Below are 107,679 nucleotides of genomic sequence, written 5' to 3'. Positions count from 1 at the left end.
TAGATTATGATCTAAAATAAACCTTTTACTTTTTTGACAGAGTTACCATATTACATTTTACCACTACAGTTTTAAAAGACTCTACCTAGATTACAAACCGACCCTGCTGTGAAATATCTATCACACACGGTCATAAGTTCAGCATCAAAAACTTTGTGTCTTATCAGAAAAATACAGCTTATAGTTAAATAGATAATAACAGATTTAAGTTTAACCAGTTACAACTAAAATATTTTATTCTTGCGTGACTTTAAAGAAGTCTCTTTACAAAACAAACGTATTATCAAGTTGTATTTATAAGACACACGCAGTCAATTCCCCTAAATCTAAAAAAATACTTTATTTTTGTCAGAGCAGACAATATAAGACTCTTTGTATAATATACACATATTCACACATGTTTTAAGAAGCCTTTAATTAAAAATAAAACCCCAAAATGGGTTGAATACGTCTTAAAAACATTTAAAAGTTTATTAACGTCATATATAAGTTTCTCTGTCACCATCTGTGCACGTATACACATGTCTTAATCAGAGACTTGGTTAAAGATTCCCCTAAATCTAAAATAAAATCCTATTTTGCCATAGTGGACAGAATTACATTTATTAACATTATTTTAAAATGGCAGATATGAACGCTTACCCGGCGCTTTGTCAGGCACCGCCGGATCTTTAATACGCGTGAAACTATAGTGCAGGTTATGAAAAGATTCACGGAATTCCTGAACCGTTTAAAAATTTATTTAGTTTAGACTATCGTCTAAAGATTGTAGTATTGACGGCTCCGAAGGTAATGGCTCAGGTCATTGCTTAAACTATACCCGTATACGGAATATTTAATTATATAACTTGTGATGTTACAATCAAAAGTTTTAATCAGAGACATGGTTAAAGATTCCCCTAAATCTAAAATAAACTCCTATTTTGCCATAGTGGACAGAATTACATTTATTAACTTTATTTTAAATGACAGATATGAACAATCACCCGACGCTTTGTCAGACACCGCCGGATCTTTAATACGCGTGAAACTGTAGACCAGGTCATGAAAAGATTCCCGGACTTCGTGAACCGTTTAAAATTTTATTTAGTTCAGACTTTGTGTCTGATCAGAAACTATAGCTCGATAGAAAATATCGGCTTTAAGCGTAGCCAGGTACATCTAATATATATATATATATATATATATATATATATATATATATATAATTAGTGATTGCCTTTAAATAAACTTATGCTGTTGCAAAACTTTAGATTCAACAACACACCCGCGGTGTGACAGTCAGTATTGAGAAGCGCACGGGGCGAGCAAAGGAGGGGTGATAGATAGATACAGCAAATGTCGAAACACGAGCCGTCATTAAACATGACAGCATACGCTTGACATAAAACACATACACAGGAAAAACAATCACACTAAATGACCCGTCATAAAACCATTAAATACTTTCTGTCTAAAGTTGACAACTTGTACAGATTTTGATTGATGGTCCCGCCCCCCTGTCAAAGGGGTCATAAACCACGACCTGTCAGACAGCAACTGTCACCGGGTGGGGGAGGGGGTCATAAAAGTTTGACGAATGCTGCCCCGTTATAACTACTACTGACGCATTCACTCAACACTTAAAGGGCCATTTCATTGATAGAAACATTAATCTTTATTGAAAGTGGGTCATATTTGTAGTCAAAATATAACATGAATTTAGAATTTTGTGCCTATTTGACCGAGAAAAGACAGAACGTGACTTTAGAGCCTGTAAGTTTTGTAATCCTGCCTTTGTCGTCTCTATTTGGTTAAAGAGAACTATGACAGAAGATCAGACCAAAACATTTGTGGCGTGTTAGTGTTCCCCTCCGTGTTTCAAACTAGAGTTTTTTTGTTTTCCGAACAATCAGTTTCGTTTTTAGTTTATTTATGGATTTTTCGTTAAACACATCACTCGGTTTGGAGCAGGGAGACCGTCCGATCGCTTTGGACGGTCCAACGGACCATCGCCACCCCCAGAGACCAGACTGAACTCACCCTACCCGGAACTCCTGCCCACCACAGTTGGAGAACCCGGCAGTGTGCCCTGCGAGCCAGAGTCGCCGAAACCCCGGATGTTCCCCCTGACCAGGTTGGGTGACTAGAGTTTCTGGGGTGCCGCCGCGGGAGCTGCTAATGACGTCAGGGAGGACGTCCATCTCCCCGCCGCTGAGGGTGAGCCAATAACGGTCCCTGGGGCTAATAACATCAGCTCGGATTATGCGTTGGACATTCCCCACCCCTCATCCACACCACTGGTTCTGTCCAGCCCGCCCCTCGTGAGTCGCTGTTGGTCAGCACTACCGGTCCCGTCCGGTTTCCCTTTCGGCTTTCCCGCACCAGCCAATCCGAAGCTACACCAGTGGACACAGCTTCATACCTCTGCTCATCCTCAGCGCCTCACCGGTGCTGGTTCGTTCCCACTGTCTCGGGGGTTTCTCCAGTTCTCCTCCCCTGCTCCCTGAGACCTAGAGGTCGCCTTGGCTTGTCGGACCAGCGGCCTCATTTCGGGTCTCTCCTCCCTCCTCTTCGTCAGCTCCCATCCCCACTACGACGTCACCAGGCTTCGGTCACCCAGAGCTAGGGTTCCCTAGATCTGGTTCCGCCCCTGGTCAGTCGTCATCCCGCCCTCACCTCCGGGTTTTCCTCATTCCCCTGTGTATCTCTAACTCCAACCTTCCGGCTCGTTGGGCTTCTCCTTCCCGAAGATGTCACCACGGGACTCCCTAGCTCTGGCTCCGCCTCGTGGCTCCGGAATCCGAAAACGCCTCGGTCGGGGGACCCAGCAGCTCTGCCCCTTCTCTCTGGATCCTCGGCTCCCCCAGGTTCTCCCCGCCCTGGATCTTCCCTCCGTTGTCTACGCTGTTGTCTGTCCCCAGGGTGGGACTAGGACTTCCATCACCCTGGCGCCCTCCGCCAGCGTCTCCACCCTGGGGCTTCGTCTTGTCTGGTCTTTGGGTCCTGCTCCAGACAGTTCCCTCACCTTTCTTCACCATTTTTTGGACACTTTCTTTTATGTTTGTTCGCTCCCTCCCACTCACCTCTATTGTGTATGTCATCTACGGCGCGAGGTCGTGCCTACCGGGAGGGGGCGTACTGTCAGGGTTTTGGTTATGTTTAGTTTGTTTTCATTGATATTCATCATTGCTCCTTGTGTTCATTACCTTTAATTAATCTCACCTGTGTTTTTCAATCATTATCATCAGTTACAGCTGTTAATCATTATCACTTACCCTTTATAGTTTGCCCTCATGTTCCTGTCCTTTGTCTGATCTCGTCTGTTTGTACCCATGTCATCATGTTTTCTGTCCATCGTGATTAAATAAAACAGAAAATATATCCACATACCACTTTTGCCTGCTTGTGAGCTAAGAGAGGGGGTTATATCTTGCATTTTCTTGGTTGGATGTCATATGATATAGATAGAAACACTCTTAAGTTAGCAATGCTTACATTGCTCCATCTCTTCATGTGGCTGACAAACAGGAAGTGACAAACCAGGAAGTGACATATAAAGGCATGATGGGAGTAAAATAAAATAACCAACAATCTTTTAGAAAAAATAAATCTTGCTCAAATAAACAACAGTTCAGTATAGAAACACAATAAACATTAGAAAATAATCAAAATACACAAAATTAGATTTACCAAAAGTAACTTGTGTAAATGAGTGCTAAGGTACACAAACGCCATCTAGTGGAAAATAAACATTAAACACAGAAAGCTTTGTGACAGCAAATACAGTATTGCTAGAACTCCATATGAGGCATTAAAGAAACTGCAGGATGCCTTCATAACTCTACAAAATAATTTACTTAAACTAAAATTGGTACTTAATTACAAAAAGACAAAATTTATGTTATTCACTCACTCCCGCAATGTGCAGGATTTGCCTCATATTATCACGCAAGATGGTCAGAAAATTGAAAGAGTGTCATGTTATAATTATTTGGGTTTTTTATTGGATGATAATCTTACTTTTAAACCCCATGTAGATTACTTGGTAAAAAAGTTGAGAGTTAAATTAGGTTTTTATTATAGGAATAAGGCTTGTTTTAATTTGAAAGTAAGAAAGAAACTTGTTGCTTCTACCTTTTTATCTGTTATAGACTAGGGGGATATTTTGTATATGCATGCAGCAAAGTCTGTTTTATGTTCACTGGACTCGATTTATCATTCTGCTTTATGTTTTGTTACTAAAGCAGATTTTTTACACATTGTAATCTGTATAGTTTATCAGGTTGGCCTCCGGTTTCAATTCGTAGACAGCATCATTGACTTATTTTTATTTATAAGGGAATAATTGGACTTTTGCCTTCTTATTTATCAGTCTTTTCTTTAGTAGAAAACAACAGATATAATCTTAGATAAAAAAGCAGCATTCTTTTTACTATACCTGCTGTTAAATCTGAATTTGGCAAAATTGCTTCCTTTGTAATGCCCCCTCAACCTGGAATGCTTTGCAGAAACAGATGAAACTAGGCACTATTATATCACTTTAGGATTTTAAATCATATTTTAAATCAATCAGTCTGTGAAACCTTCAGCTATATTTGTGAATGTATAGATTTTTGCTTATGTTTTTGTCTGTCTTGATTATTATGTAATTTAAAATTTTGTTGTATTAACTTTTGTCTTTTTTAAGTGCTGCCTTTCTTGGCCAGGGATCATTTGAAAAAGAGACTATAGTCTCAATATGATTTCTTCTGGTTAAATAAAGTTTGCATCACATTATAGATATATAAAACACCGCTCAGATATGCTAGTGTGTACATAAATGCCACGTTAGTATTTCAAAGAAAATAGAAACACTCACTTTAGTCAGACGTCCATTTATCCCTGCATCCTGCACCCAAACGCGTCCAACGCACAATATCTCCATAGACGCGGTGGCTCAGCCGTTTGTGCTCGTAAGTCGAAACCCGTCTTTGAAATAAACAAACCATTCACGCGTCCACCGCACAATATCTAGACAGACGCACTGGCTCAGTGCTTGTGCTCGTAAGCCAAAACACGTCTTTGAAATAAACAAACTTCTCTATGCAGCAGAGGCCGACAGTTGCGGCGTCTTCCCCGGGCCCAGGCTCCGGCCTACTCCTCGGGCTTCTGTTCCTTCATCTGCTTCAGCTCTTTGCTGTATTGTGGTTCATAAAGGTGCAATGAACAGCGGATTAGACCATCACACTTGCAAAGTCACCCTCTTCCATATCATATCGATTACCTTCCACAGTGTATCCCTTGTGTGTGTTCGATCAGTGTGTGAGCGGCCCCACCTGTTACAAGGATTTTGGTGGGTGAGCCAGAACTGACCGAGAAGAGGAAGGAGCGGGTTTTAGAGATTGTGGTCCCGACGTTCTCATATGGTCGTCCTCTTCACCAGCCTTCAACTTTTCAGGACGATAGCCCCAGTCTAACGTTGTAGTTCTGACCTTAATTCACCGTGAGTGTGTGGAGTGCGGAGGGTGAGTCTTCTGACGTGTGTACACCTGAAATTGTAGTGTTGTGCTGTGTCAGTGTTGTCAGGCATCACTCCTTAGGCTGAAGAAAGAGCCTTGTCATAGAAGAGTGGAGTGGTGACATTGGGCGGCTGTGTTCTATATATATATATACCCGACTGCGACCCTTCAACCCCTTTCCCCCGCCTGGTGGCGGTGCGGCAACTATATGAAGTAAGCATTTGCTATGAATATTGTGTGGAGTATCAAAGGAGGGAAAACCTGAATTGGCTGCTGCGTGGAACAAGTATATGTGCAGTCTTGTTGTATGATTATACATCTGTTGAGTGCTTTTAGATGCCCGTTCCTGTATAGATCTCTTGTCCCGCTGTTTGGAAGAGAGGAGAGGGAAGCGAGTGGCCTACTCGAGCAGTACATCCCATGGTGTGGCCCCCTACCTCAACCTACCCACCTTTGTGATACCATCTGTGGGCGTGCTAGGCCCAACGTGCAGCAGCCTCAACCTGTACCTCCATTCTGCCTACCTCGCCAGAAGCAAAGAGGTGTTGTATCTCTTCTTGAATGTCCACTAGAGTACTATACTGTTGAAGGGAATCGGTGTGTTTGTCTGCTGCCAGTCTGCAAGTCCGAGCCAAGAGCTCTGTGTAGTCGTAGGATTGTTCCATTACGAGTTGGAAATCAACGTCCAAAGTGTTCCTTAGAAGTCTGTCCTAGTGAGGAAGACTAGAAGTTCGCTGTGTGCATATACGTCCCTCTCCAGCCGCCTGAGCCTCGAAGAGCTAAAGCCTGACGTCCACCTATCTACGGGTCTGTGAGTTGCCTCCATTTCAGCTAAAGCTTAGCATACTCCCCTGTAAGTCACCTGTACGCCCAAAGCCAAGAGCTCAGTATACCTCCCTGTATACTAACCTGTACGCCCAAAGCCAAGAGCCCAGTGTACTTCCCTGTATACTCACCTGCACGTCTAAAGTACGCCCAAAGCCAAGAGCCCAGTGTATTTCCCTGTATACTTACCTGTACGCCAAAGCCAAGAGCCCAGTGTACTTCCCTGTATACTCACCTGTAAGCCCAAAGCCCAGAGTACTTACCTGAATACGCACCTGTACGCCCAAAGCCCAGTGTACCTACCTGTGTACTTACCTGTATGCCCAAAACACAGTTACCTGTGTTTTGTCCCTCTAAGTCCTGATAGAGGCTGTGAAGAACCAAGAAGAGGGAGATAAACTCAAGGATAATTAACCCAATTCACGTGTGGACGAAGAAAGCAAGGACAGGCTAAGAAGACTTACCTCAGAGCCATCCAAAGTCTCAGAACTGACCTTTTAAGAATCCCCTTTCCCTTATATATATTTAATAAAGATTGTTATTTTATTCTGTCTCTCGTCTGTTTGGTCATTGGGGCATTTTGGGACCTCTTCGCCTCAGTGTGAAAACTGAGGGAGGGGCGTGATTCACGTTAAAGGTGGTCCGCTCCGACCTGTGACATCTGCGTGATCGATTGGCGGAGCATAAGTATGCTATTTGTACCAGTAACCCAGATTATCAGATGGCCCAACATTTTTTACATATGCATAACAAGAATGATTCCTTTTGGTTTTGAAGCATGTTAGACCTTTGGATAGAGGAGGTGATAGGATCCGCAGACTTAACCAGCGTGATACATTCTGGATCCATCAGTTGGATGCGCCTCATTATCCAGGTCTCAATGATGACATAGAGTTTAAGTGTTTTTTATGATGTGTTTTCTATGTTCTAATGATGATTACGCTTTGTAATTTTTGTCCTTTATTATTTCATATTTTTTACTTAAGTTGTTTTCATCTTTAGATAACTTATATTTTTGATTTATTGGTTATTTTTATTTCTTGATGTGTTTTGTTTGAGTTTGGTTTCCTAATCCTTTACACCTGATTTCCTCATTAGGTCTAATTGATTGTTTCAAGTATGATTTGTTCATGGAATGGCTTCTGACGAGGGGTGTGGTTTTAACTTATAAATTGCTGACATTCTCAGTGTGTGTTGCTTTGCCCTGAAGAAGAACACTTGCTGGTCAAAAACATGTTGCCGTTTGGATTTTATAAGATGTAAGCCACACTCAATAAAGGCTTTTTATGTATTCCTTCTCCTTTTGTTATTTTTGATTGAGTGCCTGGGACTTTTTTGTCTTTGGATTTTTCCCTACCACGAGAGCACCTATCACAAATATATTCTACCTGAGCGCCGGGTTGAACCGTTTCATAATTCACTTATACCCGTGTTGTTCTAAACCCCCAAGTGCTCAGATTGTCTTTACAACAGATTTTTAGATATTTTTGATGAAAACTGAGTCTCTTCTGTTTGTCCCATTGACTTCAGTTAGTTTCACAATTCTTTTCCCCCAGAAAATAATGAAGGACATTACCAAAAAGGTCCATGTGCCATATCAGTCGTTCAATAATAATATTATGATAAGGCGACGAAAACACTTTTGTGCTTAATGAAAACAATATAAATGATTTTATTAAATTGTTTCTCCTCCTTGGTTGTTCAGTGTGCGTTCATGACCAGACTATGGCACTTGCTGCTGACGTCTCCTACTGACGGAGTGGTCAGCGTACAGACACAGAATACGCTGGTAAGTAATTTGCGCATTTGTACAGGCTGTTTTAGTATTGTTTACAATGTTTGAATAATGGGTAGGGCTCCAGACGGAGAGTAAAAAAACAAAAAAAGTAAAGTAAAAAAAAAAATGCATTTTGTAGTTATATTTAAATTTCCCAGTTACGCCAGTGCGACCTTTAATAAAACTTAGTTGCATAAAACGTTTCCTGCCTATGCGACTACGTTTTATTGAAGGTCGCACTGGCGCAACTGGTAAATTTAAATATAACTAGAAAATGCATTTCCGGAGGAACTGCAAAAGTGTGCTTGCTCTGGTGGGGTCACTAACGCGATTTGTGAAATTTTAGAATGTTTTTATCTTGTGCATCCTCATATTGGAGTCCCAAGTTCATGTACAAAGTTTGGTTTTCAATACGTGAAAGCATTTCTGACACACACACACAGAAATTTATACAGGCTTGTAACAACTGTTTCTCTGAAATGTATGATAAAAGAAAAAATTTCACTCAGTGATTGACAGCATAATGCAATATATTGTGTTCCCGTTTAACAGTAGCTAAGCATACGATTTAGATATATAGATTTATCTTCTTCTCTGAAGATTATGTAAATGACAGCGCAGTCTTCTGGCAAACTGTGTTTTTAAATGTGTCATTGCTTCCTTTTAAATTTCTCAAAGACATGACTGTTTAAATACACTTGGAGTCACATGCATGATTTAAGGCAGTGTTTCTCAAACTTTTTCAGCTGAGATATGAACTACTTCCTGTTTGGCAACTACCCCATGGGTATCTTTTGGGCTGTGATGGGCAAATGTTTCCGAATATCAAATATCCTTCTAGTAACTTTTGTGAGGCTTGGTCCAAGGATCGTGAACGTCCAGTTTCGTAGGTTTGGACAAAATTTGTGACCTGTGAATCTTTTTTAAGGTTTTCTGTTCAATCCAATATGGTGGAAGAACGACATGGATTTGTGACATCATGTTTTCAAGCAACTTAGACCGGCACTGCTCAAACATTTTAAAGTTTGAACAGGGTCTCTGTGTCAATAAGCACACTTATTTATGTTAATATGATGCGCTGGCGATTACGTCTACAGCGCATCCAGTCACTTTCCCTTGTTGCTGCCCCTCCCCAGAGCGATTTATCGTTTTGCCGATTTTATCAACTGATATGAGCATATCGCAGATATATCTGTATCGGCGTAAAAGCACTGCACCTTGGGTGTGCATTATTTTCTTATAATTCAATGGCCCGTCGTCAATTATTCCTTACATGTGTCGTGATACGTATCCTATCGGGAGGCCCTTGCCAATACCCAGCCCCAGATATAACGTTATTCTTGTTAAAAAATTAATGATTCAAGTTATATATATATTTTGTTCTGTTTGTGTTTTAAAGTTATTCATAATAAGTCAAGTTTACTGTTTTGTGCACTGATGTGAGTCATTTAAACACACATGCCTATATTACATATCTTCACGTCATTTAAAATGTTTGATCACAACATTTGTAAGTGATCATTTGAAAAATTTATTTATTTTATGTAGTATATTCTGTTAACTCTTTCCCCGCCATTGACGAGATATCTCGTCAATTAAGAGAAAACGCTTCCCCGCTAATGACGAGATTTTCCGTCTTTCCGCAATACCGCTATTATCCACCAGGTGGCGCCCTTCCGCAACTTTTTAAAACCGGAAGTATTGCCCTATGGCAAGCTGCTGCATGTCCGTGTCTGTTCTAAAGATCGCTCTGAATCGGATCTCTATGAAAAGTCCGTCACAAATATGGAATTATTTTTGCTTTTTGCTCAAAATATGGTGTTTTTGCAGAAACCTACCCATATTCAAAAGCTGATTGCAAAAGAACCACTAAAGGTAGGATGAAACGGTTTTTTTTTGTTTGAAAGCAGAGGGTCTGTTCTTTCATTTGCTATATTGTATGTTTATTTATTTAAAGAAGAACATTTTCTGGAAGGCATTAAACTTTGGTGAAAATCATGAAAAACGCTGGCGCTGGCTGGCAACTTTTTTTAAAAACGCTGGCGGTGAAAGAGTTAATGTATATAGTGTAGTGTATTCTATGTACAGTACTGTTTTATAATATACTGTAGTATGTGTGTACTGTACTATGATATACACAAAGAATATCGGACGGTCTTTTTTTACTTCCTAACATCTGTATCGGGCCCAAAAAAAAAAAATGCATATCGTTCGGGCTCTACCTTTTTATCATATCTCAGGTGCATATTACCGTACCCTCTGACAGAACATTCACACATCTGAATCAACAATGACACCTGGCATTTAAATTTGTCTCTTTGTCCACTTTTGACCGCTTCTGTCCTGAATACTGTGAGGGGGTCTGTGGAGACTGTGGGCGAGTTTCTCTGCTGTCATTTAAACACGAGCGGGAGTAATGACGGTTTAAATTGCCACAAACTAATATAATGTCAGAGTCCGCTGCTTGTGTTGTAAGTAAACATGCTGCACAGTGTTTGTTCACATGAATATGTAAGAGCTTTCTCTGATATTTCAGCACAATTGATGAAATAATTGCGAGACTTTCACACGCTCGCAAAATGAAACTAATGAAAGACGCAGAGACCAGCCGCTTTAGTTTTATCAATGAAAGCCTAAAGATAGTGCTGTACACTGTGTGTTTGCGCTAGAAGTCAGAAAAGATGTAAAATATTGTGCTCAGTGCCTCAGATTAGATAAATAGCGGGAGAAAAGGCGAACTTATGTGGCTGTTTGAAGACATTCGACCACATGTGTGTTCACACCACAAAAACAATTCGGTCTAATGTGTCAAGACGACAACCTCTAAATGTGGTCGAAAGTGGACGAGCTCAAAACATTTTAAACATCATTTATACCTGTCTTTAGCGTCACCCACTTGTGATCCACTGGTGATTACAGCACAAGAATGTGATTTCTTTAATCAGGTCTGTGTTTTAATGTAGCCTAAAGCTTTTACAACAAAGTAAGAAAAAAGTTGATTGTAAGTTTGATAGTTTACAGTAAGGAAAAAATATGCATTATCTGTATTTGTAATGAATTTATTAATGCATTAAACATGTTTGGACTTAGTTTTAGTGTTTATTTTTTTGTTTTTACACCACCCAGGGACTGGTGCAACCTATGCATTGTGCTAAACATTATTTTTTAAAGACCTACACCGGTAATCCTATGATAATGTTAGAATAACATTAGGGGAACATTATTTTTAGGTTAGTTTAACGTTACCCTAATGGTAACCTAAAAATAATGCTATTTTAATTATTACTGTAAGGTTACACTAACATAAATATAAAGTTTATGCATAAAGTTCTGTTTCTGTAAAGAAAACTTTCCTGGCTAACAAAAACAAAATCTTAAAAAATAACATTATGGGAACCAAATTCTAACGTTAGGGGAACAATTTTAGAACAAAAACTAACGTTAGGAAAACGTTTTGGGAACCAAAAATTGTTTGCTGGGTTTTTATGGGATTTAAATACTGCCAGGATTCAAAACTGAAAATAAAGCTCTGAAAGGTTGAAATTTAGTGTTCGCAAACTCAAAATCTTACAAAAAAAAGTTTTGCAACATCGAAAAATAAGATTTGCAAGCTTGCAAAATGTAAAAAAATAAAAATATATCTGCAAACATTATGTTGTTTTTGAGATTTCCTTTTTCGGAACCGCAACATCTTTTTTACGATGTTGCGCAAACAATTTTTCAGAGTTTCAAATTTGTCAGTGTTTTCCCACTGTATAGTTTGTTTTCCAGGTTTGAAACCTTGTAAATGGTGATCTGAAAACTGGTGTGCAAATAGGTTAAAAAAAGTTTTGAAACTCTGAAAACTGAGGTTTGAAAGGGCGAAACTTATTACATTACATTACATTTGCACTCCTTTGCAGACTATTTTTTCAGAGCTAAGTTTACAACACCCACTTTGCGGAGATACGCCCACAAAGTTGCGAGCTTGCGACTCATGTGATTTGTGGCAGCGTTGTCATGCAGCTCTGCTCTGAAACTCTGAAACTCAGACTGAGCGAAAATGAAGCCTCGCAACCTCACAACTTAAAAAAAAGCGTGGAGGGAGGGCCTTCTGCTCTTGGCCAATGTTTTGCTGTCTGCTGACGTACAGATCCAATCACAAGTCGTATTTACTGGAAAGGTGGGATTGACCGACTTCTCCGCCAATGACGAAAGCGCACAGGATACGCAAACAGGATGCACGGCTCTCTGGCCAGTGGCCACAAATCGGTCAATTAACGCCACTAAACAAACCAATAAACCCATTTTCTTCAATTTCTTTATTAAATAATAAGATTTTAAACATCTGTTTACTCTTGTATTTGTAACTGTGTTGAACTGTGTACCGCTGGTTGCGGTAGCCGAACGGACTGCGTACGTGAGCCGCGAAAGCAGCCCGTTAAAGTAACTAAAGGCGTGAGCCCCGACAATACATTTCCGCTCTTTTGTATTATTATTCTAAGGTATGTCCTCTCAATTTGGGAAAACTAATCTGTTGCTGATAACCGATGAATTAAAAGGAAATCCGTATTGCTTTAATACATCATTTAACAGCTGAGCTAAGCCTGATTGCTGTACTGTGGCCATTGTGGATCCGTTTTTGATTGTTAATTAAACATGATTGCCCATACGATTATTTTACTTATACTGTATACCCTCCACTTGCATGCTAGCCTAGACTATTTTTATAATAGAAAAAAAATCGACCTTATTCTTTTAACCAAAGAAAGGAATGCTGAATGAATGCTTAGGTTCCCTTTTCAACAGTAGATAGATAGATAGATAGATAGATAGATAGATAGATAGATAGATAGATAGATAGATAGATAGATAGATAGATAGATAGATAATTCAAAAACAGAAAACGGCTTGCCCGCGTAACATTAGTCCGTTATTAACATTAGTCTAAATGCAGTTGCTTTCCTAGCTTAAAATATTATAAACAGCAGCTACGCTAATTATTTACAATCTTTCTAATTCTACAAACTGCTTCAACTAGGTAGGTAACTATAGATTATGCCAGCCCGGCCCCCACTACAGATCCAGCCTCTTATGAAGACCTTAGATGAGCCATCACCTGCGGAGAGATGACGCCAGCCAAGACGAGAACTCAAGATGAGCGTGGATCTGGCCCATATAACTGTCATATTAATAGACATCTTTTTAATCACACGGTAATTACTTTAAAATGCACATTAATTCTGATAATCGTACAGTGTATTTTATGTACTGTATAACGGTGTCATCATATTTAATTAGGGAATTTCTTTTTCAAGCCTAAAACATTTAGGGATTTTAACCCTAAAACATAAGGCAGTGCCTCAGTCAAAGTATAAACAGTAAGACAAATAGGACATGCCTATTTTTATTGGCTGTAAATATTTTGTTATAGCCTGTGTTTTTATTATTTTTGGTTTGTTTTTGAATTTGTTCTAATGCAGCACATAAATTTATAATAAAAGCAAATGAAAAATCAAGCTTTTTATGATCAAAAAGGGAGGCATAGCATCTAAGTACAGCCACTGGAACACACACGCTTATTATTTAAAATCTTTCTAATTATATTACAAACTGCTTTAACTAGTTTGGTAACATTTGGTGGCGTTACATAAAATGACATCGTTACCCAAACCCAACTCTAACCCTAAGGCCAGGCGACAATGGTTTAAAAGAAAAAAGAATGAATCAGAAAAAATTGTAAACTGGCTACTTAAAGTGACATCCTAACGCAAGCACCAAATCTAACCCTAAACCGAAGCACAATGATTTGAAAATAGGAAAAAGCAGTTGAGTAACCAATCCGTGACAATGACACGGAAAAAAGTCTGTAATGTGGCCACGGAAAAATGCGGAGATCCGTGACAATGGCACGGAAAAATTATCAAAATATTCCGTGACAATACCACGGAACTTTGTGAGATTTGTAAATGCACAGGGAAATAAAGACACGCCACACAACGTTCAATCAGTTAACCCTGCATGATCTACAAATTAAAAAAAGCATAGAAATTATTAAAATAACGAAAGTATAGCCAGAATTGCCAACTTTGTATTTTTTACCGCAGAAACGAAGAGAGAATTGTATTGCAATAGTTTATTAATTTTGAAGTATGCACTTACATTTATCATTTACAAAACTGCAGTAACTTTTTGTAAAAGTTGTTCACGAAATCCAAATTCACTTTCTTCAAATAGCAGAGTTCGACACAATTGATTTTTGGCAACAAAAAAAAGGAATTTATTTAAAGTAAATATGGATTTTTTTTACAGAAAGTTACAGAAGTTACTCAGTCAGGACTAGTGTGTGATTTTATTTCTTTAGTTATTTAAATAACTTTAATGACAGAGACTTAAAAGAATGTGAAGAAATGTTTATTCTTTTAAGACATACAGTAACCAATTAGCTATGCTCACTAAAAGTTTTTACAGTGTAAACTAAACATTCATGGGGCTTGTTCCGTTTCTAAAACGTTTTTTTTTTCTTTCCACCTAGGATTTCATGAAATAAACAAATAGCCTATGCATATACAGAAATGTCATAACACCTTCCGACAATTGTAGTTTTTTAGAAGCAAAATGATTGCAAGCAACACAGACGCAACAACGCAGAGGCACAATAATACTACTGATGTGATGAAGTCACAGGGTCTATTTTTCAAACTATTCATAGCGGCTTTAAGGAGGCTAAATCATCATGGAAATGAAATAATCGTATTAGCTTATATGCTATAAAAATTTGTTTGTCATTTTCAAATCACATTTAGTAGCCTAATGTGTCAATATATATTTATATTCTTATCATTTATATGATATATAGGCTAATAATAATAATAATATTTATAGATAATAAATAACGTCCAACACATGCACAAAGAGCCGCATGTTCGACCTTTTCATTGAAAACAAATAAATTTCCCCCTCCGCACGATCTTCGTCCTCATCTTCTCAACCTGTATATGCCGTGATTGAACTTGGACATTTTTGCTAACAAATTTCATTGACGTTCATCTTTACTTTTCACTACTTTTCTCTTTTGAGATCCGCTTTCGTATTTTAGAGACATCTCATGAACTCGTCCATTTGACCAAATGACGCAGTTTGCTTATTAAGCATTCAAAACAAGCAGGCCAATTACTGGACACCTTCAGAAATGTTAAGCAATAATGGATATTTTTATTGTATAGACACCATTTTTAATAATGCTAATGGTCATTGATTGCAGGGTTCAGTAAGTGAGAGATTTTCTTGCGCAGGAACTGCATTCACGCACGGACATTCAAAGTAAAGCGATGAGGTGTAATTTTAAAGGGACTAAACTTATTATGCTGTGGTTATTTTTTTCCGGCATCACTGCCCCCCCATATTTTACAAGAATAAATCAGGATATTTATTAGAAATAATGTGTTAGTTAAAATCTTATTTTATTTTATGTATAGGCTAAACCTAAATAATATCTGTACATTTTACACAAAAATATCTGTTAAATTTGGGGACAAACCAAAATAAATGACAACAAATTATTTCTTATATATATCTAAAATCACCTACTGACATTAAGAGATTTTATTAAGTTTCTTTAGTCTTTTATTTTAGTGATATTTATAAAGCCACTAAATTATTTCTTACAGTGTAGTTTAGGTGTTATAACATTGTATATGACATATTACTTTATTACAAAACATAATGTCTTTCGTTGTGTCACATCACTGTGATATGATTAACAGTTGTCAGTGGCACATTAATGTGTTCCAGTGGCTGTACTTAGATGCTATGCCTCCCTTTTTGATCATAAAAAGCTTGATTTTTCGTTTGCTTTTATTGTAAATTTATGTGATGCATTAGAACAAATTCTGACAAAAACAAACCCGAAATAATGAAAACGCAGGCTACCTAATAACAAATTATTTAACTACTTAAATATTTTTTTTACTGTTTATACTTTGACTGAGGCATTTGCCTTATGTTTTAGGGTTAAAATCGCTAAATGTTTAAGGCTTGCCAAAAAGATGATGCCGTTATACAGTACATAAAATATACCATACGGTTACCAGAATTAATGTGCATTTTAAAGTAATTACCGTGTGATTAAAAAGATGTCTATTAATATGACAGTTATATGGGCCAGATCCGCGCTCATCTTGAGTTCTCGTCTTGGCTGGCGTCATCTCTCCGCAGGTGATGGCTCATCTAAGGTCTTCATAAGAGGCTGGATCTCTATCTATCTACTTTTGAAAAGGGAACCTAAGCATTCATTCAGCATTCCTTTCTTTGGTTAAAAGAATAAGGTCGATTTTTCTATTATAAAAATAGTCTAGGCTAGCATCCAAGTGCAGGGTATACAGTATAAGTAAAATAATCGTATGGGCAATCATGTTTAATTAACAATCAAAAACGCATCCACCACAGTACAGCAAGCAGGCTTAGCTCAGCTGTTAAATGATGTATTAAAGCAAAACGGATTTCCTTTTAATTCATCGGTTATTATCAGCAACAGATTAGTTTTCCCAGATTGAAAGGACATACCTTAGAATAATAATACAAAAGAGCGGAAATGTATTGTCGGGGCTCACGCCTTTAGTTACTTTAACGGGCTGCTTTCGCGGCTCACGTACGCAGTCCGTTCGGCTACCGCAACCAGCGGTACACAGTTCAACACAGTTACAAATACAAGAGTAAACAGATGTTTAAAATCTTATTATTTAATAAAGAAATTGAAGAAAATGGGTTTATTGGTTTGTTTAGTGGCGTTAATTGACCGATTTGTGGCCACTGGCCAATGAGCCGTGCATCCTGTTTGCGTATCCTGTGCGCTTTCGTCATTGGCGGAGAAGTCGGTCAATCCCACCTTTCCAGTAAACACGACTTGTGATTGGACTGTACGTCAGCAGACAGCAAAACATTGGCCAAGAGCAGAAGGCCCTCCCTCCACGCTTTTTTTTAAGTTGTGAGGTTGCGAGGCTTCATTTTCGCTCAGTCTGAGTTTCAGAGTTTCAGAGCAGAGCTGCGTGACAACGCTGCCACAAATCACGTGAGTCGCAAGCTCGCAACTTTGTGGGCGTATCTCCGCAAAGTGGGTGTTGTAAACTTAGCGCTGAAAAAATAGTCTGCAAAGGAGTGCAAATGGAATGTAATGTAATAGGTTTCGCCCTTTCAAACCTCAGTTTTCAGAGTTTCAAAACTTTTTTTAACCTATTTGCACACCAGTTTTCAGATCACCATTTACAAAAATTGTTTGCGCAACATCGTAAAAAAGATGTTGCGGTATCGAAAAAGGAAATCTCAAAAACAACATAATGTTTGCAGATATATTTTTATTTTTTTACATTTTGCAAGCTTGCAAATCTTATTTTTCGATGTTGCAAAACTTTTTTTTGTAAGATTTTGAGTTTGCGAACACTAAATTTCAACCTTTCAGAGCTTTATTTTCAGTTTTGAATCCTGGCGGTATTTAAATCCCATAGGGTTTTCTTTATTCTCATTTCACATGTTCGTTTGTTTCTTGAAATTTGCATTCATTTTTATTGGCACAAAATGATCTATAACGCAACACATACCAGTAGAGACCATTATAGTTTCCATTACAACCAATAAAAATCTCATTAAAACTATTACATCCAATAGAATTTCTGTGATGATTTCTATTATTTTTAGCAGGGAGGTTTTGGTTCCCAAAAAAATAGCCAAATACCATATGGGAGCGTTCTGTGTTTGCTGGGCTCCCGGTTTTCATCAAAAATATCTAAAAATGTGTTCTGAAGAGAATCAAAGCACTTGGGGTTTAGGATGACACCAAGTTAAGTGATTTATGATAAAATTTTCATTTTGGGGTGAACTAAGCCAACATGCATGTTCCTCAATAAGTAGCTTATTAAATATAGCCTAAACTCCTTTAAAATTTACATTTTTGGGTCTTTTGATTAGTGAGTTTGTGACTGAAAACCCAAAACAGGTGCTCACATGACAGTTAAAAGTGTAAAAAAAACGACATACCTGATGGAATAAAATCATCATCTTCCTCAGTGCGATCTTCCTCTTCTGTGGGTTCAGTTTTGATTTCTGTGGGTTCAGTTTTGATTTCTGTGGGTTCAGTTTTGATTTCTGTGGGTTCAGTTTTGATTTTCATCATGAGATTCATGCAGTCGATGAGTTTAACTGAACACATCTTCAGTTTGGTCTGCATGATCTGCTGCTGTTCTCCAGCATTACAGACAGAATCCAGAGACTCTGTGGAGGTTTGATCCTCCTGTAAGCTCTGTTTACTGTCACACACTGTGGTGTCCTGAGTGTCTGTGAGCTTTGACTCAGTATAACAGAGTAAAGTCAGACTGAGCTCGGAGTCCTGTGTGTGTCTGGAGTCCAGCAGTGGTTGTGGTGTGCGGCTCTGATCTCTGCTCATCCACACTGAATCCAGACTCCCATCATCAGTCACATACACTGAAGATTCACAACAATCCACATCCTGACAACACAACACACACAGACAGTAAGATTAGAAATTATTTGATGTTGTCTGATTCAGGTAAATGATGTTTAAGCTGTACAAACCTCTCGTTTCATTGCTAAATCTCCTCTTTCTGCAGCTGAGAGATTTCTGTGATAAAATCATCAATATATCAAGCATGAACAGATCAGTTCCTACTGATTTACAGCACAGCACATCTCATCATCAACGTCTCAACACTTAAATACACAGAGACAGGACTCTGTTTAGACTCAATGAAACACGCAAGAGAAAAAAACACTGAGGATAAACAAAAACATCACACGCGCGCTCTTTCTTTCTTTCTTTCTTTCTTTCTTTAGTGAGTTTATCTGCGGACTAAAGAGCTGCAGCGCCTCCTGCTGTACTGGAGACAGAAGACGCCCACTGCTTTACAATGGATTTAGCAAAACAAGTATGCGTCTCAATTATGTACAGAAATCCTTAATAACTATTTTATAAACTAAGTAATGACTAAATGAAAAGAAGGGGTGGAAAATAATTGCTGAAGAATAAAGACAAAACATCAAGCTTTCAAAGTCATAAAGATAGGACATTGTAGGACAAAGAGATTATGATCAGATTAAAAATACAAACACAAAAGTTTTAACAACATTGTATTTCATTGTAATTAGGTAATGTTGCAGCATAACATTTTAAAAACGTTTTAAAAACCAAACCCTAAGTAAAAACTAAAAGGACGTTTTAAAAACATTGTAAAGTACTTAATTGATTTTCCTTAGGTAGTAAAAAACATAGATCACATTTGTTCACTACGAAAACAAAACCAGACCAAAATGCAACATTTCTGAGACATTTTGTTTAGCTGTTAAACCTTGAAATAAGAATTTTAAAGAACATCATGACCAAAATACAGCCAGGTGTTTATGTTACTTTGGTTTAAATGTATGTCGGCCCACAAAGAAAATGCCCGGTATGCCTGATTACCAATCCAGCCCTGCCTACCATTATAAAACAAAACACTAATAATAAAGCTGAGATACATTTAAACCAACACTGGTTGTATTTTGGTATGTTCATGATGTTCTTTAAACGTCTTATTACAACATTATGATTATGTTATTTTAACACCTAAACAAAAGGGCTCACAAATGTTGCATTTTAGTGTGTTTTTGTTTTCGTAGTGAACAGATGTGATATTTAAGTTTTTTGACTGCATAAAGAAAATGAACCAATTAGGTATTTTTACAAATTGTGTAAATTTAGGGTGTGGTTTTATTTTGTGGTGCAACATTACCAAATTAAAACCAAAATACAACATTGTGTAAATTTGTAAAAAAAAACATTTTATGCTGGTATTCTTAATCTGATCCTAATTGCATCTTGCATGTTTCTTTCTTTATGATATTAAAAGTCTGATGTTTTCTTTATTTTCTTTCTTCAGCACATTTTTCAACCCTTCGTTTTATTTAGTCATTACTTTATAAAATAGCTTGTGATGATTTCTGGCCATACTTGTACAGAGCCCATAGAAGACATGGAAGTGGACAATATTTAGGATGAGAGGACATTTTATTTGAACAGCTTTTGCATTCTCTAGCAAAATTTTTGCGTTCTCTTGTGTTGTAAATCTTTATAGCGAAGACCAAGAGACTTGGATTTCCTCGAGCTGTAGTCTTTATTGCAAAAAGCGATCTTCAAATCAGCGCATAGAGCCCAAGACCAAGTCTGACTTACAGCCCTATATTGCATTCATACACATTTTAGGGGTCAGGCAGACCCTTCAATGGAAAACAAAGCATTCAAATTTGAAAGCATTTAACATGAAAACATTGAAAGGAAGTAACCCTTCAGTTTCACCAACCCTCAACATTACCTACCATCTCACCCACTGTCTCACTCGGACCATTTCATTATCATAGAAATGGGTTCACACCTTATAATAACTGAAGCATCAACAAACTGCCCCTTTGCAAAGCCCCTCTCTTCCTTATCCAGGTAGCAAACAGACGTTGGCCCAACGTTTGTTGTTGTGTTGGGCCAACGTTGGGTGCTGACGTTGGCCCAACGTAATTTTGTCCGTTGCGCCAACGTTGGGCCAACCATGTTATTAGACGGCCAGCAGACCTTCTGCCAACCTAAAAAATACCTTACCAACCTTCTGCCAACTTAAAAACCACTAAAACAACGTTGGGCCAACGTTGGGCCAACCATGTCATTGGACAGCAAGCTCCCAGCTAACAAAAAAAGGTCCCCAGGACGTCCCCTTAACATTCTCTGTGAACGTCCCCCGAACGTCATTGTGTAGGGTACCCGTTACGTCGAGCCCGGACTTTCACAGGGACGTTCGCAGGACGGTCAGCGGACTTTCGGGACGTTTAGGGGACGTTTGCCTAAAGTCCCCAGCACGTCATTTTATTTCCCTGCTAACCAATGAAAACATAAAACAGACACGAGAAACATTGTATACCACAAAGTACTTTTATTTTAATCCAACAGTTGTAATTATGCTGTGCTCCATGTTTGTGTGTGCGTGCACGACCTTCCGTGCACGTGCCTGATCTCCTGTGCACGTCAGTCAAACTCGCTTCAGCTGCCTGTGTGTGTGTGTCTCTTGGTGTGTGTCTCTGCGATGCCAATTCTTTCCGCTGTCTTCTAACCTAAAACAACGAAATGAACACATTCAGAAGTTAACTAATTATTTTTGAATATGTTTAAAATGTCTTGCAAAAAATCCCTAGCAAAATTTTTGAAGATAAGGGGGACAGAATTCTGTGCTTAAAATAGAAAGCATGCACAACTCTCTTTTACCTAATATTTTATGTTTATGGTATTATTGTTGGTGTGACAGTTCACTCAAAGTAAAGGTGGGTAAATTTGGACATATGCTGCCCATTTTAGGTCTAAATGCAAATCAATCTCTATATGAATTCTGAAAACCAGCTAAAACCATCCCAAGCTGGTTGACTGGTTTTAAGCTGGTCTCTCAGCCTGGTATTAGCTGTTCAGGATTGTGTAGCAGGATGTGTTTTTTTTTTTTTTGGCCACTTTATAGCTGCAGGCTAGAAAACCAGCTGACCAGCTTAAACCAGCTTGGCTAAGCTGGTTGGCTGGTCTTAGCTGGTTCAAGATGGTCCTCCCACCCTGAACAGCTAAGACCAGCTACAAAGTGAACATACACACCTTAGAGAGAGCATAGGTCACACAGAGTACAAAAATATTTAACTATTACATAAAATAATGTAAGTTGTCTTATATATTGATCTTTGATATTATTGTAGGTTTTGTTGTGGGTTCAGGGCATCTTAAAGTATACTATGAATAAGTGTCAGATAGATCTATGGTTCTATTCCAAAGAATAAAAAATGTATCTTGTTTTAAAAATAGACCATTAACTATTAACTTATTCTTATTTACAACATATTTACTTTCAAATAGATATACAAAAACATTTGGGATTCACACAGACTCAGTATTATTCATTATTAGTTGCAAGTATGAAACTGAGCTGCTGAAATTCTCCCTGTGTAGCTGTAGCAACCTCCAAGCTGCCTTTCCTCTGAAGACAGATAACAAATCTACAAACAAAAACAATCCGTAATTAAACAAGAATAAAAAGTCAGCAGTGACTAGTAATGTTGTTATGACACAAACCATCTTTTGAAAGTCAGCTTGGCTTGCTCATTGACTGATGTTTTTCCCGACCACTGCTGTGATGTTGTCCTAAATTTGGTCTACTTTCAGAATGATTCTACAATCCAGGATTTCTTTATAGGATTTGTTTTGAAACAGTAAAACATTACTAACTACACAAGTACAATAAATTAACAGTAAGTCTGCTAATTAATATTTTAAGATAAAAATAACAAAATAGTGTACCTGATTCTTCCGAATGGAAGAAATTGACTGGTGTGCTGCAGTTGTGATTGTGAAGGACATGGAACTGTAAACACAACCCAGTTTAGAAAAAAATAAAAAATTGATGGTGTAAGTATTGTAGTATATGTTGTAAAATGTTGAATGCTCTATCATTTTTAAGTAACTTTAGGCGTATGCTAAATGAATAAATATAAATAATGTAATCATCATTATACTACAAATACTAACTGAGCCTAACTTATATGTTTTTAATTCCACAGAAGTAGGCTATGACTATTTAAATGACTGTTAACATATAAATGTACTCACAATAAGGTGCCTCAGACAACATCATAGCATCTTTTTGCTTTGATGTACTGGTTGCTCCTCATCTAACTCAGAAAAAAACAGGAGAAAAATCTGAATGAAATAATACGATAGTAAATCATATTTTGACCTTTTAGTTTTACCTGGCTCCTCAGCTGAAAAAAATACTAAACACATTAACATGGACCATGTACACTTTAGTTTAACGTTTAGCATTTTACAATCAAATATTCAACAGTTGGATCTTTTTTAAAGTTTTTACTTACACTTGTGCAATAGCTGTCAATAATGATTAATTCACATAATGATTAAAAATACACAATGATTCCCGTTTAAAATCATAAGTAACAATGAATGCAATGACAATGATATCACCTTTAATAATAATTTCACCTTCAGATAATTTACAGTCCTGCTGACCAGTGAAAAAAAATCGGATTTAAAGAAAATATGTATAGACAACATGCATTTTTCTTAATCATTCCAACTTTTTGTTTTGTGTACTTACAATGCTGTCTCTGTTGAGTCCTTTTGGCCTGGAATTCTCTTTCTGCAAACAAAAAACAAAAGTAAATTTAAGTTGTCTTTTAACACTTACAATGACTTTCAGTATATTTACAGCCTCAAAATAGAACAACTTTGGTCAATATATATCATATAAACATTGTATATTTTGCTTGCTATTATTTTTTGCTATCAAGCAAAATATTTTGCTATCAAGTTATTATTAACTTGATGTTAAAAAGAAGCTTGGTATTACTTTGCATACTTTACCTGTTTGAGAAAATAGGCTACTCTGACTGCATATTTTTGTCCACAGCTGTCTAGAGTGGCACATTGTTTATTTTGGTCTCAATACCCTTCAGACAGAAACAAGTGTTTTTTTATTATTATTTTTATATATGTAGCTGACCTTGTTTTCGTTTAGCATTTGTATTTTATAAAACATGAACAAAATCTTACCCCATTGTTCCACTCAAACCACAAGGATAGTCCTACCTCAGACTTATAGCACATAGCACAGAAAACCTGTAAGTAAAGTCCATATAAATCGGTAAGTTCAGCTTGCAAAACACAAAGGAAATGTACCATTGTACCAATATTAATAGAGGACCATTGGCTACATTATCTAACCTTAGGCTGAAAATTGTTTTCCAATGTTTTTTCATGTTGCACTGGAAACATTTGGTTGTTTAAATCAAACCAGTATCAATAATACAAGGCAAGGCAAGTTTATTTGTATAGCACATTTCATACACAGAGGTCATTACAGTATAACATAAGTGGATCTGGTGCTGAACTTACCTTTTTTGTAGTACACATTTATCAGATGTTTAAAGGCTGAGAAAACAAAATAAAGATAAGTTAATATATATACACATCAAATTATGTAAAATAATATAAAAAGGAAGCTGCTTAAATGTTAAAATGTTACCCAGATGTACCCCCAACCCTCGCTGATAATTAAGAGCTTTTTTATTATTACAAGAGATTTAATTCAATTTAAGATTTTTATTCACTGTATGCTACCATATAAGGGTTTAACCATATACCATATAAAAGCATATAAAGGGTTTAAAAATAAAGTTAAAAAAATATATTTTTATATGCTAAATAAATTCAGGCTGATTCATTATGCTGCATAGTTATGAAAAATTAATGAACCACATCTACAAACTTATTTTGGTGATTTAGCAAATTTTTACAATGACTTACATGTCTGTTTTTACTGCGTTTGCCACAGTATTCAATCATACACGTCATTTTACTACAGTACAGTAAGTGGCAGTATATTGTTCGTGTCCGTATCGTCATACGCGGAAAGCAAGTACACACAGTGCCGGGTTAAGCCTTTGTGAGGCCCTGGGCTAACGCTGGTTTGCCCCCCCCCCCCAATATACACTGAAAAAAATAAAGGCTGGATTTACTAAGTGCCCCATTAAACTTAAAACTTACTAAAAAAAGGATGCAAAAACGATGCACTGTCTATATTTTTTAGTAAATCCAGTGTTTTTTACAGCGTATGTACAACATTAAATGGCTAAAATTATTTAAATAAATTAAACAATATTATCAAATAATAACTCACAACTAAAAGTGCTTCTGTCTGTTCTTCTTTAAATATAATTCCTCATTTAAATTATTAAAATCAAGTTGAGGCAAAAGTAGGCTGAAATTATTTAAATAAATTAAACAATATTATCAAGTAATAATTTTACAATCAGAAACAGCCCAGAAAATAACATTTATTAAATGCAACTCACAACTAAAAGTGCTTCTGTCTCTCTGTTCTTCTTTAAATATAATTCCTCAATTAAGTTATTAAAATCAAGTTGACGCAAAAGTAGTAGAGCCCAGAATTCTCAGCCAGAGTCCGAACTTTTTAATTCTCCCCATTAGGAATCTGTGTCCGCAGATATAGTTACTGCATCGCCTATGTTTGTGAGTAGAACTCTGTGCTGTCTGCTGTGAGGTTTTTATGAGAGAAGCACAAACTTTTTAATAGTCTATTTAATATGTAAAACTTGAATTTGAAATAAAACTTACTGCGGAGAAGTTAATGAGATCTCTATCGTCTCTCTTGCTACGTGACGCGACAATTATTTATTATTTCAAGTCCGTTTACAAGATAAATATATATACATACATTGTGTTGTTAAACTGATGAAATTATCTTGCTATATACGCTACATTCATTAAGAGAAGCTTTTTCTTTTTACTGTTACACTGTAGACAGTAATATATGTGTATTATATAAAACTCTATGGTCGTGAAAGCACATTATCCATTATCTGTTGGTTCATGTTGGTCTAGTTTAATTCAGGGTAATCCTTTAATAAAATGTATAATATAGTTATAAAATATTTTATTTTTTGTAATATTCACAGCGCACATTCTCTCGGATCGTTTTAAAACATTTTAAATCATTCTGCAAAATTCCGCATAGATTTTGCAAAAGAAATCCGCAGAAATAGCAAAAAATAACTGCTTACACAGCTTGTACAGCTGTACTCTTGCAGCAATTAAAGCAGTTAAGTTTTGTTTTAAATGGCAAAATAGTTATATTTCTTTTTTATTTACATTTTAGAGCAGTTTTTGTTTGTTAAAGTTTTTATGATAAACAAGTGGTTAGCGGCCGACAGCAAGTTGACGACATGTATGATGAATTGAGCCTCTTAAATCAACACTTCACTTGCCTATAATAACAACTATTTAAAATAAATATTTTCAGCATATCACAATGTTAGTTTAAACGTTTATTATCAACACACACTATTTTTAAAAAGCGAAGGCAGGTTGCTCTGCTGCTCGCAGTTGCAACGGGTGCAGAAATAAAAAAATAAAAAGGGCTATACAAAACGAAACAAAATAAACATGAAACAGAATAAACATGTTGCCTTATCTTACAACTTCGCTTTTGCATATACATTTTTTTAATGTCAGGACTTACCACAGCAGATGGCTATTCATGTATCCATCCAACAGTTAAACTAAGAAAAAAGTCGATCCATACACAAACAAGAAATAAAGACACAGCCTTCTTACACGAAATTAATACAGGGAGAAGTCTTTAATAGATTATGTCTTGAATGCTGTCTGCATATATTATGTACAGTATCCAAGGTTTTAATCTAGTACTCCATTTATAATTTTTCCTGGTGCGCTGAAGGTCCTGCTGTTAAATAAGCACAGCTGCATTGTAAATGTGTGGCTGTGCGTAGCGGACTCATGCGATAGGTTAAACGTCTTCCTATGTTTGTTTTGCAATCATCAATGTTTGTCAAAAGGTTCTTTTAATTAATTGAAAAATATAAAAAGATGGAGAAGCCTAAATATGCCCGAGGTCCGGCCCGGGGATCTGCTGTGTCGTTAAAATTGGCTCGGGCTGAAATGCAGGGCTCTAAAAAGTAGGCTAAAATTATTTAAACAAATTAAACAATATTATCAAGTAATAATTTTACAATCAGAACAGCACAGAAGATAACATTTATTAAGCAACTAAAAGTGCTTCTTTCTGCTCTTCTTTAAAGATAATTCCTCGACTAAATCATCAAAATCAAGTTAAATCATCCCAGTCGGCATTTCAACGTTGATTCAACGTTGAATCAACGTCAGGTACCAACGTTGAATCAACGTTGGATTACCTTTCGGTTTTGCAAAAAATTTCAACGTTGAAATCACGACGTTGTTTCAACGTCACACTTTCAACATAGGTGAATTATGGTTGATATCATGACGCAATTTCAACCTTCTATTTCCTTGTTGTTTTTAACACTAAATATAGATTTTTACTTTACACTGCAATAACGTTACTCACTAAATGATTTACTGTAAACGTGTCATTTTTAGTGCAATTATCATATGAATGCAACTTGCTATGCATAACTTACAGTACAACCCCATTCATAAAACTAAACACTTAAGGAAGGTAAAGTTTAAATGTGGACAAATAAGATGGCAGGTGCCTACCCTTTCCAAATAAACATGAAAGCAGCTGTTAAAAATATTTTTTATGGATAAAAACACATTCTTTCAAACAGTTAGGTTTCCAGTTAGTAGTGCAGAAGTGGAATTTTCTAAATATAGAATAAAATCATAAAATATGAAACAAAATCATGTTTAAAAGTCATTTTATTAAGCTGAATAGAAAACTTTATTCAAGAAAAACTGCAAATATGAATTTTGTTGTTGGTTTATTTGACAGTCTTCTTATGGCCACCACCACCCATCTATTCTGGCTCATGCTGAACTTAATACGATGACAACATCTAAAGAGGGGGAAAAAAACAAGATATTTAATTTTCAAAAAATGCTGCATTTTAGCCCATGTACAAGTAGTCTGACTTGAAACATTGCATAGCCATCTGATGAAAGAACAAAGCTGTTGTGTTTACGAAGATGACAATGAGGTTCAATTAAGATCATCTACAGTGCATTCAGAAATCATACACCTTTCACTTTCAATTTTATGTTGTTGCATGATACTGTAATTGTTTAGATATTTTTACAAAGTAAAAACAGAATTTTAGAAACTTTTGCAAATGTATGAAAAAAGAAAACCAGGGTTCCCACTCTTTTCTTGAAAAGATTTTCCAGGACGTTTCCAGGACATTTTCAGGACATTTTCAGCTGCTACAGTGTGAGTCAAGTTATCACAACTAAGGCTGGGTAGTAGTGATAGTATCATATCATCATTGCTGATATCAGTTTAAAAATCCAAACTCTCACAGTCAAGCTGTATTCGCAATCAGTCACTAACATAATCTTAACATGGCCTTGTCCCCGTGCATGACTCCTGACTGCTGAGACTCCCATGTTACCAATATCAAAAGATTTCCTGCAGAGCTTGCAATATGCCCTATGCACATCTCCAGACACTTTTTCTAGCCATTCCCTGAACTGGGGGTTTTCCTTCCACTCAGTTTTGAATTTGCTCTGTCTTCCTGACATCGTCACTAACTCCTGCCTATAAAGGACAACAGAAATGTGAAAGTCTAAAACTACTTATATTGACTGATTACTGAAATTAGGCCTACTTTTCATACCTTAGCATTTTCATATCTTTCATATTCTATTACAGTAGGGGTGTGACGAGGCACTTAATCCACGAGACGAGACACGAGATTGGGTTCGCGAGAACGAGACGAGATTTTTACTTTATTTTTAAGAAATTCTCAATGATAAAATAAATGAATGGGAAACTGAAATCACATTATTTTGAAATGTTTTAACTAATCTAGGACTGTCCCTAACAATTATTTTGCTAATTGATAATAAAGTAATTTGATATTTTTGGTAATAAAATAATAACCTTTAACATTACATAATAATGACAATGCAATAATAATTCGTCCAAATAAAGTATCAAAACTAGTAAACACATTTATATAGCCTAAAAAACAGAATTATGTACTATAACAAATGCCTACAGGGGGCGGTAAATGACCCACTTCAGTTACTTTAATTTTAAATGGATGCTTTTAGCCAAACAACGTTTAAATCCATTTAAATCTTTAATATTTGTCCAATTCTTTACAGTAGAAATGATACAGTCACTGTTATTATTGAGCAAGATTTAAAAAGCAAACGCAGTAAAAGACAGAATATAATGCATTTAATTTATGACGTATGCAGTCTACAAATGCAACCTCTGGATGCAGCATTTTGTATAAGAAACGGCCAGCATTTGACCTCCCCGAGAAATCTCGTGACATAATTAATTTCGCGATACATATTTAATCGCACGAGATCTCGTCACACCCCTATATTTTATGTATTATACTTACTGTACACAACACATTATTTTTTCACGTAGACTTCGACTCGAATGCTTTCACAGTGAATCCTTACGTGTAACGGTTCACATTTACCAAAAGTTGGAAGGTACACACACACGTACACACACACACTTACACACACACACGTACACACACACGTACACACACACGTACACACACACACGTACACACACACGTACACACACACACGTACACACACACACACGCACACACACACGCACACACACACGCACACACACACGCACACACACACGCACACACACACGCACACACACACACGTACACACACACACGTACACACACACACGTACACACACACACACACGCACACACACACGCACACACACACACACACACACACACACACACACACACACACACACACACACACGCGTACACACACACACACACACACACACACACACACACATTACCTTTTTAAGCCCAACTGCAGCAAATGGGGAACAGGGTACAGAGAGTGAGGCAGAGCAGTGCCATTGAGTAGAGCGGTGCTGAGGCAGAGGGGAGGAGGAGAGGGACGGGAATGTTACGTTGTAGGTTCAGTAGACTTGTTATTCTCTGCTTTTCTACAATGATTAGCTGAAACTGCTTCACCACGCTGCTGAATCGTGTTGTCAGACAGGAGTACCGCACGTGCATATTTGCCACAGAACTCACATGTCCGTAGTTTAGAGGGGCAAGTCCTACCAGCGTACTATGTCGTCAAATTGCGCACTTGCTACGCAAACGCGTACATTGGCAGGTTTGTGTCACGTGGGGCGGTAAGCTGGCTACGTGCGGAAATGAAAGCAGACAAGCGCTCCAGCCCAATATTACACGTTAAAGGCAGGTCAAAACAGACATTCATGCACAACATTTTTAACCCGTTTGCGTTCATCCTACCAGGAGGGAAAATAATTTTCCAGGACAACGCAAGCGTTTCCAGGACATTTGACGTTTCCCCCCATTTTTTATGTGTTTTCCAGTACTGGAAAATTGGTCTTTCATTTTCCAGGTTTTCCAGGTTTTCCAGGACGCGTGGGAACCCTGAGACAAGCGCTCCAGCCCAATATTACACGTTAAAGGCAGGTCAAAACAGACATTCATGCACAACATTTTTAACCCGTTTGCGTTCATCCTACCAGGAGGGAAAATAATTTTCCAGGACAACGCAAGCGTTTCCAGGACATTTGACGTTTCCCCCCATTTTTTATGTGTTTTCCAGTACTGGAAAATTGGTCTTTCATTTTCCAGGTTTTCCAGGACGCGTGGGAACCCTGAAAACATATCATATTTACATTATACATATTCAGACCCTTTAAAACAACATCTGCAATTTAGCTCAGTTGCCTCAAATTTCTCTTGAGGTTGCTGAGATGTTTCTACACCTTAAAGCGTCCTGATGAACACAAAGATTTTTTAAGGAATGTCTGCAACCAAACTGACCAGAAGCACCATTGACTTACATAGTAGGATAAAAGAATACTATGGTAGTGAATGGTGCTTCTGATCGATTTGGTTACAAATGAATCCAATACTGAATGCTTAAGTGATATTAACTTTATATTTTCAACACGCCCAAATGAGATGCTTAAAGCAAACACTGACAGGTTGTCTGACAGACTACTTTTGTGTAGTCCCTTACCAATGAAATCAAAGATGGACTTCAGAACTTCTGGACTGTCTGTGTAAGACTTTGAACTCGCTCAGACCAGCAAGGCATCTTGTTAGCAGACATCCCGACCTGATCAAAAACTTTTGATTAGGAGATGTTATAATCCTATTTTTAATATATGTTTTACAAACTTACCACAGGTGATCTGGCAAAGCGACTTATGAAACAGCATCTTCCCAAATCTCCTCTTCAGGCTCATCTTAGCGATCATTGCATTTGATAAAGTTTGGAAAAAGAAAAACATATTTCATTAGTATAGAAATATAAATGTAATCTTGTGGTAAGAAATACAGAAAACTGTGGCCCAAGTACAACTTTTAAAGAAATTAAGAATGTTTAAATTTTTTGTCATAACACTATTCATTACCTTTTAAGGGGGAATGATTTGGGGATCTGGAAAGACACACTACTTCACCTCTCTGTATTTTATCACACGTCTTCAAATTGCATGTTGATCTGCCTACAATTTAAAACACATAATAAAATAAAAACAAGTCATAGCCCCTTTTAAAAAGAAAACATAAATTGTGAAATACAAAACACTGCATCTTATTTATTAGGATTAGTATAACTTGATCTTATTACAAAACAAATATTAAATGCATTGTAAGGTTTTAGGGGAGGCGCTTCACAAAAAAAGAAATGGTAAATTACGGATTTCTATTACAACATGGTATATTGGTGGTGCATTACCAGGGTAGGTGGCAGCTCATTGACAATTAAAAAAATTATGATTAAACCCATAATACAGAAAGATAAGAACAAATAAATGCTGTCATGTACACCACCACAAAGATTCATTTTTTTCTGTCAATATGAAGCCTCTATAAAACTTGCATCAACATCCACTCTGAACACTGGATTAACTTTTGTCTCTGTCTACTGAAAACAAAGTGTTTGAAATATGTAGGCCTACATACTGTAGAAGGAATAGTGGCATACAAAAGAAATTAATTGCTGTGTTGAAAAGTAACCATTGTATCCTAAATTAGTTTCTTATATTTTCCTAATGACAATGATAAACCAGTCTTGAGAAACAAGTAGCAGGTGTTTTTAAAAAGCCACTCTCAATTCTCACCTGTGAAGTTTCTTGTGTTTTTGTGTCATTCTGTTTCTGATCTGACAACCCTTGCTGTCTGTTTCTTGTTCAATCTTGACAAAATATAAAAAAGTAAAATTAGTGCAATATTGGAAGAGAATTCTATAATGACTTTATCAGAACAGAACATGAATACATACACTTGCATACTGCATTTAAGTAAATATTGTAGAATAGCGGGGTTAACACAACATTACCTGATCCAGATGTAGTGGCTGCTGATGCATGAAAATCTCAGCATTGACAAGATCATCCTCACTTTTCTAATTTGAAGGGCTCTGATAACGAAGACATTACAAAAGAGTTATACAAATATACTAAAAACAAGAGCACATTTGTCTAGATAACCAATATTTTCTATTTCCATTAAAACTTGCTAACTATTCAACAAGTAAGCAAAATTACACCGTTACAATGTATTTCAATTCGAATAGAACATGCCAACTTACACGACATTATATTTTCGTACAAAGGAGTTAACTTTAGTGTTTCGTGCCGCTTAAAATCATGGATACTGCGCGAATGACCGCAGGTGCGATCATAAGCGTAACATGTAACTTTGACTGATTGCCATGGAAACATGAGGGTCACGTCGACTATCTTGTCCCTTTTAATTTTATAACTGCATTTATACACATTACCCCGTCGAGAAAACATCAGCATGATTAATATTGGATTCGACGCCCATGTTATCACGTCATCAATAAGTTTGGATTAATGTCATTAACACGAACTGCTATACGTATCCGTTATTGCGAATTCGTGAGCCATAAAACACCAACATCTCATCTAAGTTTTAACACTTTATCAGTAATATGAATTTGAGATACTAAGCAGCTTAACACTGACCGCACCGCACTCGAGCTGCTCCTCCTTACAAAAGGCTGATAGGTGTCTGTGTGGCGCCTGTAAGACCTCTCGGATATAAGTTACGCTGACTGAACTACGAAATCAACACTTTTTCACCGAAGTTGTCCAAAAAAGCCCTTACATTTATAACTAGTTGCTTTTCTGAAGCAAAAACAACCAAGTGTTTAAGTTGATAAAAACACACCTCATATTAATTTATTAATATTCATAATAACGAAGTCCAATTTCGGCGGGAACATCCCGTGGACTAGCGAATTAACTACTATAACGAATACATTCGCAACTAACAGAAAAAAAACCCGATTTGGCATCGTGCTTTTTTGTCATACCACTTTGTATATGTGAATATAATAATGTTATGCGTTTACATTGACTTATATTTCCTTACCTCTTCTTTCTCTGAAGCATTTTCTCGTGTGATACGCAAGATCTCGAAGACAGCCGTTAAAACAGTCCAGTCTCGTGTAATCTCGCGAGATTACCTCGCTACCTGTATATTCAATTATTTGTTACATTTTTTTATAATGTCATCAATTTTATAAAATGATTTTTTAAATTTTTTTTCTGAATGATTCACATATTATAAAACATTATTTTATTGTCTCTCAGCAACCATTTACTTCACTGTTGTTTCAACGTTGTTTCAACGTTGAATCAACGTTGAACAAACAACTGACGTTATTTCAACCAAATTTCAACGTTGATTTTTAAGCATTTTATTAACCTTTTTCAACCGTTTACCATTCACTGTTGTTTCAACGTTGTTTCAACGTTGAACAAACAACTGACCTAATTTCAACCAAATTTCAACGTTGAAGGTCGGTCATATGCCCGCTGGGATATTTTGGCGGATCGTTTTACTTTCATTGTTTCACGAGATTCCCTGCCTATTTAGTCATAATAATTAACAGTAAACGAACTTGGCTTGCTGTTTTTGAAGGCAGCTCGAGCCTCGACCTTAGGTCGGTTCGAGCCCCAAGTTTAAGTGAAATAGGAGATGATGAGGAGAGATGCCAGAAGAATTGCGGCCGGGCGCGGAGGCTCTTAAAGGACAAAATATCCCATAAGCTATTACGTAGCCTAGCTATTATACAATTTTTTTTTTCAGAACATTCTTGCGACCCAGTGGTTGGGGGCCTCTGCTCTAGGTAGCACTTACGCAGAAATACGTCAATCAAAATGTTTTTAAAAACTCAAAATAAAAATTGTCTCGGAGGCCCCCTAGTGTTCGGGGCCCTGGGCTGCAGCCCATGTTGCCCATTAGGATAACGCGGCCTTGAGTACACACACAGTACGACTGAAGTGTCGCTGGAAGGCTGCAGGAACAGAAACCCCTGGAAAGGTAAGAGTTTTAATTTTAACGTTAAAATGTGTTGTTTAATCATTACGACAGTAAATGTTTGCTCTGCCATTGTTGAAGAATCAATTCAAACAGAATTTCGCGGACGCTCGCCCTCGGTATAGGCCGTTTCTCAAACGGAAGGCTGCATCCTCCGGAGGTCGCATAGGCGGGCTGTATACGTTATCAAATCTGGTTTATTAAGTTAACTGAGCATTACATTCGCAAGTCATAAGCATATTACAACAATTTACGATTAACTAAGAATAATAGTCAACTTTATACTTGTTAACTTTCTGAAATAAGACACGCGACCTCCAGAGGCTGCAGCCTTCCGCTTGAGAAACGGCCGTATGAGCTCGCGCACTTTACCCGCTGCGTATGGATGAAAGATATATTATTATTACTCCAAAACCTTTTATATTTACTCTAACATGAACTAAATTAAGCGAAGCTTACATACGATACCAAAATGTACTAAGGCGAGTAATGTTAACTTAAATATGGCTAACAAATTTCCTATATAGGCTATTTCATAAAGGAAATACAAACTATCAAACTGCACACTTGAACCAATATAAATACTGTATATGGTAAAGAAATCTTACCCTGTAACGAAAACTTGACGAAGTTATGACCTTATCTAACAATTAACTACAAAATAAATGGGATTTAGTATAAAAAATGTCGAAATGTAAAGGAGTTTTTCCCTCTTTTACTACCGTCTCGGTTAAAACCAGCATCAAACCAGCATGGACCAGCATGGGAATTATGCTGGTCTATGCTGGTTTAGCTGGTGGTCACAGCATACCAGCACCAAAACACAACATATGCTGGTATGACCAGCATGGGATGCTGGTGCTAATGCTGGTTTAGCTGGTGCTAATGCTGGTTTGTTGCTGGTTTAGCTGGTGCTAATGCTGGTGCTGATGCTGGTTTGATGCTGGTTTAGCTGGTGTTCACTAGCAAACCAGCACCAAAACACAACATATGCTGGTCTTGCTGGTATGCTGTTTTTTTTCAGCAGGGGTATCAGTTGAAGTATGACGTGTGACGCCTCGTGCCAGATAATTCAAATGATGTCGCTCGCAATAGATCTATCTGACACTTATTCATAGTATACTTCAAGATGCCCTGAACCCACAACAAAACCTACAATAATATCAAAGATCAATATATAAGACAACTTACATTATTTTACGTAATAGTAAAATATTTTTGTACTCTGTGTGACCTATGCTCTCTCTAAGGTGTGTATGTTCACTTTGTAGCTGGTCTTAGCTGGTCAGGGTGGGAGGACCATCTTGAACCAGCTAAGACCAGCCAACCAGCTTAGCCAAGCTGGTTTAAGCTGGTGGGTCAGCTGTTTTTTTAGCCTGACCAGCTATAAAGTGGCCAAAAAAACCACACACATCCTGCTACACAATCCTGAACAGCTAATACCAGGCTGAGAGACCAGCTTAAAACCAGTCAACCAGCTTGGGCTGGTTTTAGCTGGTTTTCAGAATTCATATCGAGATTGATTTGCATTAAGACCTAAAATGGGTAGCATATGTCCAAATTTACCCACCTTTACTTTGAGTGAACTGTCACACCAACAATAATACCATAAACATAAAATATTAGGTAAAAGAGAGTTGTGCATGCTTTCTATTTTAAGCACAGAATTCTGTCTCCCTTATCTTTACAAATTTTGCTAGGGATTTTTTGCAAGACATTTTAAACATCTTTACAACTTCACTACTTTGTAAATTGATGTTTATGATGTTACGGGTTTTAATTGGTTTATGTTTCTGTTTGTAGATCTTGCCCTTACCGAAGTTTGAAGGAAGAATGTGCAAAGGGTATTATCTCTATGTTCCCATGCTTTGCTGACCCCAGGAGCAAGCATAGTTATGTAAGTACCTGTTGCCTCTCAAACTTTGTGATTTAAAGGTCCCGTTCTTTCTGTGTTTTTGAAGCTTTGATTGTGTTTACAGTGCACATTATAACACGTGTTCAAGGATTCACTGATAAAAAAAAGTGTGATTTTTTTTCACACAATTTACTTGTCTGTATACCGCTGTTTTCACTGTCCTCAAAACAGGCTGATGTCTTCATTGTTCTATGAAGTCCCTCCTTCAGAAATATGTAACGAGTTCTGATTGTGTAGTTTATTCAGTGTGTTTTGATTTGACAGCAGCTTAGCTTAGCAGAACCGTTTGAGCCAAAGCTGGTGACTGACGTTTTCGTGTGGGCGGAGTTTAGTCAAAAACTGTTTTATTGACGTCATTAATTCGGGAAGTAGAGGGCTGTAGTCCAAACCGGCCGTTCGCTGTAGGCTTTGAAAGGTGAATCTGTTCAAGAAAATCTATTGCCTGGCAGTGAACTTTGAGCTTTATCATTTTGCAGGTGTTATTTATGCTCAAACAGCAACATTACACACTAACTAAAATTTGAAATGGGATCAGAAAGAACGTGACTTTTAAAGGAGGATATACTTTTTATATTGCAGTGTAGATATTATTTGCATTATAATTGATAAGGAAATGTAAAACTACTTGGTCTTTGTATTGTTCTATTCACAGGAGCATTATTACAATGCAGAAGATGGAAGTGGATATTTGGTGTGGAGAATTAAAACTTTCCAAAAAGAAGCATCAGAGGGACGGATAAAACGCCCACGGCAACCACAAACAGGTGCATCATTTGCAGATTGATCAAGATTTTGGACTTCTATTTGGTGAGTCGACCGCTGCAAAGTTGTTGGAGAAGTGGTCTACCAACATAAAACCAAAGGTTATTGCACAGACCCGTGGCCTCACACAGACTTGTAAGCATCCAAAATGCTGAAGCCACTGAAGTTGAAGATGGTAACTATTGTGCTATACAAGTTATGATTCATGAAGAATGGCTTTAGATCTATAGTTTCAATTGAAGTCACAATGTTACCCATCAGACATGCATTATTCATATGCAGCACAGATTTAAGTAAATAATCAGAATAAAAATTACCGGTTTCTCTTAACATTTCTACCTTGACCTTAGTGATATTGAAATGAGGTCATACAGTTAAAATTATTTACAACATATAATCCATGCTTTTGTTATTTAGAGTCCCAAATGAAAACAATTTTAAACTGTAAATCTTCAACTCGCGTACTAGGCCCTTGTGAAAACCCATCTGAAAGTGCTCTATTTTTACACACTAATTTTTTATATACAATACGATTATTCTTCTTTAGTACTTAAAGAAAATCTTAAAAACATCTAAGGATACTTGTCTGTACTATTTTGAGACACCATGAATATGAACTTAAATGTGCTTAAAATATATTTAAAAAATGTATTTAGTTACTGCTTGTAGTAAACTTAAACCCATCTTTCATACAAACAAGTGGTAAATAAATACATTTTTTAAATATATTTTAAGCACATTTTAGTTTACATTCATGGTGTCTCAAAATAGCACAATAATTTTTAATATTATTAAGGACAAAATTAGTGTGCGAAAAGAGAGCACTTTCAGTACGTTATTGAAGTGTACCTTCTTTTTCAGCTGGGTTTTCACAAGGGCCTAGTACGTGAGTTGCAGATTTACACTTTTAAATGTTTTAATTTGGGACTCTGATAACAAACGTATGGTTTATATATTGTAAATAAAGTTTAAAGGGGACGTATCATGAAAATCTGACTTTTTCCTTGTTTAAGTGCTATAATTGGGTCCCCAGTGCTTCTATCAACAGAGAAAATGTGAAAAAGATCAACCCAGTAACTTAGTTTTGATAAACCATTCTTTGCAAGCATGTGAAAAAATAGCTCATTGAAATTTGGCTCCCCTTGTGATGTAAGAAGGGGATCTTATTATAATAATACCGCCTCTTAATCTGCACTATTCAACCACTGCCATTTAGTGCAGCTCATTTGCATTTAAAAGGACACACCCAACAACTGCACACCCCTTTTGCTCACCCCTACAAAGTGTAAATTTTAACATGTTACAATAAATTGTCTATATGGTATTTTGAGCTAGAACTTCACATACATACTCTGGGCAGGCCCGGATTAAGAGGACTTTGGGCCCTGGGGCTATAGCAAACACCAAAGGCCCCCCTTCATCTGATTGCCAAGCCAGTCTTCTACCGCAATAGCTATACATATTTTTTATTGTTATTAATCAATGTATTTAATTAGTGTTTTTCTTTAACATTATTTATTATTATTTTTGCACACTAAAGAGTTCAGGCTATTTAACACAGTAACCCTCAACTGCACAGATTTTGGGAACATTTTATTGATAAAACATTTGTACCCTATGTAGTGCATTTACTCCAGATATGAACTCAAAAACATAAAGGTTGCCAAAAATCAGCAAAAACATTACTCCTACTTCAGTCATACTTCCTCAATAAGTACTTAACCATGAATAATTTAGGGATAGTTCAAAAACATCACCCTCATGTTGATAGCATGAGGGTTATTAATAGCCTATATTTACACTGCATTCACAATTACATAAATGCTATGATTGTTATTTTAGAAGAGTTTTTTGAAGAGCTGATATACAAAGTGATTTTGGCTACACTACCTCTCAAGCATTGCAGAGCTTTAGGCTACTGATGCTCTTCTCATCTTGTTGTGTTTATGAGCGCTTTTAATTTTAAATGCAAGTGATAGTTGGATTGTAGATCGCGTATGGCGAAGACAATTCAGCGCAAATTCAAAAATATGAGAGAATACACTGTTACACAGAACAACAGAACACGCGCGCATAACGCACCGCACCATAGGGAAGGAGAGAGCTCGCACACAGAGAACCGATGTGTGTGTGGGAAAACACTACTAACCCTGTCGTTAAGTTATGATAAAGTCTGTCAGCCGTCTTCTCTGTCAGTAACATCTGTTGACGTTTACGTGAAAATACAAGTACATTGAAAAATGACATGAAAACACCGCCAACTTTTAATTCTTTCACTCAGTGTCATGTGAGAGATGCACTGTTGAGGTGCCGCACACAGCATGAGACAGAGAGAGCGCGTGCGCACGAGAGAGGCGCCGCTGAGCTCTAGCAATAGTGAATGAAGCCGTTTTAAATATTAAAATAAAAATGTAAATGGTAATCATGAAAAATCTATTCGTGGCGCCCAGTGTTGATTCTGTGGCGGCGCGCCACAAATAATGTATGGGAAACACTGCGATTATCATCCAAATAGTGCTTAACTCATTAACTTCAGCTGCTTGCTTACCCTTTTCGACATATAAAACACGCGGATCGGGGACGAGGCAGGGGGGTGAAGCTTGTTTTTCCTTTTTTTGTGAACCACTATCACTTTTTTCATCATTTTTGAACTCCAGCGGAGATGGGTCTGTCTGCAAGAGAGGGGCGTAACTATTGCTCCAGCGAGCGTTTTATAGCGCTACAATGTTCATGAAAGCATAACGAAAAGAGGCGTTTTCCAACGTCATGGCGCAAATTGTGGAGTTAATTTGATTGGGCGGTGAATTATATCATTCAAGTCACATTTTCCAATAACGTCTTGTTATTTTATTATACACAAATCAACCACCTATGATTTGACAATCTCATTTCCTCCAGCCAATCACGGGCCCCCAAATCCCGCGGGCCCTGGGGCTTCAGCCCCACCTAGCCCTTATGTTAATCCGGCCCTGACTCTGGGATAGCAAATATTTATTTGACATCTTAAAAAAGTCTTGTGAAATGTCTCCTTTAACTGTATTATCTCATTTCAGTATTTGTAGTAGTTTGTTTCTGCTTTGTTTATTGTACTATATTATTTCATGTAATTCTTTATCTCCTCTATTGTATTACTATTTATATTATTTTAGTGTTGTTGTCATGAATTGTAAAAATGCTGTTTAAAAGAGGCTTTACAAATAAAATGTATAATAGATGCTGTTTTTAGCAAGATAATTGTCAGGCACAAGAAAACAGGAGAGATCCCAATGCAGTAAACAGAAGGTTTTATTAACAATAACGTGGGTAAACAGACAATAGCGCGTCTGGGCATAAAGCCACACCAGGGCAGACGGCTGAGGCGGGGAGCACACACAAGCACCGGGGAGGAGAGCCACACACGTTCGGGCTCCGGCCAGGCAGCGAACGGTGGGAGAGAGTATATGTGGGGACCAGCCACAAAAGGCCAGGAACAGGGAGACAAAACCGGCTACAGGCACTCGAGGCAGATGGGAAGATGAGATCCTGCGGCGGGCAGCGAGAGAGCGTTAGTGGTGCTGAAGGGAGAAGCCGTGCAGCTTCAGTGCTGAAGGACCCTACCGCTGGACAGCGGCTATGCCGTGGCGAGTGTGTGCTGCTGCAAGCCGGGCAGCACATGTGCTGTAGGACCCTCCTGCTGGACAGCGGCTATGCCGCGGCGAGGGTGCGCTGCTGTAAGCACAAAAACAGTCAATAGAACAGGCAGGCAGTTAAGCAGGCAGGTGGAGGGCCGTTTCAGAGAGCCGTCGAATAGTCAAAATCCACAGCAAAAACTCCCGGATAACAGACAGCACAGACTGGGGTAGGGAAGATTAAGTCACTAAACTGGAAACAGAGACAGGAACAAAATCCACAGCAAAAACTCCCGGGTAGCAGAGAGCACAAACTGGAATGGGGGAGAAATTAAATCAATAAACTGGAAACAGGGACAGGAACAAAATCCACAGCAAAACTCCCGGGTAGCAGAGAGCACAAACTGGGATGGGGAGATATAAAATGAAAAACTGGAAACAAGGACAGGACAGAACTGGTAGCTAGCAGAGCTAGTGATTTGGCGAGTACACACAAAGTGACAGACAAGTATATAGACAAAGTGACAGGCGAGTATATCGACAAACGGACTTGCAAAGACACACTAGACACACAGGGATTAAATACACAGATCAGACGAGAGGATAACAAGCAACAGGTGAGGAAGACGAGAGGCGGCAATCACACTGAACAGGAACACCTGTGAGGGAAGCACACGTGAACCTGTAAAACACATACAAGCACAAGACAACCACAGTACCAACAAGACAAAACCATAAATATATTTATATATATAAATATATATAAATATATACATATATACACATACATGCAGAAAACAGAACACTAGACTTAAACAAGACATAAAAACAAAGACTGGAAAATGCAAGGGAGCGGGGAAAAATAACACACAATGACAAGAGAATACAAGGGAGCGGGGAAAAGTCACAAGACACGGGAAAAACGTGGTCTGATATGACAATACCAAAACCACGTTCTCCCACACAAAACATTGTACTGTCAGGACCCTGCCATACACAACTAGATATAATTACCAAACCAGATTATGGCAGAGTCCTCACAATAATAAAATTTTACTGAAATTACAGGTTTGTTTCAGACTGATGTTTTTCATTTTCAAGCTGTTTAATGGTAAAACGTAAATTTTGTAATTCAGAAGAATAACTCTGGACAGAGTTGGTTATTTTTTGTAGTTCACTCATAATTGATGAAAAACAACTCAGGAGGGGAAGTAAATTGTGGCAGAGTAAATCTGAAATTAGGGTTAAATTGTAACGGAGTCAATTTCTTTTAGCTCTGAACCGAGTAAAATGGTACTAGAGTTGTTTTTAAAAAACACTACATAGAGTCAAATATCACATGACAGAGTAAAATATTAACACTACATTGAGCATAATTAACTCTAAAAAAACAACTCTATCAAAAGAGTAACTTTTACTCTTTTTAGAGAGGGACCAAATGTTATCTGTTATAGAGTAAAATTTTCTTCAAATTGAGTAAATTTTACTCTGGCAAATTTCCTGTGTAGTGTTGGACTTTAAGGCGTCCATTGCATGTTCATAATTTAGAGGAAAGGCACAAAATACAAATATCTAAGTTCAAATATTTATTGATCAGATATGAAAAAGTTTTACAGCGCGCTGGGTCGTCTCAAGCGGCGAACGCACAGCATTTGGGAAAACATTTATTTATAGAGTATGTTACGTCGTCCTTCTTCTTAGAATCTCCACCCACAAAGGCTGCTTTTCCTCGTGAATCTGACTCCATCACCACACCCAGTTTCAGCCTGCAGGCGAAGATAGACACACACAGACAAAGAAAAAACAAACTGTTCTCCGCTCATCCCTGAGAGCCATGCAGTCCGTCACTTCCTCCCTAGTACTCCTCCACTTCACATATGGTTGACTTCACATAGCATGTTATAATGCTTTCTTAAAAACAAATCATTAATAAAACATTCATTTATTCATAAAAAACATAAGCTGTAAGATGAAAGTGATTATTATGTAAAACATATTTCAATATCATAGCATCATTTCATTATTCGTAAAATTGGTTATATGAATAAGGCACACATTAACTTCTTTAGATAGATAAACACATATTAAATCTTTTACTGCAATACTACTTCTAAGCAAACACTTTAATCATTATTAAAAACCATCTGTTAGGGAAGAAAACACACACACACACACAAGATTCTGTTCTTCAAGGTTGAGCTGCCATGCCCCCATTAGGTTATTCTGTATGCAACCTTCATTTCATTGGTTAATACACATTTATCAAAGACAACATCTTATATTTATTACATCAATTATTTAATGATTAATACTGATTAAGTAAGAAATACATTGCATATTTTATCCTGTGGTCTGCTGGGCGTCCAATGACAGTGATAGTAATCAATACACCAAAAAACCATGGTTACTACACTTGAACCACAATAAAACCATGGTTAATTTGCATAAGGGCTCCTTGTACTTTCTTTACTCATGCCTAAAAACTGTCAAAATCACTGTCAAAAAACAATACTCAGTGACTGTTAACATACACATACAACAAACAAATGAAGACAGATATATATTTATGTTTAATATATGTATAATATAGGTATCTTATATATAATATTGACAATATTTGTTTAATATATAGAGACATATATATTTATATTTATGTTTAATATTGCAAACATAACAGACGAGAATCTAGCTAGACATCTGACTTGATTCTGTCACACCACAGGACTTTTTCACCTTGGCAGCCATTTTGAGTCATTGCTATACAAGACTGAGCTTGGACATTACAGTAACTGAATAAGTTAATTGTTTTAAACCTGAATATGATTATTATTTTTTTTATATTTTTCTTTTCTCTTGAACTAGATCAGTCTCACCACAGGACTATCAAAAATTGACACGTTCATGGTCTGAAAGAAATTAGGAAATTTATCAAATTAATAAGAGATTAACACTCAACCTCTTTAGCACATCCAAACATCTGGGGGATTTCCTGGTAGGGGGGTTAACTAAAAGACCCCTATGGCTGTCCATGTAACTGCCATTACAAAAATCTAATATACTATGTCACACTGCAGGACAGCATTTGTGTTTCAAAACTAAATGTACTGTAAATGTTATTTTAGTACTTTTTAGCATTTTGAAAACGTAAGTTAATTAAGCAAATACATACAAAATAATGCCAAGGCATTTATTAGCTGCTCCAAACATATCTGCTTTATTTTACTAATATTTACATTTGATGAGTAATTGCAGCTGACCATACCAACGTTGGCCCAACGTTGTATTTCTGTCAGATAGGTTGGGCCAACGTAACCAACCAATATTGACGTTGGCCCAACGTCTGTTTGCTACCTGGGTAGTTACTGTTGCTACGCCTGTCAAGCTTTCATGCCTGGCAAGTCTATTACCGGTGTCAGACATTCCCAAGGAAATAATTGGTAATTTTTGGTGAACAGGTGAAATATCTGAGAGCAAGACCAAACTGCAATATACATTTAAGAAATATATCCACAACATAATATGCAGCCGAGTAAATATTTTAATCAAAATTTAAGAGAAAGTATATAGGTCCCAGTGCAAGCAGCAGCTTTCAAATTGAAAACACACAAATTGAGGAACAGCTTTGTTCATGCACAGCAGAGTAAATGAAATTTGTGAAAATAATCTAATAATTATAAATCAAACAGCATATCCATAAATCTTGTTAAATAAACACAATCTTCTCTTTTAATAGATTGGTAGGATTAGTATCAAGCATGTTGTTGTTTCAGATGATTCGATGATTTTTGAGCAATCTTGTTTAGTTATTGTAATAAATAGGAGTTGATATTTGGGTTAACTATGTGCTCTCTAATGCGATAGCGTAGCAGGCGGTTGTATGATTTTATTTTTTCTCTAACAGTATTGATTTTGAAGAAATTCATAAATTCATCACTCCTGAATTGTTGACAGATGCTTTCTGTAATGGGTCATTCTACGAAAATGCCAATCTTTCTGTCCCTAGCCTTTACAGAAATATTACACTTTAAACACTTGGTTACAATTTTTTATATTTTAAAATGAAACTATGTTATTTGAACAATTCATCTCATGATTTCATATGAAGCTTTTAGTTTAAGTCACTGGTATGACCTCCTTTATTGTTTGGGAATTGCAAAAAAAAAATAGAATACAAAATGGATTAAACTACTTAATTCAATTCAATTCAATTCAATTTTATTTATATAGCGCTTTTCACAATTGTTAATTGTTGCAAAGCAGCTTTACATGAGTAGATGTAGAGGAGAACATTGAAAATCAATACATAGTATAAGAAGTAGAATATAGCGGCTAAGGATAAAAAAACGTGTAAGCGAGCATATTAATAATGTAACGTGTACAGTAAAGTGCTAAGTTAAGCCAAAGTTGGCTGACTCTCCCTGGGACTAAAAAACCCCCTAGGAGAAAACCCAATGGGAAAAAATCCTAGAAGGACAAAAAACCCTAGGGAGAGATTAATATTTATATTTATAATATATAGACACGGTAGGGATAGGAAGCGTGTAAGCGGATTAAACTGGTTCAGCCGGTGGCCGTTGGTCGCGCATCGGTTGGGCGTCACGTTGAAGGACAGCCAGTTGATTAGTGGTGCGATGACCTTCACAGCAACAGGAACTGGGTCTGTTTGTCTCATTGTCCTCAGAGTCGAGGACGAGACAGGGAGACAAAACAGAATTCTATTAGCGTAGGGGCCGTTCGCATGTAATGCAAGTGTCATACATTATAGTGGTTTAATTCAGCTCGGTTCCAGACAGGCTAACTATTGCGGCAAGAGTAAATTACCCGTATGAGGTATGTGAGTGCTTTGTTCTAGACAAAATAACTACTGCGTGAAAAGTACATTTACTGGACATTCTATGTGAATGCTTTGTTAAAGAAGAATGTCTTAAGTTTAGATTTAAATTGATCGACTGTGTCTGATACTCGAACATTATTTGGTAAATCATTCCAGAGCTTAGGGGCTAAGTAGGAAAAGGATCTACCACCTTTAGACACTTTTGATATTCTAGGGATAATTAAGTAACCCGAATTTTGTGATCGCAGTTTACGTGGTGGATTGTATTCTGATAGTAGTTCTTTTATATTCGAGGGCGCTAGGCCATTTAAGGCTTTGTAGGTGATTAGTAATATTTTAAATTGTATGCGATATTTAACTGGTAGCCAGTGTAAAGATGCCAGAATTGGACTAATGTGGTCATACTTTTTAGATCGAGTAAGCACTCTTGCGGCGGCGTTTTGAACCAGCTGTAGCTTGTTTACCTGATTTGCATGGCATCCCTCGAGTAACGAGTTACAATAGTCTAATCTAGAGGTCATAAAAGCATGGATAAGCTTTTCTGCATCTGATGCAGACAGCATATGGCGTATTTTTGAGATATTTCTAAGATGGAAAAATGCTGTGCGGCAGACGTTGGAGATATGACTATCGAAAGATAGATTGCTGTCAAACATTACGCCTAAATTCTTAACCGTGGAAGATGGCATCACCGTGCAGCCATCTATGGGCAACTTGTAATCTGACATATTATGTTTGGAGCGATTTGGTTCAATAATAAGTATCTCTGTCTTATTGGAGTTTAGCATAAGAAAGTTATGTGCCATCCAGTCCCTAATATCACTAATGCAGTCTGTTAGCTTAGCAAACTGGTGGGTTTCGCTAGGATGTGACGAGATGTAAAGCTGGGTATCATCCGCATAGCAGTGAAAACTTATGTTATGTTTCCTGATAATGTCTCCTAGAGGTAACATATATAACGAGAACAGGATAGGTGTAAGAGCCATAATCCATATTGAGAATTTATTATTTTCATATTTTTTATTATGTAATTTTAGTACAATAAGGTTTTTAATAATTCAGTTCCTTTTGTGTGTATTATATTTATCTGGTTTATATTTGTTCCTACTGCGCATGTGCAGTTACGTCATTTTTTGTAGTTCACTTAAAGAGTTGTCGACGCATATGCTATACGTGCTCATAATTAGTGGAAGAACACAACCCAGTCAGCAAATTTCCTTTGGCAAAGACCTGGCCCAAATAAACAGCTGGCCTGTGGCCCACTTAAGAAAGTGTTCCCCGGCCCATATCTGGCCCACTTCTTTTTATTCACATCAGAACCAAATCTAAACCAGAGGTGTAAAATCCATGTGCCAGGAGTAAAAGTCCTCTCCATTATTTTGTTCCAATCACCTGGATTTGCTAATTAGCACAGTTTTTCAGCAGGAGGTGACCTCCTGACTCGTTGGTGTTTAAGCCCTCAACGAAGCCTTCAAGGCAGCGCTGCCTGGAAGGCACTCCCCGTCCCCTGAGCTTTTCAGCCAATCACAGCACTGGTGCTAGATATCAAGCCTTCCACCAGCTTGTGGCAGTTTGAGCTCACCGTTGGTCAGGTGAGTAGCGCAGATATGGTCAGATAGGAATGTGACTGAATTGAATTCAGCTTGAAATGTTTCGAGCGTTTAAGGGACGTGTTACCGCGTTTTCACGTGTCCGTTGCACACATTTTTTTTTCGTGCCAGTTTCATGTATCGGTTGCACAATTGTTTTTCCTATTTTCTTACCATTGTTGCTTGGGGCTTAGATTTGTGGCTTTCGTCTGATTTTTTAAAATGTTTTTGTGCGAGGATAAAGTTGTGTTTGGCATAAATGCGGATGTCATTTTAAGCATTGGTTTATGTTTATTTAACAGAATAACCCAGAAGTTGGGGTTAAGGTGAGGATGTCATTTTATGTAACAGAAAGTTGTTCTAACACCAATCACAAAAATAGGAAAAAGAAGTTAGCAACCATTATGTGAAACTGCCACAAAAAAACTTGTGCCACGGACATGTGAAAATGCAGAAACATGTCCCTTAAACGCTCGAGTCATTTCGAGCTGAATTCAAACACAGTCACATTCCTATCTTAGCATATCTGCGCTACTCACCTGACCAACGGTGAGCTCATACTGCCAGAAGCTGGTGGAAGGCTCAATATCTAGCACCAGTGCTGTGATTGGCTGAAACGCTCGGGGCACAGGGAGTGCCTTCCAGGCAGCGCTGCCTTGAAGGCTTCGTTGAGGGCTTAAAACACCAACGAGTCAGGAGGTCACCTCCTGCTGAAAAACTGTGCTAATTACCCCTACGAAAATTAACCATGGTTTTATTGTGGTAAAAGTGTAGTAACCATGTTTTTTTGGTCAATTGATTACTATGAGCAAAACCATGGTTTTACTACACTAACCATGGTTTAACTATCGTTTTTGAAAACCATGGTTGTCAAAACCATGGTTATTTTGTGGTAACCATGGTTTTACTACAGTAACCATGGTTTTTTGGTCTTAACTGTAGTAAAACTATGGTTAATTTTCATAAGGGTAGCAAATCCAGGTGATTGGAACAAAATACTGGGGAGGACTTTTACTCCTGGCACATGGATTTTACTCCTCTGAGTGCAACCCAAATGTCAACCAGAACTCGTCGTTTTCTACGGTGTGCCATATCTAAAACAGATGTGGTCCTCATTTATTTTTTGTTATGTGGGCCATATACCTCAAAATGACATATGAACCAAAAGAACATTCCCGCCATTTCTGAAGCTATGGCAAAACAGATATGGTTACCATTTGGCCCATATATGTTCAGCCATGCCATATCTCGACCAAATGTGACAGCTGAAATCCACATGTGGCCCACATATGCTTGCTATCTGGGAAGCTTTTGACCGTCTCTCTATCATCTCATTATTTTGTTATATAGCATATTTAAGTTTATCGATCTCTTCAAATAAGTTGTTGAGAAAACATCGTTGGATTATGCTGTATTTGCAAATGTGAGTGTTTATTGAAATTTTGGTAGAAGAATAAATCACTGTAAAGGAATAAGGACTTTGAGTGATATATATACAAGAAAGCAAGATACGCGTCAAAACTGGTGGAAAACAAATAATAATCTCACATGTTCCTTACATGTAAGTCAAAAGCTTTCTACGTTGTTTAAGCAAAAAGAAATTACTGCAAGTGCGCCTTATAGAGCACGTTAGAAGACCGTGCAGGTGGAGTCAGAAGGGCTAATTTGCTACGGATCATGTCATGCAATGTTGTGTTCAATGAAGTTATGACTGAAGGGAGATCGTTCATATTACTGCATGCAAGAAGTGTTGATGAACAACTTAATTCATAAGTTAATTTGCACGTGTTGAAGTTTAATATAATGGCGGACGGCAAAGACGACGATGAAGATGCAATTACACAGACTCAACGCAAGAGGGCGCCAACCGTCAAGGGTTTGGAAGAGAAACTCCACTTAAAGATAAATGCCAGAAGAAGCAAGTTGAGACAATTAACTGCAAAATCAAACGAGATTGAACTGCTCATGGAGAATGCTTGCAATTTACTTGATGTGGAAAATATACAGTTTAAAGTCTACAAACAGTTGTTTGAAGAATTTGTTGAAATTAATGGATCAGTGTTGCTGTATTTAGTTGATGAAGAGCATGATGCAGATCAGAATTTCTGGTTTCAACCCAAATTATTATGCTGTCAAAAATTCATGGAAAAAGTGGACTTGTGGATTAAAGAAACCAAGACAAGTTTAAAGACATCTCAAACTTGTGACAATGAAGTCACAGCTATGGACAGTATTTCAATGGTGTCTTGCAAGTCAAACACTTCTAGTAAGTCAGGAAGTAAAGCAACTTCTGTTTCCAAAAAATCATCAATATCTAACGCATCCTCAGCTCGTCTTAAGGAAGAAGCTAACAGAGCAGCTTTGTTGGCTAAAGCAGCCACTTTGAAGGAAAGGCAGGAGTTGGAAATGAAAGAGGCAAAGTTAAAGGCTGAAATGGAAAAGTTGGAAATAGAAACAGCTCTTGCAATGTCTTCAGCTAAAATTAAAGTGTATCAAGATTGTGAAGATCAGCAACAGTATGCAGGTCAAAATGAGGGTATCCAACCAGCTGCTGCATGCATTCCAAAACTGGAGCAATATGAATATGACAAATACAGTGTATCATCAAGACATGTCAAAAAGTCACCGCATCATGAGGTAACGTACCCAAGTATGCCTGTAAGTGTCAGACCTAAGAAAACAAATACTTCTAAGGAAAAGTCAGCAGCAGTCAATGAAGTATATGGCCATAATGATGAAACATCAGAACTTCAAAGAGTGATGCAACGTCAGACAGATATCACAGCAATGCTAGTGAAGAACCAACAGATGTCCTGTCTACCTCAACGTGATGTTCCTTTGTTTCATGGAGATCCACTTGAGTTCAGGTCTTTTATGAAAGCGTTCAAACATGCTGTTGACTCCAGAGCTGACAGCAGTGCTGACAAACTGTACTTCCTGGAGCAGTATACTAGAGGTGAGCCCAGAGATCTTGTAAAAAGTTGTCAGCATATGCCAGATGACCGTGGTTACGCAGAAGCAATGAAACTTTTGCATGAGAAGTTTGGAAATGAACTACAAATTGCAACAGCCTTAATGCAAAAAACATTAAAATGGCCTGAAATAAAGTCTGAGGATGGAAAGTCTTTAAGTGCATTTTCATTGTTCTTAATCACTTGTCGCAATGTAATGGAGGACATTGAATATATGGATGAGTTGGATAATCCTACCAACATGAGGATTATTATCTCAAAGCTACCATACAAGTTGCGCGAAAGATGGAGAGCATATGCTTACGAGTACGAGGAGCACAACAAAAGAAGAGCCAAGTTCATTCAGCTGGTGGAGTTTGTTGACCGACAAGCAAAGGTAATATCAAACCCACTTTTTGGAGATCTGGATGCTTTGGCAGGTGATAAAAAACACACCAACAAGTTTCTTCAAGGAACAAAGCAAAAAAGAGAAGGAAGAAAGAGCAGCAGTTTTGTAACTGACATCAAACAGGTTGGTGAAACTCAAAAGGACACGACTGCGATAAAACCCAACAGCACGTTAGTCATCAGTGCCTTCACAAAACCTTGTGCTTTCTGTGAGAAAAGCCATACCTTGGAGCAATGTTACCAGTTCGGTGCTAAAGCATATAAAGACAAACTGGACTTTTTAAGAAAGAGTGGATTTTGCTTTGGATGCTTAGTTAAAGGACACTTAAACAAAGATTGTAACAGAAGAAGTACATGTCAGCTGTGCGCAAAGAAACATCCTAGCATGTTACACTTAACCACACAAGACAGGATTCCTGAGAAGGAAATGGTTAAAGTTGAAAAGACTGATGTTAACACTTTACCTGCCACAGTGAGTCATGAGACAAGTGCCTGCACCGGGTCTGAAGACAATTGTGTTCTTGCCATAGTACCGGTCAAGATAAAGTCCAGAAAGAGTGATAAGTGTGTGGAAGTGTATGCCTTTATGGACCCAGGCAGCTCGGCCACTTTCTGTACTGATGCACTAGCAAGACGATTGAATGTCCAGGGTAGAAAAATTGACATGATGCTAAGCACTATGAACTCAAAGCAACGAGTGGAAAGTTATGTACTCACTGACTTGGAGGTGAGTGGATTGGAAGAGAACAACTTCATTGAGCTTCCCAAAGTGTTTACACAAATGAGCATACCAGTGTCAAAGGAAAACATTCCACAACAACATGATGTTGACAAATGGCCATACCTCAGCGAAGTAAAGTTGCCTCACATTGAGGCTGAAGTGGAAATCCTCATAGGAAACAAAGAGTTCAAGCTTCTAGAGCCTTGGAAAGTAATTAACAGTAAGCATGATGGGCCATATGCAGTGAAAACTGCCCTTGGATGGATTTTAAACGGTCCGCTTAGAGAACCTGTTGAAGAAAGCATGCATGCAGATGCACAAGCAAGCATTACAGTCAACAGAATCTCCATTGAGAGTGTGGAACAGATGCTGATACAACAGTACAACCACGATTTTCCTGAAAGAGATTGTGATGACAGAGCTGAATTGTCGCAGATGGATCACCAGTTTATGGAATCTGTGTCTAACTCAGTGCAGTTTTACGATGGCCACTATTACATTGACCTCCCTATCAGGAAAACTTTTCCCCAAATGCCTAACAATCGAAATGCTGCTGTTCAGCGAGCACTGAATATCAAGAAGAAATTTCAGAGAAATCCCTCCTTTCATGCAGAGTACACAAGTTTCATGAACGACATGCTAAGCAAAGGCTATGCAGTCAAAGTGAATAAATCACACTTAAGTCGTCAAGACGGTCAAGTTTGGTATATACCTCACCACGGTGTATACCATCCTCAGAAGAAGAAACTAAGAGTGGTCTTTGACTGTGCTGCCAGTTTTCAAGGAGTGTCTTTAAATAGTGAGCTCCTACAGGGTCCAGACATGACAAATTTACTTATTGGAGTGCTTACTCGCTTCAGACAAGAGTCGGTTGCCATGATTGCAGATGTTGAAGCTATGTACTATCAAGTGAGAGTTCCTGAAAAGGATAGTGACATGCTTCGTTTCCTATGGTGGCCAAATGGAGATGTAAATCAGGACTTGGATGAATACAAAATGGTTGTCCACCTCTTTGGAGCCAAGTCTTCTCCTAGTGTAGCTAATTTTGCCCTTAGGAAAACAGCAGAAGACAATCGTACCAAGTCATCGGTCGAAGCAGTCAATACAGTTCTCAAGAACTTTTATGTAGACGACTGTTTAAAGTCTGTTTCAAGTTCTTCTCAAGCAGTTACACTGTACAAAGACCTCACAAAACTGTGCGCGAGTGGAGGATTTCATCTTACTAAATGGGCAAGCAACAGTCGTGCTCTGTTGGCCTCTGTTCCAGAAAGTGAAAGAATTGCAGGTGTCAGAGACTTGGATTTGAGTAAAGATGCACTTCCTGCAGAGAGAGCATTAGGAGTGTTATGGTGTGCCAATTCAGATGTGTTCAAATTCAAGATTAATTTGAAAGAAAAACCTGTAAACAGAAGAGGAATCCTGTCAGTCACAAGCTCCATCTATGACCCCTTGGGCTTCCTAGCACCTGTAATATTGCCATCAAAGATTCTAATGCAACAGTTGTGCAAAGAAAAACTCACATGGGATGAGGACATTCCAAAACAGTGTGCAGAAAGATGGACTTCTTGGTTACGAGGGTTAAATCAGTTAGCTGACTTCAGTGTAACAAGGTGTATAAAACCAGTGGACTTTGGAGTGCCCACCTCTGCACAACTGCATCACTTCTCGGATGCAAGTGAGGTAGGATATGGAGTTGTCTCATACCTCAGATTGTTGAATGCTGATGGACTCGCACACTGTGCCTTCGTGATGGGGAAATCTCGTGTGGCGCCATTAAAGCAGACCACCATTCCACGTATGGAGTTGACTGCTGCTGTCGTTGCTGTTAAAACGGACAAGATGCTGAAAGAAGAACTGGAACTAGACTTTCATGACTCTGTATTCTGGACTGACAGCACCACTGTTTTGAGATATATTGACAATGAAGGTCTTCGCTTCAAAACGTTTGTTGCAAACAGAATTGCCACCATACGAGAGTCAACTAGACCACAACAGTGGAGATACATCAATACATCTATGAATCCAGCAGATTGTGCATCAAGGGGACTTACTTGTGAAAAGTTCATGAAAAACGTGAGCTGGATCAATGGTCCTTCTTTCCTCAAAGAACCAGAAAGCAACTGGCCCGAGTCAAATTGTGATCTATCAAAAAAAGTAGATGACAGTGAAGTGAAACACTCAGCTTCAGTAAATCTTGTGTATGCAGTGGATGGCACAGATGCTGTGAACAAATTGATCAACTATTACTCTGACTGGTACAAGTTAAAGAGAGCCGTGGCATGGATCCTTAGATTCAAAGACAGCTTCGTACAACACAGCTTAAACAAAAAAGGCCTGAGTTGTAAAACAAATTCCACAGCAGAAAACTGCAAGGCTCTAACAATGCAGGACTTAACACGAGCTGAAAATGAGATCATCAAGTTCACTCAAAAACAAAAATTCAAGGAAGAAATGTCAATGTTGCAAAAAGGTAACACATCTGTGAAAAAGAACAGGTGCCTTTCTAAAATGGATCCTACACTTCAGGATGGATTGCTAAGAGTTGGAGGTCGTCTTGGTAGATCTGCAATGTCTGAACATTCAAAGCATCCAATCATTTTACCCAAAGACTCACATGTCACAACTTTAATCTTAAAAGACATTCATGAGAGAATTGGACATTGTGGACGGAACTACATGCTTTCAAGGTTGCGACAGAAATTCTGGCTTCCTTCTGCAAACTCCATTGTAAGAAAGCTTCTTTCCAGATGTGTAACATGTAGAAAGATCAGAGCAAAGGCATCAGAGCAGAAAATGTCAGAGCTGCCACTTGACAGAATCATTCCAGATCAACCACCCTTTACCAACGTCGGGGTTGACTACTTTGGACCGTTTGAGGTCAAACAAGGTAGAAGTAATGTTAAAAGATATGGGGTTCTGTTTACCTGCTTAACAACAAGAGCTGTGCATATTGAAGTTGCACATACTTTAGACACAGACTCGTGTTTAAATGCCATCCGACGCTTTGTAAGCAGGAGAGGCCAAGTGTCAATCATGAGAAGTGACAATGGCACTAATTTCGTTGGTGCTGAAGTTGAATTGCGCAAAGCCATTCAGCAGTGGAATCAATCAAAAATTGAAAGCACTCTCTTGCAAAAGGGAATACAGTGGATGTTCAACCCACCTTCTGGATCTCATTTCGGTGGAGTGTGGGAAAGACAGATAAGGTCTGTTAGAAAAATCCTAAAATCTGTGCTGAAAGAACAAACACTTACTGATGAGAGCTTGCATACATTCCTGTGTGAAGTGGAAGCAATAATAAACGACAGACCACTTACCATTTCAACGGATGATCCCGCCGATCCAGAACCTTTAACACCTAATCACCTGTTATTAATGAAAGGACAACAAGCCTTACCTCCTGGACTTTTCAAAAAAGAGGACATGTATGCACGTCGCAAGTGGAAACAAATTCAATATCTTGCTAACCTATTCTGGAAGCGGTGGGTGCGTGAGTATTTGGCTTTGCTTCAGGAGCGGCAAAAATGGACACAGGTAAAGAAAAACCTTAAAGTTGGAGATGTTGTCTTGATAATAGATGACTCGTCACCAAGAAACTCATGGATCTGTGGAAGAATCATGAAAACGTTCCCAGATAACAAAGGACTGGTAAGACGTGTGTTGGTTAAAACTAAGACCAATACCTTGGAAAGGCCTGTTGACAAGTTGTGCCTTATTTGTGAAATGGACAGTTAACCCTTCTCAAATAAAAGAGTGTTTCTCTGCCTTAAAGGACTGATAATAGACACTTATTGTCTTTAACGTGATGCATAATGTACATATTTCTTTAGCATGGCTCTATCGTTTTTGTTAAAAAAAAAAAAAGTTAATTATCAGTCTGCTTGCCTGTCAATTAGGGGTGGGTATGTAAGAGCCATAATCCATATTGAGAATTTATTATTTTCATATTTTTTATTATGTAATTTTAGTACAATAAGGTTGTTAATAAGTCAGTTCCTTTTGTGTGTATTATATTTATCTGGTTTATATTTGTTCCTACTGCGCATGTGCAGTTACGTCATTTTTTGTAGTTCACTTAAAGAGTTGTCGACGCATATGCTATACGTGCTCATAATTAGTGGAAGAACACAAGCTTTTGACCGTCTCTCTATCATCTCATTATTTTGTTATATAGCATATTTAAGTTTATCGATCTCTTCAAATAAGTTGTTGAGAAAACATCGTTGGATTATGCTGTATTTGCAAATGTGAGTGTTTATTGAAATTTTGGTAGAAGAATAAATCACTGTAAAGGAATAAGGACTTTGAGTGATATATACAAGAAAGCAAGATACGCGTCAAAACTGGTGGAAAACAAATAATAATCTCACATGTTCCTTACAATAGGGCCTAGAACTGATCCCTGAGGTACGCCGTATGTAACGGGGGAGTGATGTGACTCTTCCTCATTTACATAAACAAAGTGATATCGATTGGTTAGATACGATCTAAACCAGGCTAACGCCTGACCACTGATGCCAACATAGTTTTCTAGTCTATTGAGTAGGATTCTGTGATCTATTGTGTCAAAGGCTGCACTAAGGTCTAGTAATATAAGGATTGAGATTTCACCACGATCGGATGTTAATAGGAGGTCATTTGTAACTCTAAGCAGCGCTGTCTCTGTGCTATGGTGGGGCCTGAATCCTGATTGGAACTTTTCATATGTATTATTATTCGCTATGAATGTGTGTAGCTGGCTTGCCACTATTTTTTCTAATATTTTAGAAAGAAAAGGTAGATTTGAGATTGGTCTAAAGTTATTAAGATCTCCCTGGTCAAGGTTTGGTTTTTTAATGAGCGGTCTAATAACTGCTAGTTTGAAAGCTGTTGGAACGTATCCTAATTCTAGCGATGAGTTAAAGATATTTAGTACCGAGTCGGACACTACATGAAATACCTCTTTTAGTAATTTTGTGGGAATGGGGTCTAATATACAGGACGATGATTTAGATGACGTTACTAATTTAGAGAGCTCTTCTATTGTAGTAGGTTTAAATGACTCAAGATGTTCGTATGATAATCTAGTGGTAAATGTACTATTGGGTTGAGTGGTGGCTGCTTGCGTAGTTTCTATGTTTTCCCTAATAGAAATAATTTTGTTAGTAAAGAAGTTCATGAAGTCGTTACTATTGTGTTGGAATTTACTATTGGTTTCTGTTTGTTCTTTGTTTCTAGTCAGTTTCGCAACTGTGCTAAAGAGGAAACGAGGGTTGTTATGATTTTCTTTAATAAGCGTACTGAGATAGGTAGATCTGGCGGTTTTAATAGCCTGTCTGTAGTGTTGAACACTCTCTTTCCATGCTGAACGCCATACTTCTAACTTTGTGTTTCGGTAGTTTCTTTCCATTTTTCTAGCTACTTTTTTAAGGGCTGCACTATGATGGTCAATTTAGTGAGTATACAATGATTGACAACATGTGGTTTGATACTTTGCAGCAGCAATTTTGTAAAATGCAGTTTTCATGAAAATTGTCACTGGTGTTATCTTCCTTATGGGTAACAGGCACAGCAGTGAAGATCAGTAAAACCAGTCACTGGTGATTTGTTGTGTCACTGATGTTACTGTTTTTTTTTCGTTCACATTAAATAAAATCTTTCACATGTGACATGATGATAATTTTAAATGCACTGAATTCTGCTACACTTAAGAATTAAGCTTTAAAGCTGAAAAATTATAAATAATATTCCATTAACACCTTTAATATTGCTAAAGAAGTAAGGTAACATCAGTGACAAAAAATGGTGTATGCAGGCTTTAAGTACATGCACACAAAAAATTTAAAATTATTAAGCTGTCATTTGTACTCATATAGTCAAAGAGTAATCTAATAATGTGGTCCAAGTTTAAATGTTAGAAAAAAAAAACATCTTGACATACCAAAAGTGGACATTTCTGTAGAATGACCCTAGTATGTGTTTATTACTGCTTTAAAATGTAGTGGTTTGTATGATCGCAATTGTAAGTCTTCTAGTGATGCTGAAATCTGTAGAAATTAGGAGAGTACCTTTTTTAGTACCTAAATTTCCTTTCATAATCTCTTCTCACTTGACGCGTTTTTCACTGCTAGGTAACGCAGAGGAACTCCCACTGCCAATGGTCCAAGTTCAGTCAGGCAAATTAAGAAAGATCACGGCTTTAGTCAACATGTAGGCCTATATTAAAATAAACTAATATATAGATTGTGTAGAATTTTTTTAATGTTGTGTTTTTATTATTTCCTTCCAATCTGTAATACCACACTGTAGCCGATGCCTGTATAGTCCTTTAAATAAAATTCTGTTAAATTCTTAATAAATAAAAGTTGTTGTTTTAAGTAATCAAAAACTTATCAGTTACATTACTTTTATATTGTGCTTACTAAATACTTTTTTATGAAGTAATTTGTAACTGTAACGGAATACACTTTTAAAGTAACCCTCCCAAGCCTGGTTACTTGTGATATTGATCATAATTTGATTATTTGTTCTTATTTTACCATTAACTTGTTTTTTAACAATATTTAAAAGTTTTTGTTGTCATAACTTTATTAAGGTCACTGTAGGTTTACAAAAACTGACTGTTGATTAAAAATACAGTTATGAGGTTTTTCTCCAGTATGAATTATCTTATGGACTTTTAAGTTACGTGAATGAGTAAACGTCATGTCACACTGAGAGCATTTGAAAGGTTTATCACCTGTGTGAAGTCTCTGGTGCCTTAGTAAGTTTGAGTGATGACTAAAACTCTTCCCACAGACACTACAGTGATGAGGTTTTTCTCCAATATGAACTCTCTGATGGGATTTCAAGTAAACTAACTTAGCAAAGGTCTTGTCACACTGAGAGCATTTAAAAGGTTTATCACCTGTGTGAAGTCTCTGGTGATTTAGTAAGTTAGTCTGTTGACTAAAACTCTTCCCACAGACATTACAGTGATGAAGTTTCTCTTCAATATGAACTCTCTGATGGGATTGTAAGTAACGTGACTGAGCAAATGTCTTGTCACACTGAGAGCACTTGAAAGGTTTTTCACCTGTATGAAGTCTCGGGTGATTTAATAAGTTATGCTTTAGACTAAAACTCTTCCCACAGAGACTACAGTGATAAGGTTTCTCTCCAGTATGAACTCTCTGATGAACTCTGAATTGAGATGAATTAGAAAAACTCTTCCTACAGTGAGCGCAGACGTAAGGTTTCTCTCCAGTGTGAATTCTCTGATGGATTATCAGATGACTTTTATGACCGTAACGTTTATCACAGTATGAACACTGATAGATTTTCTCTTTAATGTGAGTATTCTGGTGTGATTTTAATGAACCTGAATCCATAAAGGTTTTGTCACATTCACTGCACTGATACGGTCTCTCATTGGTGTGTGAAAGCACATGTCTCTTCAGACCACGTTTACAGCTAAATCTCTTCTCACAGTGAGGACACTCGAAAGGTTTTTCTCCTGTATGAATTCTCTGATGAATATCAAGATTTTTTTTGGTTGTGAAGTATTTTCCACATTCAGTGCAGTTGAAAGGCTTTTCACCACTGTGTGTCCTCATGTGAACATTTAGTTTAGAGGAAGAGACAAAAATCTTCCCACACTGCTCACAGTGAAACTGCTTCTTCTTCTTCTCTCTGTGGTCTTCTGAATGAAGTTTCTTCTCTTGTAAGGTAGTAAAGCTGATCTCAGATCTGGTGAAGAGTTTCTCTTCTGTGTGTTTTCTCTCATGTCTCTCTAAATGTCTCTGTGAGCTGAATGTCTTTCCACAGGTGATGCAGGAAAGAGTTTGTGCTGTCAGTCACTCTTTTGATGTTGAGGATGTTATTTCTATATCCAAACATGAATCACTCTTCACATCTGAAAGAAACATGAAACAATTAAATTGTCTTTTCACTCTTATTTACACAAAGAAGGATGAAGAAGTGAGATTCTGTATCTTTTTCTAGAATGCATAAACTGCTCCAATGTATACTCATTTTTATAAGGGGTTCCAAATAAGTGCGTTGCACAGGGGAATAAGGTGGGTCATGCAGGTCACCTGGCTTGGCTGTGCATTACAATTAAAATATATAAAAACAAACTGCTGTTCACGCGTTTATTGTGCTCGGACACTGGATGCGAAAGCAGGGCATTTACAATGCGGATAAATCTTAATGGACGCATTTCTGGAGCCGCTCCTGTCTGTTTACCTTAAAATAAAAATGTATTTTATATAATATATAAATATATATTATGATTGCTTTAGATTTTAGCTTTGATTAGTTTTAATGTGGAAAATTTGTTGACCTTAGGAGACTATACAAACAGTAATCAAGTGGAGCAATTTCTTTGGAATGTTTATACAGTTGCTTTAAAGTTAGAAAAACTTAAAAACTTTGATGCACAGTCGAAATAACATCAATAATAATAATAATAATTATATAATAATTTATTAAAATCAACAATTATGATTTCGTGACGAATGTGCTCCCGTGGCATGCGATTTTTACTTGATTTGTTTATTTGCAGCTAAAATAGCCGATAAACTAAAGATTTAATGGATATGAAATGCACAAATGAAATAGTAAGATTCACTGTAAAGCTGCCTGCCATAGTTTCACCAACTCCTCCACCCAAAATCATTTTTTAAAAATAGTTTCTTAAAGGCGCTCTAAGCGAATTGACGCGTTTTAGACCATAAAACATTTTTTGTTACATACAGCAAACATCTCCTCACTATCTGCTTGCTGCCTGTCCGCTGATCAAACTGTAAAAAATGCGATATCTGTAGACAGCCCAGGCTTCACAAATGGCAATAACAACATAGTGGCCAAACCTAGCATCACAAAACAAAACAAAGTGTTCCAGCCAATAAACGACAAAAAGGATTTTGGGGTGGGGGCTGGGTGCGTTCATGAAAGCACGGAAGGGAGGGGGAGGAGTTAGCTATGCTCCGTCTGTTTGAAAACAGTTCAAATGTCAACATAAACTAACGTCTCGCAGATTCGCTTAGAACGCCTTTAAGCCTGTAATAATAGTTTGCAGCTGATTTTCCTTTGGAAAACATAATTAAAATACTAACAACCATCAATGAAATTGTCTAATTATGTGAATGTTTTGTTTAAATAAAAAAATAGCCTAATTGAACACAGAGTGTACTTCAACTTTTTTTTTTTTTACAGATATTTAGTTATATAGACTGCAATCTACACAACCTTTTATCATAAGCAAGGCCCCTAGCGGAGTCAAGTGGGATAAGGTTAAAGGAATAGTCTACCCTTTTGCCATATTAAACTATGTTATTACCTCAACTTAGATGAATTAATACATATCTATCTTTTTTCAATGCGTGCACTGTACAGCGCGTCGTGAATGTGTTAGCATTTATCCTAGACCCATTCATTCGGTACCAAACAGGGAAGCCACCAAACACTTCTGTGTTTTCCCTATTTAAAGACTGTTACATGAGGAGTTATAACAGTAAGTTTGGTGCCACAAAATAAAACTTTTTTTTGGTACCATAGGAATGAATGGGGCTAGGCTAAATGCTAACACATTCACAACGCGCTGTACAGTGCACGCATTTAAAAAAGATAGGTATGTATTAATTCGTCTAGGTTGAGGTAATAACATAGTTTAATATGGCAAAAGGGTAGACTATTCCTTTAAGCTAAGAGTGCTCCAGACCAACCTTCCGAACGAATGACTTACAGAAGGGAAACGTAACTAAGAACGTTTCGGGAAACACGTATTAACGATACGGTACAGCCTAAGGTACAACCTAAGAATGATGTAAAGCTAAGAAGGTTTCGGGGAACCCAGCCATGGACACACACACACTCGCACACCGTTGGCGGTGCGCTCAAAGTCTGACAGTTGTGCAGTTATCCAAAATCTCTTGAGTGAAATTTAAACCCATCATGTCACTGGATGAAATAAAATTGACTAGCCAAAATACATAAGGACGCCTTTTAAACGAGTGTGTGAAGGATATTGTCATTTCGCCATAAGGTTTTGATGCCATCATTTTCTATAAGGAGAGCAACACTCCAGTCCAAAAGGTGGAGCTAATGCACCTAAAATGGTTTATTTCATGTATGCTTCAGCAGCCGGTGTTTAATCTAGGACTGTCCCTAACAATTATTTTGCTAATTGATAATGAAGTATTTTGATATTTCTGGTAATAAAAATAGACCCAATTTAGCAATAACCTTAAAATGACATAATAATGATGATGCAATAATAATTTGTTCAAATAAAGTATCAAAACAAGTAAACACATTACAGTAATAAGTAGGCTTGGTAATGAAAACCAGCATTATGTATTATAACAAATGCCTGCACGTTTACCTGCTAAATGAAGATGGCCTGTTAATGATTATTATTATTTATTATTTTTGGTACACTAATGAGACATTCAATTTCTATTGGACAGCTTGTTTATAATGGGAAAATTTTACATTAATTAATGTAAATATATGAAAATGAAGCCATTATTTTGGATTTACTGCAAATCTTTAAAAAGCGTGAACCTGAAAAGTGGAATTAGATTACTTAACCTGTTGAAGGACTTTAAACTTTTAAAAGTTTAAAGTCTGTCTTTTAGTTATTTATTTTAAATAATGTGCTTTGTTTGTTGAGAATGTTAACGTACAATATATGTGAAAATTTGGTCATCATATTCTATCTTAAAAAAACCTACAGGGAATGTTCTGTGTTTGCTGGGCTCCCAGTTTTCATCAAAAATATCTTAAAATGTCTTCTGAAGAGAATCTGGGCACTTGGGGGTTTAGGGCGACACAGGGGTAAGTGATTTACGATCAATAATAATTTTGAGGTGAACTAAACATTTAAGCCTACATGCCTGTTCCACAATAAGTATTAAAGATATCATAAACTCCTTTAACATTTTAGTACTTACATTTTTTGGTCTTTTTATTAGTGAGTTTGTGACTGAAAACCCAAAATAGGTGCTCTCATGACAGTTAAAATTTTTGAAAATAATTGAGAAGACACACCTGATGAAATAAAAACATCATCTTCCTCAGTGCGATCTTCCTCTTCTGTGGGTTCAGTTTTGATTTCTGTGGGTTCAGTTTTGATTTCTGTGGGTTCAGTTTTAATCTTCATCATGAGGTTCGTGCAGTCGATGAGTTTAACTGAACACATCTTCAGTTTGGTCTGCAGGATCTGCTGCTGTTCTTCAGCGTTACAGACAGAATCCAGAGACTCTGTGGAGGTTTGATTCTCCTGTAAGCTCTGTTTACTGTCACACACTGTAATGTCCTGCATCGTCTCAACACTTAAATACACAGAGACAAGACTCTGTTTACACTCAATGAAACACGCAAGAGAGAAAAACACTTATACACAAACAGGATACACAAACACATCACACGCGCGCTCTTTCTTTCTTTCTTTAGTGAGTTTATCTGCGGACTAAAGAGCTGCAGCGCCTCCTGCTGTACTGGAGACAGAAGACGCTCACTGCTTTACAATGGATTTAGCAAAACAAGTGAGGTATGCCTTGTGAGATCGTGATTTCAGTGCTGTCTAAAGTTAGAATTTTTCAAAATTAGATACCCTGCCTTTAAATGTAAAACGTACAGAACTAGCCGTTAATCATAGACTAGTCATTAGGGGTGTGACGAGACACTTAATCCACGAGACGAGACGAGACACGAGATTGGGTTCACGAGAACGAGACGAGACGATATTTTTACACTTTTTAAGAAACCCTCAATGATAAAATAAATGAATAAGAAACTGAAATCATGTTATTTTTAAATGTTTTAACTAATCAGGGACTGGCCCTAACAATTATTTTTCTAACTGATAATGAAGTAATTTGTTATTTTTGGGTAATAAAAACAGACCCAAATGAGCAGTAGCCTTTAAAATTACATAATAACGATGCAATAATAATTGGTTCAAATAAAGTATTAAAACCAAATTACATTAAACAACATTACATTAACAAACACATTACATTTGTGGTCTATAAATAAAAAGCATTATGTATATATTATAATAATGCCTGCAGGGGGCGATAGTGGACTCGTCGCGCGGACGCTATCTTCACTTTCACTTTAGACGGAGAGAAACGCTTATTTTTAGCTAAACAATGTTTAAATCCATTTGAATATTTAATATACGTCAATTTCTTTACTATAGAAATGATACAGCCACTGTCATTTTTTGAGAAAGAACATGCAGACATTAAATCATGTAAACTCTGTGTGAGGGTTTAATCTGCTGAGACTTCACATCTGACACTGACCAACAGACAAACACAACGCGTCTCAGACTTCATACGAGTTCCCAAATGAACATTATTAGAAACCCAAACAAAAAAGCAAAGCAGTAAAAAAGAGCAGTGCGACGCAAATTTTTATATTGCTAAGCAACCACCGAGTCAGCTGTCTTGTCAATCAAATATTGAAGCGTGCGCTCTTTTGCTGTTAACTGTCATATTAGCAGAAACTTTAAAAAGAGGACGCTTGCTCTGACCTTGTTTGAGGGTGAGAGGTGCACAAACACACAGGAGAGTGAGCGAGTGTAGTCCGGTTCTTCAAAGCAACTGCAAACTTCCCTCACCACAACGTAAGGCCCGCCTCTCCCCTCATTCGATTGGACAATGGACGCGAATGACGTCGAGCACTTTTCCGCTCTCAGCGTTCCTTCAAAGGCGCGTGCTGCGGCCGGCGGCAAAAACCGCAAGGCGCTCAGCGCGCATAAACAGCGCGCAAACGCTCCCTGCCCATAGAATATCATTCAAAAAAGTCGCCTGCAACTGCCATAAACACTTTTGGTGTAACTGGCCCCTAAAAGGATCAAACAGAAGGCTGCATGCTCCGGAGGTCGCATATGCAGGCTGCATACGTCATTAAGGTTTATTTCAGATCATTAACTGAGCATTACATTCGCAGGTCGTGAGCATATTACAACAATTTGCGATTAACTAAATTATTAGTAAACTTTATAATTGTTTATAGTAATAATAAGACAGTCTTTATGAAGTAAATGCAGTTTAAAAAATGTGACCTCTGAAGGATGCGGTCTTTTATTTGAGGAACGGCCAGCATTTCACCTCCACAAGAAATCTCGCGAGACACACTTAATCTCGCGAGACACATTTAATATCGCGAGATCTCGTCGCACGAGATCTCGTCACACCCCTACTAGTCATACAGCCTACGATACGAAATTTGCCGCACCTTATAGTCAGAAGCTTTATATATACCGGTAGAAAAGCTGTTTGATTGCCTTTTGACTACAAATACATGGTTATATAAAAATACAGTAGCAAAACTGTTTCTATTTTATCATCCATGGTAGGTTGTTATTTTCTATTTTATCATATAACTTCTGTTTTAAGATTATGAAATCTACAGTTTCCTTTTCTCCCGTAAAATAAAACAAATTTTTTTAAAGGAACCAAAAAAAAATATTTTAAATGATTCGCTCTTGAATATGCAAATTAAAAGTGCAGTTGAAGTTCAAAGCCTTTATTTTCATCTAGATACCTACAATGACATTCTTCCTTTTTTATTACAACTTTACATTCAACTGTGATTGTCATTAAAATACTGATAATAAAGTAAAAAAAATCCTGTTATACAATATATGGTATCTGTGCAGTGAAAGTGTGACATGCTTGTCAAGTATGCAAAATATACTCAAAATATAGTGGTGTTCCTCTATGCAGTCTTTACTCCTCTGTACAAGCTCTTGCAGTTCATTTCTATGGTGCTACCCTATCACACTGTGTATCTGGTCAAGATGCTCTCAATGCAATAACAGGTCCTTTAACTTTCCTAGAAAGAATAAAAAGACTGACAGAAAACTGAATAATTATGTAAACTTTAATATCAGTCCAGAAAATAGACCTATAGCAGAAGTCAAAAGACATAATCATTGTAAAAATGAACAAAGAATTTATTGAATAATCTGAACAGTTCCTTTCTTAAATGAACAATTAATGACATTGTGGTCCCATGAAATTAAAACTTTGAAACCAGTATGTAAAATCACACAGCACACAATATAAAATAAACGAGTTTGACACATAAAAACAGTTCATAAAAGAGATAAAAATGATAAATGTGTAAATAAAATATGAAAAACAACATGAACTAACACTATTGTATATAGTTATGAACAGTATGTTTGCTCCCAGACACATACACCCTTTACCAGCTTGCCACCTTACCTTCAAAATAACAGAACTGTTAGATCAATCTGAAAACATGAGCAGCACAGTTTGATTTCATTTGTGTGTTTGTATTTATCTGCGATATTGCTAATCATTTGATTATTTGTTCTTATTTTACTATCAAAGGGTAACTAAACTCCTGGGGCCGGTTGCACCAGCTGGGCGTAAACCCGGTCGTAAGACTACTCTGGATATAAAATGCGCTTTATGTTAGATGTAGAATTTACACCTGTTGCACCATCTAGCCGTAGCGCACGTCTGAGACTCTAACTTACGTCTAGTCAAGGGTAGGCGTAAATATAAAGTATTGACTTTGTTTCTATGGCAAAAATAGATATAATGAAATGTGACGAGACATTGGCACGTCTAATGCACAGGATACAATGTGCTTTCGTGCATGGTAGAGAGACCGCCAATAAATTATATAATAAAACACCTGTGTTCGGCATGTACACAATACAAATGATTTCTCATTCAAATTATTACTCTACCAGGCCGTCAGAGCCGCACTGATTTGCGAGTTAGGTCGGGTCAGCTCACTTCACTTAGCTTTTCCATCGAGTTAGTATTATGGCGCTTTTCCATTGCAAAGTACCCCAAGGTTTGGTTTAGTTTGGGTCAGCTTACTTTTGGGAGCTTTTCCATTGGGTGCAGTACGTAGTACCCGATACTTTATTTCGTACCACCTCGGTTGGGGTTACAAGCAACCTGAGCTGATACCAAACGTGACGCGAAAACACTGTAGGTCACTGATTGGTCTGATAGAAGCATCATCGCTATAATGTAAATATTAGCTTTAGCTTACTGCTAGCTTGCGCTGTCTTGAGCAAACATCCGTGTTCTGCTATAAGTTTCCAAACACCCTTTTAGCGATGAAAAACATCCACAGGTTGAGAATCCAGGACACCATAACAGTTTTTTTTCCAGACTTGCAGTTAGTGGCGGCACATTCGCGACGTGCACGTCCGTATTATATATGCTTAACTCTTTCCCCGCCATTGACGAGATATCTCGTCAATTAAGAGAAAACGCTTCCCCGCCAATGACGAGATTTTCCGTCTTTCCGCAACTTTTTAAAACCGGAAGTATTGCCCTATGGCAAGCTGCTGCATGTCCGTGTCTGTTTTAAAGATCGCTCTGAATGGGATCTCTATGAAAAGTCCGTCATAAAAATGGAATTATCTCTGCTTTTTGCTCAAAATATGGTGTTTTTGCAAAAACCTACCCATATTCAAAAGCTGATTGCAAAAGAACCACTAAAGGTAGGATGAAACGTTTTTTTTTTTGTTTGAAAGCAGAGGGTCTGTTCTTTTATTTGGTATATTGTATGTTTATATATTTAAAGAAGAACATTTTCTGGAAGGCATTAAACTTTGGTGAAAATCATGAAAAACGCTGGCGCTGGCTGGCAACTTTTTTTAAAAACGCTGGCGGTGAAAGAGTTAAATGCAACTTGAATGAGGCTCAGCGGAGCGCCGTCGACTGACGCCACGGGTCGGGTGTTTGAACAGAAACTGTCATGTGAGACAGAGGTAACGTTAGTGATAAGCGCGATGTGCAAACATCTATTTGTGGTGGCCAATTTTAATTTTGTGGAGCTGAGAAATAAATAAATGTATGGGAATGTATAAGGATGCTCTCACATGTATGAGGTCACAGCAGTAGGCAGCGTAAATATAACGACACGCCTATAATCCCTCCCACTGCGAAGTGATACTAAACTCAATGGAAAAGCTAACCACGCCAAAGTGAGATGAGCTGACCCGACCCAAACTAAACTAAACCGTGGGGTACTATGCAATGGAAAAGCGCCATTACTTCAGAGTGGGGGGGATTATAGGGGTGTTGTTATGTTTGCGCTGCCTACTGCTGTGACATCATACAAGTGAGAGCACGTTGTTGTACATTTCCATACATTCATTTATTTCTCAGTCTGCCACAAAACTAAAATTGATCACCAAAATAGATGTTTGCACATCGTGTTTAACACTACCTCTGTCTCACATGACAGTTTCTGTACAATCACCTGTGGCATCAGTTAACACGCTCTCACGCTAAGACTCATAAGTTGATGTCTGAAGATGGCGCCGTGCATGGCTGCTTCAGTGCTTGGCTCTCCAGTGTTTGTACTGTTTTTGTTCGTTTTTCCTGTTTTTTGTTTAACAAACACGATTAGTTGTTTCGCCAGGGATGAACTGCTGAACATTCGGCAGAACACACCACAAGATCTTTTACCGGATATAAATTATTCATACGTTTTACTGAACGTTGTTATCGGAGGAGCGGCGGCGCTGAGCAAACGCTTTAGGAAGCGCAGACGGGGGAAGCGAGCGGGAGCGCTCGTCAGACTAAGGAAGCGTGGATTTCGAACGCAGTTGCCTAGCATCCATCTGGCAAATCTTCATTCTCTACCCAACAAAACAGACAAACTCCTTTTGCTCTCTCGGACAAATAAAGACACTCACACTCTGCTGCTCTGAGTTTCACGGAAACCTGGCTGAATGACGCCATACCGGACAGCGCTCTCCATCTGGGGGGTTTTCAGCTGTTCAGAGCGGATCGTGAATCAGAATCAACGGGGAAACCAGTTTACTTCCAATGACTCAACTTCAGTGTGGAGAGGACTGAGGGCCATCACAAACTACAAGACACCATCCCCTTGCACTGAGGCTAATCTTAGACTTGCTAACGACCTGAATGAGTTTTATTGTAGATTTGAAACCCCCAACACCCATTCTGACCATCTCCCTACACAACCATTAACACCTCCTGCAATCTCTCTCTCCACACCTCCTGCTCTTCAAATCTGTGAAGATGATGTGCCCAGGTCTTCAAGAAGGCCCCCATCTTTTCACAGATCTTCAACAGATCCCTGGAGTTGTGTGAAGTGCCTTCCTGCTTCAAACGCTCCACCATAATCCCCATTCCAAAGAAATTCAAGATAACAGGACTTACCGACTACAGGCCTGTGGCCCTAACGTCTGTCGTCATGAAGTCGTTTGAAAAACTGGTTCTGGATTATCTGAAGGACATCACTGGACCCTTACTGGAACCCTGCAGTTTGCTTACCGAGCAAACAGGTCCGTGGATGATGTAATCAACATGGGAATGCACTTCATCCTGCAACATCTGGACAAAACAGGGACTTATGTGAGGATCCTGTTTGTGGACTTTAGTTCGGCTTTCAACACCATCATCCCAACAACCCTCCAGACCAAACTGACCCAGCTCTCTGTTCCTAGCTCTATCTGTCAGTGGATCACCAGCTTTCTGACAGAAAAGGCAACAGTTAGTAAGACTGGGGAAGTTCATGTCAAACAGCTGCACTGGCGCCCCTCAGGGATGTGTTCTCTCCCCTCTGCTCTTCTCCCTGTACACCAACAACTGCACCTCTAAAGACCCCTCTTGTCAAGCTCCTGAAGTTTGCAGATGACACTACAATCATCTGCCTCATCCAGGACGGTGATGAGTCTGCTTACAGAAAAGAGGTTGAGCAGCTGGCTGTCTGGTGCAGTCTTAACAACCTGGAGCTGAACACTGCTGCTGAAACAGTTCTACTCAGCCGTCATTGAGTCTGTACTGTGCACTTCTATTACTGTCTGGTTTGGCTCAGCAACAAAATCAGACATCAGAAGACTACAGAGAACTGTTCGAACTGCTGAAAGGATTATTGGTGCTCCCCTGCCCACCCTTCAAGAACTGTATACATCCAGAGTGAAGAAAAGGGCTCATAAAATCACTCTGGATCCCTCACATCCAAGTCACCCCATTTTTGAACTTTTTGCCTTCTGGCCAGCGCCTCAGAGCTGCAAATACCAGAACAGCAAGGCACAAAAACAGTTTCTTCCCCCGGGCAATCTACCTCATGAACAGTTAAATGTTCCCCACTTATGCTTATGCAAAAAAAGTGCAATATTATTTTTTATTAATATTTATTTGTTACCCCTCCATTCTAGTACATCCCTGCACCTTATTCAATGCTATGCCATTGTCATGTATAGCACAATTGTTTATACACCTATTTATTTGTCTGTGTGTTGGTGTCTCTGTGTACTGGAAGCTTATGTCACTAAAACAAATTCCTTGAATGCGCAAGCATACTTGACAATAAAGCTCTTTCTGATTCTGATTCAGCATACGTGCGCGTCGTGAATGTGCCCCCATAAACTGCTAGTCAGGAAAATACTGGTATTGTGTTCCTGATTCTTATCCTTTAGATGTTTTTCATCGCTACATGGAGTTTGGCAACTTATAGCAGAGCACAGATGGCACACGAGACAGCACAAGCTAGCACTAAGGTAAAGCTAATCTTACACATTATAGCAATGACGCTGATAGTGACGATTCTCTCAGACCAATCAGTGATCTACAGTGGTCGCTTGGAACCCCAACTGAGGTGGTACTAAAAAAAAGTATTGGGTACTACGTACTTCACCCAGTGGAAAAGCTCCCAAAAGTAAGCTGACCCGACCCAAACTAAACTAAACCGTGAGGTACTATGCAACGGAAAAGCGGCATTAAAATTGTTTTAGAATAGGTAAAGAGAAGTAGACGATCCACCATGGCAAACAAAGTTTAGAAGAAACAAGAAGAAAACAAAGACCAGGAAAGAAGAAAAAACAATAGTGTGTGTGTGCAAATGCTGTTTATTGCCTTTGTGTAATTGTTTGTAGTGGGGTGTCCTGTCTCAATATTTTCTCACGCATGCGCTGTTGCAAAAATGACGTCATGCAGATGTCCCTAGTATATCTTCGGCTTTAAGGTTTCTCACCAGTATGAACTCTCTGATGGGCTTTTAAGGAACCTGACTGAGCAAACGTCTTGTCACACTGAGAGCATTTGAAAGGTTTTTCACCTGTGTGAAGTCTCTGGTGCCTTAGTAAGTTTGAGTGATGACTAAAACTCTTCCCACAGACACTACAGTGATAAGGTTTCTCTCCAGTATGAACTCTCTGATGAACTCTGAATTTAGATGAACTAGAGAAGCTCTTTCCACAGTGAGAGCAGACGTAAGGTTTCTCTCCAGTATGAACTCTCTGATGGGATTTTAAGGAACCTGAATAAGCAAACGTCTTGTCACACTGAGAGCATTTGAAAGGTTTTTCACCTGTATGAATTCTCTTGTGATTTAGTAATGAAGCCTTTACACTAAAACTCTTCCCACAGACACTACAGTGATAAGGTTTCTCTCCAGTATGAACTGTCTGATGGAATTTTAAGTTACTTAAACAAGTAAACGTCTTGTCACACTGAGAGCATTTGAAAGGTTTTTCACCTGTATGAATTCTCTTGTGATTTAGTAAGGAGGCCTTTAGACTAAAACTCTTCCCACAGACACTACAATGATAAGGTTTCTCTCCAGTATGAACTCTCTGATGAACTATTAATTGAGATGAACTAGAGAAGCTCTTTCCACAGTGAGCGCAGACGTAAGGTTTCTCTCCAGTGTGAACTCTCTCATGGATTATCAGCTTAGATTTATAACCGTAACGTTTATCACAGTGTGAACACTGATAGAGTTTCTCTTTAATGTGAGTATTCTGGTGTGATTTTAATGTACCTGAATCCCTAAAGCTTTTGTCACATTCACTGCACTGATACGGTCTCTCATTGGTGTGTAAAAGCACATGTGTCTTCAGATTATATTTACAGCGAAATCTCTTCTCACAGTGAGGACACTTGTAAGGTTTTTCTCCTGTGTGAATTCTCTGATGAACTTTAAGTTTGTCTTTGGTTCTGAAGTATTTTCCACATTCAGTGCAGTTGAAAGGCTTTTCACCACTGTGTATCCTCATGTGAATATTTAGTTTAGAGGAAGAGACACAAATCTTCCCACACTGCTCACAGTGAAACTGCTGCTTCTTCTTCTCTTTGTGGTCTTCTGAATGAAGTTTCTTCTCTTGTAAGGTAGTAAAGCTGATCTCAGATCTGGTGAAGAGTTTCTCTTCTGTGTGTTTTCTCTCATGTCTCTCTAAATGTCTCTGTGAGCTGAATGTCTTTCCACAGGTGATGCAGGAAAGAGTTTGTGCTGTCAGTCGCTCTTTTGATGTTGAGGACGTTATTTCTATATCCAAACATGAATCACTCTTCACATCTGAAAGAAACATGAAACAATTAAATTGTCTTTTCACTCTTATTTACACAAAGAAGGATGAAGAATTGAGATTCTGTATCTTGTTCTAGATTCACACATATAGACATAAGACAGGTGTCAATAGCTATGTTTACATGGACACATTTTGCCTCCATCGGATTAAAATCCTTCCGATTAATAAATCCTATCATAGCGTTTACATGAACACTTAATAATGTGATCGGATTGATGTGCGTGTTTATATGACACAAGATTTAAATCAGATTTGATCATTTGACATGCGCACATTGCACAAATATAGTTTCACGCTGTTTCAAGATTTGCTTTGTGCCTCACTCTGATTATAAAGCAGCAGCAAAAACATTCACGTGTGCCCAAAAAGCGTATTTTACTTCACGCAGACCGTTCGCGAGAGCGAGTCCAAACACACGCATTTGTGAATCAGAGTATAAATCATGGACTGACCGGACAGCGCTGTCTTGTATCACTTTATGGGGAATTGGAAGGATAATAGGAACAAGATTAACAAGACAATCACTTCTTGTGACTTCCTTCAACAAAACACACTCGAGTTATTTGCGTCACATATCATTACACCAATTCTACGTCATTGCACATGTGCATATGCTCCACACTCCCGTCCTGTAGGTGGCGGAAATGCACCTTTCAGTGAGTTTGCCAACCGCCATTAAAAGAGAAGAAAATGGCACATGTGCAGAGCATCCCAGTTTCAGTCATAGACATCATATAGGTAGACGCCCTATCGACCGCTACTGCCAACTGGCGCGGCGAGATATGGGGCCGCCATCTTAGATCGGTCACCCGCTCCACTCAGTGTAATCTGTATGACTGGTGGATTGAGCTATCAGCGCATTTAATTAATCATATTTTAGTGAATACCGAACAGATTTTCACGCGGGTTTTTTTGCTGCAAAGGTCATTCATGGAGCTATGATACAGGACACATGGTTCGGCGTATTTTAACCCCTTATGTGCCGCAAATCCCGTTTGAGTGGAGGATGACAATGTGATGTACATCTTTAAATGAATATTTCTCTGGGATTCTTTGGGCTAGAAACCTAATCTTGGTCTTGTTTTAAAGAAGACAATATAGGGTTTTTCACAAATGAGTTAGAAAGTAAAAATATTAAATATAAATATTTTATAGCCGTTTACCTTTATTTTAATATATAAAATAATGCAGTAACATATTCATTTATAAATAAAATTACATAAAAGTTAATGTTTCACACAATAAATAATGTTAACATGAAGCAAGTAGTTGTGATCCAAATTTCAAGTTAAAATCACAAAAAAAGATGTTTGTGTCACAATTTTAATGGTTTACGAACAACTGCCACTAGATTTTGCCACATACTCTTGTACTCTTGTATACTCACAAACTAATAAATTACTGTCACCGCATTATTATTCATGCAAAAAGATTTTGAAATATTAAAACTACATTCTGAGAGCTTTCCGATGATATATAGCTTATCATGATTTTTTAGGTTTAGATTAGGGTTTTAGTGTTATATGCAAAAACAAATTTGGCCTACTGTGGGCCCGTAACATTTTTAGAAACGGACTCTCACTATGTCATAATTTTCCCCAAATGGTAATGAAATATGAAAATTATACTCTTTGAGCTTTCCAACAATATATAGTTTGTCAAGATTTAGGTTTAGAATATTAGTGTTACAAACACTAATGAGGACAGCGCCACTTAATGTTCATAGTAGGGATGAATGAATATTCACTAAACAGTAATAAAATATTCTGATATAAGATATAAAGTGAGTCCAAAATCAAAATATGTGGTGTAGGATATAAGATATTTTATAAATCACACACTATAAATATGACAAAGATGCAGAAACAGATAGTTGCAGTAAAATAAGACTTTATAATAAGGTGAAGAAACAATTTAAAATGATTTGTAACCCCCCTCCCCCCCATACGCGCGCGCGCACACGCACGCACATACACACACACACACACACCCCTGAAAGAGAGCTGTTTTCCAGAGCTTCTTTCCCGTGCTCCCTTTCTGTAGTTCAAGAGAGCTGAGTTTGGCAACATGGTGGAGCCTTATCTTTAAAAACACAGACACAACCAATGACAACGAGTCAGACTGATAGTTGTCGATTCCAAACCGAGTCTCCTCAATCTCCTCCCTACGATGGAAAACATCCTCTGTTCCTGTTGACATCTTAGCTTTTTAAAGCTCGGCGGATCCCGCAGCTCACAGCACCTTATAATAATAATAATAATAATAATAATAATACACATTTATATAGCGCCTTACACAATACTCACAACAGAGAAACTCTTGTAATTATTACTTTACTTTACCCCACCTCTCCTTGCAGGGTGAACAGCGGCTGGTGCAGTATAGCCTAGCGAACGTTAGCTGGCTACGATTTCAGTACAGTAAAATCAATAATCCTGGCTCTTTCTCAATTTTCTGGTAATATTCTATTCACAAAATACAACCAATAGTACCGCAATGTTAAAAAGTACTTGTGAAAATAATCCTCCGGGCTCTATTTGCGATCGTCCGCCGATTAGAACAGGAAAATGCTCCACAGTGCTCTGGCATCTTATCTGCTGCCATGCAACGAAACTAGGAGTACGACCTGTTTAAGATGGCCGCCGTATTTCTCAGTCCCCAGCGGCCAATAGGGCATCTAGTCTTCTATATGATATCTATGGTTTCAGTTATCCATCCGATCAAGTGTATACATGTCCTTTTGAACTGATTACAAAAGGTATTAACCACCCCTAACAAGCGGATTAGATTTTTAATCAGATTGGCACTTTTTAGTCCGATTGAGGTGTTTACATGGAGACTTTTTATTCAGATTGATCATTTAAACGGATTACAAATGTCCATGTAAACCCAGCTAGTGTTATTACAGCTGGGTCATTGCATATCAAATAAACCAACATTTGTAATCATATACAGCAATTGTTTTTTTTATTATTTTGTTAATATTTTATTAAAATAGAGACAACATAATTAGTGTTAAATGACAAAACATAATTTAATGCATGATTATTTGTGAGTATTCCACTATTTTGTAGAGTTGTCAAATGGAGCAATATTTATTATTATTATTATTATTTTTAGACACTTACAATCCTTTTTGGGATTCATTCTATATCACTTTTAAGTCTTTTTTAAAGGGATAGTTCACCATAAAATGTTAATTTTATTATAAATCACATACCCCTATGTCGTTCTAAACCCCCAAGTGCTCAGACTGTCTTTACATTTTTTTGATGAAAACTGGTGCCCTGTTTATATTAGAGCATTTGCGTTTTAAAACGGCATTTTAAAATGAAAATGATCCTCGTTTATACTGGCATTTTAAAAAGAATCTTCATCCACACTATACACCACCATAAATGCATGAAACATGCCCAATCATGTAACTGGGAATGCGCATAAAAGTGTAAAATAACTTACTACTCTAATAATAGCTTACCTTTGCGCGTTTATGCAGCCTAGGGGTGTGCGATACTGACAAAAAGTCATACTTGCTGGCAACTATAACAGACACTATTTTTGAACCTATAAAAATGTGTTTGGGAAAGTCTTATACTGTTCTAGCTCCCCCCTCCAACATATTAATATGATTAATAGGTTAATTTTGATTTTAGAACTAAACAGAGGTCTTTATGATTTAAAAAGAAAGCATTCAAATGAACAGTACTAAACAGTAGCGAACTTGAAGCAAAAATAAATTTCAGCAAATGCAAACTTCAATCAAACATAGTAAGAGATGAAGTATTGCTTTAGTCTACCAGAAATGCTTATTGCATTTATTTTTAAAAGTATGCGAGGTCCGTGCACGTCCTCCGCTAGCAACACAGAAATAGCTAAAAGCGCAACGCCTAAACGAGCATTATATATTAATGACGATGAGTTTATTGTTTTTATTAATTTATATTCAAAAAACTTATCAACAAAACATCGATTAAAATTAAGAGACAAATTATCTGAAACAAAATTCATTTTAAAGTAGCAAACAAAACTTACATTAAACTGGAAAATAATGTCTGACCCATTACAATTCTCCCTTCATATTGGCCTTTACAACGCCCTATTTGGCGTTTAAAATTACAGTCTATATTTCGTAAACTAACTAAATTTAAACAAAACATCAACACATTACAACAATACTCAAACCCAACAATACTCAAACATTAATATAAAACAGACATTATCTATAAGGACACATGTTAAAACAATCCGATATAGCGTTTATAATAGCTGGTTGGTAGATGATTACTATTTTTGGCAAAACCTCCGTTGCAAACCAAAATTTACATGAATAAAATCATTTTTACTTTTAAAAAGATGCGCTGTCACGTTAACATCAGCTGTTTGTTTACATAAGACTCCGTCTACGTTCATTTACACTCAGAGCAACGTCTGAGTTCTCAAACTAAAACAGGGTCTTCAGCATTTGCGAACGAATCCGTTTATAAGGGTCGAAAACGGTAATGTAGTGTAGATGAAAGGCGTAAACGTAGCAAAAGTAACGCGTTTTAAAGGATAAACGCATTAATGTAAACATAGCCTGGGAGTCTTCTGTCTGTCCCATAGACTTGCAGACGTACTATCTGGGATCAGTCGATCAATAATAATAATATAATTATTATTATGAAGCGATGAAAAACCTTTTGTGCTCAATATAAACGATTTTATTCAATTGTTTCTACTCCTTGGTTGTTCAGTGTGTGTTAGAAAGGCTGCGTTCTGTGCGCATGTGCTCTTTTCCATTAGTGGTCGTCAGGGAGACAGGGTTTCATATTTTATTGAAGCTTCCCTGGGTTCAGCCATTGATTAGCCGACCCCCACCTGCTGTTAGCATTCCATTGACTCCCATTCATTTTGGCGTCACTTTGACAGCGATTAACTTTACATCTGATGCGTTTAAAGACTCCATTTGTCCATTAATTATTTCTAAAGAAACACGAAAATGTATAAAAGGCTCCATTACCATGTATCTTACATTATGGCCCAGTAGAAGCAGTTTTTGTAAAAATAGGCTAACGATTGCGTCATAACCTGCGACTCTCTGTCGCACAGTAGAGAAATTACCGTATGGACATGAGGAGAAGGTCGTAGGCAATCTTTAACTGTTTATGAGGTAATCATGTGGACGTGAAGGCATAAAGTCAAGGGAGATTATTAATCAGAATACTTACCAATATTTGTTCCTGTTCACGCTCACCGTTTCAGCAAGATTCGGTGGGTGATTCAGAAAAAAAATTAATGACAGGCTCGCCTCTCGCTCCTTGGTAACATCGCGCAAGGCAAAAAAGAGGGTGAAATCTGGTGAAGACGACTAGTAATTAGATGAACATTAATCTTGTTTTCAATGCGGTAATAAATATGAAAGAAAAAAATCGATTCTGCTGTTTGAGAATCGATTTTGAATCGACCACATTTAAAAAAAAAAACAAAAAAAAAACGATTAATCGAAAAATCTATTTTTTGCCCAGCCCTACTACTAACGGAGTGGTCAGCGTACAGAATACGCTGGCAAGTAATTTGCGCATTTATACAGGCTGCTTTAGTATTGTTTACAATGTTTGAATAATGGGTAGGGCTCCAGACTGAGAGTAAATAGTCACATTTTGCAAGTATTTTTCTGCCTATGCAACTACGTTTTATTAAAAGTCGCACTGGCGCGACTGGGAAATTGAAATATAATTATGTTAATATGATGCACTGGCAATTATGTCTACGGTGCATCCAGTCACTCTCCCTTGTTGCTGCCCCTCCCCCGAGCGATTTATCGTTTTGCGATTTTATCCGCCGATATGAGCACGTCGCAGATATATCTGTATCGGCGTAAAAGCCGCAGATATGCAGCCGATATGAAAGTTTTTCACAGAACAAAGAAATGCTTTTGAATGATGTAAGTACTTATTTGTCCAGCAGAGCGCGCTCCACTGTTTTGGTACTGGTGACCCAGGTCACTGTGTAGTGACACCAGCCAACCCCCCTTCACTTCAGTCACTGGTATTAAGGCGCGTTTGGTCAATTGGATTATAAGTGGACGAGAGAGAGACATTCCCGTTTACATTTGATGTTTTTAATCTGTCTCTTTTGTCCACTTGTGAGTTGTTAAAAACACGTTAGAAATGACGTGAGGCGGAGAACTGACGCGTTTAAACTGATGCGCAGGCAGGCACTAATAGTATGAGTGTACAGCTGCTTTTGTTGTTACTGAAAATGTTCATTTCAGAGCAATTGATTCATTTGAGAGCAGACACTTTAGTTTTATAAAAGTCTAAAGTCCGCGCCGAACACTGTGGGTGTTATAAAACGTTGTGCAGAAGGCTACATTACACATTAGCCTACATCAGTATGTTGTCAGTCAAGCATTGTCTTCTTAATGGGAAGTTGCTAATTAACTTGTGAAGTACATAACTTACTGTAAAGCTAATAAACAATAACTCCATAAGTTTCCCTTTTCAATAAGTCCCGTATAACGTTATTCTCGTTAAAACTGCCAATGATTCATATATATATTTTTTGTTCTGTTTGTGTTTTAAAGTTATTTATAATAAGTCAAGTTTACGGTTTTGTGCACTGATGTCAGACTCATTTTGGATAATAAAAAGTTTATTGTTAAATTGTTAAACACACCTGCCTATATTACATATCTTCACGTCATTTTAAATGCTTGATCACCACATTTGTGACTGATCATTTCAAAAAAATTATTTTACTGTTCTATAATATTAATTAATATTAATATAAGAATTTCGGCCTGTCTTTTTTTACTCCCTAATATCTGTATTGGCATCGGCCCAAAAAAAGCATATCGGTCGGGCTCTACCTTTCTATCATATCTCAGGTGCATATCACTGTACTCTCTGACAGTACATTCAAATAGGGGCGACAGGGTTAACGCTTGACGGAAGGCTGGTCTGAAGCATGGCCAACAATTTATACCTGGCATTTACATCAGTTTCTTTTGTCCTCTTCGACCGCTATTGTCCTGAATACTGTGAGGGGGTGGTCTGTGGAGACTGTGGGCGAGTCTCTCTGCTGTCATTTAAACAGGAGTGGGAGTAATGACGGTTTAAATTGCCAAAAAATTATATAATGTCAGAGTCCGCTGCTTGTGTTGTAAGTAAACATGCTGCACAGTGTTTTTTTACATGAATATGTAAGAGCTTTCTCTGATATTTCAGCACAATTGATGAAATGATTGCACAACTTTCATGCGCTCGCAAAATGAAACTAATGAAAGATGCAGAGACCAGCCGCTTTAGTTTTATCAATGAAAGCCTAAAGATAGTGCTGTACACTGTGTGTTTGCACTAGAAATCAGAAAAGATGTAAAATATTGTGCTCAGTGCCTCAGATTAGATAAATAGGGGGAGAAAAGGCGAACTTGTGTGGCTGTTTGAAGACATTCGACTACATGTGCGTTCACACCACAAAAACTATTCGGTCTAATGTGTTAAGTCGAAAACCTCTAAATGTGGTCGAAAGTGGAAGAGCTCAAAACATTTTACACCTGTCATTTACACCTGTCTTTAGCGTCGCCCACTTGTGGATCCACTGGTGATTACAGCACAAGAATGTGATTTCTTTCCTCAAGTCTGTGTTTTAATGTAGCCTAAACTAGGGATGGGCATTTTCCAGTAATTAAATATTCGAATATTTAAGCTCAAAAAGTACGAATATTCTAATATTCGTTTTTTAAATTACGTTAATTAAGACATACGTCAGTGTTTCCCATATATTGATTTATCTGTGGCGGGCCGCCACAAATAGATTTTTCATGATTCCCATTTACATTTTAATTTCACTATTTAAAACGGCTTAATTCATTGCAGCGAGCGCTCAGCGTGCCTCCATCCTCCCTCTCTCGTTGTGTGCAGCGCCCTTAACGGCGCGCGCCCCTGGCCCCATCCCCTCTCTTTGCAGCACGCCTCTCTCACATAACAGTGAAAAGTATTTTAACTCCGTGTACTTTCTCTTTTTCGCGTAAACGTCAACAGTCACGGATGTTACTGACAGAGAAGACGGCTGATCAAGTTCATCATGAGTGACTTAACAAAAGATTAGCAGTAGTGTTTCCCACACATACCTGTTCTGATGCGAGTCTGTGTCCGAGCTCTCTCCCTACCTATGATGCGGTATTGCCCGTGTACGTGTTCTGTAGTAAAACCAATTTCAGAATTTGCAACAAATTGTCTGCGCTACACGCGATATATAATAAAACTACCACTCGTATTTAAAATAAAAAAGCGCTCATAACACAACAACACTGATGAGAAGAGCAACATCAGTACAGCCTCAATGTAAATGTATGATGATTTTTTCAGACAATGTCATGTTTTTAGCAGCAGTTAAAGAAAGAGTTGATTGGATTAAACAAAGAGTTACTGGGTCGTGGGTCATTACTGGGTTTAGTCACTATTTTAGGGCGCACTCACATTATCCAAACCAAACCATGCCCCAGCGCGATTGTCACCCCTCCCTACTCCCCCAGGTACACGCACTCACACTCTACTTTTTATCGATCCGAGTCCGGGCGCGCTTTCATCATTAAGATGCGATTGTTTTGAAAAGAGCAGGAAGTAAATCTCTCTCTTAACACTGGAACCCACCGTAATGATAAGTCGATGTGTTTTTTATTTGGAGTCGTTTGGTGCGCGATTACAGACAGCCCTCTCACATGTCATCATATTGCTTAGTTGATCTGTCATGTGCGCAGCTCGGACATTCACGTAACCCCGCTGCGCGCATCAAAAGGTTTTTAAGGAGGCAGATGAAGGTGAGTGTTCGCGCAACTAACGTCTTCACCTTTTGAATCGCGCTCAGGCGCGATTGCGCTCACACCACAGCCTTCCGCGCCTGAGCCCAAGTGAACCGCGCTCCGGCCCACCTCTGCAACCCGGCTGCGGCGCGATTAACCAATCCGGTCTGTATTTGTAATGAATTTATTAATGCATTAAACATGTTTGGACTTAGTTTAACTGTTTATTTTTTGTTTTTACACCACCCAATGACTGGTGCCACCAAATTAAGGCCCAGCGCTACCAGCTGTACAATTTGGTGGCACCAGTGCCACTCCTCTTAAATGTTAGCCTGGAGCCCTGCATAATGGCTTAAATAAAAAAGCGGATAAAAAACATTGGCAACTTGGTCAGCAGGTGACGTCATCAGCATGCGCCATTTTCTGGTCGTGAACGAACACTGACCAACCAAGGAGGGGAACAAATTGCTGAACAAAATCATTCATTTTGTTTCTTTAGGCACAAAAGTGTTCTCGCCGCTTCATAATATTATTACTGAACTTTCATTCTTGTTTGGGGAAAAGAATTGTGAAAAAGGAGTGGGAGATATTGACAAAATGAATATCTCGATGAACATCTCGACAAACCTTTACATTCTTAAAATCGCTACATATAATTGTTTAGAAGGTTATAGTGTGCGTTATTTGTTTTCTTTTTAACACCCTGTCAGCTCTTTATGTTTGGGTGGTCGGATTGAATATTTCATAATTTGTACAATATCCAAATTTTGCGTATTGCCCAGACAACAATTCGGATATTATTGTCTAAACCAGGGGTTTTCAAACCTGTCCTGGAGGACCACTAGTACTGCACAATTTGCATGTCTCCCTCATTAGACACACTTGGTTTAAATCTTCAGCTCATTAGTAGAGCCTGCAAAACCTGAACTGGGTGTGTAAGGTAACTGAATGAGGTGTGTCACAAAACGGAAAAATGCAAAATGTGCAGTACTAGTGGTCCTCCAGGACAGGTTTGAAAACCCCTGGTCTAAACGATATATCACCCACCTCTATTGTGAAACTAATAAAGTCTTGTTTCATGTTCCCCAACCTCGTCTGCGATTGGGTTCGTTCCCCGCTGTCTCACTTGGTCGTGATAGAGCGACCGGGTGGGCAGTTCATGAGAGTGAGACTTTGTTTAATATGATTAATCTCAAAAGTAACCGAAAAGTAACCTGGTCTGTCCTGTATGTCAGTGCGTTGTCCATGTCTGCTCTGCGGTGTATTTTTCACTGCGTGAGAACCATGGTGAGGCGTGTTACCGACTCAGAACAATTGTTTTAATTAGTATTTAAAAATTCTTTATAGTAAAAAATATAAATATTTTAATAACACGGTTTGGCGGTTATAGTTCTAATGACGGTGTTCAACTATAACCGTCGGTCTCACGGTTATGTAATGACCGTCACACCCCTATTTGTTGCCAATCTATTTTTAACTCAAACAATTTCAAAAGCTTCTCCCTTACATCATATTCTCTTCATAAGAGGTGCCAAATCATTAAAATAAACTTTAACACCCAGGAAGGAGGGCGCCCCCTTGACAACCCAAAGGGTGCCATCACTCAATTGACCATCCCACAGAGTCTTAACGGTGCCTCAGGTAAGTATTAAGGGATATCAACATCAAGTACAATAGACCGGTATTGTTGGGTAAATGGGGTAGATAGTTTGCCACTGACCCTACCAACAGTGGGGCCTCTGGCCTTAGTCAAATGGTTTGGCGCATATGGTTTCGGTGAGATGTTGGCGTTTTCTTGTGGTCCGGTGTTGTTGTGTATATCGGTAGATAGTATGCCACACAGAACCGTTTGCCACTGAACCTGCATTAATGACGACAGTAGTGCTTCTGGCCTTAGTCAAACGGGTTGGCGTGTATGGTCAGGTTGTGGTGAGATTCTGGCATTAGAGACTAAGGTTAGTTCATGTCAAGGGTTTATGCACTGAGTAACGACAAAAGAGCAACCTCAGGAGATGGAAGGACTGAGAAGTGTGGCAAAGGGCACTATCACTCAACTGACCATCCCAAAGAGTCTCATCAGTGCCTCAAGTATGCATTAAGGGATATCAACATCAAGTCCTATACAACAGATCTTTCTTCCACACATATTTAAGTTAACGTTACTAAATGAAGAAAGAGATAAAAGAATTTGCTAAATTAATGAAGTCTCGGAGGAAAAGAGAGACAAATAAAACATTTAATTCACTTACCACAGCAGTAGCCGCCTAATATTAACTTTCTCCGTTTTTACATCAATCAAAAGCTTTTTTAATATTATATTCTCTTCATATAGATTTTAAAAACGATCAAAAACCACTAAAATATATATATATAAGTTACTAAATGACGAAAGAGAGAAAAGAAATTGGTGAAGTAATGTTTGTTTCTAAGATAAAATTAAACGACCGTAAGGTGAGTTCGCAACCGTGTGCTGGAGGAGAGGAGTAGAGAAGCGCGTGCTGCAGCAGTGGAGCGCACACGAATTGCGCACTTAAAGAATATAATGGATTTATTGATGTTTTCAATTTCCTTAAATATTTGTTGGATAGCAGCAGTACTGATCTATGGTGGCTGGCTGGTGGACATACTGCAACATTTAAAAAGCACAGACACGTAAGCTCACAACACAACAAAATAAACGACAACACAACGGAAATGCCCCCGACCACTAGGGGGCTCTTTCGGCATAAAAATGTGTCACGCTGCCGCAATATTAGTAAGGTCGCGCTTAGCAATGATACATTATCATAATAATGCGCTATTGGTGTGAATGGCTTAATGTGATTATTAAGTACACCGTCAAGACATGCGTTTGTATTCACGATGAAGTCAGGAAAAGCAGAGAAACCTATGCATTGTGCTATTAGTATCTATTGTATCTAGCTTTAAATATGCTATAGTATGTTTTTATTTATTTAATTTGTCTTAACTCTGTTACATTATGCATTTGTACAGTATGGCAAGGTAATTTGCAAAACACAGGAAAAGTAATAAAACTTATTTAAAAAAAATTACTTATTTAAAAAAATAAAAAAGTTATTTTTTTAAAGACCTACACTGGTAGACCTATGATAACGTTTGAATAACGTTAGGGGAATGTTATTTTTAGTTTAGTTTAACATTCCCCTAACGTTAAACTAACCTAAAAATAACGTTATTTTAACGTTACTGTAAAGTTAAACTAACCTAAATATAAAGTTATATTTCTGTAAAGAAAACTTTCCTGGATAAACAAACCTTAAAAAATAACATTATGGGAACCAAAAACTAACGTTAGGGGAACAATTTTAGAACAAAAAACTAATGTTAGGACAACGTTTTGGGAACCAAAAAATGTTAGCTGGGTTTTCTTTATTGTCATTTCACATTTTAGTTCTTTTCTTGAAATTTGCATTCATTTTTATTGCCATAAAAATGATCCAATAATGCAACACATACCAGTAGAGACCATTATAATTTCCATTACAACCAATAAAAATCCCATTAAAACTATTACATCCAATAGAATTTCTGGAACGTTCTGTGTTTGCTGGGCTCCCGGTTTTCATCCTAAATATCTAAAAATGTGTTCTGAAGAGAATCGAAGAACTTGGGGGTTTTGGACGACACAGGCGTAAGTGATTTATGATAAAATGTTCATTTTGGGGTGAACTAAGCCAACATGCATGTTCCTCAATAAGTAGCTTATTAAATATAGCCTAAACTCCTTTAAAATTTACATTTTGGAGCTTTTGATTAGTGAGTTTGTGACTGAAAACCTAAAACAGGTGCTCACATGACAGTTAAAAGTGTAAAAAAAACACGACAATAATTAGGAGACATACCTGATGGAATAAAATCATCATCTTCCTCGGTGCGATCTTCCTCTTCTGTGGGTTCAGTTTTGATTTCTGTGAGTTCAGTTTTGATTTCTGTGGGTTCAGTTTTGATTTCTGTGGGTTCAGTTTTGATTTCTGTCGGTTCAGTTTTAATCTTCATCATGAGGTTCGTGCAGTCGATGAGTTTAACTGAACACATCTTCAGTTTGGTCTGCAGGATCTGCTGCTGTTCTCCAGCGTTACAGACAGAATCCAGAGACTCTGTGGAGGTTTGATCCTCCTGTAAGCTCGGTTTACTGTCACACACTGTAGTGTCCTGCATCGTCTTTACAATAAAATACACCGAAACAAGACTCTGTTTACACTCAATGAAACACGCAAGATAGAAAAACACTGAGGATACACAAACACATCACACGCGCGCTCTTTCTTTCTTTCTTTCTTTAGTGAGTTTATCTGCGGACTAAAGAGCTGCAGCGCCTCCTGCTGTACTGGAGACAGAAGACGCTCACTGCTTTACAATGGATTTAGCAAAACAAGTGAGATATGCCTTGTGGGATCGTGATTTCAGTGCTTTCTAAAGTTAGAATTTCTCAAAATCAGATACCCTGCCTTTAAATGTAAAACGTACAGAACTAGCCGTTAATCATACATGAGTCATACAGCCCATACGAAATTTGCCGCATCAACATTATAGTCAGGAGCTTTATATATATGACCTAAATTCATAATCAGGTTAACTTATCCTCCCTTATGAAAAATAAACATGCAGTAAAGCTGTTTGATTACCATTTGTTTACTACAAATACATGGCTATATAAAAATACAGTAGCAAAACTGTTTCTATTCTATTATCCATGGTAAGTTGTTATTTTCTATTTTATCATATAACTTCTGTTTTAAGATTATGAAATCTACAGTTTCCTTTTCTCCCGTAAAATAAACACATTTTTTTAAAGGAACCAAAAAAATATTTAAAAAATTATTCTCTCTTGAATGTGCAAATTAAAAGTGCAGTTGAAGTTTAAAGCCTTTATTTTCATCTAGATACCTACAATGACATTCTTCCTTTTTTATTACAACTTCACATTCAACTGTGATTGTCATTAAAATACTAATAAAGTAAAAAGAAACCTGTTATACAATATATGGTGTCTGTGCAGTGAAAGTGTGACAAACTTGTCCATTATGAAAAATATACTCAAAATATAGTGATGTTCCTCTACGCATTCTTTATCCCTCTCTACAAGCTCTTACAGTTCATTTCTATTGTGCTTACATATCACACTGGCATCTGGTCAAGATGCTCTCAATGCAATAACAGCTCCTTTAGCTTTCCTAGAAAGAATAAAAAGACTGACAGAATACTGAATAATTATATAAACTTTAATTTACCAGCCCAGAGAATAGGCCTATAGCAGAAGTCAGGAGAAATTATCATTGTAAAAATGAACAAAGCATTTACTGAATAATCTGAACAGTTCCTCTCACAGTGTGTTTCTATACAAAGCAAAGTTAATGAACAATTAATGACATTGTGGTTTCATGACATTAAAACTTTGAAACCAATTAGTAAAATCACACAGCACACAATATAAAAAAAATGAGTTTGACACATAAAAAATAGTTAATTAAAGAGATAAAAATGATAAATGTGTAAATAAAATATGAAAAACAACATGAATTAACACTTTCTTATCTCCAGTATGAACTCTCTGATGGTATTTTAAGTTACTTGTACAAGTAAACGTCTTGTCACACTGAGAGCATTTGAAAGGTTTTTCACCTGTATGAATTCTCTGGTGGTTTAGTAATGAAGACCCTTGACTAAAACTCTTTCCACAGACACTACAGTGATGAGGTTTCTCTCCAGTATGAATTCTCTCATGGGATTTTAAGGAATTTGACTGAGCAAACGTCTTGTCACACTGAGAGCATTTGTAAGGTTTTTCACCTGTATGAATTCTCTTATGACATTGTAATGTAGTTTTTTGACTAAAACTCTTCCCACAGACACTACAGTGATAAGGTTTCTCTCCAGTATGAACTCTCTGATGAACTATGAATTTAGATGAACTAGAGAAGCTCTTTCCACAGTGAGAGCAGACGTAAGGTTTCTCTCTAGTGTGAACTCTCTGATGGACTTTGAAGTGACCTGAATAAGCAAATGTCATGTCACACTGAGAGCATTTAAAAGGTTTTTCACCTGTATGAAGTCTCTTGTTACATAGTAATGTAGTTTGATGACTAAAACTCTTCCCACAGACACTACAGTGATAAGGTTTTTCTCCAGTATGAACTCTCTCATGGACTATCAGCTGATATTTATGACCGTAACATTTATCACAGTGTGAACACTGATGGAGTTTCTCTTTAATGTGAATATTCTGGTGTTTTTTTAAAGAACGTGAATCCCTAAAGTTTTTGTCACATTCACTGCACTGATACGGTCTCTCATTGGTGTGTGAAAGCACATGTCTCTTCAGACCACGTTTACGCCTAAATCTCTTCTCACAGTGAGGACACTCGTAAGGTTTTTCACCTGTATGAAGTCTATTATGAACTTTAAGATTGTGTTTGGTTCTGAAGTAATTTCCACATTCAGTGCAGTAGAAAGGCTTTTCACCACTGTGTGTCCTCATGTGAACATTTAGTTTAGATGAAGAGAGACAAATCTTCCCACACTGCTCACAGTGAAACTTCTTCTTCTTCTTCTTCTCTCTGTGGTCTTCTGAATGAAGTTTCTTCTCTTGTAAGGTAGTAAAGCTGATCTCAGATCTGGTGAAGAGTTTCTGTTCTGTGTGTTTTCTCTCATGTCTCTCTAAATGTCTCTGTGAGCTGAATGTCTTTCCACAGGTGATGCAGGAAAGAGTTTGTGCTGTCAGTCGCTCTTTTGATGTTGAGGACGTTATTTCTATATCCAAACATGAATCACTCTTCACATCTGAAAGAAACATGAAACAATTAAATTGTCTTTTCAATCTTATTTGCACAAAGAAGGATGAAGAATTGAGATTCTGTATCTTTTTTTAGATTCACACATATAGACAGAAGACAGGTGTCAGTCCTGTTATTACAGCTGGGTCATTGCACATCAAATAAACCAACATTTGTAAACATATCCAGCTATTTTGTTTTATTATTTTTGTTAATATTTTATTAAAATAGAGACAACATAACTATTGATCAATGATAAAACATATAATGTAATTCATGATTATTTTGTGAGTATTCCACTATTTTGTAGGAGTTGTCAAATGGAGCAATATTTTTTATTATTATTGAGACTTTCACAATCCTTTTTGCATTATATGGTGACACTTCTAGAATGAGATTAAGTCTTTTTTAAAGGGATAGTTCACCCTAAAATAAAGCATCAGCCCCAAGAAGCAGTGGGTTACCAGTGCATTTTATATCAGCGAAGGGGCGTTGTCAGGCACGACGTGAAGCAGAGTGCCTAAAACCCCCTTAGCTGTTATAAAATGCACTGTAACCCAACTGCTCTGCGGGGCTTATTGCGTTTATAAAATGGTTACTTCATATGCATAGCAGGATTTCATAAAATAAAACACAAATAAGGTGTAATTATAATTATATTAGTACACATATTACTCTTCCGCAAAACAAAGTAGTTCCTTAGAATCAAGCGTGGCTGCAACAGAGCGCAGTTCTCAAGCAACACAGATGCAGCAAAGACACAATGAAAATATGATTAAAGACTGTGGTGTTTAGTTTCAAAAATCAGTACACAGCAACAGTGGTGCAGTGATACTTATGTAATGCGGTCTGAACCAGACCAGACTTAAACCTGCCCGTTTTATAAGTAACATTATAAAACGGCCCGTTCTGGTTCTTCATTCTGATTGGTTAAAACGCGTTCTAAGGTGTGATAAAATACCCCGGTAAACCCACGGTTTAGACCGCATTACATAAGTATCACTGCGCCACTGTTGCTGCGTACTGATTTTTGAAAATAAACACCACAGTCTTTAATAATATTTTTAATTCGTCTACAATTGCCCAATTAATGGCGATATCCAGATAGATGTAAATAAATAATGTGAATTCATCTTGTCAATAAAGAGAAAACGTTCCCTGAGGAGTTTCTACCTCAAATTCATATTTCCGCTATCCACGAGATGGCGATCTTACCCAACTTAAACACTGACGCATTCACTCAACACTTAAAGGGCCACTTCATTGTTAGAAACATTAATCTTTATTGAAAGTGGGTCATATTTGTAGTCAAAATGTAACATGAATTTAGAATTTTGTGCCTATTTGACCGAGAAAAGACAGAACGTGACTTTAGAGCCTGTAAGTTTTGTAATCCTGCCTTTGTCGTCTCTATTTGGTTAAAGAGAACTATGACAGAAGATCAGACCAAAACATTTGTGGCGTGTTAGTGTTCCCCTCCGTGTTTCAAACTAGAGTTTTTTTGTTTTCCGAACAATCAGTTTCGTTTTTCAGTTTATTTATGGATTTTTCGTTGAACACGTCACTCAGTTTGGAGCAGGGAGACTGTCCGATCGCTTTGGACGGTACAACGGACCATCGCCACCCCCAGAGACCAGACTGAACTCACCCTACCCGGAACTCCTGCCCACCGCAGTTGGAGAACCCGGCAGTGTGCTCTGCGAGCCCCCTGACCAGGTTGGGTGACTGGAGTTTCTGGGGTGCCGCCGCGGGAGCTGCTAATGACGTCAGGGAGGACGTCCATCTCCCCGCCGCTGAGGGTGAGCCAATAACGGTCCCTGGGGCTAATAACATCAGCTCGGATTATGCGTTGGACATTCCCCACCCCTCATCCACACCACTGGTTCTGTCCAGCCCGCCCCTCGTAAGTCGCTGTTGGTCAGCACTACCGGTCCCGTCCGGTTTCCCTTTCGGCTTTCCCGCACCAGCCAATCCGAAGCTACACCAGTGGACACAGCGTCATACCTCTGCTCAGCCTCAGCGCCTCACCGGTGCTGGTTCATTGGAGCCGAGGTGTGTCTCTCTGCCCACTGTCTCGGGGGTTTCTCCAGTTCTCCTCCCCTGCTCCCTGAGACCTAGAGGTCGCCTTGGCTTGTCGGACCAGCGGCCTCATTTCGGGTCTCTCCTCCCTCCTCTTCGTCAGCTCCCATCCCCACTACGACGTCACCAGGCTTCGGTCACCCAGAGTTAGGGTTCCCTAGCTCTGGTTCCGCCCCTGGTCAGTCGTCATCCCGCCCTCACCTCCGTGTTTTCCTCATTCCCCTGTGTATCTCTAACTCCAACCTTCCGGCTCGTTGGGCTTCTCCTTCCCGAAGACGTCACCACGGGACTCCCTAGCTCTGGCTCCGCCTCGTGGCTCCGGAATCCGAAAACGCCTCGGTCGGGGGACCCAGCAGCTCTTCCCCCTTCTCTCTGGATCCTCGGCTCCCCCAGGTTCTCCCCGCCCTGGATCTTCCCTCCGTTGTTTACGCTGTTGTCTGTCCCCAGGGTGGGACTAAGACTTCCATCACCCTGGCGCCCTCCGCCAGCGTCTCCACCCTGGGGCTTCGTCTTGTCTGGTCTTTGGGCCTGCTCCAGACAGTTCCCTCACCTTTCTTCACCATTTTTTGGACACTTTCTTTTATGTTTGTTCGCTCCCTCCCACTCGCCTCTATTGTGTATGTCATCTACGGCGCGAGGTCGCGCCTACCGGGAGGGGGCGTACTGTCAGGGTTTTGGTTATGTTTAGTTTGTTTTCATTGATATTCATCATTGCTCTTTGTGTTCATTACCTTTAATTAGTCTCACCTGTGTTTTTCAATCATTATCATCAGTTACAGCTGTTAATCATTATCACTTACCCTTTATAGTTTGCCCTCATGTTCCTGTCCTTTGTCTGATCTCGTCTTTTTGTACCCATGTCATCATGTTTTCTGTCCATCGTGATTAAATAAAACAGAAAATATATCCACATACCACTTTTGCCTGCTTGTGAGCTAAGAGAGGGGGTTATATCTTGCATTTTCTTGGTTGGATGTCATATGATATAGATAGAAACACTCTTAAGTTAGCAATGCTTACATTGCTCCATCTCTTCATGTGGCTGACAAACAGGAAGTGACAAACCAGGAAGTGACATATAAAGGCATGATGGGAGTAAAATAAAATAACCAACAATCTTTTAGAAAAAATAAATCTTGCTCAAATAAACAACAGTTCAGTATAGAAACACATTAAACATTAGAAAATAATCAAAATACACAAAATTAGATTTACCAAAAGTAACTTGTGTAAATGAGTGCTAAGGTACACAAACGCCATCTAGTGGAAAATAAACATTAAACACAGAAAGCTTTGTGACAGCAAATACAGTATTGCTAAAACTCCATATGAGGCATTAAAGAAACTGCAGGATGCCTTCATAACTCTACAAAATAATTTACTTAAACTAAAATTGGTACTTAATTACAAAAAGACAAAATTTATGTTATTCACTCACTCCCGCAATGTGCAGGATTTGCCTCATATTATCACGCAAGATGGTCAGAAAATTGAAAGAGTGTCATGTTATAATTATTTGGGTTTTTTATTGGATGATAATCTTACTTTTAAATCCCATGTAGATTACTTGGTAAAAAAGTTGAGAGTTAAATTAGGTTTTTATTATAGGAATAAGGCTTGTTTTAATTTGAAAGTAAGAAAGAAACTTGTTGCTTCTACCTTTTTATCTGTTATAGACTAGGGGGATATTTTGTATATGCATGCAGCAAAGTCTGTTTTATGTTCACTGGACTTGATTTATCATTCTGCTTTATGTTTTGTTACTAAAGCAGATTTTTTACACATTGTAATCTGTATAGTTTATCAGGTTGGCCTCCGGTTTCAATTCGTAGACAGCATCATTGACTTATTTTTATTTATAAGGGAATAATTGGACTGTTGCCTTCTTATTTATCAGTCTTTTCTTTAGTAGAAAACAACAGATATAATCTTAGATAAAAAAGCAGCATTCTTTTTTACTATACCTGCTGTTAAATCTGAATTTGGCAAAATTGCTTCCTTTATAATGCCCCCTCAACCTGGAATGCTTTGCAGAAACAGATGAAACTAGGCACTATTATATCACTTTAGGATTTTAAATCATATTTTAAATCAATCAGTCTGTGAAACCTTCAGCTATATTTGTGAATGTATAGATTTTTGCTTATGTTTTTGTCTGTCTTGATTATTATGTAATTTAAAATTTTGTTGTATTAACTTTTGTCTTTTTTAAGTGCTGCCTTTCTTGGCCAGGGATCATTTGAAAAAGAGACTATAGTCTCAATATGATTTCTCCTGGTTAAATAAAGTTTGCATCACATTATAGATATATAAAACACCGCTCAGATATGCTAGTGTGTACATAAATGCCACATTAGTATTACAAAGAAAATAGAAATCACTTTAGTCAGACGTCCATTTATCCCTGCATCCTGCACCCAAACGCGTCCAACGCACAATATCTCCATAGACGCGGTGGCTCAGCCGTTTGTGCTCGTAAGTCGAAACACGTCTTTGAAATAAACAAACCATTCACGCGTCCACCGCACAATATCTAGACAGACGCACTGGCTCAGTGCTTGTGCTCGTAAGCCAAAACACATCTTTGAAATAAACAAACTTCGCTATGCAGCAGAGGCCGACAGTTGCGGCGTCTTCCCGGGCCCAGGCTCCGGCCTACTCCTCGGGCTTCTGTTCCTCCATCTGCCTCAGCTCTTTGCTGTATTGTGGTTCATAAAGGTGCAATGAACAGCGGATTAGAGCATCACACTTGCAAAGTCACCTTCTTCCATATCATATCGATTACCTTCCACAGTGTATCCCTTGTGTGTGTTCGATCAGTGTGTGAGCGGCCCCACCTGTTACAAGGATTTTGGTGGGTGAGCCAGAACTGACCGAGAAGAGGAAGGAGCGGGTTTTGGAGATTGTGGTCCCGACGTTCTCATATGGTCGTCCTCTTCACCAGCCTTCAACTTTTCAGGACGATAGCCCCAGTCTAACGTTGTAGTTCTGACCTTAATTCACCGTGAGTGTGTGGAGTGCGGAGGGTGAGTCTTCTGACGTGTGTACACCTGAAATTGTAGTGTTGTGCTGTGTCAGTGTTGTCAGGCATCACTCCTTAGGCTGAAGAAAGAGCCTTGTCATAGAAGAGTGGAGTGGTGACATTGGGCGGCTGTGTTCTATATATATATACCCGACTGCGACCCTTCAACCCCTTTCCCCCACCTTGTGGCGGTGCGGCAACTATATGAAGTAAGCATTTGCTATGAATATTGTGTGGAGTATCAAAGGAGGGAAAACGTGAATTGGCTGCTGCGTGGAACAAGTATATGTGCTGTCTTGTTGTATGATTATACATCTGTTGAGTGCTTTTAGATGCCCGTTCCTGTCTAGATCTCTTGTCCCGCTGTTTGGAAGAGAGGAGAGGGAAGCGAGTGGCCTACTCGAGCAGTACATCCCATGGTGTGGCCCCCTACCTCAACCTACCCACCTTTGTGATACCATCTGTGGGCGTGCTAGGCCCAACGTGCAGCAGCCTCAACCTGTACCTCCATTCTGCCTACCTCGCCAGAAGCAAAGAGGTGTTGTATCTCTTCTTGAATGTCCACTAGAGTACTATACTTTTGAAGGGAATCTGTGTGTTTGTCTGCTGCCAGTCTGCAGGTCCGAGCCAAGGGCTCTGTGTAGTCGTAGGATTGTTCCACTACGAGTTGGAAATCAACGTCCAAAGTGTTCCTTAGAAGTCTGTCCTAGTGAGGAAGACTAGAAGTTCGCTGTGTGCATATACGTCCCTCTCCAGCCGCCTGAGCCTCGAAGAGCTAAAGCCTGACGTCCACCTATCTACGGGTCTGTGAGTTGCCTCCATTTCAGTTAAAGCTTAGCATACTCCCCTGTAAGTCACCTATACGCCCAAAGCCAAGAGCTCAGTATACCTCCCTGTATACTAACCTGTACGCCCAAAGCCAAGAGCCCAGTGTACTTCCCTGTATACTCACCTGCACGTCTAAAGTACGCCCAAAGCCAAGAGCCCAGTGTATCTCCCTGTATACTTACCTGTACGCCAAAGCCAAGAGCCCAGTGTACTTCCCTGTATACTCACCTGTAAGCCCAAAGCCCAGAGCCCAGTGTACTTACCTGAATACGCACCTGTACGCCCAAAGCCCAGTGTACCTACCTGTGTACAGTTACCTGTGTTTTGTCCCTCTAAGTCCTGATAGAGGCTGTGAAGAACCAAGAAGAGGGAGATAAACTCAAGGATAATTAACCCAATTCACGTGTGGACGAAGAAAGCAAGGACAGGCTAAGAAGACTTACCTCAGAGCCATCCAAAGTCTCAGAACTGACCTTTTAAGAATCCCCTTTCCCTTTTAATATTTAATAAAGATTGTTATTTTATTCTGTCTCTCGTCTGTTTGGTCATTGGGGCATTTTGGGACCTCTTCGCCTCGGTGTGAAAACTGAGGGAGGGGCGTGATTCACGTTAAAGGTGGTCCGCTCCGACCTGTGACATCTGCGTGATCGATTGGCGGAGCATAAGTATGCTATTCGTACCAGTAATCCAGATTATCAGATGGCCCAACATTTTTTACATATGCATAACAAGAATGATTCCTTTTGGTTTTGAAGCATGTTAGACCTTTGGATAGAGGGGGTGATAGGATCCGCAGACTTAACCAGCGTGACACATTCTGGATCCATCAGTTGGATGCGCCTCATTATCCAGGTCTCAATGATGACATAGAGTTTAAGTGTTTTTTATGATGTGTTTTCTATGTTCTAATGATGATTATGCTTTGTAATTTTTGTCCTTTATTATTTCATATTTTTTACTTAAGTTGTTTTCATCTTTAGATAACTTATATTTTTGCTTTATTGGTTATTTTCATTTCTTGATGTGTTTTGTTTGAGTTTGGTCTCCTAATCCTTTACACCTGATTTCCTCATTAGGTCTAATTGATTGTTTCAAGTATGATTTGTTCATGGAATGGCTTCTGACGAGGGGTGTGGTTTTAACTTATAAATTGCTGACATTCTCAGTGTGTGTTGCTTTGCCCTGAAGAAGAACACTTGCTGGTCAAAAACATGTTGCCGTTTGGATTTTATAAGATGTAAGCCACACTCAGTAAAGGCTTTTTATGTATTCCTTCTCCTTTTGTTATTTTTGATTGAGTGCCTGGGACTTGTGTTTTTTGTCTTTGGATTTTTCCCTACCACGAGAGCACCTATCACAAATATATTCTACCTGAGCGCCGGGTTGAACCGTTTCATAATTCACTTATACCCGTGTTGTTCTAAACCCCCAAGTGCTCAAATTGTCTTTACAACAATTTTTTAGATATTTTTGATGAAAACTGAGTCTCTTCTGTTTGTCCCATTGACTTCAGTTAGTTTCACAATTCTTTTCCCCCAGAAAATAATGAAGGACATTACCAAAAAGGTCCATGTGCCATATCAGTCGTTCAATAATAATATTATGATAAGGCGACGAAAACACTTTTGTGCTTAAAGAAAACAATATAAATGATTTTATTAAATTGTTTCTCCTCCTTGGTTGTTCAGTGTGCGTTCATGACCAGACTATGGCACTTGCTGCTGACGTCTCCTACTGACAAAGTGGTCAGCGTACAGACACAGAATACGCTGGTAAGTAATTTGCGCATTTGTACAGGCTGTTTTAGTATTGTTTACAATGTTTGAATAATGGGTAGGGCTCCAGACGAAAAGTAAAAAACAAGAAAAGTAAAGTAAAAAAAATTGCATTTTCTAGTTATATTTAAATTTCCCAGTTACGCCAGTGCGACCTTTAATAAAACTTAGTTGCATAAAACGTTTCCTGCCTATGCGACTACGTTTTATTGAAGGTCGCACTGGCGCAACTGGTAAATTTAAATATAACTAGAAAATGCATTTCCGGAGGAACTGCAAAAGTGTGCTTGCTCTGGTGCGGTCACTAACGCGATTTGTGAAATTTTAGAATGTTTTTATCTTGTGCATCCTCATATTGGAGTCCCAAGTTCATGTACAAAGTTTGGTTTCAATACATGAAAGCATTTCTGACACACACACACACAGAAATTTATACAGGCTTGTAACAACTGTTTCTCTGAAATGTATGATAAAAGAAAAGATTTCACTCAGTGATTGACAGCATAATGCAATATATTGTGTTCCCGTTTAACAGTAGCTAAGCATACGATTTAGATATATAGATTTTGTCATGGTTCTGCCATCTTGTCCTTTATTTAATCTAGTCTTGTGGCAGAATCATGACAGACCCATGTTTTGTGTGGGTTCACGTGGTCTTAGTATTGATTTACTGGACCACGTGTTCCCAGTGTCTTGTCTCTTTTACCCCGCTCCCTTGTCATCCTCCTCATTATTGTTTGATTTATATCACCTGTTCCCCTCTTGATTTGTTCCCCTATTTAATCCTCTTGTATTCATTGTCCTGTGCTTGTGCATTGTGTTCCAAATACCTGTGAGTACTCTGTCCGAAAGTCAAGTCTAGTTTAGTGTTTTATATATATCAAGTGTTTTGTCAAGTTTATTGTTAAGTGTACCCTGTTAAGTGTAGTTATAGTCTAGTCTTGTTTAGTGTTCACTTCCCCTGTTTAGTATCTTGTTTATGTTGTTTTGCCCCCTCGTGGGTTTTGTTTTCTGTTTTATTGTACAAATAAAGTCTTAAGTGTTCTTCATCTCGGTCTGCATTTGGGTTCATCACTCATCACCATAACAGAATGCACAAGCCAGTTAAGAACCCAGCAGACTGGATGTACCGGCGCTGTGCGAGGAGAGGACGCAGTTATTCTGTGGTACTTGAACCGGGTCCCACCTGGTACGATCCTCTCCTGTTTGGACCCGGGGTCAATTCTAGGAGGGAGCCAGCCAGAACCGCTGGTCCCATCCCTTTGTCTGCCATCCCGGAGGGTCTCACCGTGGGAGTTCTGGCGCTGGAGGACCCAGCGATCACCACTCCAGTTCCTGCCAGCTCTGTCCAGCCCCCTGACCTTCGTGGTAAACGTGAGAGGAGGGTTTCGTGGGAGTCGCCGTCAGAGGGGTCCTCTTCGGAGCCTGCTACTCCCACCACTGTCCTTACCTCACCTGCCACCGCATCTGCACCACGCCCGAGAAGGAAGAGGAGGAGAAGGGGGTTGACCTCACAGTCGCTGCAGCCCCTGCCGTCTGCGCAGCCTCCGCTGCAGCCCCTGCCGTCTGCGCAGCCTCCGCTGCAGCCCCTGCCGTCTGCGCAGCCTCCGCTGCAGCCCCTGCCGTCTGCGCTGCCGGACGCAGCGCCCCCTGTCACGGTTCCCGTCTTGTCTGCGCTGCCGGACGCAGCGCCCCCTGTCACTGTCACTGTCCCGGTCTCGTCTGCGCTGCCGGACGCAGCGCCCCCTGTCACGGTCCCGGTCTCGTCTGCGCTGCCGGACGCAGCGCCCCCTGTCACTGTCACTGTCCCGGTCTCGTCTGCGCTGCCGGACGCAGCGCCCCCTGTCACGGTTCCCGTCTTGTCTGCGCTGCCGGACGCAGCGCCCCCTGTCACGGTTCCCGTCTTGTCTGAGCTGCCGGACGCAGCGCCCCCTGTCACTGTCACTGTCCCGGTCTCGTCTGCGCTGCCGGACGCAGCGCCCCCTGTCACGGTCCCGGTCTCGTCTGCGCTGCCGGACGCAGCGCCCCCTGTCACTGTCACTGTCCCGGTCTCGTCTGCGCTGCCGGACGCAGCGCCCCCTGTCACGGTTCCCGTCTTGTCTGCGCTGCCGGACGCAGCGCCCCCTGTCACTGTCACTGTCCCGGTCTCGTCTGCGCTGCCGGACGCAGCGCCCCCTGTCACGGTCCCGGTCTCGTCTGCGCTGCCGGACGCAGCGCCCCCTGTCACTGTCACTGTCCCGGTCTCGTCTGCGCTGCCGGACGCAGCGCCCCCTGTCACGGTTCCCGTCTTGTCTGCGCTGCCGGACGCAGCGCCCCCTGTCACTGTCTCTGTCTCGTCTCCGCTGCCGGACGCAGCGCCCCCTGTCACTGTCTCGTCTCCGCTGCCGGACGCAGCGCCCCCTGTCTCTGTTCCTGTCTCGTCTTCGCTGCCGGCCGCAGCGCCCCGCGTCTCACCGGCTGCTTCAGTTGCTTTCTCCCCTGCACTGTCATCCAGTTTGTCTGCCTGTTCCCCTGTTACTGTCTCCATGTCCTCCCTGAACTCTCTCCCCTACCCTGTGAGTCCTGGCTCGTCCCCTTCTGCTCCCTCATCTACCCCTACCACGCCCTGGAACCCTGCCGTGCCTCCGTATGTACCCCTTACCAAGTCTGCATCCCCCACCAAGCCTGTTGCCTCCATGCACCCCACCAAGCCTGCCCGGACTCCTCGTCCTAAGCCCTCCACTACCCCTGAACCCAAGACTCCTTGCCCACCCAGCTCCACCCTACCTGGACTTCCTTTTGTGAACACTGTTTTGCCTCCGCCCCCCCTCCCTTGTTTGTTGTTTTTATTATGTCACCCCAACCCTCTTGTATTGTATTCTTGTCTCCCATTGATGTTATTTGTCATGTTTTCTTGGTGTCTGTCTGTCTGTCAGTCTGTCTTGTCCCGTGTCTAGTGTTCCCCTGGGGAGCGTCTGGAAGCCGCTCCTTTAGGGGGGGATTCTGTCATGGTTCTGCCATCTTGTCCTTTATTTAATCTAGTCTTGTGGCAGAATCATGACAGACCCATGTTTTGTGTGGGTTCACGTGGTCTTAGTATTGATTTACTGGACCACGTGTTCCCAGTGTCTTGTCTCTTTTACCCCGCTCCCTTGTCATCCTCCTCATTATTGTTTGATTTATATCACCTGTTCCCCTCTTGATTTGTTCCCCTATTTAATCCTCTTGTATTCATTGTCCTGTGCTTGTGCATTGTGTTCCAAATACCTGTGAGTACTCTGTCCGAAAGTCAAGTCTAGTTTAGTGTTTTATATATATCAAGTGTTTTGTCAAGTTTATTGTTAAGTGTACCCTGTTAAGTGTAGTTATAGTCTAGTCTTGTTTAGTGTTCACTTCCCCTGTTTAGTATCTTGTTTATGTTGTTTTGCCCCCTCGTGGGTTTTGTTTTCTGTTTTATTGTACAAATAAAGTCTTAAGTGTTCTTCATCTCCGTCTGCATCTGGGTTCTTCCTGCCAACCCTGAACCCAGCGACGGAGTTGGTTCCAACCTCAGCATCTCCTGTTTTGGCTCTGCTGCCCATTGAAGTGGGTCCTGTTCCATCCTGGCTAACGGACCAAGAACGCTCAGCACTCTTTGCTGAGCTCTGGAGAGCCACCGCCATGCCCGATCCGGTTTTCAGGTGGGCTGTTGCCTGGATCCGTCCGTTTCTTGGATTGGCTGCCGTCGGGTTTGAGCTGTCTCATGGGATGGTGCAGCCACAGCCTGCGTCTGCGCAGCCACAGCCTGCGCAGCCACAGCCAGCGCAGCCACAGCCAGCGCAGCCACAGCCAGCGCAGCCACAGCCAGCGCAGCCACAGCCCGAGTCTGCGCAGCCACAGCCCGAGTCTGCGCAGCCACAGCCCGAGTCTGCGCAGCCACAGCCAGAGTCTGCGCAGCCACAGCCCCCTGGAGGAACGCCCGGTGGCGTCCCTTTAAGGGGGGAGTACTGTCATGGTCCTGCCTTCCTGTCATAGTGATTCATAGTTCATGTGGCAGGATCGTGGCAGTACCCATGTTTGGTGTGGTAGCTCATAGCCTGTGGTTTAGGTTGTGTGCTCCGGTGTCTTGTCTCTTGTCCCCGCCCCCTCGTTCTCCTGCTTATTGTTAATCATTAGTTAATTCCCATCACCTGTTCCCTCCTTGTTATCTTGTTTGGTTTCCTTATTTAATGTCACTGTTTCCTTTGTTCTGTGCAGGATCATTTTGTACCGTGTGTGTTTGCCAGTTGTATTCGTCTAGAAGTCAAGTCTAGTTTATCTGTCTAGTTGTTTGTGAAGTTTAGTGTAAAGTCTCTGTTTAGTGTATATCCCCTGTTGATGGGTTTTGCCCCCACGTGGGCTATTGTTTTGTCTTGTGTTTTCACTATTAAAGTCTTTTGTTAACCCTTCCATCTCCGTCTGCATCTGGGTTCTTCCTGCAACCCTGACAGATTTATCTTCTTCTCTGAAGATTATGTAAATGACAGCGCAGTCTTCTGGCAAACTGTGTTTTTAAATGTGTCATTGCTTCCTTTTAAATTTCTCAAAGACATGACTGTTTAAATACACTTGGAGTCACATGCATGATTTAAGGCAGTGTTTCTCAAACTTTTTCAGCTGAGATATGAACTACTTCCTGTTTGGCAACTACGTCATGGGTATCTTTTGGGCTGTGATGGGCAAATGTTTCCGAATATCAAATATCCTTCTAGTAACTTTTGTGAGGCTTGGTCCAAGGATCGTGAACGTCCAGTTTCGTAGGTTTGGACAAAATTTGTGACCTGTGAATCTTTTTTAAGGTTTTCTGTTCAATCCAATATGGTGGAAGAACGACATGGATTTGTGACATCATGTTTTCAAGCAACTTAGACCGGCACTGCTCAAACATTTTAAAGTTTGAACAGGGTCTCTGTGTCAATAAGCACACTTATTTATGTTAATATGATGCGCTGGCGATTACGTCTACAGCGCATCCAGTCACTTTCCCTTGTTGCTGCCCCTCCCCAGAGCGATTTATCGTTTTGCCGATTTTATCAACCGATATGAGCATATCGCAGATATATCTGTATCGGCGTAAAAGCACTGCACCTTGGGTGTGCATTATTTTCTTATAATTCAATGGCCCGTCGTCAATTATTCCTTACATGTGTCGTGATACGTATCGTATCGGGGGCCCTTGCCAATACCCAGCCCCAGATATAACGTTATTCTTGTTAAAAAACTAATGATTCAAGTTATATATATATATATTTTGTTCTGTTTGTGTTTTAAAGTTATTCATAATAAGTCAAGTTTACTGTTTTGTGCACTGATGTGAGTCATTTAAACACACCTGCCTATATTACATATCTTCATGTCATTTAAAATGTTTGATCACAACATTTGTAAGTGATCATTTGAAAAAATGTATTTATTTTATGTAGTATATTCTGTTAATGTATATAGTGTAGTGTATTCTATGTACAGTACTGTTTTATAAAATACTGTAGTATGTGTGTACTGTACTATGATATACACAAAGAATAGCGGACGGTCTTTTTTTACTTCCTAACATCTGTATCGGGCCCAAAAAAAAATGCATATCGTTCGGGCTCTACCTTTTAATCATTTCTCAGGTGCATATTACCGTACCCTCTGACAGAACATTCACACATCTGAATCAACAATGACACCTGGCATTTAAATTTGTCTCTTTGTCCACTTTTGACCGCTTCTGTCCTGAATACTGTGAGGGGGTTGTCTGTGGAGACTGTGGGCGAGTTTCTCTGCTGTCATTTAAACACGAGCGGGAGTAATGCCGGTTTAAATTGCCACAAACTAATATAATGTCAGAGTCCGCTGCTTGTGTTGTAAGTAAACATGCTGGACAGTGTTTGTTCACATGAATATGTAAGAGCTTTCTCTGATATTTCAGCACAATTGATGAAATAATTGCGAGACTTTCACACGCTCGCAAAATGAAACTAATGAAAGACGCAGAGACCAGCCGCTTTAGTTTTATCAATGAAAGCCTACAGATAGCGCTGTACACTGTGTGTTTGCGCTAGAAGTCAGAAAAGATCTAAAATATTGTGCTCAGTGCCTCAGATTAGATAAATAGCGGGAGAAAAGGCGAACTTATGTGGCTGTTTGAAGACATTCGACCACATGTGTGTTCACACCACAAAAACAATTCGGTCTAATGTGTCAAGACGACAACCTCTAAATGTGGTCGAAAGTGGACGAGCTCAAAACATTTTAAACATCATTTATACCTGCCTTTAGCGTCACCCACTTGTGATCCACTGGTGATTACAGCACAAGAATGTGATTTCTTTACTCAGGTCTGTGTTTTAATGTAGCCTAAAGCTTTTACAACAAAGTAAGAAAAAAGTTGATTGTAAGTTTGATAGTTTACAGTAAGGAAAAAATATGCATTATCTGTATTTGTAATGAATTTATTAATGCATTAAACATGTTTGGACTTAGTTTTAGTGTTTATTTTTTTGTTTTTACACCACCCAGTGACTGGTGCAACCTATGCATTGTGCTAAACATTATTTTTTAAAGACCTACACCGGTAATCCTATGATAATGTTAGAATAACATTAGGGGAACATTATTTTTAGGTTAGTTTAACGTTACCCTAATGGTAACCTAAAAATAATGCTATTTTAATTATTACTGTAAGGTTACACTAACATAAATATAAAGTTTATGCATAAAGTTCTGTTTCTGTAAAGAAAACTTTCCTGGCTAACAAAAACAAAATCTTAAAAAATAACATTATGGGAACCAAATTCTAACGTTAGGGGAACAATTTTAGAACAAAAACTAAAGTTAGGAAAACGTTTTGGGAACCAAAAATTGTTTGCTGGGTTTTCTTTATTCTCATTTCACATGTTTGTTTGTTTCTTGAAATTTGCATTCATTTTTATTGGCACAAAATGATCCATAACGCAACACATACCAGTAGAGACCATTATAGTTTCCATTACAACCAATAAAAATCCCATTAAAACTATTACATCCAATAGAATTTCTGTGATGATTTCTATCATTTTTAGCAGGGAGGTTTTGGTTCCCAAAAAAATAGCCAAATACCATATGGGAGCGTTCTGTGTTTGCTGGGCTCCCGGTTTTCATCAAAAATATCTAAAAATGTGTTCTGAAGAGAATCAAAGCACTTGGGGTTTAGGATGACACCGAGTTAAGTGATTTATGATAAAATTTTCATTTTGGGGTGAACTAAGCCAACATGCATGTTTCTCAATAAGCAGCTTATTAAATATAGCCTAAACTCCTTTAAAATTTACATTTTTGGGTCTTTTGATTAGTGAGTTTGTGACTGAAAACCCAAAACAGGTGCTCACATGACAGTTAAAAGTGTAAAAAAAAACGACATACCTGATGGAATAAAATCATCATCTTCCTCAGTGCGATCTTCCTCTTCTGTGGGTTCAGTTTTGATTTCTGTGGGCTCAGTTTTGATTTCTGTGGGCTCAGTTTTGATTTCTGTGGGTTCAGTTTTGATTTCTGTGGCTTCAGTTTTGATTTCTGTGGGCTCAGTTTTGATTTCTGTGGGCTCAGTTTTGATTTCTGTGGGTTCAGTTTTGATTTCTGTGGGTTCAGTTTTGAGGTTCGTGCAGTCGATGAGTTTAACTGAACACATCTTCAGTTTGGTCCGAAGGATCTGCTGCTGTTCTCCAGTGTTACAGACAGAATCCAGAGACTCTGTGGAGGTTTGATCCTCCTGTAAGCTCTGTTTACTGTCACACACTGTAGTGTCCTGAGTGTCTGTGGGCTTTGACTCAGTATAACAGAGTAAAGTCAGACTGAGATCGGAGTCCTGTGTGTGTCTGGATTTCTCTTCAGAGAGTTTAGAGTCCAGCAGTGGCTGTGGTGTGCGGCTCTGATCTCTGCTCATCCACACTGAATCCAGACTCCCATCATCAGTCACATACACTGAAGATTCACAACAATCCACATCCTGACAACACAACACACACAGACAGTAAGATTAGAAATTATTTGATGTTGTCTGATTCAGGTAAATGATGTTTAAGCTGTACAAACCTCTCGTTTCATTGCTAAATCTCCTCTTTCTTCAGCTGAGAGATTTCTGTGATAAAATCATCAATATATCAGCATGAACAGATCAGTTCCTACTGATTTACAGCACAGCACATCTCATCATCAACGTCTCAACACTTAAATACACAGAGACAGGACTCTGTTTAGACTCAATGAAACACGCAAGAGAGAAAAACACTGAGGATACACAAACACATCACACGCGCGCTCTTTCTTTCTTTCTTTAGTGAGTTTATCTGCGGACTAAAGAGCTGCAGCGCCTCCTGCTGTACTGGAGACAGAAGACGCTCACTGCTTTACAATGGATTTAGCAAAACAAGTATGCGTCTCAATTATGTACAGAAATCCTTAATAACTATTTTATAAACTAAGTAATGACTAAATGAAAAGAAGGGGTGGAAAATAATTGCTGAAGAATAAAGACAAAACATCAAGCTTTCAAAGTCATAAAGATAGGACATTGTAGGACAAAGAGATTATGATCAGATTAAAAATACAAACACAAAAGTTTTAACAACATTGTATTTCATTGTAATTAGGTAATGTTGCAGCATAACATTTTAAAAACGTTTTAAAAACCACACCCTAAGTAAAAACAAAAAGGACGTTTTAAAAACATTGTAAAGTACTTAATTGATTTTCCTTAGGTAGTAAAAAACGTAAATCACATTTGTTCACTACGAAAACAAAACCAGACCAAAATGCAACATTTCTGAGACATTTTGTTTAGCTGTTAAACCTTGAAATAAGAATTTTAAAGAACATCATGACCAAAATACAGCCAGGTGTTTATGTTACTTTGGTTTAAATGTACACTGTTAGATGTCGCTGTAGATTTAGCAGTACATTACTGTAAAAATCCACAGTACTATACTGTATGTGTACATTACAGTACAGTACTGCAGTTCATAATGCATTCTGGGTAAATTTGTTTGAGCGGGAAAATTTTACAGTATATTTTGGTCTTGATGTAACCTTGCTGTAGCCATTGCTGTAATGTGCCAGGTGTACTTGCAATAATCAGAGAAAGTGCGCCAACGTCAAATCACACAGAGGGAGAGAGAGCACAACTCCTGGCTGCAGCTGAAGGAGGACGATTGATTTCTGGCAGTTCGGTAAGTTAAGTTTGAAATATTTCTGTTTCATGAAAACTTAATTTTTAGTTTAAGAATGTTGTCAATAGTTTGTCACAATATTGTTTTAAACGTGCAATGAGAGAGAAAAACGGTCGCCAACAAAGTTTCAATCTCCCTCAGAAAGTAAGCTTACACACAGATGTCTACCGCTGCTTTAACTCGCTTTACACCTTTTTTTAATGAATATAGGGTTGTTTAAATTATGAGGGTTTTGGTGAGTTTATATTGTGTTGAAAGTGTGGTGACAATGAAACTATTTTTAACGAAATGGACAAAGACAACCCGCCAGCGCGGTCTTGCGGTCCCAGCATAATGGTCGTTTATCTCGGCGTTTCATCCGTTCAGTTAGCGTCAGAGAAAAGTATTAAGTTCGACTGTTTGGCAAGGCTGACTCGTGGTTGTAAACAGTCAGGACTTGTCACACCGTACACAGCATACTGTAGTACTGAACTCCTCCACAGAAGTGAAAACAAGAAACCTCATAACTGGATACATGCATCGAACTCATCGCAGCTTTAACTTCTACCAAATATCATTCAGACCTGGGCTCATCTTAATATCAGATGAACGAAAGGGATTGCCGCGCGTATTGTTGTTGTTATTATATTACGGTATATCATCAAAAGCAGAGAATATCTTCTCTAAAGCGTTTTACACGTCCAGTAAGTTGTCCAATACATTTTTATGGCATATTGTTTCCACCACTTCAGATGCATTACACGCTGTATATAAGTTTCCAAAACACATCAAATCAATGCACGAAAAGAGAATGGGCTCCGCATTTACGTACCTTTGTCTTCTCGTCTCTGTCATCTGATCCTTCATCTCTGGATGTAAAATACGGTAGTCCATTATAACATCGTGTAGGAAACTGGCATCACCAGGATTGCTCAGATTTAGGCGATCATGTTTATCTTTAAAGTGAGCAGCTAGCTACTAACTTGTTAAAAAACTTTGCGTGAAAAAGTGTTACACCGCAGCCGGTCCGGGTAAAACATTAAAGGGACAGTCTTTTTACCTTATCACTATAAATCGCTATTTTCTGCACTAAACGAGACATTTTCAGAGATTTTCTGTAGACAAGATGTTATAATTAAAAAAAGACTTATTTAGATATTTATATATAATTTATAATATAACAACTAATATATATATATATATATTTGTTTTACAACTGACTTAACACTTACAGTAATGTTTTATTTGTTAGCATAGCATGATATTAGATTTAAACACTTAATACATTTTTAAATCAATCACTTTGTCTCTGCACAATGAACATTATCAAATATTATTAATGTTGTAAAATATATTGTTCATTGTTAGTTCATATTAGCTAAGGCATTACCAAATGTTAAGGAATAAACTCTTATAGTAAAGTGTTACTAAATTTTCTTTTACCATTTCCTTCACAATGTCTACTTATTTCTATGGCTAACAGATTTTGTAACATTTGTCTTTTTTACAGTCTTACCATTGCTTGTAAGCTGGATTGGGTAAGATGGATCATCTTTAAAGGCACCAGGCAAGTACATGATGTACAGTTACAAGTCATGTATTTTTTCGACTGCAATATTAAATGCTTTCACGTCACATGCAAAATTACACAGGAATGTGGCTGACTTTTTATTTGTAGTTTACATGAGTGTCCTTGCACTTTTATAGGAGTTAAGGCAGATGTGGAGGCACAACGGGTGATACCAGACACACACCAAGCACATTATGTTTGGTAAGTTTGCACTTTACCACTACAGCCACTTTACCACTACAGTTTCTTTAAATACCCATGTATACACTCATTCACTCATTCACACACAACACTGTAACACGACCATACACAACATGTACACAATTGTCTTAGTTTGCCATGTAGAAATATACAAACAGAAATATTCAGACTTTGGTTATAAGAAATTTAATTTAATAATTGTATTTATTTAGCAGAGGTGTCCCTGGACTTTATTGACAAAAGATTTTGTTTTCAGAATAAAAAGTTGTGTCCAAATCAGTAACAATTGTACTTTCTGTTCAGGACATTCAATCATGACATGATCCAGGTGGATGCTGTCCATTGAGGAAAGAGTTTGTTCAGCGGTAAGTGAATCTTCTGTATTTTAATGTAATTAGGTGTGGAACAGTAGAATAAGAGCAAAAGGTTTCAGAATAGGAGTAAATTCAAGGCTGAGTTTAATTTTTTAAGAATCTTTTTCTATCTTATATTTGTTGACTTAATGTTTATGATATTTCTAACAGGTTTCTGGATAGAATTAATTCCAAAGATGGGAAAAAGTGCACATCCAGACAAGGAGCAAGCAAAAAGACAAGGAACTTGGTGCAGAGAAAAGCTGTGGCCATTAACCCCTGTGAACAGCTTCATGCAGTCGCTGATTGAGTTCGAATGGACGACTTCAGTAAAGGCCACTGTGGTCTGTCTGCCACAGTTTAATTTTTAATTTATTTTTAGTGTTCAATGAAATTCAAGTAGAATATTTAAAACTATGGGCCAGTGTTGTTTTTACCACGTTGAAATGTTACCTTTTAGTCGATGATGGACTTTAAACTGAAAACTTCAAACTATGGAACAGTGTTCTATTTGCCAGAGTTAAATATGTTACAGCAGGGGTCTCCAAACTTGTTTATACTTGTTGATTTTATTTTATGTTACTTGATTATATGTTTATTATTGTTTAAAATCTTGTTTTAAATATGTTTGTTTCAATTAAATGTTTTTTTTAATAAAATTTTGATACAAACATTGCTTGGATTGCCTTTTAATTCATTATGTTTTAATTTAGCATTTTTACCATATTAATAACTATAGATTTAAACCTAAATCTCTAGCTATTTTATATAATATTATTGTATTAACTGTAATAAGTAATAAATAGTATTTATGGGTCAATATAGACATTACAGTAAATTACTGTAAAAATAGACTACTGTAATAAAATATTGTAAAATTACAGTACAGTACTGCTTTGTAACTATACAGTACTAGTTTGTGTACTGTAAAATGGTATTACAGTACAGTACTGTAAAACCAAAATACAGTAACTTACTGGCAACCGTGCTGCCAGTACCGTACTGTAAAAATACAGGGAAATCGTTAACAGTGTATGTCGGCCCACCAAGAAAATGCCCGGTATGCCTGATTACCAATCCAGCCCTGCCTACCATTATAAAACAAAACACTAATAATAAAGCTGAGATACATTTAAACCAACACTGGTTGTATTTTGGTATGTTCATGATGTTCTTTAAACGTCTTATTACAACATTATGATTACGTTATTTTAACACCTAAACAAAAGGGCTCACAAATGTTGCATTTTAGTGTGTTTTTGTTTTCGTAGTGAACAGATGTGATATTTAAGTTTTTTGACTGCATAAAGAAAATGAACCAATTAGGTATTTTTACAAATTTTGTAAATTTAGGGTGTGGTTTTATTTTGTGGTGCAACATTACCAAATTAAAACCAAAATACGACATTGTGTAAAGTTGTAAAAAAAACATTTTATGCTGGTATTCTTAATCTGATCATAATTGCATCTTGCATGTTTCTTTCTTTATGATATTAAAAGTCTGATGTTTTCTTTATTTTCTTTCTTCAGCACATTTTTCAACCCTTCTTTTTATTTAGTCATTACTTTATAAAATAGCTTGTGATGATTTCTGGCCATACTTGTACAGAGCCCATAGAAGACATGGAAGTGGACAATATTTAGGATGAGAGGACATTTTATTTGAACAGCTTTTGCATTCTCAAGCAAAATTTTTGCGTTCTCTTGTGTTGTAAATCTTTATAGCGAAGACCAAGAGACTTGGATTTCCTCGAGCTGTAGTCTTTATTGCAAAAAGCGATCTTCAAATCAGAGCATAGAGCCCAAGACCAAGTCTGACTTACAGCCCTATATTGCATTCATACACATTTTAGGGGTCAGGCAGACCCTTCAATAGAAAACAAAGCACTCAAATTTGAAAGCATTTAACATGAAAACATTGAAAGGAAGTAACCCTTCAGTTTCACCAACCCTCAACATTACCTACCATCTCACCCACTGTCTCACTCGGAC

At 38.5% G+C, this 107,679-nt stretch overlaps 4 protein-coding genes and 4 long non-coding RNA genes across 11 annotated transcripts; 2 read left to right on the top strand and 6 right to left on the bottom strand.

Annotated features, from left to right (window-relative positions):
• Window positions 1-21,039: 21,039 nt before the first annotated feature.
• On the bottom strand, window positions 21,040-34,740 carry LOC135771782 (uncharacterized). 2 transcript variants are annotated; one of them, XR_010543050.2, is made up of 8 exons: window positions 34,620-34,740; window positions 24,035-24,070; window positions 23,693-23,758; window positions 23,504-23,589; window positions 23,238-23,279; window positions 22,733-22,794; window positions 22,424-22,487; window positions 21,040-21,204 (listed from the first exon to the last, which is right to left on the bottom strand). It is a non-coding gene; the product is annotated as an uncharacterized lncRNA (long non-coding RNA). The 2 variants fall into 2 exon arrangements; XR_010543049.2 differs by lacking the exon at window positions 34,620-34,740 and adding an exon at window positions 24,446-24,526.
• On the bottom strand, window positions 27,429-32,721 carry LOC135771757 (uncharacterized). 3 transcript variants are annotated; one of them, XR_010543002.2, is made up of 6 exons: window positions 32,646-32,721; window positions 32,000-32,080; window positions 31,782-31,855; window positions 31,071-31,163; window positions 30,839-30,902; window positions 27,429-27,498 (listed from the first exon to the last, which is right to left on the bottom strand). It is a non-coding gene; the product is annotated as an uncharacterized lncRNA (long non-coding RNA). The 3 variants fall into 3 exon arrangements; XR_010543001.2 differs by lacking the exon at window positions 27,429-27,498 and adding an exon at window positions 30,662-30,772; XR_010543003.2 differs by lacking the exon at window positions 27,429-27,498 and adding an exon at window positions 30,719-30,772 and having other exon boundaries at window positions 30,835-30,902.
• LOC135771764 (uncharacterized) lies at window positions 33,952-38,776 on the top strand. The gene is made up of 3 exons (XR_010543025.1): window positions 33,952-34,014; window positions 35,815-35,908; window positions 36,579-38,776. It is a non-coding gene; the product is annotated as an uncharacterized lncRNA (long non-coding RNA).
• Window positions 38,777-56,233: 17,457 nt separating this feature from the next.
• Window positions 56,234-63,529, bottom strand: LOC141279826 (uncharacterized). The gene is made up of 2 exons (XM_073815423.1): window positions 63,305-63,529; window positions 56,234-58,672 (listed from the first exon to the last, which is right to left on the bottom strand). The coding sequence occupies exon 2, from the start codon at window positions 58,371-58,373 to the stop codon at window positions 57,375-57,377; it is 999 nt and encodes a 332-aa protein (XP_073671524.1). The 5' UTR covers window positions 58,374-58,672; window positions 63,305-63,529; the 3' UTR covers window positions 56,234-57,374.
• An 811-nt stretch (window positions 63,530-64,340) lies between these two features.
• Window positions 64,341-71,106, bottom strand: LOC135771703 (uncharacterized). Its single transcript, XM_065282074.2, has one exon. The coding sequence runs from the start codon at window positions 70,802-70,804 to the stop codon at window positions 69,767-69,769; it is 1,038 nt and encodes a 345-aa protein (XP_065138146.2). The 5' UTR covers window positions 70,805-71,106; the 3' UTR covers window positions 64,341-69,766.
• A 13,730-nt stretch (window positions 71,107-84,836) lies between these two features.
• LOC135771730 (uncharacterized) lies at window positions 84,837-93,078 on the bottom strand. The gene is made up of 8 exons (XM_065282116.2): window positions 93,068-93,078; window positions 92,853-92,973; window positions 92,317-92,502; window positions 88,976-89,302; window positions 88,766-88,889; window positions 88,560-88,673; window positions 88,344-88,488; window positions 84,837-86,740 (listed from the first exon to the last, which is right to left on the bottom strand). The coding sequence occupies exons 1-8, from the start codon at window positions 93,076-93,078 to the stop codon at window positions 85,390-85,392; spliced, it is 2,379 nt and encodes a 792-aa protein (XP_065138188.2). The 3' UTR covers window positions 84,837-85,389.
• A 7,869-nt stretch (window positions 93,079-100,947) lies between these two features.
• On the bottom strand, window positions 100,948-102,668 carry LOC135771646 (uncharacterized). Its single transcript, XM_073815478.1, has 3 exons — window positions 102,452-102,668; window positions 101,783-102,365; window positions 100,948-100,961 (listed from the first exon to the last, which is right to left on the bottom strand). The coding sequence occupies exons 1-3, from the start codon at window positions 102,461-102,463 to the stop codon at window positions 100,948-100,950; spliced, it is 609 nt and encodes a 202-aa protein (XP_073671579.1). The 5' UTR covers window positions 102,464-102,668.
• A 616-nt stretch (window positions 102,669-103,284) lies between these two features.
• On the top strand, window positions 103,285-106,708 carry LOC135770662 (uncharacterized). The gene is made up of 5 exons (XR_010542738.2): window positions 103,285-103,584; window positions 105,074-105,130; window positions 105,271-105,334; window positions 105,638-105,699; window positions 105,859-106,708. It is a non-coding gene; the product is annotated as an uncharacterized lncRNA (long non-coding RNA).
• The last annotated feature ends 971 nt before the right edge of the window (window positions 106,709-107,679 follow it).

This window comes from Paramisgurnus dabryanus, chromosome 8 (genome assembly GCF_030506205.2).
Source record: "Paramisgurnus dabryanus chromosome 8, PD_genome_1.1, whole genome shotgun sequence".
NCBI lineage: Eukaryota > Metazoa > Chordata > Actinopteri > Cypriniformes > Cobitidae > Paramisgurnus > Paramisgurnus dabryanus.
The sequence above is the reverse complement of the archived record's forward strand: the minus strand, read 5'-3'. Positions and strand labels throughout refer to the sequence as shown.

Bases quoted from the DNA above. Each gene is read 5' to 3' on its own strand.
- LOC141279826 (XM_073815423.1), bottom strand. From the start codon at position 58,373: ATGAGGACACACAGTGGTGAAAAGCCTTTCAACTGCACTGAATGTGGA.
- LOC135771730 (XM_065282116.2), bottom strand. The intron at 92,503-92,852 runs GTGAGTATACAG...CTTCCTCACTAG, and splicing joins TCTGGGCTTTGGGCTTACAG to GACAGACTTCTAAGGAACAC. The intron at 88,890-88,975 runs GTGAGGGCGGGA...GTGACGTCGTAG, and splicing joins GGAATGAGGAAAACACGGAG to TGGGGATGGGAGCTGACGAA.
- LOC135771703 (XM_065282074.2), bottom strand. From the start codon at position 70,804: ATGAGGATACACAGTGGTGAAAAGCCTTTCAACTGCACTGAATGTGGA.